At 43.5% G+C, this 121,896-nt stretch overlaps 2 protein-coding genes across 3 annotated transcripts; one reads left to right on the top strand and one right to left on the bottom strand.

Moving 5' to 3' along the window:
• Window positions 1-1,328: 1,328 nt before the first annotated feature.
• KNOP1 (lysine rich nucleolar protein 1) lies at window positions 1,329-14,702 on the bottom strand. 2 transcript variants are annotated; one of them, XM_069486011.1, is made up of 5 exons: window positions 14,670-14,702; window positions 10,441-11,363; window positions 6,601-6,669; window positions 3,991-4,068; window positions 1,329-1,956 (listed from the first exon to the last, which is right to left on the bottom strand). In XM_069486011.1, the coding sequence occupies exons 2-5, from the start codon at window positions 11,359-11,361 to the stop codon at window positions 1,645-1,647; spliced, it is 1,380 nt and encodes a 459-aa protein (XP_069342112.1). In that variant the 5' UTR covers window positions 11,362-11,363; window positions 14,670-14,702; the 3' UTR covers window positions 1,329-1,644. The 2 variants fall into 2 exon arrangements, with proteins under 2 accessions (XP_069342112.1, XP_069342113.1); XM_069486012.1 differs by lacking the exon at window positions 14,670-14,702 and adding an exon at window positions 14,452-14,487.
• Window positions 14,703-14,818: 116 nt separating this feature from the next.
• On the top strand, window positions 14,819-96,237 carry IQCK (IQ motif containing K). Its single transcript, XM_069486447.1, has 7 exons — window positions 14,819-15,002; window positions 22,420-22,484; window positions 24,749-24,878; window positions 25,641-25,738; window positions 51,761-51,813; window positions 51,950-52,027; window positions 96,186-96,237. The coding sequence occupies exons 1-7, from the start codon at window positions 14,819-14,821 to the stop codon at window positions 96,235-96,237; spliced, it is 660 nt and encodes a 219-aa protein (XP_069342548.1).
• Window positions 96,238-121,896: the final 25,659 nt, after the last annotated feature.

Here is a 121,896-nt window from a genome sequence, read left to right as displayed (position 1 = left end):
ATAGAGCAGAGAGGAAAAGACGGCTTCCCTGGAGAGCTGCTCAATCAACCCCCTACACATCAGGACTTCCTGCCACGTGACACCGCGTATCCCGGCTGTTCAGGCCTGACTCAGCTGGGATGGCTGTAGCCGGCTTTCAGGCCATGAGATGGGAAAATGTCCCAATTAGAACCTGTATTCTAGGATGCAAAAAGCAAGGTGAATGCCAAGAAGGTGGTCAAGTGTGACTCTGGCCATTGCACCTGGAGCTCTGTGAGGCCTGCTGCAGAGTCCAGGCTTGGGAACACCGACCCCACAGCTGATGAGGCAACTTCCTGCACTAAACCCATGGGCCTATGCTGCCTTGCACTTGACCTCCACCACAGAGGTCACCTGGGATTCTCCTCCTTGTGATCAGAGAACCTAATAAAACACATCCCTGGGAATTTGCTACTGGTTCATTTACAGAACTAACCACTTTCTAAAATGCCTTGTTCAAAATCCATTTACGGCACAAAAAGATCAAATTCAAGCTTAGCACTTAGGATCAATGGGAGACAGCTGTAAAAGGCAAGACTGGTTTAGAGGCACATTTTCCAGCAGCAGAGGAAGCTCAGCCACATCCGCTTGGTGACAACTCGGACACCTCTTTGCCTGCAGCTCCTCCGAGACAAGGGAAAGGAAAATGAGCTTGCTAGTCCCCCTATGTCGTTAATTCCACTTCCTGTAGGAGATTTAGACATGTCAACAAACTTGTTTCCTCAATCCAAAAACATTTTAATCCCCAACAAGGGCTGGGCGTAGTGGCTCACGTTTATAATCCCGGCACTTTGGGAGGATGAGACAGGAGGATCCCTTGAGGCCAGGAGTTTGAGACCAGCCTGGGAAACACAGTGAGACCCTATCTCTAAAAAAAATAATAATAATTATAATGATAATAAATTATTTTTTAATTAGCCAGGCATGGTAGCACACACTTGTAGTCCCAGCTACTTAGGAGGCCAAGGTAGGAGAATCAATCACTCGAGCCCAGGAGCTCAAGGTTGCAGTGAGCTATGATCATGCCACTGCACTCTTGCCTGGGCAATAGATCCAGGAGCTTGTCTCAAAGAAAAAAAAAAGAAAAAAGAAAAGAAAATCCCTAACTAAAATTCTGGATGAAACGAAATTCCGTAGAAGGTGCATTCACAGTAATGAATAATTGACTTAGGGTTTGGGGCACAGAAGTACACTTTGTACTTCCTGACTGGGCGACCCTGGGCAATTTTATTACTTTATCCCTGAACCTCAGTTGCCTCATCTATAAGATGGGATAATAGCACCCATTTCATCATTATGAAGATTAAATACATTAATGCAAGGAAAACACTTTAGTATGTGCCTGGCACATGCTGAACACTCAACAAATGTTAGCTATTCTTTACACACACTGATATCTCAAAGAGGATGGAATGTTTAACACAGAAAGTGATAAGTTTCAGCCACTCACAGGTTCTCCTGGCTCCTGCAACACGGGCGCCCCCACCCAGTTCATCCAAGCCCACCAAGACAGTCATCCTTAATCTTCACAGGCGTCCAGTTCGAGACAACTATCAGATGGCTTTCATCGGCGTAACTGAAGAATAAAAGCCATTTTGGCTGTTTTGGGGGACAAAACACTAGAGTTTAATCTTCCAACTTGATAGACTTGGAAGCGTTTCTGTCGATATAAAAGATTTTGTTCGGGGCGGTGGAGAAGCCAAGGCCGGCTCCTCGGTTGTACTTCCAGCTCATGGCCCGGTCGTAGTCCCGCTGCAGGTTCTGCTGCAGGGTGTCGGCTGCCTTCCTGTTGAGGGCCATGTTGGGCCTTCCGGCCATGCTAGGGGGGCGGCTGAACGAAGGGGACAGATTTTTAAAGCCACCCATAAGTTTGAGAAATTTCAGTTTCTGTTCCTCATTTTCAAAACCAGCCGTATCCCACTGGCCAAACTGGGTTCCCTGTGGTGAGAGAAGAAAGGTGGTTATTTTCTTCAATTCCAGTGCCCCTTCCTTGTCCCCCCAACCCCAGCCTCACCAGGGAGGACCCAGCTGGGTAAACACTTGCTATGTCCCAGGCACAGTGCTGATAAGCTCAACAGTGGATAATTTTATTAACCCTAGCATGAGCCCGACGAGGAATACTGTTGTTATTCCCATTTTACAGATGAGGAAATAGAGGTTTGCAGCTTAATTAGAGACACAAGCCTAACAAGTAATCCTAGTGGAATTCCAACTCAGGTCTAGCTAACACCAGAGGCCACCTGTGCATGCAGAGCCGTCTTTCTCCCCGATTCCTTCTCCCCTAACTCACAGCAAAGGCACAGGGCACCTCACTCACCTCACCCACCACACAACACACTTGGCCTCAGCACGCCTCACCCACCACAGCAGCTGGCTGTTCGCCCATCAGCCTAACATTTCAGTCAGCTGGAGGGAGGAAGAGGGCAGCTGGGAACCTAAAGTGCCTTTCTCTTCTCAGAAGCACTTGCATTTTACGGCAGGAAGGGGTGAAAGCCCAGAGAGGTGAAAGGTCACACAGCCAAGTCAGAGGCTAAGCCAGGCCCAGGAACTGGGGGGCCCAATGCCACCCAGAGCCCTCCAACACCCACCCATTGCAAGAGAGCCCCTCGAGCCCCTTCCTTCCCACATCTGTGGAAAGGGAAGAAACTCCAGCTCCCCAAGACATGACTTTGAAGGTATACAGACCCAGGGGGAAACCCCACCTGGGTGACCCTGGTCAAGTCATCTCGCTGCCCTCTCTGAGCCTTAATGTCATCTCTAAGACTGGGGTGTGACATCCCCCTCACAGGGCTTCAGTGAGGCTGAAGTCAGATTTTATACCAAAACCCTAGAGCACAACGCTCGGCACATTTTAAGTCTTCAATAACTGGTCATTCTTCTCACCTAACGCCAATCAGACTGCTGCCCTGCACGCTGCCTGGCAACTCTCCACTTGCAAGCCACACGCCAGCCTAGCACTTATTTCTACGTCGGCTTTGGAAGAACAGTAAGAGCCAGCTGTTGCTACAGCTGCCCTCAGTGAGCTGGTGACACATTCTCCCGGCTTCATGGTGGCCCAGATGCAAGAATAATTACAGCTTCCCCGACCCGACCTGCAATTTCCAGAGCAAGAGGCCACCTGTGACAGCCTCACTCTGGGTCTGAGGAGGGCTGCTGCCCCCCAGAGGGGCCCACGCTGGTCTGGAGTCCTCACCACATGCCCCAGTGGTCAAGTGGCTCCAGGCCCTGCAGATCTCAGCCCTTGTGCCCCAGGATCACTCTCCTGCCACCAGGTCCTTTCAGGGAGAATCCTGGGGCCACCGGCTCCCAATCACACCGCCCTGCTTCTTGCCTTCCTTGCTCATCAGGGTGGCCATTGGCTCTGCTCTGCTCAACAGGATGGCGTGGAAGGAGACTCTCGTTAGAGGCATTTTACAGGCGTGGAAACAAGTTCTACCAGCTGTGCCTCTGAAGTAATTACGAAGCCGTTTCCTCTCTATGCTCTCTGCCACCATCCTAAGGCTGCAGCTGCAGGCTGGGCTCCCCACTTGCCCCGTGTAAATGTGCTCTAGCAGTGCCCGCTGCTTCGGGACCCAGGGCACACTCCCTGCCACGGCTGCTGAGGCTGGGCCGGTGCCGCCTGGTCGGCCTTCGCTGTAGACCACTCCAAGCCCCCTCCTACCTGGGGGCTCCACTGCCCTGATTGGAAGGCTCTTTCCCCATCTTCCCAGGGCTGGTGCCTCTGCATCCTTAAGGTCTCTGGACAAACGTCACCTTCTCTGAGCCTCCTCACTGCCCTCAGCCCAGCTTGTGTGGCGTCCCACCCAGAGCTCTCTGCAGCTCACTGTTTTCTTTCTGCCGAGCACTATCGAGTCTGAAACGATCTTCCGTTACACCTTCATTATTCATTTCCCCACCGTGCCCACTCCGGCAGCCAGGCCAGGGGGCAGGATACCTAGCACCCCCCTCACAGGGCCCTGGCATCCGACTCACCGTCCACTTCCTGGTTTCAGAAGCTTCCGTTTTGCCCGACTCACGATCAATCTCTTCCTGCAAGGCCTTTCGCCGCACCTGAGCAAGCACGAAAGAACAGGGGAGTGAGACAGAAAAAACTCTTTTGAGCTTCAAACCTTGTACAGAGATGGGGCTGGGGGAATGGACGGGGGCCGGGGGTCACCCAGCTTCACTCTGCTACAGTGACAGAGGCAGCTTACGTCCAAAGTGTCTTCTGAGCATCCCAGGGGCTACAGTCCCTTGGCCTACACTGGGCACGCTCGTTTCTCCTCTTTGGCCAGGGTTTCTGGAGAATGAATTTTCCTAGAAACTGAAGCTTATCTACCTTCACCATTAGAAAACTTTTTGTTTGTATTAGCCACTTAGGGTACAAACTTTCCCAAAATACAATGCCGAAGCCCTGCCTTCTTGTGCAGAGGATACCGTAGTTAACTTTTGTGATAAGAACATTGCTTTCTAGAAAGAAGACAAGCTGTGGAGTCAGGCAGAGGCTAGTTTGAATCCTAGCAGTGCCTATTAAGTAGCTGTGTGGCCACGGGTAAGTCACTTAACCTTTCTGAACATTGGTCTATGTATGCACAACAGATGGAAACACCAGCTATTTTGGAGAGTAAATGAGAAAAACAGAAATATCTACATAAAGAACCTCATAGAGCACCAGGCACACAGTAGGTCCATCTTATACACAGTTGCTGGTGCGGCTCAAGGCCACCACTGGAGCACCAAGGAGCCTGAAGTTCAATATAGAAACTTCCAAGGCATTATCTTCCCTCCCAAGAACGGGTTCAAGTATAACTTTGGTTCCCCCAATTTGTGGCCCTTCCACCTTCTAATATGCCCCAGGCCACAAAATGAGGTGACCAACTGCATAAAACAAGAGTCAAAGGAAGAGCTGTAGGCATGGAGAGAGGAAAGGAAGGTGCACGCCCAGTGCAATCACGCTGTGGATGGGAATGTTAGTAACAGGTGCGCATTTGCCGAAATGGAGAGCAGGTTGCAAACGAAATGATGAAAGTTAAAGGAACAGTGAAACAGCATGATTCAATGTTGTTTTAAAATTACACAACTGTAGTTCCAATGGGAAAAATCTGGAAGGATATAAAAAAGGGTTAACAGAGATTATCACTATGCAGTAGGATTTCAAGTATTTTTTCCCCAAAAGCATGTTACTTTTCCCATTTTTTTAACGTAACGAATTTTTACTGTTTACAAGAAAAATGGAGGGAGAGGTTCACTTACATTTTGCGTCATCTCTGCCACACCAAATGGTTAGAAATTTTCTTAGACATTATATTCGGTAAGCACAAATACATACAAAGCAAAGGGGCTCCTGGAAGGCCTGGCCCACATGAAGCACACGAGTGTTACTCACTCAGGGGTCCATCTCTGCCCTCCCGAGTGGCCGCCCGGCTCCATTACAGCAGCTCCAGCAGCGCTGGCCCCGGCCTTGGCCCCGGCGAGCCGAGCATGACGACGACCTGCTGGGAGGCTGGGGAGCTCCCGTCTCTTGGGGACCAGGACCGGAGATCTGTCGGCATCATCCCATTGATCCTCTAGGCTTCACCAAGGTCCCCTCCAGGTCTGGGCTTGGGGAGAGCTCCCCAACCCCCCACATCAGGTCTGGTACTTCCACATCTCTGGTGGGTTTCCCTCCTCCTGCTCAGCCCACTTCTAAGTACGCCTTCCATTTCCCCTCCTCTCCTGGAGCAGCAGGGCCACGAGACGGGACCGTGTCCGTCTTCCACCCTCACCCTGTGGCGTCTCTCCAGCACTGACCCGGCACTCGGCCTGTTAGATGCTGAGGCAGCACGAGGCGGCAGGCGGGGACTCAGCTGCCAGTTATCAAACACAGGTGAGGCCTGCTAACTGCCTCACAAACACGCCCTCATCTGGTCTTCAAGACAACCTGTGAGGGCCCGCGCTGTCATGACCCCCCTTCACAGAGGAGGAAACTGAGGATCAACGAGGTCAGTGCCTGCCCAGGTCCCTTGGTCATTAATGGTCCAAGGCCAGGCCTGTGCAGCTACCCTTGTCCTGACAGGCCATGGGGTCAGGATCATAAAAATACCCCAATTCCAGAAAGCCCAGTTCCCACCAGGCATGACAGAAGCAGAAGCTGATTCACGGTAAAACAACTTCTCCTCTAAATGCTCCTGAATTAGCCCAGGGGGTGGCAGGCTGTGGGCCTGGCTAAGCGCATGTCACCTGCCCCAGCCGCAGGGCCTCAGGGACATGCCCCCCACTCTGCGGCAGGTTACATACAGGGAATGACCAGTCAGGCCCCTTAGCCACGGCCGAGGCAGCCAGAAAGTGCCGGGCACAAGGTGGGAGAGGACGTGAGTTCCCTGTCCTGGTCAGAATCAGCCTGTCCCTGAGCTCTGGGACCTTCACCATTAGAACATTTTCTGTTTGTAACAGCCATTTGGGGAAGAAACTTCCACCGTGCCAGAGGTGTGGAGCAGAAGCTGGCCAAGTAGCCTTTGGAGTCCCTGGCACCTCCGAGCCCAGGATCACGTGGCCTGGCAGGTGGGGGAGTGTGCCTCTGGGGGCGGCAAGAGGTAGTGAAGGGTGGGAGGATCCGGGCCGTACCTGGTCAATGTGCGCCTCATCCATGTTGCCTTTCTTCTCCAGCACCACCTCCAGGTCTTCGTCCTGCTCCTGCGGGAAAGGCAGAGGTAAGGCTCAAGCTCGCAATGAATGGCCTCTGCCCCAGCAGCCCTGCCAGGATGAGATCACAAACCCAGAAAAGACCCCAGACCACAGTAGCAGTCACCCTAACCCCTGCCACCCGGGCCATAGCTCAGTCAACAAAGCCCTTCCCATCCTCTCTCTTCCATGATCCTCCCCCCAAAACAGTGGCACTGACCTATTTCACAGATGAAGAAACTGAAGCTCAGAGAGGTAAAGTGACTACAACAAGGTCACCCCACAGCTCAGAGACAGGCTGATTCTAACCAGGTCCCCTGACTGAGGGCTTGGTGTACGTTTCCTCCTATACGTGTCACCTAACCTTCTATGGTGACACCAAACCAGACTAAGGACAGAGGCCAAGGGCCCACTGACAGCCCTTTCCTCCACACCGCCACCCCCAAGTCCTGGTCACCACCTTCTCTCCTGCCTGGACAACCATGACAGTCTCTAACTCTGCTTTCCCACCCCCACCGCCGGTCCATTCCACACTGCAGCTCGGGTGACTTTAAAACCTCAATTGGGTCATGTCACCGCCCCACCCCCCATCCCCAAACCCGCCAAGAGCTCCCATCTTGTTCCCATGAAAATCCAGACTCCTGCAGCTTCTGCAGCTCCCTACTCCCTCAGCTCCCCTCCCCTCCCTCCACCGGGGCCCCAGCGCCTGCTGCCCCCTCCGCAGGGATGGCCAGGGCCCACGTCTCAGCTCCTGTGTCATGTCCTCACTGGGCCTGCCCTGACCGTGCTGACACAGGCCATGCTCTCTCACTGGCCTTAGCACCCGAGACACCCTAACAGTGAGAGCTCAGGCCACTTTCCCCTGGTCCTTCAGTAAGCACAACTGATGACATTTCATGTGCCCTCACTTTAAGTGAGCTCTGCCTGGCACCCAGTGTCCCGTGTGATAATCCCTGGGTGGCTCTCGTCACTCACATCACCTGGCCAGACCTGGAGCATGTGTGCATCCGCCTGACTCAGCAGCTGCTCTGGGGAGTAGAGTCCCCATCACAGGAGACGGGAAGCAGAGGGAACCACCTTTCACGGGGCTCCTGGCAGAAGGATGCTAGATTCTTACGGGGGCTGGGGCCGGCCTCCCAAGCACAAGTTTCTGAATAGAGGAAGATACCGGTGAAACCAAGTACTAGGGCAAAGCTGGAGAAATCCAGCACCAGAACGAACTCCCATAGGCCCCCGATACGGAGGCCACCCTTGCCTTCCCCAACCCTGTCAGCTGGGCTGAGTGCAGGCCACGCACACCCTTCCGATGGCCCAGCTCCAGCGGGCTCACCCCTCAGGAAGTGCTCAAGACACATAAGCCATCATTATTGCTTCAGGAACGCAGGGCAGAGGCTGGTCCGCAGTCACCCAGGAGGTTGGTGTGGAGCTGGGAAGAGAATCTGGGGCTTGTTTCAGCAGAACAGTCATCTCTTGGGCTCTATAATACTGGCTTCTAGGAGAGGTTACACCGGTGGTTTCTGAGAAGGGATAGCCCCCAAGTTCAGAAGCCAGACTGTCCAGGTTTGAATCCCAGCTCTACCTTTTAAGAGCTGGGTGGCCTTAGAGAAGGTATTTAACTCTCTGGAGCCTCAGTTTCCTTGTCTGTTAAATGAGGACACCCACAGCAGCCACCTCACCAAACTGGTAGGAGGATGAGACGGGTTAGTACATGGAGAGCACTTAGCACAGTGACAGGCATACAGTAAGTGCTCAAAAATGTCAGCCACCAGCCACTCTGAAGTGTCAGACACCTGCTTAGAGGAGGACACACACCACAAGATAGGATGCACCTCATCTTGTTCCCCCCCCCCAACATCCGCACTCACGTGAGGACAGGAACAGCAGCCTGGCCATGGCGGCGGTGGCACAGCTGGGAAAGGCTGCAGGTGCTGGAGCCCCCAGCCCGCCAGCTCACCTCCAGCCTCCCCTCCTACACTACACGATGGCGACAGCAGGTCTCTGGGTGTCCCCAGGCCACCTCCCACTCCTCTTGTTAACTGGACCCAGGTCTCCCTCTCAGAAACTGCCTCCCCCCATCGTAGACAGCGTGGTTTAGGTGGGACCGACACCCTCAGCCCCTCACCCCTGATTTCAGACGAGGGCTTCTGGCCAGGGTGTCCCAGCTGAACCTGTATGAAGAGTGAGTGGCCCTGGAACTTTTCCCATTATCACTTTAGAGGGGACACTTTTCTTCCTTTGGGAGTGGCTGAACTACTAGGATGAAAGCCTGGAGCTGCTGGGACCATCATGCCATTGGGGGAGAGGGGGGACGGAGAGGAGATGGGGCCTAAAACCAAGATTGAAAAATACAAAACCCAGAGCTGAGGAAATCTCATACAGGCATCTGCTGCTATTCAAATCTACTTAATTCACAAATTGTGCATACAGAGCTCCAACAGTAAACTCAGACAGCTACGGGGACCACGTTCTCTCAAGTTGCAGGCAGTCCCCGGGTTACAGATGACCCAACTAGGGCATTCTGTACTTGCGAACAGGCTCCCAAGCTCCCCATAAGGATAATTTCTAATTAAATAATTCAATTAATAATTTGGGGACCAGTTTCTTCCACGCATGTAGGCAAACCCACACAGCATAAGCAGTTCCTAAGTGCGGCATCTTTGTGCTAGCGGCTAGTCTCACAGATACAGAGAAGCAGCTGGTAGAAACACAGGAACATAAAGAGTCAGATCCAGAGCCAACAAAGTTTATGACAAAAGAATGAGCTGAAGCCTTTTGTCTCACCGAAGCAGGATTTGCTAAGCTTGAGGGGCAAGAACCTAACACTGAGCAGTTTACAAAGGCTTCCAGTGCAGTGAGAGAGAACATCAGCTGCTGCAAGGCCACTGGTGATGAAAAAAAGAAACCGGCTGTGCAAACCACCCTGGACACCTTTCTCAAGACACTGACTTTCAGTGGTGTGCTCCCCGCCCAGCGAGAGAATCCAATCCTGCTTGCCAGCACCCACTCCATGCTCTCCAGCACCATCTCCATCATCTTCCAGTTACTGTCAGCTGCCTTCTTGCCTTAAAAATGCCCCTTCCAGTAATCAAGACATTGATGCAACATTAGGTGAATGTTAACCTTTAATATATTTTTTTAAATTTCTACTATCTCCCGTCTAAACTTTTTGTATGAGTTTTTGTGTTCTGTTTGAATTAAAAGAGCACAATAGTTTCTGTAACTTATTATTATTATAGTACAGGGGTATTACTACAATATTACAGCATATTATTATTATTACCACATTATGAGCCATTGTAGTATTGTTGTTGTTATCATTACCATATATGTGCTGTTCACCAGGGATCTGAGTTACATACAAAACCAACCTAAAGATGTTATCAGGAATGTATCTCATCCATAACCCGGGGACTGCCTGTATTTGGTTCCTGAGTTTTGGACAGCAAGTGGCAAGAGTTCAGAAAAGCAAAAGATTTGAATTTGATCCCAATTGATTCAGATCCTAACTGAAGACAGTGAAAACCTGGATAGAGTTCTGATAGCAAGGGGCACCTGTATTATTGATGATACTGCAAGAGCCCCTGGATCCAGCCATACCTGAAGATAACTACCCATAACCTTTCTAATTACATGTGTCGACAAACCACCTTTTCTGGCCGAAGTCAATTTAATCAGAGTTCTGGCAGCTAAAAGCACAAGGGCACATGTATGTGCACACACATACCTTCCCAACTCCCACCCTCATTCTCCCAAGGCAGAGTCTGTTTCAGAAGAAAAACCTACCTCCTTCCAAGGGTCTCCTGCTAACCCACTGTCTTTCTTCTTCTTCTTCTTCTTCCTTTTCAGAGCCAGCTCCTCAACAACTGGTTGCTCTACCTTCTTCTTAGACTTCATTTTCTTCTTTGCTGGGGCCTTGGGGCCATCTCCTATGGGGATGTTTTCTGGAGCCTCAACTTTGACTGGCTTCTTTTTACTTCCTTTCCTAGGGCTGCTCTCCATGGACCTGGAGAGCTTGGAGTGACCTAGGAGGGTGTCTCCCTCCTGGTGGATCTTTTTCTTCTTCTTCCCTTTCCCGTTATGTTCCCTGGGGCCCCCCTGCTTCCGTTTCTGCCCTGAGGCAGCCTGCTCCTCGCTCTCCGGCCTCACTGAGCACATGTACCCAGTATCCCCGTCCTCGCAGAACCAAGGGTCCTGGACTGAAAAGCCTGTGGGATCCTGGGCCTTTTTCTCCTTCTTGTGTTTTTTGAGCTTCTTGCCAGCCCTGGTCACCTCCTCACTCTGTCTGGGGTCTGGGGAGGTCTTCACCCCCGAGCCATGCGACATGGCCATAGGTAACAAGGACTTCCTCTTCTTTTTCTTCTCCCCACTGAGGAACTCCGAGTGGCCAAGGGCCTGCCTCCTAGGGCTGGGTGACTTCTCTGTCCATCTGGAACACAACGTGGTCTCAGGTTGTAGTTGCTCCTCGCAAAGAGTGTGGTGGCCCTTCTTTTTCTTCTTTTTCTTCACTAGAGGCATCTCTAGTGCCTGCCCTTGGACCACATTCTTAGAGAGGGACGTGGCTCTTACAGGAGAAACATCGGCAAAATAATTATCATTGTTTAAAATTGAGTACTGAGTCTCCGGTTCTTTAACCACCTTCTTCTTCTTCTTTTTTTTCTCTGGGAACCCAAGGCCCAGGTCTACTTTTTGGGTCTTGGTGATCATTCCTGAAAAAAGCAAACGGTACGAGTTATCCACACACCAAGCCACCCCGTATCCAAGTCTACTAAGCATTGCCAAGGGCCACGTTTCTTTGAGTGGACGGTCTAAAATGTGAGGGGATAGGGAAAATGAACATGACTCCTTTAGACCAAAAAGAAATGACAGAAGTAGCGCAAAGTTTAAATTCAGACAGCCAAGTTCAAATCCAAATTGCTCTCTCATCTTAAGTCAATCAGCTAACCTGCCTAAGCCTCAATTTCTCTATGTGAAAAACAACATAACACCTCCTTCCTCAAAGGGGTGTTGGAAGAAATAAATGAGATAATCCATGCAAAATGCTTAGTACATTGTTAAGTCCTTTTTCTAATCCCCGTCCTCAAAACTCTAAGCCTAGTGATTCACTCAACAGATAATTTACATTTACCAACTGCCTACCTACTATGAACCAGCCACTGAGGACACAACAGCTAACAAGCCAGACAGACTGGTCACTGCCCTCGGGGCCTTTCCTTTTACTGGATGAAGCAAACAGAAATCCTAAGAAGTCAGCCCTTCTTGCTGGTTCCCACCAGAGGCAAAAACAATGGCACAATTAACCCCTTATCCTGGGTCATCTAAATAGCTCTCCTGCTTCGGGTCTGGAAATGAAATCTCCCCACCCACAGGCTGGGTGACTTCCATTCCTACTTGCCTTCCCATGTGGCTAGTAATAAGAGCAGCAGTAAGGTACAGTGACAGGAGGAGCCCTGCTAGGTCTCAAAAGACCTGGGTTCAAATGGTGACTCTGACACACTCTTGCCACATAGCCTTGGCTTCTGTACACCTGTTTCCCCATTCATAAGAGAGAGAGCCTGAACCATAAGCTGCTGGGCTGGGGACCACATCCAGCCTCCAAGCCTATTTCACTGTCTTTAAAATTTCAAACTGACTGCCAACATTTATGATTGGTGATGACATACAGCAGCCGAAGATACCCAGCTTTCTTGGACAAATGTTACAGAGGCACCTGTGAGAAGGGGCTGGGGTCCTCCATATACTTCAGCTTCCAGCTGGGCCACTTCTACTCCAGTCACAGCACAGTTCCTACTGCTCCCTGGGCTAGATGATATGAAAACATTCAGGGAACCTAGAAACAAAATATCTCCACGCAGGAGGTTAGAGTTATGGGAGCGAAAGGTCAGGAGCTTCTCCCCCCTACAGTCCTCCTCATCCTCAGAGCCCAGTGGGTTCACATCGGACCTGGCTCTCTCTCAGCAGCTTCAAAGAGCCAGAACACCTAGAGAGTCAAGGGAATAACTATACTCACTTATTCATTCCTGTCTGTCTTGCTTCCTGGTGTATTCCCAGAGTCTAGCTCAGTGCCTGGCACACAGCAGGTGCTCAATAAAAACTCACCAATGACCGAATGAATGCTAGAGATACAGAGACAAGATAAGCCCATCAAGAAGCAGGTAGGCCAGGCATGGTGGCTCACACCTGTAATCACAGCTACTCAGGAGGCTGAGGCGGGAGCATCACTTGAGCCCAGGAGTTCAAGATCAGCCTGGGCAACATGGCAAGACCTTCGTTTCTAAGAAAATGAAAAAATCAGCAGAGCTGTTGGGTCAGAACCTTAAGGTAGGCAGCCCAGACTGGCCAAGTGGTGGCACTCACCTGGAGTCCCAACAATTCAGGAGGCCGAGGCAGGAGGATTGCCTGAGCCCAGGAGTTCGAGGCTGCATTGAGATATGATCATGCCACTGCACTCCTGTCTGGGTGACAGAGCAAGACCCCCGTCTCTTAAAAAGGATTAAAAAAAAAAAAAAAGCAGGTAGGTGTAGGAAGGAACGAGGTATAACAGTGATGATACAGGCAATAAAAGCAAGGAGAGCGGTAAGGTCAGGGTGATGGAGCGCATGTAACCAGCCCTAGCCATTGTCAGGCAAGTTTCTAAAGAACAGAGGTTTCCAGCTTGGGCAACTGCAGGGTGGTGGTGTTAATCCCTGAGACAAAAGTACTGATGGTGGGTGGCCAAAGGGCAGGAGGAGACAGGCTGGTTTGGACAGATGCCTTGGGATATCCGGGTGGAGATGTTCACTGCACAGGTGGATATACAGGTCTGAGTCTCAAGGGTGACTGCTGACATCAGCGACACAAAGTTAGGAATATATGGGTGGTAATGAAGCCCTAAAGAGAACGAGCCTGAGACAAGACCTCAAGAAACACAGTCGTGCCCCTGGTTTTACCATTCTGAGGTTTTAGTTACCCATGGGCAACTGCCATCCAAAAATAGCTGAGTACTACACTGTAAGATATTTTGAGAAAGAGGGAAAGAGAGAGCACAAGCACGTTCACATAACTTTTATTACAGTGTGTTATAAATGTTTTTTGTTAGTTATTGTTAATTCCTGCATCCAATTTATAAATTAAACTTTACCATAGACAATATACATAGGAAAAAACATAGTATATACAGGGTCCGGTACTATCCATGGTTGCAGGCATCCACTGGTTGTCTAGGAACTTAGCCCTCACGGATAAGGGGTGACTACTGTACTGACATTTAAATAAGTGGGCAGAGGAAAAAGGGCTTGCAAAGGAGGGAGAAGGTGCAAACCTGGAAAGGGCAGCGGAGTCAAGAAGGCCAAGAGGGCTTCACAACAGGGGAGCGGCCACGAGATTCAGATAAGAACAAAGAAGCCACAAAGGGGAGGCGGTAGGTCAATTCAGATTAATCCCCTCTCCCCGTATCTCTGCCACTCAGAACCCTGTATCATCCTCCTCTTCAGCCCTGCGACACCAAATGTATTCACTCCTTCAAGGAGAAGGAAAGAGGAACCCCACGGTGCATCTCCTGCAAACGCCTTATTCAAACGATCCCTTAAATAACCTCAGGGGCCTCGTGAGGGTCGGCGTGAATATCCCACCTCACAGGCTTCGGAGACTTTAATTCACTTGCCCCAAGTACTAAAGTCAGTAACAAAGCAGGGATTCGAACCAAAGCCTATGTAGCAACACCCCCGCAGAATACACTAGCAGGATGCAAAGGAGCCAGGAAGAGAGATCGCTCAGTCTGGCGCTCTGCCGCGCCAAAGCTTCCTCATAAACACACACGGAGGGATTACGTGAGGTCCCGGGCCCGCTCCAACGCGGGAGAACTTCCTGGAGGAGGCGGTCTCAGGCCAGGGCGGTTGAAAACCGACGATTCGGGGGGACGGGTTTGGGGATGCAAGTGGCCGCTTTCCCCCTCTTCGCCGCCGCGCAAATCCCCAGGCCCAATCTCCAGACCCGGAGCCGCGCCGCCCCGCGTGCCTCGCGCCCCTAGAACTCACCGGCAGGCCAAACCTCCCCGCCTCCACGTGAGATCCCGCTCCGCCGTGACCCGGAAGTCAACTTCCAGTCGTTGGCCCACCCCCTGGGGATACGGCTTCTTCCGGGTCGCGGTCGTACGGCGAACGCAGTTGCCTTGGAAACCGCGGCCATGGCGGCGCCGCCGCGGATCTCTAGCCGTACCGCCCAGCGCGAGGAGCCAAGCTGCTCCGCAACCTCGTCGATCACCCGGACGTCAGTGCGCACCGCGTCCTCCGGGTCCCCGGAGCTGACTGTCTTGCCGGGGCAGGTCGCCGAGCCGCCGGGCAAGAGCCTGTGGGAGCAGATCTGCGAGGGTAGGCTGCCCGGACTGGCCGAGAGGGGCGGGCCCCGGGCGGGGGCCGCGTGCTTTGCGCACCCACTGTGCGCCAGGCGGCTGACGTGCGAGGCCGCCGGGCAGCCGCGTCGCGGGCCGGCTGGCCTCCGCATTCTACGCACGGGGAAACTGAGGCTCAGCGCGGCCTCCAACCTCCATCCGTAGTCAGGTCAAAGGCAAGGGGATTGCAAGGGAAGGCAGGATAAAAAGAGCCCTGTGGTGTGGACGACAGGTTCTTCAACCTCATTTAGTGAACAGGAAAGAATCGTTGGTGCCGGGATGGGCACCTTGTTCAAAACGCAGATTCCCAGGCCCCGCTCACAGATGTTCAAGGGGATCTAGGAAATCTGCCATTTTAAAGGGCACGCCAGGTGATTCTAATGCAGGTAGTCGGTGGCCCACACGTTGAGTACCCGTTGGGAGAACAAATAGATTTTAATTCCTTCTTGCTTCTTACTTTCCTTAACACCCCCAAATAGAGTTTGCCTCCCCTTGGTTTGTGGCCCTACACATACCTGGGTCATGAAGCCCTACAGTACTCTTCACCTACGTTGGGCAAGTTATTTAATATTACTACTCTCTCTGTAAGTGGGAGTAATAATGGCACCTGTTTCATGGTGTAAGGAGGATGGAACCAGATAGTCAAAGAAAGTGCCTAGCAAACTGCCTGATTTACAGCAAGAGCTAAATAAGTGTTCTTAATGAGTAATGTTGGGTGGTGGGATTTTTTTTTTTTCCCTCCACTAGACTGTAAACTCCTCAAGGTCAACGTCTCAGATTTTTCATTCTTGCGGCCACCATCACTACCTCAGCTGTTTGAAACAGCTCTGCCCAATAGAACTTTCAATAATCTATGCCATCAAATATGGTAGCCACCAACCACGTGTGATTATTGAGTGTTTAGAATGTGGTTAGTGCAACTGAGAAACTGAATTGCTCATTTTACTTAATTTTAATAAATTTAAGTAGCCACATGTGGCCAGTGGCTACTGTGTTGGACAATGCAGGTCAGTAAATGTTACTGAATGGAAAAAAGAATGAATGCACCAGTATATGAAAGAGTGATGAGTTGAAAGAAGTGGGGAATACAGAAGAGAAAGAGAATAGTGGATTCACTGTTGGTAGATACCCTTAAACGCCATCTGTTCCAACGCCCATCCAGTGCTTAAATTCCTTCTCCAGTATTACATTGCACTAGAAAAATCTGTTTTATTTTGAATGTTCTCTTTGTAACTTTTAACCTTCAGTCCTTACCCTTTCATGCTATGACCCTGGGAGCTAATCACTCTACTACAAAGAATCTGCTCAAATATTTGAAGGTAGTTATTGTGGCCGTCTTTTTCCCAGAGCTTTCACTTCTCCAGGCCAACCAGCTCTTCATGATCCAATTTACTAGTGGGGTGGTGTTGGGGAAGTTGTTCAACCTCATCCATAAGAAGAGGGTAATTGTACCTACCTCACAGGGCTGTTGTGAGGACCAAATAAGATAATGAATGCAAAGGTGCTTAGTACAGTGCCTGGCGTTTAGCAAGTTGTCAATAAATGTCCATTATTGCTGACCAACATGCTTTGTGTTGTGTTTTACAGTCAGAGTTTAATTTGGTCAAACAGGCCTGCAGGGAGAAAGCAAAGGCAAAGGGTTTCTGTGCTTTCTGAAAAGCAAGTGAATTGACACCACTTATAACATGATCGAGTTACAAAATGAAGTTAATGAGGTCAACATTGATGAATTATACACATGGGCACTGTGATGGTTGTTATAACCTAGATCAATAAACTCCATTCTTAAACATCTAACAAGTGCAGTTTCTATAATATAGCACACATATAGTGAGTAAATTCGGTTTCTCACAATGAACAAGAAAAAATAGGCTTTGTGGTAATCCTATGTTTGAGGTTGGGTATTACATTCTATTAGGCCATCTCCATTTAAAATGCAAATTGTCATAGAAAACAGACCTGCCAGAAATTCAATTTCATGAAGACAAAATACAAAATCAGTAAATGTCTAACTTAAACAAGACCTTTAACCCACCTGGCTAGTGTTCTTTTGTATGTGTGTGAATGCCTGCCTCTGTGATAACTTATATGTAAATGTTCTTTCGTTTTCTTCCTCATCTTTTCCAGTGACAATGAAGAGCTTCGTATTCTCAAAAGGACTGTATTATTATCAATAAACTTCTTTCCTACCAAAGCTTCTAGGTGAATTTTATAGTAGCTTGTGACTTATGGTCAACTTATGGTTTTATGGTTTTAACCAAGACTAAGTGAAGGTATTTGCAGCTTACAGGTTTCTATTTTGATACTGCGGTGATTACTTTTATCAACATCCTTATTACTGTCTTTGGTTCATCACTTAAGTCAGTCACTCTCTGGCTTCAGCCCTCAATGCTGTTGTAAATTCTAGTCCCTCATCCCACCTGCCAGATACCGACGTGGATTCAGTTCTGAATCAGTGCTTGTTCCTCCAGCACAGCAACTGAGCAAGCCGGAGAAAAATGACCCCAGCTGGCTCTCAGCACTGCTCAGCAATCACATCCATCAGTACCTTCTCCGGTTGCCTACATCTACTAGTCCACGTGTTTAACTCCCTCCTCAAATGTTCTGTGGCACCACTTAGCCTAAGAGGCATTCACTAGAAGAGGTAGGCAATCGGGAATTAGGCAGTGTCCTTTTGCCAACGAACATGTTTGCACCTGTACACATGGAAGAAGTATTCACCCTGCTACTCATTGCTCAGCTCTCCATCTGTGCTTTGGTACCGTCTCCTGCAATCCTAGGATCCTGCTATATCATCACCTCCTCTCCTACATCTTTAGCTTCTCTACTGCCTTTTCCTTCCAGACACCCTCTGGTCTGTCATCTCAGGAACAATCTCTACCTTAACCCCATATCCTCTTCTAGCTGCTATCACTCTCTCTTCCCCTCTCAGCCAGGCTTCCGTAAGGAGCACACTGCCCTTGTTTATACCACTTTTATTCCCGTTCCTTTATTAACCCACTGTAGACTAGCTTCTACCTTGTTTCTCTAAAGAAATTATACATTCAGACCAGTGATGGGAACTGTTGTAAATGCTGGGCCAGGCATGCCTCCAGGCCCTATTCTAGACACAAACAACTTACTCTCAAATCTCAAAGACTGTCACCATCACTCACTCAACTGCCCAGTCCAGAAACTAAGGATTCATCTTACTTCCCTTTCACTTTCTATGATCCACATGCTCCTTTGCCAGTACTTAACGGTATCTAGCTGCTTAGCATCACCACCCTGCCTTGCCTCTCCACCTCTGACAGTCCTCGTGTCTACTGCCTTAGATCAGGCCCTTACCACTCCCTTTCTTCTTAGGTTGTTGCTGTAGCTTCTTATTTGGGGCAGGCCTCTTTCCACACCATATTCCACACTGTATAACAGGAATCCCTCTAAAATTTAATCACATTATGCTATGACCTACAGTGATTTTTGTAGTTTTCATGATAAACTCCTTAGCTTAACCCTTAAGCCCCTTAGTGATCTGATCCCAGTTTATTGTTCTTGGTTCATCACATACTATTGGCCCAGATCATCCTAATGGCAAAGATTCATTGAACTGCTCTTCACATGCCAGACACTTCGCTAAGTACATTACTTTGTAATTTAAGCCTTACAGCAACTCAGTGAGGATTGTGCCTGTTGTACAGATGAAGAAATTGAGGCTTGGGTTAGGAAACTTGCCCAGAATAAGTGGCAGAACCAGGTTCAGACTCAGGTCTGTTTGACAGTCAAGTCCAAGCCCATAAGTGAGATCCCAGCATGCTTCAAAGTGTGGACTGGGAGTACCTACATCAAAATCTCCTGAGTACTTGTTAAAATGCAGATTCCTTGGCTCTATCCTCCCCGACCTGGTGACTCAGATTCCTTGGGGGCAATTCCTTGAGCTCTGAATTTTAAACACTCCAGGCAAGGTACAAGGCACAGTACCATTGTCTTATACTGTGTACTTTGAGTCACACCAAACTATTTCTCCAGTGCGCCATACTGTTCCTCTCCTCCATGCCTTTGCACGAGTTTTGCCTCTTACTGGAACATCTCTGCCTTCTCATCTCTTTATCTCTCAAGATTCAGTCCAAGTGGCGCTGCTTCTGGAAAGCCTTTCATGATTCCTCGGGCCAACTTCAAAGCACCTTGTCTTCACTGCTCCTAGAGCTCTGGGTGCAGCATTTTCACATCTCCTAACCCTTGGCTTACTAGTCGCCCCCTCACCAGAACTTGAGCTCCTCTGCCCTATTCATCTGGCTCTCCAGCAACCCTGGACAACCCCTCGCCATAGCATCTGCCCACCAAATGTTCAACAGATTCACTTCCAGCTTCTTCACCTTCCTGGTCCATCCCCTCCCAATAGGCTACTGTGGGTAAATGTTGTATTTTAATTACTGTTTCCGTTAGGAACACGTTCAGCTGCAAATAACAGCCCAACTCATAATGAATGGCCTAAGAATAAAGACATTAAATTCTCACATCCCAGAAGTGTGGAAGGGAGAGGTTCCAATTTTGGTACAAGGGCTCTGCTCTGCCAAGAAGATTCCAGGCTCCTTCTGCCGGCTCTTTCTGCTCTGGTTCTCTCGCAGAATGTTGCCTTTGTTGTATTAAATGGACAACCACTTTCACCTGTGCTTAGAGTAATGTTCATTTAACATGCATATAACATTAATTCCCCTAATCAATTAATCTTATTTATAAGCTTCACTAATTGAAAGATTGTAAACATTTATAAATTTGACATACCTGATTTTCTTAAGCACTTCTAATGCAGAACAGAACAGACAAGTTTTTCTAAGCCCCGAAGCAGCTCTTAGAAATCTAGTTAATCAAACTATGGTAAATCAAATTGTTTTAGAGAGTTCAATACTCTTTACAAACTAAATCAAATTCTCTTTTGCCTTTCAATGTATCAGTACCAGTCTTTAATCAATTATGTATTTCAAATTAAAATCGCAAGATGAAACTGATGAATTCTCAAATACTATTGCGGCTTTAAGTAATAAACAACATCAGATTCCCTGGAGCTAATGTTTTTTCTCATACTTCTACATAATCATTTCAACATTATATCTTTTTTTTTTTTTTTTTTTTTGAGACAGGGTCTCCGTTTGTCACCAGGGCTGGAGTGCAGTGGCATCACTATAGCTCACTGCAACCTCCAACTCCTGGGCTCAGGTGATCCTCTTGCCTCAGCCTCCAGAGTAATAGGTGTGTGCCACCATGGCTGGCTAATTTTTTTATTTTTTGTAGTGACATTGTCTCAATATGTTACCCAGGCTGGTCTCAAACTCCCCGACCTTAAGCGATCCTCCTGCCTCAGCCTCTCAAAGTGCTGGGATTATAGGCGTGAGCCACCATATCCAGCCAACTGTATATCTTTTGTGGTAATACAATGAATAAGTTTGTATCTTTTCCATCAAATTTAAGTGAACTCCTAAGCAATTTCATTGGGAAAAAATACAAATGGCAAATAATAAAGAACTACAAATAAAAGTTAAATATCATTTTAAATATGTATAAGACTGATTAGAGAAACTTTCTTTCAGTAAGTATGGCTTGCTCTTTTTCTTTTCTTTTTTTTTTTTTGAGACACAGTCTCACTTCTGTTGCCCAGGCTAGAGTGCCAAGACATCAGCCTAGCTCACAGCAACCTCAAACTCCTGGGCTCAAGCGATCCTCCTGCCTCAGCCTCCCAAGTAGCTGGGACTACAGGCATGTGCCACCATGCCCAGCTAATTTTTTCTATATATTTTTTAGCTGTCCAGATCATTTCCTTCTACTTTTTTTTTTTTCAGTAGAGACGGGGTCTCTCTCTTGCTCAGGCTGGTCTCAAACTCCTGACCTCGAGCGATCCTCCCGCCTCGACCTGCCAGAGTGCTAGGATTACAGGTGTGAGCCACCACACCTGGCCTATGTCTTGCTCTTGTAACCACACAAAGGTATAAATGTATAGATTTTAAACCCAAATAAACAGTTTTCAAACTATATCAATGATTCTTGAGACAATGGGGAAAGAAGGATGAATATACATGCTTGTCTGAGGGAAAAATAAAAGTGGTAGAGCTATATCTGGTTTGGTAGGCAGAATTCTACGATGGCCCCCAAGACTCTTGCCAGCTACTGCACACACTTCTCTGTTATTCAGTCAAACACACATCTAGGTGGTGCTATGAAAAGCAAAATTTTCTAGATGTATTTAAAGTTTTTAATCCGCTGACTTTTAAATTAGGGAGATGATCGTAGGTGGGTCTGACCTAATCAGGCAAGCCCTTAAAAGAAGTCAGAAGTCAGAGAGATTCAAGCAGAAAAGACTCTCCTGCTAGCCTTGAGGTAGCAGCAACCATGTCGTGCGTTGACCATGGCAAGGACCTGAGGGTGGCCTCTAGCAGCCGAGAGAGGGTCCCAGCTGACAACAAACAAGATAACAAGGACTTCAGACCTACAACTATAAGAAACTGAGTTCTGCCAACAACTAGTGAGCTTGGAAAAGGACTCCAGCCCTCAGATAAGATCCCCAGCCATGGCTGGTGTCTTGAATTCAGCCTGATGAGAGACACTGACCCATTCTCGGACCCTTGACTCAAGGCAATTGTGAGATAATAAATTCACATTGTTTTATGTCATTAAATGTGTGATAATTTGTATACCATAATAGAAAACTAATACAGCTGGCACTGGGAATCACAGTTGCTAATGAGCCTATTGTGCTTGTCGCCAGCCTGATACTCAGGAGTCAAAAAGTTAAGAGGTTGAGAAATGCTATGCTACCTAATTAAGTAACTAGGTAATGGAATAGAATTTGTGTCTACTACAACTATCTCCCATAAATACCATCTTGCCCAGAAATTTATTTTTCCTCATTCCAATTGCAAGTGACTCTGCAATTGCCTTTAAAACATTGCTCTTTCCAGAAATATTTTTACCAGTCTTTGTTTTAGGAATGTAACTAATACAGCCCCTGAGCATTTTCTGTCCCTCTCTCAGCCATAGCTGTCGCTTCCCTGTAGAACCTGTGTAGACTGTTGTTGGCATTAGTCCACCTTCCCATAACCCCCTCCATGTCCTCTCCCTCCCTTTATTCCTTGTAGTTGTCATAATATTGGGGCGTAATCTGAAGTTGTATCCTCTGGGAGAAAGACTCTCAGACTCTTAGATAAAGCCTTGATTCTTTCATGTGAGAGACTGATCATCTCTTACCTGTTTTAGATAATAAGGTGATTCATGTTCATTATTAACCTGTAATGGCCAGTTTTTGTTTTTCATTTCTGTATACCTCCAACCAGAATAAAATTTAAGAATGTTTTATTCAAAGAGAAGGAAATTACATCGCCAACTGCAATGAAGTATGGGATTGAGGATTTTTTTCCCCTTCTCTTTAGAGTATGAAGCTGAGCAGCCTCCCTTTCCAGAAGGATACAAAGCCAAACAAGAAGCCGTGATGACTGTGAGTATTGCCCAGGACTCAGCCTAAATAAGAGACTCTAAGATGAGAACAGACCGACGGCCAGTGGTTGGCAGACAGTGTCATGAGTTAAGGAGGTGGGAAAGGGAAGGCACTGGAGCTAGAACCCGAAACTCGGGGCCAATCCTAACTCTGCTACTAATGGTGCCACTTAGAGGGTGTCACATGATCTCTTTAAGCCGTAGTTTCTGCATCTATGAAATGGGACAAGTAATCCTTGACTAACTCCCAGGGCCTCCGTGGGGCTCAAATGAGACCCTGGGTGAGAAAAGTCTTTACGATGGATCTCACACCATGTCCATGCTGGGGATACTTGCAGAGAGTGCAGGTTCCTCCGCATGCTGGAGCAGGGGGGCAAGAGCAAGACTGTGCTAAGGAGAGAGGGCCAAGGACAAGGCAGCCAGGAAGAGAGTCCCTCAGGAAGTCTACCTTGTAGTTAAATAGGGACTTAATGGAGTTTAAACTTTTTTTAAAAAGCAAGGTTCTGAGAGATAAAGGAACTTGAGCAAGGTCACAGGGATGGAACCAAAACCTGTATCTCTAGACTTCTGGTAACTTCCATTACTGCAGCTGCCCCTGACATAGGATTTTGGTGTCTGAAACATCCTTCTTATTCTGTGATTGTTCCTTTTTCGTAGCATCCTGTCCTTGCTTTATGGATATAATTCTTTCTCAAATTTCTCTGCAGATACTAATTACAGTTCTGTTCTCTGAATTATTAGTGCTTCTTCCAGGGTCAGTTGTTCCATTTATAGATCTTGATCTTTGTCTTTTATGCATTGATTTTCTTGATCTGAGTAGAGAGCTTAGTTTATTTAAAATTTAAAATGGAGGCCTGAGTGAATTTTTCTCTATAGCTGGTATGTTAGAGTTCTCCAGAGAGACAGAAACAATAGGAAATATATATAGAGAGAGGTGAGAGGGCATTTATTAGGGGAATTGACTCTGTGATTGTGAAGGCTGAGAAGTCCCATGAGAGGCCATCTGTGAGCTGGAGAACCAGGGACGCTGGTGGTGTGGCTCAGTCCAAATCCGAAAGCCTCAGAACCAGAGGAAATGATGGTGTATCTATTAGTCTGAGACTGTGACCAAAGGCCTGAGATCCTCAGGAGCCACTGGTGTGAGTCCTGGAGCCCAAAAGGCAGGAGTTCTGAGGTCCAAGGGCAGGAGAAGGAGGGCATCCTGGCTCTGGATGAGAGCAAGAAGTCACCCTTCCTCCACCTTTTTGTTTCTTCCGGGCCCTCAGCTGATTGGATGGTGCCTGCCCACACTAAGGGCAGATCTTCTCCACTCAGTTCAGTGACTCCCATGCCAGTCTCTTCTGGAACACTCTCAGACACACCCAGAAATAATGCTTTACCAGCTATCTAGGTATCCCTAATCTGGTCAAGTTGACACCGAAAATTAACCATCACAGCTGGTGCAGTTTTCTTCTACTGCTATACATGTGGGTTTGTTTTCTGGGTGGGGCTCTTCTATGAACAGAAAAACACTGCCTGGGAGCTCATGGAGAGTGACTGTCGACTGCAAGATTTTCCTTCCCGGTGAGCAGGCAGAAAGTCAGTATTTTGGGATTGGGCAGGGGGGTCTCTCCAAATCACTTTTTTTTTCTTTTGGCCACCAGCATGGTACCCTACGTAGTTCTAAGTAGTTTTGTTCCTTCCCAGGGCTGTTTGTTTCGTTTGTTTACAGAAGAGTCATTGGAAAGGAGGGGGAGCTGGCTATATAATAAAATGCTGGTGTGAACATAGCTTCATGCATATTGTGGGGGTGAAGCAGAGGTGGGGAAGGTGGGCAGCAGGCCAGTGGAGCCCAGCCAGATTTCCTCTTAACACCTGCGTACCATTCCCATCTCATCCCCGCCCTGCAATGCCTGTCAACTGTGAGTGTTGATCCCTTTTGAGATTCTGGTAGGAAGATGGACTTCTGTCCTCTGGGGCAGTTTCCTCCTGTGGCTCCCTTCCCCTCTCACTTATCGAAACAGGCTTCATCCCTGTTTCTTTTGGATATGTTTGCAAATCTCTCATTTACAGATGGCCCTCCGATTCTTTTCTCTATGAGGGGTTTATTCCTTGACTGTCGTTTATAGGTGTCTCAGGGGGAAGGCAGACAAAGATTTATGTTCAGCGTGCCCCTTTGAACTTAACGTCTGGTACAGAATTTTATTCCTTTGTAAGGTTATAGGAGAAAATACAATCATTTATACTGTTTACGTGAATTGACCTTCCTCTCCGACCTACCACCAGGTTTCACCATTGGAGGAGATGCTGTCCCATGGCTTCAATATAGAGCACTGTTTTCCAGTTCCGCATTTCCCTGTGACCTCATATAAACCCTGTCCTGAAGAAAAAGTGGAAATAGTCGATCCAAAAACATGTAAGTAAGGAAGTGAGATTTCATCGTTTGTAGTTTTGGGCTTGTCACATTGCGAAACCACAGGGCGGGGATGGGAGTGGACAGATACACCTCACGGAGACCACGTAAATACGTTCCTGTTTTAATTTTTATTTTTAAGAGAAGTATGCTTTATTCCACTGATTTATCTTTCAGGTTAAAATGTAATAAAGATAATAAGTGACAACAAGCATACTTTGATCCTACATTTAAATACAAAGGGGGGAGAGAGAAGAGTAAGCAAATGTAAAAAGGAGAAGAAAGCGTCACGCTGCCTGGCTGTGTGTGTTGAAGCCAGAGGTGGAGTCTGCAGAACTGAGTCCTGGTTCTTTGGGCCCTCCTGGTGCTGGGCCCTCTCCTGCTGGCTTGTTCTGTGCCCTCTGATAGCAGGCTTTGGGCCTGGGCCAACCGCTGCGTCCACCACTGTGGCCACAAGACCCTATGCATTATACTTCCCTTGCTTTTGTCCCCCTGGCCACACTGGCCTCCTTGCTGTTCCTGCCTTGGGAACCTGGCCTTATGTAGGACCCTGCCTACATCCTTGCCAGACTACAGAGGCTCAGAGGGACATTTCAAGTTTCTGTAGTAATACAGCCCAACTTAGCAGTCTGGTGCAAAATGTAAGGTTTAAGGTCATGTTACTGAATGGACGGTACCTTTTTCTGGCTCAGAAGTAAACATTTCTCCCAGATCAACTTGGGCCATTTGGGATTTGCAGTGGGAAGTTTTGTTTGTTTGTTCTAGGTTCCCCCAAAGAATATCTGGAAATTTTCATCTTTCCAATTCTGCTTCCCGGAATGGCCAGCCTGCTTCACCAGGCAAAGAAAGAAAAATGTTTTGAGGTCAGTTGTTTGGCAGGGTTTCTTTATTTTGAAATTCTCGATAATTCATTTTTATCGGAGGACAGCTCATTATCTCAGTACCATCAAGTTGTTCTCAAAATGATCCCTGTGGGAGGGAAAGCCTGCATTTTGGGTCACTTACCCAACCCCAGCCACACCACCTAGCTGTGCTCATACACGCGCTGCCATCTGTCTGGCCACTGGGGCTCCGGAGAGGTTTTCCGCCTTGCTTGGCCTCCCAGCTTGCTTTTCCTGTGCATTTGGCATCCACCGGGTGTCGGGTCCTCTGCTCCTGTTTATCACACGTGCTGGTGAAAGCTCTCCTCACCCCTTATCTGGCTCTGGATGGATCTTCCCCCTCTGGCCTCTCCCTACCCCACTTCATGCCAACTGTCACGCATGTAACTTGCTTCCGGAGAGGTCTGGCACACAGTAAGTGCTCAGTAAGTAGTAGTCATTACCACACCGCAGCCAGTTATCTGTGCAAACGGAGTTCTGATCCTGGTGCACCCCCTTGTAGATACCCACAGAGGCTCCGTCTAGTCTACAGTTCACAAGATGCTTTCGGTGTATGTGTTCCCTGCATAGTCTTGAATTCTAGAATTTGGATGACCCACACAAAGAGAGTAAAACAACAACATTTCATATTGACCAAGCACTTACTCTGTGCCAGGCACTTTGCTAAGTGCTTTGTCATCATTATTTCAGTTAATCCTCACAACAGCCCTATAAGGTTCTTCCCATTATTATTATCTGCATTCTGCAGATGATCAAACAGAGGGACAGAGGTTTGGAATGCAATCAGAGTTGCATGGCAGAGCTTGAATCCAGATTAAATGATTCAAAATTATACTAAAAAGGTTGACAGTAATTACAGTGCAAAGCCCGATCAGTATGACACGTCCGGGGTCTATGAAAGCATTCAGAGTTAACGGTATCACCTGAGTAGCTGCTCTTCAGCACGGGGCCCCTGTCTGAGAGGACCTGCGTACTGCCCTGATGGTACTTATAGATACTAAGGAGACAAAGTTCTCACGTGTTCTAGCAAATACTCGATTTTTCTTTAGCAGTGCCTTGGCATTACACTGCCCCTCCTGCTTCTTAATAACCGCATATTACACCTCCCCCTAGTTTCCTGCCACTTGATCCACTCAGCATAACATTCCTCCGACAGTCCTCACCTGACAGATATGTCTTCCCTTGAGGCAAAAATGCATTCTGAGACATTGATCAGAATTTGGGCAGCACGGTTATGAAGGAAGAATTTGGGGTACAGCCCTGGGCCACAGCACACCATTTGGCAGTGATGGATCCACACAACGAAGCCAGCAACCCTCAGCCTGGCCTTTCAGGGCCATGCCCTGTCTTTTCCTTCCACTCTCATGTCCCTCTGCTCTCCTTCCCTGCTGGTACCCTCCAGCCAAACAGAACCACTCCGAGTCCCCTGCACCAGCCCCCCACTTCATGGCCTCTGTGCATCTGTTCCTTCTTTTTTTAGAAAAAAATCCTGGAACTCCTCTTCTCTGCATATTTAAGTTCTACTTGTTTTTCCAAACTCAGCTCATGACTTCTCTCCAAGGCTTCCAGTCCCTGCTGGGCCCAAAGTAGAAGTAATTGATCCCAGCTCTCAGATTTCAGAGTATTTCATCTGTTCCTCATTTTATGGCAAATTAAGACATCCTTAATTAAGACATTCTTAAGCCACATACACTTAATTTTATATGTGTCTGTCTCCCCCAATATTTTAAGTTCCTTGAGGACAGATTCTCTATCTGATTTATTTTTATTTTATTTTATTTTTGAGACAGGGTCTTGCTCTGTTGCCCAGACTGGAGTGCAGTGGTGGGATTCATAGCTCACTGCAGACTCGAACTCCTGGGCTTAAGCAATCTCCTGTCTGAGCCTCCTGAGTAGCTGGGACTACAGGCATGTGTCACCACACCCAGCTAGTTTTTCTTATTTTTCTGTAGAGATAGAGTCTCACTATGTTGTCCAGGCTGGTCTCAAACTCCTGACCTCAAGTAATCCTCCTGCCCCAGCCTCCCAAGTAGCTGGGATTAAAGGTGTGGGCCCCTGCACCTGGCTTGATTTATTTTTGTATCTCTACTCAATGCCTAGTATACTCTACCCAATACCTAGCATATAGTGAACATATAGTTGGCTCTCAATAAATGTTGAATAAATTAATGTGTACTTATACATCAGAGAGCATCATTATTACAATGTCCTTGACCAAAACCTAGCTCTCTTTTCTCTGGGAAGGCTGTTCTGTTGGATTCATCCCTAGAGGAATGCCCTGGAGGGGAGAGAGAAGAAAACATCCATCTGTTTCATGAGTTTAGCCAATGGGGAAGAGCAGTGGGTGGCAAATGGCACAGCCTGACTCCCTCTTATATATTAATTATGCAAGTAATTTGTAAATTGGGCCTTGATTTATAGCATAGTAATTAAGATCATGACTCTGGAGTCAAAGTTACCTGATTTTGAAGTCTACCTCCATCGCAGCTGGCTACACAGCCCAGGACAAGTCATTTCATCTCTCTGAGCCATTGTCATTTCTTTATAAGTAAAATGAGGTTGATCAGAGCACCTGCTCATGGGATTATTATGCGAATGAAATGAGGTAGCTCATGCAAAGTGCTTAGGCCAGTCCCTGGAGCACAGGAAGGACTCGATAAATGTTAACTGATTATTTATCGTCGGTGTTACTGTGGTACAGGTGCTTCTCAGGTAGGGGGTTACACCTGTTACCTGAGTGGCCTCACTTTTGTTCCTTGGCCACCTAGAGGCCTAAGTCAGGACTTGGTCCCAGCTCCCAGCTCCCAGAAAACCATCCAATTCCACAAAGAAGGTTTATGTTATGGATCTTTTCATGGGGAGCTGGGGAAAAGGGTTTTGTTCACATTTATCAAGCAATACTTCATTAATCCTCTCTGGAAACATTTTTGTCCTCTCCAGGTACCCGCTCTCCACACAGCCTCTGCAGACCCCCTCTCGATCCTGAACAGAACTGTTCAGCTTGCATAGCCCACTCAGCAAGACCAAAGCTCAGCATTGGCTAACCTTTGCTCCCTGGAGGTGCAATTCAGCCGTCATCCGTAGCCCTTGGGGGTAGAAGGCAGTGGGAGCTTCACATCTCTTATCCTGACAAAGACACCGTTGTGAGGCTTTCTTCATATTGTTCTGCCAGAAACGCTTAGTTTCGACACACAGGCCTGGTGAATTGGAATCTAGGGAACCTCAATGCCACCTCTTTCTCCTGACTTGCTGCTACAGACCTGGTTGTCCTCTCTGAGCCAGGAAATGCCACAATAATCAGATTCCCTATTTTCACTAACACAAGAGGGCACTCTGCTGAAGGGGACCATAAACAGAAAAGCTGATAAAATCACTGTCAGTGATTCAGGTACTGGCATCAAATCCAGGTAATCATTCTCCTCTCACCCACGGTTTGACTACTGCTATGATAATTGTCAGAAATAGCATGAAAAGTTAGAGAAGCTACCTCATTGATTAGTTGCCCACTGTGTGTCAGCACGGGTCAAAATGCTTTCCACATATCACCTGGTTTCACCCTTACACTAACCCTCTAAACCAGACCCTCTTTTTCATCAACCCCCTTTGACAGAGGAGGGCCCTGGAACTCTGAGAAGTTGAGCATTACTCAAGGTCACCCAGCTAGTAAGCGACAGAGCCTATCATCAACCAAGGTCCAGGTGATCTTACAGCTTAGGCTTTCATCCCTCCCAGTAAATGAGAGTTGGAAACCATCCTCTCCACAGCTCCTAGAAATACTGATTTTTCTTCATTCACAGCTATTTTCTGGAGAACAGATTGCTACTTGCCTTAGGTTATAAAGTCTAAACTGCTTCTAATTCTTACCTGTTTTTCATTTGCTCATTTGGCTTTCCCTAACAACTTAATTCTTGTCCACTATTCATAACTGAACTTCCCCTCCTATATGTGGTGTTAAACAGGTGCCAGGTGTGGCTGAGTGGAATGGGAGTAAGGTCGGGGGGCGGGTCAGAGAGCAGAACCCTCAGTCTGGCCCTGCCATTGTCAAATGGCTTTGTCTCTCTGGCTTCAGCTTCTGCTGCTAAGTGAGGAAGACCAGACCCTTTCACAGGTCATATTTCAGTGGTTGTATAGCTTTTCTCTTATCTTGCTGTTGACCAAAGTATATTCAGGGTGCTGTATTTGTTGTTAGATTGAACAAAGGATGGAATATAATGATTAGATGATGAAATGAGCACAATGGAATAATCTTTGTTTGCATACATGTAAAGGATATCTGCAAGCAGGTTAAGTCACCCAGGTTTAGTTCTGTTCAACAAACATTTATTAAGCCCTACTATGTGCTGATCATGGGGCCAGACCCTAGGGACAGAGAGGATAAGACATGTCCCTGTCCTCCGGAAAACCACAGACTAGTAGTAAAGCCTTTGGTAGGTGAAGGATAATGATGAGCTAAGGTCGTTTTTATTTTTCTCCCCCTTCTGTTTTTTTCACTCCTGGGATATAAGAATGAAGGAGGAGAAACGGCAAGAGTCAATCTGGTGTTGGGAATTGATTTCCAGACCTTGGGGCAGCTATATTCCATTGTGCAGCCTTTATTCTAATTTATTCGGCAGTTACCCTTCTGATTTATACCCCTTCATAGGGCACAAAAATCAGCTGAAAGGGCAGTAATTAAGATTTCACATTGAAGGTTGCATGTCTAATATTTGCCCATAAATAATTTTGTAATGAGGGGACTATAAACAGTTTCCAGCCTCCAGGCAGTGATAAAACACTCTTAAAGAATCAGAGGAATTTCTACTTGTATTAGAGATTAATGAGGCATCCTTGTGCCAACTCATTTTTCATCTTTGACATCCTGCAGATGAGCTGCTTCTGAGACGAAATGAAAACAATCTAAACATCAACTGCTGCAGGTGCTTGAATGGAGCAGTAAAGTTTAAATTTTATATGAATGATCAAGGAATGCAGAAAATGTGGGTTCTTAAAACGGTTCACTTGCGAGAATGCATAGGCTTTAAAGGCAGTCAGGCACACTGGAGTTCTTAATCCTGCTCGACTACTTCCTTGCAGTGCGGCCCTACATAATCTGTGAGCCTCAGTTTCCTTGACTATTGAGGGGATGACAGAGCCGCTACTGTCGTTGGGAGGAAGAGGAAAAGTATTTAATGATGCTCACAGTCACCAAGGAATGTTAGTTTCCTACCCCTCTTCCTTCCAGGCTTTGCCAGGAAGCTCAGTATTTTGAATGCTACAAATATGCAACGTGGGTAAGCTACTATTAACATTTTTCATTTCCTGACTTAGGATTTCTTAATTAAATCTAATTCCCTCCATTTTCTATGCACCCCCCCCCCCCCACGTAGTCTTTCATGGATTATTTCTGAATATTTTTGAAGGTTTAAAAATTACATTATTGCCATCTCAACATTTGTCAGACCCAAGTGGAAAGCCTGTTACCCAGATCTGCACGAGAGATTTGCATTTTCTTGATTCAGCTGTTCCTCACATCCTGTCATTGGGAATAGATGCTTAAACTGAAGGACAACTGGCCTCCCACCAAAATCACATAACTGGAGCATTCTTATCTATCACCCAGAACTGCACTTGCATCTAAATGCCTCTTACATAGCAGTGTAATTCATTGTTCATTGGGGCCATTCAAATTGTATCTTGAAATAGCATTTATATTAAGTTGCTTAGGAATAATTGCTGATTTGTATTTTGCCCTTAACATGCTGACTTGCTTTCATTTATTTATACGTGCTTTCATTATTTTCTGTTTTGTTCTACGATGTAGCCCCCACAGTGCCTGGAACACAGTAGGGACCCAATAAATATGTATCGGATGAATGAATGAATATGGTCTCCCCAAAGTCACAGCCTACTTTTAAGATAGGAATTAAGTTATGGGAGCACTCTGTGGAGATCAGTGACCTTTTTGTCAGTTTGCCATGGCTGTTACATGCAGGAGGTAACAAATATATTATTACTTTGTGAAAGATAAAGAATGGAAAATGATTGCTTTGCACAATAGCTGGTGGAAATACATCTGTGGGCCAATAATAGATATTGTATAGACGTTTCCTGTGTCCACTGATTTATGCAGCACATGTAGACCAAGCCAAAGGTAACCGAATACAGATAATAGTATCTAAATCTGTTAGCCAGTAAAGGAAGAATCATATGTTAAGTTGGGAACGAGATGAAAGTTTTGGGTACTTTGCTGTCCTATATGATATTCCAGTATTTTGACAATATTTTAAAATTTTTAAATATTCATGAGTTAGTTTTGTAATCGGGAGAGATAGAAATTATAAACATATAACATGTTCAAGTCTGTGTAATTGACCCTGCTGTCCACGCTGGGTTATTTTCTCTTCTTCTCCTTTCTTTTCCCTGACACGTGGGTGAACCACCTCACCTCCATCTTTTTGCTGTTCATTCTCTATAAGGTGGCACTCTGGCCTCCAAATGCTCCGATACAACTCTTTTCAAGTTTACTTAATGACCCAGCACTGCCAAGTTCAGTGACCTATTCCAGAGACAGAGAAGGAGACCAGTATGGCTGGGGCCGCGCAAAAGAGATGGGAGGTGATTTTGGCAGGGTCAGCCCAGCAGTGGCTGTGTCACATAGGGCCTGCAGGCCGCATCGGGTTGGCTGGTAAAGAGTGTGGGTTTTATGTTAAGGGCAGAGGGAAATAATCGGAGCAGTGACCCTCGACCCTATGGGGCCCAATGCTCCGTTGTCAAAACATCGTATACTGCCCTTCTTGCTATCCTGACATGAAATGCTTAGATGATGTAACCTATTCCTCAGTTACCTGATTGCTGCATTGTATGCTGAACTGCCTGAAAACTTTGTGACTTAAAATAACAATGATTTATTATTTCTCATGATTCTGCGGACTGACTGGGCAGTTCTGCTGGTCTCACTTGGGCTTGCTCATGTGGCTACATTCATGCCTGGGCTGGGCTAGAAGGTCCAATTCAGTCTCACTCGTCAGGGGCCTTGGTGCTGGCTGTGAGCTGGGGCACGTGGGTTCTTCCCTGGGTGGCCTCTCATCCTCCAGTGGCGACACCAGCGTGTGGCCACCAACTCCTTTACAGCATGGTGGTCTCAAGGCAGCTTTCCAAGAGGGAAAAGGCAGAAGTGCAAAGCCTAGGCCTTCTGGAACTCCAGCATTAATTCTACTGCATTCCATTAAGCAGGTGAAAAATAGACTCTATCTTTTCTACTTCTGGTAGACATAGCAAAGTCACATTGCAAAGGGGTATGGACCCAGGAGGTATGATTAATTAGGGACCATTATCATGATAAGCTATCACATCTATCTATACAGTAATTTCCAAAAATAAATAGTGATCGTTTATATTCTAGTGAACTATAACATAAAGGAGAAATAAAATGAAAATAATTTATAAGTAATACGTATTTTCTTTTTTAAATGCTTAGGTAAAACTACACTAGAAAATATGAAGTAGTCACTTGCTTGTACCTATATATAGAATCACCATGCGTACAACAGCTACAAGAGGCAAGCTGAATCACCGTGTTGTATTAGTCACTCAAATACTATAAGTGGTGTTGCCATTGGTGATAGGATTTTCTGAAATGGTGGAAAACACTTATGTTCTGAATAGAACAAAATGCAATTTTCCCTTGACATTTGTGATAGTGGCTTCCCTGGAAAAAGAAATGTGTATTAAAACCGTGCAAAAAGACATTACATTCATATGTTAAATGGAGTTAGGGTCTAGGTTCAGACAATTATAAACAAGTTTTTTTTTTGTTTTTTTTTTACCAATATCCAGTGGAATATTTGAAAATATTTAGGATGCAGGACAGTTCTTGATGGTGTGGGACAATCCTGTCCCATTATGGTGTATACAATAGTTGCAATTTAAAAGTCTAAGTGGGTCTGGTCTGTAGGGCTGTTTTCCTTCTGGGGACTCAGGGGAGAATCTGTTTCTTTGCCTTTCCCGGTTTCTAGAGTCCAGCTTCATTCCTTCCTCTCTCTCGTCTTCACAGCCCGTGGTAGCATTACTGCAACTTCTGCTTTCGTTGTCACATCTCCGTCTCTGACTCTGGCCCTGCTGCCTCCCATATTAGGACACTCGTGATTACACTGGGCCCACCTGGATAATCCATGTTCATCTCTTCATCCCCAGATCCTTACTTTGATCACATCTGCAAAGTTCTTTTGCCATGGAAGGTAACATAGTCACAGGTTCCAGGGATGAGGATGTGGACATCTCTGAGGGGCCATTACGCAGCCTGTCACACCCAGTGAATCCAACCTGTGCATCTTAAGGGGGAAACATTCCAAGGGCTGCAGGGCCAGGCAGGGAATGAAACTGGCCTGGAGTGGCAACAGGGGTCTAGAGGAGGCAGCTGCTGTGCCTCTCTTTTCCTGCCGATTGTCGCCTTGCAGGAGCATGGGCTCAGTGTGGCCACATTGTCTGAGTTTTCAACACAAGCCCCCAGATTTTATCATGAACTGTCTCAATTTTTTTTTTCTTTGAGACCGGATCTCCCTGCATTGCCCAGGCTGGTCTCAAATTCCTGGGCTCAAGGTGTCCTCCTACCTCGGCCTCCTGAGTAGCTGGGACTACAGGTACACACCACCATGCCCAACTAACTTTTTCTGTTTTTACTAGAGACAGGGTCTCACTGTTGCTCAGCCTGGTCTTGAACTCCTGACCTCAAGTGATCCTCCTGCCTCAGCCTCCCAGAGTGCTAGGATTATAGGCGTGAGGCACAGCACTCGGCTGTCAGTCTGAATTTTTAACTATTGACAATTAACTTTAAAAAATTAAATGCAGCATGCCAAACAGAACACATCTGTGAGCTAGATTTCACCAGCTGGTAACCTCTGATTTGTATTCTTAACTTCTCCTATGAGCTTCTGGTCTATAATTCTTAGCCATTTGCTGTCAACCTCAGGCCCAGCAAGACAACCTGAAGCCCCCTATACCATACCTTTGGGAACACAACTGCAACCATTTGTGAGGTACCTTTTTTCCCTATAGCTTTATTGAGGCATAATTGTCAAATAAATATTGTATGTACATAAGGACTACAATGAGATGATTTGATATACCTATACATTGTGAAATGATTACCACAATCAAGCTAATTAACACGTCTATCATCTCGCATAGTGTCTTAGTCTGTTGGGGCTGCTGTATAACAAAGTACCATCAACTGGGTAGCTTATAAACAATAGAAATTTATTTCTCACAGTTCTGGAGGTTGGGAAGTCTAAGCCTCAGCTCTGAACTACAGGAAGTGGCCTCTTACCCCAAACGGTGTTGGCTGGACTCCACCTGTCCACACCCCCAGGCTGTTTGCAAACCTTGTAAGCAGTGTCCTACTGCCTCCTGGGCTCTTTCCCTCTGCTTTCCCCACCAGACTGCATTCCCTCACCCTGGATCCAGATGCTGATCTGCCTCACCTGGCCTTTGCACTTGGAATTTCTTCTTGGGAATGCTGGCTTTTGACTCTAATTTCCTTTAAAGGACTCTGGGTTTTCAGGGGTTTTCTTTTTGTAGAGACAGGGTCTCTTGTTCTGTTGCCCAGGCTGGAGTGCAGGGGCACGATCATAGCTCACTGTGGTCTCAAACTCCTGCCTCAGCCTCCCAAGTAGCTAGGACTACAGGTTCGCACATCACTGCACTTGGCTAATTTAAAAAAAAAATTTTTTTTGTGGAGATGGGGTCTCACTGTATTGCCCAGGCTGGCCTCAAACTCCTGGTCTCAAGCGATCCTCCTGCTTCAGTTTCCTAGTCTTAGGGATTATAGGAGTGAGCCACCGGCCTGACTTTTTTTTTTTTTTTTTTTGAGGGAAGAGTAGTTATTACACAAATGCTACTTGCTCAGTGTAGAAAACTTGGAAACTACCAATGAGCACAAACAAAAACCCACATTGGTCATAGCCCTGTTAATGTGTTTAAAATCTCTCTAGGGTTTTGAAAATTCACATACACACATACTTACATATTTACTGCATATTAAAACTGTTTTTCTTTTACATTATACCCACTGTTTGCAACCTGTTTTGTTTTCAACCACATGGACTTTCATAGTGGGGCTTCACCTTAATGTCCTGAACTGATTACCTGTTATTGGACATAGAAGTTTCTAATTTCTCAATATTCTAAACCAGGGGCCACATGTAGCCCTCCAGATCCCCAAGTGCAGCCCCTCCACCAAATGCAAACTTCACAGAACAAATCCTTTTAATGAAAAGGGATTTGAAGTCTGGATTCACTCAAAAGGCTGCACTCAAGGACCCAGAAGGCCACATGTGGCCTCAAGGCTGCAGGTTCCTAAGCAATACTTCCACGAAAAGCCTCGCTTACATTTCTTTACACACTTGGGACGCCAGTTGTGAGCTTCATCCTCTGTCTTTAGTCGGCTTCAGGTGGGAAACCTTTCTCTTTTTGCTGCCTTTATCTACCTGCTAAATCTTATTGATGCATATAGTTGGCAATGATTCCTTGGTTTATCATATCAATGATTCCTGGGTTCATCATATATTTGGCAATGATTCCTTGGTTCATTCATTCAACAAATGTTTTTTGGACTCTTTATATGAGGAGGTATAGAGCTAGGGCTATTTTTATGTTATTTGATCAATTCTTTATGCATATGTATTGTTTCCATAAAATACATTTTTTAAGAACAAGGAATTAGAATCAGATCGAGCTGGATGGGAATCTCAGCTGGGCCCCTCACTTGAACAACTTCACCTCACTGGCTGAACCTCAGTTTTCTCATAAACGAAAGAGGGACAATCATATTAACATCTGCCTCGCTGGCTTGTTCTGGTCATCAGCCTACATCGTGTGGGGAATTGCTCAGCTCTGCACCTGGCACATGGTGAATTCCCAATAAACAACTCACTGTTATTATTATTATGTGCTGTTGTAAGCACTTGCAGAATAGCAATAATGAATATCACGGTGGCCCTGATCTCAGGCTATCCGTAATCTCTAGAAACCTCCTAGTCCAGGAACTTTGCATCTCCTATTTGATCTCTGCCTTTAGTTGGCTGAACTCATCTACTAATCTGTCGTACGTACTTGGAACATATGTAACAGGTTAGTAACCAGACTATAGGGAATTCCTACAAATCAGTATGAAAAAAAGAAAGCAACGCAATAGAAAAATAAAGTATATGATCAGGAAGTTCACGAAAGGGAAGACCGAGAGAGCCGAAAGCAAATCGAATGCTTAACCTCAATAATATGGAGGGAAATAAAAATAAAACCACAGGGAGATCATTGCTCACAGATCAGCAAAAATGCAAAAGTTTGACAATATAAGGAACGGATGAAGCTGTGGAGAAGGGAACGTTCATGCACTAGTGTATAATTTCTCCTGGAGAGAAATTTGGCAGAACCCAGTAAAAATGAAAATACACATAATTATAACCTAGAAATTTCACTCCTAAATCTGTACTATGGCTAGAAAAACTCTCTCCCTGAAGGACATTAAATGGAACATTGTTTGAAATATTAAAAAATGGAAATGACCCTAAAAAATCTATCAATGGAAGATGTATAAATAAAAACTCTTTTTAACAGCTTTATTGAAGTTAATTGACATATCATTAAATCCACTCCTTATAACCAAGTGTCCATAAATGGATGAATGGATAAACAAAATGTGGGCACGCATGCACACACACACAAACACAAACACAAACACACAGAGTGGAATAGTATTCAGCCTTAAAAAGGAGGTCCTGACACATGCTACAATGTGGATGGACCTTGAGGACATTATGCAAAATAAAATAAGCCAGTCGTGAAAAGACAAATACTATATGATTTTACTTATATGAGGTACCTAGAGTAGTCAAATTCATAGAGATATAAAGCACAATGGTGGTTGCCAGGGGCTAGGGGGAGAGAATGAGTTATTGTTGGTTAATGGGCATAGAGTTTCAATTTTACAAGATGAAAAGAATTCTAGAGATTGGTTGCACAACAATGTGAATGTACTTAACACTACTGAATTGTACATTAAAAAATAGTTAAGATGGGAAATTATATGTTATGTGTGTTTTACCATAATTTTTTTTAAAAAGATTTTAAAAATCTACTCATTTTAAGTGGAGCATATTTACAGAGTTGTGCAACTATCACAACAATCTAAATTTGGAACATTTCCACCACCACCCCCCAAAATCTCTCATGCCCATTTCAATCATTCTCCATTCCCACTCTCAGTCCTAGGTAACCACTGATCTAGTTGCTATCTATAGAAAGTAAATACCTTTTCTGAACATTTGCTATAAATAGAATCACACAATATATGTCATTTCCATCTGGTTTATTTACTTAGTACAATGTTTTCGAGGTTCCATGTTGTAGTATGTATCAGTACTTCATGTTTGTTACTGAATAATCCAATGTATGAAGAGACCACATTTTGTTTGGAGATTGTTTCTACTTTTTGGCTATTGTCAATAATGCTGCTGTGAACATTTGCATACAACTCTTTGTGGATGTACGTTTTCGTTTCTCTGGTATAGTATTTAGCAGTGAAGGAAACTGGATTTTTAACCTGACCTTATTACATTTAATTGAATACCATGACATTTAAATAGGTCCAGATAGCAGAACTCCAATTTTGCATTTGGAATGTAGCACCTAAATATGAAATATGGCTCAAAGTGAGGGGCTATTTTGTAATGATCTACCATTACCGGTTACCATCTGAGTGAGTGTTGGAAGGCTGACCTTACCCAGCCATGGTGATCATTTTTTAAATGACAGTTATTTGTCAAATACTTCTTATATGCCAGACATCATTTCACATTGTGATCTCATTTAATTATCACCATAACCCTGAGAGTGGGTGGTTTTATCTTCTCCATTTTGTAATTGAGGAAACCAAGTCCCAGAGAGGTACCCAAGTTCCTGTGGCTACTAAGAGGAAGAGCCAGGGTTTGAACTCCAGAGCCCGACATTCTTTCCTACTATGTCTCATGGCGATAAGGCAGTGGGTGCCGAAAATATTTCCCATTGTGACTCTTGGAATTGCTGTCTGATCCAGTTCGTAAGCCACGCAAGAAAATCTTATTATAACTTTACAGTCATGCTTCTTTTCTTTTTAACAAAGGAGCATTGATCACTTCATTTCCCAAACTTGGCTAGGAGTTGCTTTTGTTTCTAAAAATCAAAGTCATCCTTAAAGAGCAAGCCTTTAAAAAGAAAGTCAACAGGCTCTGACCTGAGGGTGACCCCACGGTTCTTTTACAAAATAAAGGGCAGTGGCTTTGTGGCAGGATTTTGCTTCTGTGGCCTGAAGCTTTGTCCTCTTGAATTCAGAGACATGGCTTTATGCCAGATGGCTGTGGTACAGTCTTGATGAACTGCCAAAAAGGGGGAACATGATCATTTGGCCATAAATTGCATTTCAGTTACTATACACTGCACCAGTTAACTTTGTGCTGCATAACAAACTAACTCAAAAGTTAGTGGCTTAACATTACAACCATTTATTTAGCTCACTATTCTGCAAGTCAGCAATTTGGGCTGGACTTGGCTGGGAGGTTCTTCTTGCCTTGGCTAGGTTCATTCGTGTGTCTGTGTTAAGCCACCAGGTAGACTGGGTGCTGGCTGGTCTAGGATGGCTTCAGCTGGGTTGGATCATCTTTGTTCCACTTGGTCTCTCATCCTCCATCAGATTAACCCCAGGTTGTTCATATTGCAGCCAGACAGGGTTGCTAGGCTTCCAGTGAACACCCTCAAGGCCTCTTGAGCCTGAGTCTCAGACCTGACATAGTGTCACCTTTGCCAAAGCAAGTCACAAGGCCAGCCCAGATCCAAAGAGTTAGGAAATGAATTCCACTTCTTCTTTTTTTTTAATTTGTATAAATTTGTGGGGTACAAGTGCAATTTTGTTACATGTATAGATGGTATAGTGGTCAAGTCAGTACCCATTACCCGATTATTACATGGTATTCATTAAGTAATTTCTTATCATCCACCCCCTCTCACCCCCTCACCCATCCAAGTCTCCATTGTCACTCATTGCACACTCTACATCCATGTGTAAACATTTTTTAGCACCCACTATGAGTGAGAACATGCCATATTTGACTTTCTGTGCCTGGCTTGTTTCACCTAAGATCATGACCTCCACTTCCATCCATGTCGCTGCAAAAGACATGATTTCGTTCTTTTTTTATAGATTCCACTTCTTGATAGGAAGAGCTGTCAAGTCAAATTGCAAAAGGTGTGGATAGAGGGAGGGGTGGAGAATGGTGGCCCTTTTTGCAATTTACGCCATACACTGCATTAGAAATAATATGGATTGGGCAGCAGCTGGCAGGTTTGACTTCTGGCTCCAGCCTGGTAATTTCAGGGAAGTACCCTGTCTGCAACTCTCTCCTCTCCTCGTTTGTAGCAGGATTATTGACAGACTTAAATGAGCTAATGTGTGAAGGGGCTAGCTCTGGAGTCCAACTATCTGGGTTCAAATTCTTATTCTTCCATTTACTGGTAAGTGACTTTGGGTGAGGTATTTAGCTTCTCCATGCGGCCATTTCCTAATCTATTAAATGGGAATAGTATGTAGTACCGGATAGTAATATGTAGTTGTTGTGATTGGTTGTGATCAATGAGTTAAGTAAAATTTAAAAGAGTGCCTGGTACATAGAAAACACTCAATACATGTTAACTGTTGTTAACCTTATTAGCGTTATGCTTGGAAAACAGCAAATCTGTAAAAGGAATGTTATTTCCCCAACTTCTCCTTCTGGTTGTTGCATGAATGAATGGAGCGGGACATCCCTGACTTTCTGAGTACTACAGATGGCCAAGGATGTACTCTCCTTGTCATTCTGAAAATACTGGTACCTTTAAAAAAATGATATATATATTCGTAAAAATCGAAAGATAACTCTTAGAAATAATGGTGAGCTCAGAACCTGAGAATGTAATATAAAGATACCTCCAAGAGTTAAGGAACTGCTAGAGTCACAGCTTGTGATGGAAAGAAAACCCAGAAAAACAATAAACTCAACCCTGCAAGTATCCTAGACTTCTCGTGAGAATTTATGTCTAAAAAATGGAAGCCATTTTTTAAAAAAGAATTAAAATGTTTTTCAGTGACAGATGCTAAGAATAAAAAGGAAAAGAATTAAAATGAAGTTGGATTTCTATTTTCTAAAGAAGAGATCTTAAAGTAAATCATTGACCCTCTTGGTTGTTTAGAGAGCTGCATTTCTCCTGTTACATTTTAAGAAAACAAGTAGGAAACCCAAGTCATAAACTCGTTCCAGATCCAAAGGTGTTTCAACTGTTAGCCCCTTAGAATAATCAAGGGTTACCCAGGAAATAGAGAAGAAAGGTGAAATAGAGCTTTCTCAACATCAGACTTCTATGTCAGAAACCAAACACTGTGGATTGCCCCATGCGTCCACATGAATGATCACCCATCAGTTATTAATAATGTTCTGAAGCTGGGGTCTGCAAACTACAGGCCATGGGGTCAGCTACTTGTTTTTGAAAATGACATTTTATTGGAACACAGTTACACCCATTCCTCTACATATTGTCTGTGACAGCTTTTGCACTGCAATGGCAGAGTTGAATATTTGTGACACAAGCCTAAAATGTTTACTATCAGGCCCTTTAAGAAAGAGTTTGCCAGTCCATGTATTGAAGTCCTGGAAGGATCCAGATTTTTGTAGTAGGAGAAGATATGTGGGAGGCAGTACAGTATAAAGGAAGCTTAATGATTAAGCATAGAATTTGGAGCTATTTTTATCTGAGTTTAGGGCTTAGTTCCACCTTCTTCTAGATGTGTGAACTTGGACCTTGTTAGCTTTGTGACCTTGTAACCTTAGTCTTCCTAAACCTCACTTTCTTCCTCTGTAAAATGGAAATAATGTTAACAGTAATTGCTTCATATAAGGGAGTTTGTGAGAATTGAATAAAATAATGCATTGAAATACTCAGCTCAGTGCCCGGCACAGCTACAGTGAAATGTAGCAATAAAATAAGAACAAAATTAAATTGGAAGAAAAGTTCCTTAGACTTGGAATGAAAGACTGAAAACGAAGACAGTCTGCAAGGAAGAGGCGGGCTGAGACTGGTGGTGTGGTGGGTTGAGTGGTGGTCGTGGGGGTCTGAGAAACCTGGAGGGCTGAGGCAGGCTCCAGTGAGGAAAGGCAGGGTCACTGGGCAGCTAGCTCTGGGCCCCTAGAAAGATTCCTTAAACTCTCTGAGCCTCAGTTTTCTTATCTGTTAAATGGGGAGGCAATAATCACAGCACCCACCTCACCAGGGTTGTTGGGGGGATTGAATGAGATGGTGTGTGTTAAGCACAGTACGTGGTAGCTGTTGTTACTTAGAATTGTGCTTGAAGGAAAGAGGCAAATGCGAGCAAATGAAAAACCAGAGGGAGGAGAGATGGGTCCAGGCTGACAGTGTGAGAAAGGATAAATTCAGTGTCAGGCAGAGATAGTGCCATGGATCAGGACAGGCATATCATCGGGGCATCTGCCAGAAGCTTCCATTTACACAGGCCTTGACATGCCTTCTCCAACCAGACAGCAGGCCTTGCAGGGATGCTCCAGGGTTTGGTTTCTTGAAGGCATGACTGTGAAGCTGAGTTTGCAAATAATTTTGATCCTGACAAAGGAGTTTCTGTGGGAGTAGAGTTTTTACGAAGACTTGCCCTCTCCTTACTGAATGTGCATTGACATTGACCTTTCTGATCTTCCTAATATAGTTATAGCTGCCTTCCCTGCTGCCCCTGGGCTGGCCAGAGTCTACATGAGTTGGAAGGGGAAAAAGGTTCTATGGCAGGAAATCAACTGTGTAATTGTTAAAATAGAACTTCAGCATTCTCTTTAGACAAAAGGTTGGTTAAAAGGCCACAGTCCCATTCCTGTTCTACCATGCACTGGTTGTATTCCACAGGAACAAATTAAGTTTGAGAGATACATATCATCATAAAAATTAAACATTACAGTTAGGTTGATGTTCTTAAGCAATTCCTTGACATTCGGCCATGCTTTTGGATTAGCTTAATTGGAACACAAGAGATCAGAACTTAATTAGAATTTAATTGAACTGCTCTATTAAACAGAGCTGGCTCAGTGGCTGCATTGTAAACTTCACTTGGAAATTCTTTCCAATGCATCTCTGAAAATATTTTGGGCATTCAGAGTAAAGATAATGATTTTTACTGTAAGCAATTTTTGATAAAAAAAAAAAGGTTTATATTGTTAGCAGTAAAAAGTAATGCAAACTCAAATGAGTTTGTTTCAGCTGGGAAGTGGTAAGTATGCAGAGCTAAGACTCTCACATTTGCTGGAGTTAACTCTTTGAGGGCAGGTCCTGCAAGTGACAGAGAACCCCACTCAAACTGACTTAAGTATAACAGGGATTCTTTTTTTTTTTAAATGTAGACGAGAGACCCACAGGGAGATCTTCCAGCCCAGTTTGATTTGGTGGCCCAGATGATATCTTCATGACTTGTTCTCTCTCTCCATCTCTTGATTCTGTTTCCTCTGGATTGGCTTCAACCTGAAATGGGCCCTCCTCTTGTGGCACCAGCCTATGTCCTGTGAGGCTCAAGTGCAACAGGGAGAGAGAAAATCTCACCCAGAGATTCTAATTGAGTCAACTCAGTCAGCTACCTACTTTAGAATAAGTCCTTGGAACTAGGGGAATTTAGTGGACTGTTAAGCAAACAAAAGAGCTCCACCCAAGGCACAGAGCTTTAGAGCTGGGGAAGGGTGGATCCCCCAAAGAAACTCCGGGTGCTGTTACCAAAAGAATGCAAAAGGGAAACTGGGCAGCTGTCTTGGTTAGGGCTTATTATGTTTTAACTAACAGAAAACTGGTGTAAATAATAAAGGGGATTTATTGACTCAGGAAACTAGAAGTTCCCGGGGTAGAGAGAGAGAAGGCTTCAGGATTGGTTTGATTCAGGGGCTCAGTGATATACTCGAGGAGGACCTGGTTCTGGTCTGCTTCTCTGCCAGGCCTCTTGCAGAGGCCGCTTTATCTTTAGACTGGCTTTCCTCAGAGTGGCAAAGCAGCCATGACCACAGCCTGGGCTTTGCATCCACCTACTACAGCCACGGAAGGAGAATGGGCAAGCTCTTTTGGAAAAGCAAAGGAAATGACTTCCCAGAAGCCCCAGCCCAGCTCCTCTCCCATCTCCTCACTCTGAAATGGGTCACATGCCCATTCCTGATTCAATGAATCTCTTTGGCCAGGGTAAATGTGGACCAGATTATCTTAGGTCTCCATGGAGATTATCTTACCTGAAGTGGGATTATCTCACCTGCCTTATCAGGGTCCGAACCTGGAGCTGGAGCTGAAGTTAGTCATCAGCACCCATCACAGTCACTGCCCAGGTCAGGAGCTGGGGGACTGGTGGTTGCTGGACCTTGAATTAATGATCACACTGGGGCCAGGTCTTGCTCATTTTCTTTCTCTGTAGTGTTCAGCACAGGGCTTGGCACATAGTAGGTCCTCAGTAAATGTTTGTTGAACAGAGTCAAACTAGAACAGCGTATCATGTTTAATTTGGAAAGAAATCAGGAGTTTTGTGCATGAGTGAAATGATGGCCAAAAATAAATTCTGTCTCAGCTTTAAATATAGATACAACGTAGAGTCTGTCTTTGACCTGTTGGTTTATTAAAAAAATAAAATGTGGAGTCTGGGTAGAGGCGATAAGACCGCTTCTTCTCCTATCCTATCCCACGCAACATGAAATTTTCCCTTTTGGCTTTTGGGTGCTCATCAGATTCCATTACAATGAAGAGTTTTATGAACCACAGTTGGTATCAGGAAACTATTTCTAACTCCTGACAAGTCCTTTGATGATCTCATGATACTGAAATTTGCTACTATGAATAATTCAGTAAAACAACCGCTTTTTTTTCTCTTTACATTCCTCGCCCTTGTCATAGTCATTTATTATAGTTGTTTTCCTTTTCTTAATCAGATACCTGAATGTCTTTAAACAAGTACAAGGGCTCTGGTCAGTGAGGGAAGAAACTCCATTTCCTGGCCTTGACCAATAAGGAAAATTAGAAATACCATCAGCTTCTGTTTGAAAAAAATTTCCAAGGAGTGGAAAAAATAGATTCTGGCAGGAAAGGTGGGGTAGAATTATTTCAGTATTATTTCTTTTCATCAAGAACACTTTTAAAAATGACCATGTGGCCTGGGCTGGAAGTCTTAGTCAATGGTATTAGTGCATAATTTTGAACTTCTTTTGAGAAGTATCATTCTCTGATGAAATTTTGACTTGGTGAAAAAAATGCGAACACCTGTTTGGAGTTTTCTGTGATAAGTATTTTGGCTTCTGGTTATAGGTTAAGTGGTTGCTCGTTTCAAGGATCATATTATGGATTGGTTTTGTCATGTCTTAGTATTCTCGGGTATCCTGAAGTTTATTGTGGAAAATATCTATGTGGGAAATGATGTTCTATGTGCATGCCATGTCCACAGTCCTTGACTGCTGTTCTTTGTCCTTACTTCTTCCATGTCCCCATCACCCTGACTGTAAGTGATTGAACAATGAATGTGTATCAGGCCCTTGGGCAGCCACTTTTAGATGGCAAAGTGGCTACGAAAGGGTCTGGTCCGATTGTTCTGCCCAACAGGGATAATCTACGTTGGGAGCATCTAACCATTTCAATCAGAGACTCCCTTCTGGGAAGCTAGTATGTCAGACTACCAAGAGAAAAACGTAGGAGAGAGAAAGAGAGAGATGCCCAGAGACAAGGAGAAAGCTTGAAAAGCCATGAGATAGCAGACCTTGAAGGCAGAGAGAGGAGGAGAGAGAATCTGTTAGAAGAGAACAGCAGAAAAAGAAGCAGCAAGGAGTAAAAGCAGCCATGCCAAGGAGCTGAGTCCCACATAGAACTAGAACTGTTGCCAGATGACTGTAGCCTCTCCTGTGCCCTGAACAACCATGAACAATGGTCCAGTTCTTCCTGAGACCTGGCTCTGCCACCGGCCAGGGAGATTCGTGTTTTCCCTACCACCCCTTCTACCTTTACAGTCACTCGTTCAGATACTTTGGGCCTCTTTTGAAGGAAGGTTTGACCATGTGACTGCTTTGCTCAGTGGAATGCATGGACCTGACATGTGACATTTCCAAACACATGCTTAAAAAGTCAAAACACAGCTCACCATATTCCTTTTGTTGGCCGTGCTAACTGGTGATATTTGAGATAGAGGCAGCTCTATCAGCCTTAGTCTCAGAGTAAAGACAACATGGAACAGAGAGCCACAGCTGATCGAAATGTTCATGTAACATTAATGAAAAACAAACCACTGCTGATATAAGCTACTGAGGTTTGGGGTTTGGTTGTTCTTGCAGCAAAATCTAACTGAATCTGACTAAAAAAAAAAAACAAAAAAAAAACAAACACCCTAGTAACAGAGGTGCCATGCTCTGAATGTTTTATGTCCCTTCCAAGTTCATATGATGAAACCTAATCTCCAATGGGATGATATTGGGGGGAGCAGTTGGGAGGTGATTAGGTCATGAGGGTGGAGCCTTCATGAGTGGGCTCACTATCCTTATAAAAGAGGCTCCAGAGAGCCACCTTGTCCCTTCCTCCATGTGAGAACACAAACCAGAAGGTGCTATCTATGAGGAACCAGACACCAAATCTACTAGCACTTTTATCTTGGACTTCTCAGCCTCCATAACTGTGAGAAATCACTTTTTTGTTTATAAGCCACCGAATGTATGATATTTTTGGTATATAGCAGCCCAAGTGGACAAAGATGTTGAATAAACTGAGCATATATCTACCCCTTGCAATCCCAAAGAGTCTCAACCAACACAATGCCATAGCCAGCCACATTCAGTCCACTGAACTCACAGCACGTGCTTTTGACCTTTCTGGGGTAGAATTCTATTAGTTACCCAGTGTAGACTCAGTTGTTCTCAAATGCCAGTTGTTTCTCTTCCCAGCCTTCAGTCCTTCTGTATGTCTCCTATACATTTACCCAACATAACAATTGGTATAAAATACTGTTTGGGTTGAACTTCTATTAATGTTTGCGTTTTCTCTCTTTGTGGTCTGGGTCTTTTATGACTATTTTCTCCTCCTCTGTCTGCCACCACCCCCATTTTATTTTTTATTTTAATTTTTAAAATTTGGTTTTATTGTACTTTTTTTTAGAGACAGGGTCTCTCACTCTGTCGCCCAGGCTGGAGTACAGTGGCGTCATCATAGCTCGCTGTAACCTCCAACTCCTGGGCTCAAATGATCCTCCTGCCTCAGCCTCCTGAGTAGCTGGGACTATAGGCATGTGCCACCATGCCCAACTAATTTTTTAATTCTTTATAGAGACTGGGTCTTACTATTTTGCCCAAGCTGATCTCAAACTCCTGGCCTCAAGCAATCCTCCTGCCTCAGCCTCCTAAAATGCTGGGATGACAGACATGAGCCACTGTGCCTGGTAACCCCTTCCATTTTATTATCAAAAAATTTTCAAGCTGATAGAAGAACTGAGAGAATTTTGGAGCAAATACCCACATACTCGCCACCTAGATTCTACAATTGCCATTTTGTTTTATTTGTTTTGTCACATACCTCCCCACCAATCCATCAATCTGTCCCTCTATTCACCTTGGTTTTTGGATGCATTTCAGAGTAAGCTGCAGACTCATGATGACATGACGATGTCTTATCCCTTGACACTTAGTCTTTTGCCTTTTAATTCTAGATTTAAAAGAAAAAAATTTTAAACTTTGTTTGAGGCTACCTTAACCATTTCTTCTGCTCTCCCAAACTTGCACATTTTCACCCTTTAACAATCAAGAACTCAGTGCATTTGTCCACGTTACATAAACCTCGGGTGCCCTTGCTGTCTTAATCTCGCTCTTTAATTTTTCTCCCTCTTCCTTCCGTCCTCTCTTATCTCTTCACTCACCACAGTGTTTCATTTGCTTTTCCTTCTCTCTTTCAGCTCCCCAGCAGATAATTTTTAAACTAAACAACAGCTGAACAATATCCCCACTGTTCTGCGTGTCCGGGTATGCACAGCACGTCCATGCTTGCCCAGAACAGAAGGAAAACACAATTTCTTCCATTTTATTTCTTTGCATCAAAAGTGATTAAATCCGTCTGCATGACCTTCATACATCAGACCATTTGGCTATTTTTAAAGTCTATTTATTAGAGGAAGTCAAGCTGCGTTCCCTTGCATAGAAGAAATCTTTACCACTAAATGATGTGATAAATGCCACGGAAACAATGCATCTTTTGTAGGAGGAGAGAGAGAGAGACGCTGCCATCTTACAATCGCCAGATTGTTTAAATTATTCTATGGCAATTCATGCTAGTTACATATTTGCATTGTTGTACAAGTATTTTCTTATTTTGGTCAAACATGGCTTTCTGAAGGGAATCCTACCCTTGCAAGGCAGAGGAGAAGACCCCATTATGCGTGGTCTAGTACTTTCCATTTTATTGGCCTGGACAGCAATGTTTCAATTTTTTTCATAAAAGGCTATCAACAATGAGATAAAAGACTGCAAATATTCTCCAGCAGCTCAGGCACTGCTATATTTTATTTACTAAAAGCTGTAATAAAGCTTTCGGTAAAAAATCTTAACGAGCACTTTCGTTTTTGTTGAACATCAATTTCCCAACAGTCTTTTCAACCTTATCTGGGATTATAAAGCTGAGTTGGCCATTTCAAAGTGATGGGAGGGAGAAAAGGTGGAAAAAAAATTGATAATAAAATATGGTGGGAAGAAAGTAAAGAGAAATTGTCCAGAATCATATTAGCAAATCCCACTTTTAAATACCAGAATCCTTGCACATGAGTTCCTTCTTGCCCTGATGCTTGAGAGTTGAGTGGTGAGTTCCTTCATTCATTTACCCCACACTCATTGATCACCTGCTCTGTGCAATGCAACCAATTAAGCACTGGGAATATGGAGGGAGACAGGTGCGCTGTCTTCACAGAGTTTATAATTCGGTAGGGAAGATGTGTAGGTGGGCAGACAGTTACGTTATGGTCTGAGGTGCAATGATGGGGGGCACACAGAAAACCAGGGGAGAGCCTACCCCAAACGGAAGAATGCCAGAGTGCTCAGAAAGGCTTCCTGGACAAATGGAGTTAGCCAACTGGAGAAGAGAGGAATAGTATTATACTTAAAACTCTTTCTGTTGCAAGTAATAAACAGTGCAATGCAAACTGGCTTAATCAAAAAAGTAATAAACAATCCAATGCAAACTGACTCTATTGGCTCATATAGAGGCTCAGGGACTTTGGGTTCCAGTCGTAGCTGGATCCAGGGTTCAGTACAATGCCATCGGGAATCTGCCACTGGTGGTCTACCCAACAGTATCACCCTTCTTCCTGTTCACGGAAGCCTAAGCGTGTTCACTCTCACTGGAGCTGCTTTGTCGCTCAGGAATGGCTGGGCTGAACTAATTATTAATACATCTGCAATAATCTTATTTCCAAATAAGATCACATTCTGAGGTACTGGGGGTTAGGACCTCAACATATGAATTTTGGAGTGACACAATTCAACCCCCAACACGCCACCTTTTTCTCCTCCATCTCACTGATCTCCTGCTGGTACCTCCCATCGGCTGGACCCAACTAGAGGATAAAGGAGCCTGATTGATGCACCCTAAAATCAGCTCCCTGAGGCACCCTGTGGGTAGAGAAGGGTAGCTCTGGAGGGGCAGAGAGAGTTTCCCGAATACTTTGTATTGCCTTCATTCTTGGGAAGGGTCCCTCTACATGGCAACCAACACCTCCAACTGCCTGGGTTCTTAGCCCCTGCTATCTTAAAATGAGAGGCAGGGACTCTCTCCCAGATTCCACAACTATTCTCTCCAAGGAGCTGACTGGCTCTCTCTGGGTTACAAAGAGAGATTTTAAATGGAAACAGAAGACAGCATACACGGTGCTCTGCTTCATTGCCCTTCTCTGTATATCTTCTCCCCCATCACTCCCTGGGGTGTTTTGTCCCTTGTGGCTTACAGGCTATCTGTCACCTAGGGGGCTACATTTAATTGCATGTAATGAAAACTCAAGAACAGTGGTAATGAACCAAATGAAGTTTCTTTCTCCTTATGTGTTAAGATGTCCAGAGTAGGGCAGGCCCAAGCTGGTGCAGCAGCTGAAGGAAGTCAGTGCAGGCCCAGACTCCTTCTGCTCTTGCTGCACTTCCTGCCTCGTGTCTGTGTCCCACACTGGAAGAAGTGGAAGGAAACTTCAAGGAAGAAGGGGCAGCAGAAATCAGGAAAGCAGAACTTTCTCAGAAATCCCTAGGATACGTTTATTTCTAGCTCCTACAGCAGAACTATGTCACATAGCAGTCCCTTGCTACGTGGGAGCCTGGGAAATGTAGTTCTTTGGCTGAGCTGATTGCCATTTGGAAGCAATCAGGTTTCTGTCAATGAGGATGAAGTGGAGAGTGGACATTGGGTGCACAGCTACCAGGCTCAGCCACACTGCCAGTGGTATCTGTGTGCTGGGCGTCCACATTTGAAGGTGGCACCCAGATCTGAAGCACTGCTGTTCCTAGGATTTGGATGGACTTGGGGGAAAGCAATACAATTACTCAGAAAAGAGAATCATGGTCTAGATTTAAATTATAAAATCTAAGACAACACCAAAAGCATGTAATCATGGTCTAGATTTAAATTACAAAATCATTCTAAGACAACACCAAAGCATCCGCTACTATGAGCACTGCCTTTTCTTAGTCCCTGCTCTCAGCAAACATGCTTATCAAAAGAAGGCTGGAGAAATCTCTTCAGAATTCCTTACACTGCCCAAGTTACTGCTTGTTAACGTGCTTATAAAGCTTATGAAGGACTCATGCATATTTCTGTAACACAAGCAATCAATTAACCTCTCTTCCCTTGCCCTACTCAGACATATGGGCAAAGTAGGAATATACAGTTGACCCTGTGCCAAATTCCAACACAGTCAAAAATCTGCATATAGGCAGGGTGCTGTGGCTCACCCTGTAATCCCAGCACTTTAGGAGGCTGGGCTGGAGGATCTCTTGAGGCCAGGAGTTCAAGACCAGCCTGGGCAATATAGCAAGACCCCGTTGATACAAAAAATAGAAAAATTATCAGGGCATGATGGCATGCCTGTAGTCCCAGCTACTCAGGACTAGCTTGGGCAACAGAGACAGACCCTATCTAAAATAAAAAAAAATAAAATCTATAATACATATAACCTTTTTTTTTTTTTTTTTTTTTGAGACAGAGTCTTGCTCGGTCACCCTGGGTAGAGTACAGTGGCCTCATTATAGCTCACTGCAACCTCCAACTCCTGGGCTCAAGCAATCCTTCTGCCTCAGCCTCCCGAGTAGCTGGGACTACAGATGTGGACCATGATGCCTGGCTAATTTTTCTATTTTTAGTAGAGATGAGGGCTCACTCTTGCTCAGGCTGGTCTCAAACTCCTGTGCTCAGGCAATCCTTCTGCCTTGGCGTTCCAGAGTGCTAGGATTACAGGTGTGAACCACTGTTGCCAGGCCTATATATAACTTTTGACACCCCCCCTCCCCAAAACATAACTACTAATAGCCTACTGTTGATTAGAAACCTTACTGATAATGCAGACAATTAACACATATTTTGTATGTTATAGGTATAATATACTATATTTTATAATAAAGTAAGCTAGAGAAAATATTATTATGAAAATCATAGGGAAGAGAAAATATATTTACTATTCATTAAGTGGAAGAGGATCATCATAAAGGTCTTCATCCTCATCGTCTTCACTTTGAATAGGCTGAGGAGGGCGAGGAAGAGGAGGGCTTGCTCTTGCTGTGTTGGGGGTGGCAGAGGCAGAAGAGGTAGAGGAGGCGGAAGGGGAGACAAGAGAGGCAGGCACACCCGGTGTGACTTTTATTGAAAAAAAATCCACGTATAAGCGGACCCTCGCAGTTCAAACCCATGATGTTTAAGGGTCAAGTGTAATTTAATTATCTCTTCTCTCTTTAGAGGAAAAGAACCAAATTCATTGCCTGTGATTTTCTGACCGAGTGGTTATACAAGTAAGTCGTTCATGTCTTTGAATATTCAATGACCCTAAGGATTCAATAGTGCTAATTTGCAAGCAGAACAGCAACAATTGACTTGAATTCTTGCTTATTGTTTTCTTGTCAATCCAACGCATGGCATCGTGACCAGCCAAAATCCAAAGAGGATAGGGGAGCCGTTCACAGAATTCTTCTCCATTCCATTCGTGAAGGAGTGGCTTAAGGATCAGTAAGTACAACACAAGGCTTTGAGTAATTTATTCCTAATTTTAACATTGTGTTAATGATAGTTTTCTCCAATCTAAGAGAACTAACTCATGTGATCTATCCAGGGCTCTGGGTCAGTTATATTTGTGGCTCTTGTCTCTGCTTATTTTTAGCCTACAGTAAGCTCATCCTATCCATGCCAGTAATTTTACTCAACAAGCATTTCAGAAATAAAATAGAAAATTTAAAAAAAATTCTTAGCATAAATAATGTTTCTCTCCATTATTTCTTGCTTTCTCTTTTTCTCTGGAGGTCATTATGTCTCAGGAACTATGAGTAAATTTTCTAAATATTAAATTTTAATTATATGCATCAATTTTCCATTTATAATATTAGAACATGACAGATAAAGTTAAATCTCTCTTTGACCATTCTAATCTGGGTCTCCTCCCCCCACAGAGGTAGTCAGTTCAGTCTACAGTGCATCCTTCCAGAGCTCTTAAAATTTAATAGTTATTTGGGCCGGGCATGGTGGCTCACTCCTGTAATCCTAGCACTCGAGAAGGCCAAAGCGGGAAGATAGTTTGAGCACAGGAGTTTGAGACCAGCCTGAGCAAGAGTGAGACACTGTCTCTACTAAAAATAGAAAAAATTAGCAAGTCATGGTGGCACATGCCTTTAGTCCCAGCTACTCGGGAGGCTGAGGCAGGAGGAGGGTTGCTTGAGCCCAGGAGTTTGAGGTTGCAGTGAGCTATGAGGACGCCACTGCACTCTAGCCAGGCGACAGAGTGAGACTCTGTCTCAAAAAAACAAAACAAAACACCCTAAAATTAGTTATTTAACTATATGAAATTAGTTTATATCATATAAAATTAGTAGTATTCTTTGGTATGAGCTACTTTTCGCTAATGATGTAACGATGATAATGAAGATGGCAGCTGATGTCTACTGAGCGCCTGTATCACTGTTCTCAGCATTTACACCAATGAACTAATTTGTTCCTCATTACAATGTTATTACCAGTCCTATTTTGCAGATGAGGATATTTATGTATTATTCTACAGCTTGCTTTTATTTAACCCAAATACATACTTTTTTCTTTTTGAGACAATCTTACTCTATTGTCTGAGCTGGAGTGCAGTGGTGTCATTGTAGCTCACTACAACCTCAAACTCCAGTGATGCTCCTGCATCAGCTACCACACCCAGCTTACTTTTCTATTTTTTTGTAGAGATGGGATCTCACTCTTGCTCAGGCTGGTCTCAAACTCCTGGCCTCAAGCAATCCTCCCACCTCAGCCTTCCAAAGTGCTAGGATTACAGGCATGAGGCACTGCACCCAGCTCCCAAAGACATACTTTTGAGATCTAGCCATATTGATTCAATTATATCTAATTCATGCCTTTTGATGGCTTTATAGTATATTTCATTTCTAGATTTGCGTAATATAGTCATTCGTACAAGAAATATTTTTTGAGTACTACTGTGTGCCAACATCATTCTAGGTACTTGAGATAGAGCAGTGAACAAAGTAGCTCCAAATCCCTGCTCTCATAGAATTCATATTCTAGTGGGGAATAACAGATAATAAGTAAACAAGTAAGTGCTATGAAAAATAAAGCAGAGGCTGGGCCTGGTGGCTCATGCCTGTAATCCGAGCACTTTGGGAGGCCAACGTGGGAGAATCACTTGAGGCCAGGAGTTCAAGGCCAGGAGTTTGAGACCAGCCTGGACAATATAGTGAGACTCCCACCTCTACAAGAAAATTTAAAAATTAGCTGGGTGTGGTTGTGCGTGTCTGTAGTCCTAGTTAGCATGCAGGAGACAGAGAGGGGTGAATATATGGAATATTGAGGGGGCTTAATTTTATATACAGTAGTCAGGAAAGATCTCACTTAGAGGATGACAGTCAAGCAGTGTTCCACTATTTTAAGCTATAGCTGGAAGAAAAGGGAGCTCAATTTAGCAAAAATAATATATATGTTGCCTGTTACCTTGAAAATGTTTCCATGCCAGCCCTTTGCAAGAACAATGGCAGGAAATCGAGGCCCAAGGAAATCCAGTGAGACTTAGAAAGTCACATATTAAACAGAGTGGAAGAGCTTCAATTAGACACTTAGCCCTCGAGTGTCACATCTTTTGCTTAAATCTGCCCTCCTTGAGAATGCCAAGTTGAATAAATTCTTGGCTGACTTTCCCAATTTTGAGAATTAAAAACTCCCAGATATTACCAGTTTTTTTTTTTTTTTTTTTTTAAATCTGAGACTACACTTTGAAAGGAGAACAATATTGGATAACCTTATTTAGATTTTACACCTGTGCCTAATTTTGTCTACTATGAAATGGAAGGCCCATAATTTATTGATTTGCATATATTTTTCTAAGACAAGATTTTTTCAGTATCATTCTCCAAGTTGCTGCTTTGTGTTGAAAATGAAACATTTTCCCACTTGTAATAACCAATGGAAAAGAATCTTAAAAATAAAAGAACTGCAAATGAGAATCTTCTCAAATCCCTGGTCATTTATTGTGCAAATATCTTAATTTAAAATGGCATCTCACGTTTGCTGGCAGCTTCTATACATACACTGTAAAGTAGCAGTAGCAATCGTTTCACTTGCACTCCACATCAACAGAAACCCAAGAGCTCTTGGTTTAACTGGCATTTACATTCTCTACTTCCACTGCCTTTCAAAGAGATGCCCAGATGCATGATAAAAATGAAAATGATACTAATCTAATTCATTTGATGCAACTACCCGGTTCAACTGCACAGAGCTTGGTGCTGGGGAAGAAACAGAGATGAATAAAGTATGGCCCTGGCCCTTGGAGTGAGAGATGTGTTTACAACTAGCTGAAGTCTCTGTAGTGAGTTAACAAAGCAGATGCAGATGCAGATGCAGATGTTAACAAAGCACTGAGGGGAAATGGGGAAGCATGAGACCATCCACGTGCCCTCCCTGCAGGCCTGGAGCCAGCCCAGCTGGGGTAGTGGCCTAGCTGGTGTGTGCCCAGATTTGGTCGTGAGAGGCAAGAGCTCAGGTGCTGTATCCTTCTCAAGGATAGTCTTGAGCAGAAATAGAGAAGCAAGTAGGAACCAAAGTTCTTAAGGAGAACAAGGGTGGGAGCTGGGAAACACTATCTGATCCAGGTTTTTTCAACCTCAGCACTATTTACATTTAGGACCAGATCATTTTTTATTATAGGGAGCTGACCTGTGCATTGTAGGATGTTTAGCAGCATCTCTGGCCCCCACCCACTGGATGCCAGTATCACTCCCCCTAGAGTTGTGACAATCAAGAATATCTCTGGACACTGGCAAATGTCAGCAAGGGTGGTTGAGAACTCTGATTTAATCCAGTGGTTTTCTATTCTGGTTGCACTTTAGAATCATCTGAGGAGCTTTGGAAAAATATTGGTACCTGGCTTCACCCAGGACCCATTACACCAGAATCTTCAGGTATAGCCTGTGCATTGGTGTTCTTTTTTTTTTTTTTTTTTTTTTTTTAACTTCCTAGGTGATTCTAATGCACAGCCAGGATTAAGCTTTCATCCATCCATAGGGCAGAAAAAGTGCTGCATCTAGGAAACAATAAATAGTATAATTGAACCATTGTTCTGCTAAGTGCTTTTACACATATTATCTCATTTAATCTTTGCAACAACACTAGGATGTAGCTACTAAAGCTGAGAGCATAGAGCCAGGAAGGTGACAATGAAGTAAGGTGGGTCTTGGGCAAATTTGGTGATTACTGGGGCAGGAGCATGATGGATGGACATTGTGAGTACAGTTTAAAGATACAGATTGGAGGAGAACGCACCTTGAGGGGGAGACTCTGACAAGGCTTTTTAAAGGAAGCAAAAGATAAACCACAGTAGGACTTTGGGCAGTATTGGGTTGGGGTTAAGAGCATGAGCTTTCGGGACAGACAAACCAGTATTCAAATCTTTACTCACCACTTACTGATCATGGGACTTTGGGCGAGTGTTTTATTTATCTATTACTGTGTAACAAATTGCCCCAAAACTTAGTGGCTCAAAGCCGTAAGTATTTATTGTCTTACAGTTTCTCTGGGGCAGGAATTTGGAAGCAGCTTAGCGGGGTGGTTCTGGTTCAGAGTTTCCCATAAGGTTGCAGTCAAGATGTCTCAGGGACTGCAGGCATCTGAAGGCTTGACTGGGGCTACAGCTTCTGCTTTCAGGACAGCACAGACATGGTGCTGGGTGTTGGCTGGAGGCCTCAGATTTTCCCCATATGGGTCTTTTCATGGGCTGCTTGGTTATCCTCATGACGCGGTGACTGGCTTCCTTCAGAGTGAAAGACTCAAGCACAAGAAGGAAGCCCCGGGTGCCTTTTATGACCCAGTCTTGGAAGTCAAACACCTCCATTTCCACCACATTCTATTAGAAGCAGGACACTAAGTACAATATTTGAAGGGAGAATAATTAAGCACCACCTTATGAAGGGAGGAGTATCAAAGAATATGTGGACATACATCATATTTTAGAAGCACCACAGCAGGTCTGTCTCTAAGCCTCCATTTCCTCATTGCTAAATGTGGTGGTTGTGAAGCTGCAGTGGACTGATAGTTACAAATGGGATGATTTGTACCCAGCCTATAGTAACGTGTGGCTTACTAAATGGAAAGCAGTGGCTTGTTGCCACTGGCAGACATTATGGACTTGGGAAGGGCATTCCAGACCAAAGACCCAAAGATGGGAAAAAAGACAAGACTTGGTACAGCATAGCTGGCTCCTGGGGTGTGTGAGGCCATAGGGATGGGATGGGAGATAAGGCCGGAAGGTTTTCAGTAAAAGTACGAAGTTTGGGCATTATTCCATAAGCAGGAGAGAGCATGCAGAGGTACAATGGGATCAGACTGTTTTGGAAGGATAATTCACAGGACAGTGCAGAGGATATATGGGATTGGGGAAGGCCTGGAGTTGGAGCTACCAGTTCCAAGGTCAAGGCCAAGGTTATAGCCCCGAGGTATTGAGTTAGGGTGATGGGCGTGGAAAAGGAGGGACATGGGATAGATAGAAAGGATGGATGACACAAGTTAATTTTAGGTAGAGAAGGGATGTGCCTGTAAAGGTGGGATTTGCTCCTGGGGATGTAGGAGGCCCATAACGGGAGGCAGAGGCCAGGAGACCCATACTGGAAACTCTGGCCTGAGGCTTAGAAGTAGGGTGTGGACAGAAACGTTGATTTGGGGATCAAGATCCCCACATCAAATGTATGGATTAAGCCGAGATGGACAGACTGAACTTTTGGGTACCCCAGAGTTGGTTCTAGACGTTCACTGAAGGAGGCACTTACTCGAGTCACGTGGTTGGCAGTGGTGCCCATGGCCTGTCTTGAAGTTGGGTTTGCAAAAGAAGCCATCGTTTGACCTTGGAGTCTATGTGGATTTGAAATGACTGGCAGGCAGGGATAAAGATGTATTCAGTTTCTGTTGCTACTGTCACGGATCACCACAAACTCGGTAGCTTTAAAACAACACAAATTTATTATCTTACAGTTCTGGAGATCTGAAGCCTGACACGGATCTCAATGGGCTAAAATCAAAGTATTGGCAGAGGCATATGCTTTTCTGCAGGCTCTAGGGGAAAACCCATTTCCTTGCCTTTTCCACCTTCTAGAAGCTGCCTGCCTTCCTCGGCTCACGGCCCCTGCCTCCGTCCTCCAAGCCAGCAACACTGCATCTCCCTGACCCCCTCTTTTACTCCTCTGTCTTTGACTCTCTTTTGCCTCCATCTTCCACTTTTAAGGACTTGTCTGATTCCATTAGCTCACCTAGATCTTTCAGGATAATCTCCCCATCTCAAAATCTTTAACTTAATCACATCTGCAAAGTTTCTTTTGCCATTGTCAGGTGACATATTCACAGGTTCTGCGAGTTGTGATGCGACATCTTTGGGACCCATATTCTGCCTACCACAAGGGGTAATAATGAAGAATATGGCGGAATGGAAGGTCCCTCCCTTCTAGGGATCACTCCATTTTCCCAAGGATCACTTACATTTTAAAACAGTATTACGGGTTTTGTAAAAATGATACATGCTAAGTGAAAAGCCTCAAACAAAACAGAAAAATTAAAAGGGAAAGGGCACAAGTCATCTAAGAGCCCACCTCCTAGTGATAGCCATTGTGGACATTTTCATGAACTTCTTTCCAGATACTTCTCTGTGCATTGCCACACATGTATAGATATAAGAGGATGTGTATTCATTCCTCTGGGACCAGAGCTAAAAGTGAGAGGAAATTTGAGGCGGAGGGGAGAGGAGTTGAGACAGTTCACAGTGGGTGCTGTCGTGCTGGCTGTCCCTGTGGGTGTGAAGGCATCTGCCGAGAGGGAGGCCGAGGCACATTCTGGGGGCTTATGGAGGACGGGCCGGGGTTGCAACAGCTGCTCTGGTGAAACTGATAGGGATTCAACTAGGGATAAATCACGCCCAGCTGATGGCCTGAATTTGCAGTGCATATAAACAGCCTGCTATGCGACTGTCGCCAGCAGCCCTCTGCAACCCTGGAAAGGGGGTGGAGGGAACAGATGGTTGGTAAAATCCTGGTTGAAGACGGGCAAGGATAATCTAGTAAAAGGTCTAGACTGGGGCCCGGGGATCTTAGGTACAAGCGAAAGCACTGTTTCCTTTTCTAAGAATAATATCTTACATTTTTGTCATTCACGACCATGTTTTCTGAATTACATGAACGCATTAGCAACCAATTTTCAGGAAGAGAAAGACACACAACATCATGCGTTCACATTGAAAGTAAGTGACATACCAAACTCAAAACACTAAAATGAGGATGGTGGGGTTCATCTTAGGTTCAAGAAAATATGTTTTTTAAAATTCCAATATGTGCCTTTTCATTGGATCTCGATTCAAAGAAACAAACTATATAAAAAAATTAGACAAGTGGAAATCTGAACACTTAATAGATAGTTGATGAAATAAAGAATTATTATTTCATTTACGATATGATAATAATGATTTCATAGTCATGATTAAAAAGTTATTACTCCTTAGAGAAACACGCTGAAATATTTATGTATGAAATTACATATACTATGGATGGGGGTGGGGGAGGGAAGTTACCATTAACTGATATGAAGAACAGTATATTTGAAGCTGGCTGGTGGAGACCTGGGTTCATTTTATTTTTTTTGTGTCTACTTTTGTACAGCTTTGAAAATTTGCATAGTAAAAAATGAAAAGAAAAAGGAAAAATGAGATTTTTCAGAGCTCCCCATGAGCACTGTGGGCAAGGAGGTATCTATTGACCGGCAGTGAACCAGGAGGGCTGAGGGCTGTTCCCCACTAGAGGAGGCTAGAGTGAGAGACAGTGGGGGACTGAGTTTTCATATGATCATGCTGAGAAACTCAAATGGCAAATGACCCCGGGGGCAAGAGGAGATGGCAGGTGCAGCCCAAGTGAGAAGTGTTGTGGCTCTGCAGAGGCTTAGGTCACCCCTCTGGGTCATCCCTCCTGAAGCCTGGCTCTGAATGCACACAACTTCCTGACCAGTTCTCCTACTTTAGTCTCAGGCTCCCTCCCCTCTCCAACCCAAACCCACCCCCCCCCCCCAGCAACAATGAGAAGGAGGGCTAATGAGATCAGAGCCTTGGGTTTGCTGTAAAGAACATGGCTCCAATAATCTCAGGGTTCCTGGGGAACAAGGAAATGGCTTTCTAGATCAAGAGTCAGCAAACTTTTCTGTAAAAGATAGTAAATTTTTTAGGCTTTGCAAACCACAGGTGGTCTCTCAACTAGTCAACTCCCTGTTGTAGCATGAAAGCAGCCATAGACAATAGGTGAATGAATGGGTGTAGCTGTGTTCCGATACAATTTTATTTACAAAAACAGGTAGTGGGCCAGATTTGGCCCATGAGCTATAGTTTGCTGATCCCTATTCTAGGTGGACGCCAATAACCTTCCCAAACCACGCTCTTATGTAAAGGCAAGAAACAATAGAAATAGAAATGAGTAGGTGGGAAAGACAGAAAGACAGAGAATATTATAACGAGATCAGGAATTCGGGAATTTGAACTGTGACGATATTCAGAGATGAACCATTCTAAGATATGACCATTCTATTGGGTGACTAACACAGAGGGAAGGTGGGGTCACTGGAAACATGTGGACCCAAGGCCACAGTGTTGGAGGTGTCAGCAGCATGGATGATGAAGTGGGTGAGAAGGTTGGTGGGAGATGATTGAGGAAGATGACAGTGAGTCAAATCCCAGCGCATCAAAGGAGGTGTAGGAATGTCCTGGAAGTCAAAGAAGTGGCAGCATAGTGTAGTGGTTGGGCTCTGGAATCACAATCTGCATTCCAAACCCAGCTCCACCACACCCCTCTGTGTGACTTAGGGCAAAGATGACTTAGCTCTCTGAGCCTCAGTTTATCCATCTGTAAAATGGTCTTGTATCTAAACAAAGAAAGGTCCCTACCTGGGGGGAATTCTGGTGCCAGTTATTAAGAGAATACATTTTTTTCCCACTATTGATATATATACCAAGCAGGTATGTTCCACCTACTTAAAGGGAATTATTTAATTTGTTTATTTATTCAGCTAATATTTATTTAATGCTTAAATATGCTACAAAATTATGGAGCAGATATACCATTTGTGTGCCTTGGAACTATGAAACAGAAAAACATGGTCATAGACAGACAGATATAGTGTGTATAGTTGGATTGAAGTATATATGTACTTAATTTATGCTAATTCAACAATATGCTCTTGGGGGGAAAAGAGAGAAAGAGAGAGAGTAAAAAGAGAATAAGAATTTTTAAAATGCAAGCAATTCTTGCCATTTCACTCTGGAGGTGAAACATAAAATAGGACACATGACTCAGCTCTTTTCTTAGTTGTTCTCAATTTCATGTGCTCCTCATAACATGAGCAGCTCATAAGACAACTATTACTGTCTGTCTGTCTGTCTGTGTATATATATCTACTTATGTACCTACCTACCTACCAAACATTTGCATCATGTTTACTCATGTAATACTCTGAACAATTTATAAATATTACCTAATTTAACTCACATAAAATAAAAGTATTGCCATAAAAATATTATTATCCCCATAGTATTAGGCTAAGCTAGGCTAAGTTGCAGTTATAATCAATACCAAAATACCAGTGGCTACACCCAATAACAGCTTATTTCTTGCTCACAAAAAGACAGCTGCAGGTTGGACAGCCCTCTTATAAATTATAGCTATATGATTTAAACTATGTGACCTTTAGGGTCACTGAGGCAAAGGAAGAAAAGAATGGAGGAGGCACCTCAGTTCTTAACCTTCTCAGTCTAGAATGTTCTTAACCTTCTCACCTATCCTCACAGAGCATGGCCGCAAACCAACTGCAAGGGAGGCTGGGATATGTAAGGGAACGCACGGATATCGGATGAACATTAGCTGTCCTGGCTACAGGCACATTTCTGGGAAAGAACTGAGGCCCAGAGAAATTGAGTTTTTGCTCAAGGCCCCAAGCCAGTAAACAGCAGAGGCAGGACTTGAACCCAGGCACTCTGGCTGCAGAGTCCGTGCTGTCCGTACTTTCTCTACTGCCTCTTCTGTCACCTGGTAGCTAAAGTGCTCAGTATTGAGGCTGGGAGAAAATTGGCTATGTGAGAACACTTGAAAGATGCCATGACTTTGAATGGGTAATTTAAGGGATTTTAGGGGGAAATTTTGACTAACAGGATTTTCATCTATGTTCTGATTTTAGACTACAACCCCTGTGCAAGATGCAACTACTCTGTGTATTACGTGTTTGCTAGCATTTATTGCCTTAAATATTCTCCCTGGAGAGTTTGGGTCTTATTTTAATGTTCTTGGTGAGACAAATTCTACCAAGCCCAGCTGCTTTAGTGCTCGGTGTCATTATATTGTCAAATCACAGCTGGTAGGTTGGGGACATTTGTCACGGGCGGCTGCTGATTGCTTATCGCATAAATGATGGGCCCTTCTCCCACGGGTCCCACCACAATTTAGCATACTCTGCACTCTGTCTGCCCATTCAGAATTGCCCATTCTTTTCCATGACTTTTTTTAATTTTGGTTTTTTCATTGAAATCTGCATTTGATCCGAAATCAATTTTGTGTAACGCTGTTTCCACTTTTTTACACAAAGAACATGTATTGCCTTTTTTTTAAATAAGAGAAACTCTTACGTTTTCTTTTTGACCAGAGGAATAAAAGATACATTTTAATAAAACAGTCAAATGGACAGAGAACCCCAGAGCTTGGGCCAAATGATCCCTGCTGAGACCTCAGCTGGAATTAGCTTCTGAAGCGATGGTATTTGGGGTGGGCAGCTCTCATGACTATTTTTATATTAACAGCTACATTTTTATATAGCCAGGGACATTGACAACCCTTAAAAATACTCTTAGGTTTATAAAAATAACTAAGATCTATTGTGTGTAAAATATACATATTTATTAAATAATTATATGGTGAAAGGAAATGTTTAAAGTCAAGGCTCATCAAGGAATTAAATGAGTCTAGACCTAAAAAAATCTTTCAAAAGGATGTTTCTGTTTAAATGGCAGGAACATGGCTGACTTTTATTTTCTCCTTTATATTTTTCTTCTATATTATTTTCTCCTATATTTTTCTGTGGCTTTCCTATTTTCTACAAGATTACTTTAAGAATGAAAAACAGTTGCAAAACCAAAGGATATTTGTTCATTTTCTTGCCTTCTGTGGTAGACATTTATGATCCTCAAAGGATCGTGCCTGTCTCATTCTCAGTCTGTGTGGTTCAGGGAATGAGCTGACTATACCTTTGGCTCTGGGCTGGGTATGTGACCCAGCCCTGGCCAATCAGAGCAGAGAATCTGACCAATCATAATAGTCGCTACCCAAATTGGTCCAATCAGAGTTAGTCCCAAGACTTTTCAAGAAGCAACCAGGGAAGCGTTTTTCTGTTTTCCAGGATACTTGGATCTTCGAGGTTATCAGCCTTGAGCTGCTGAGTGCAACCACCTAAAAAGACTGTGCCTGAGATAAGAGCAGGACTGAGAGGTAGTGAGAATCTGAGTCCCTATGATGTTCTTTTGAGCCTCTATCCGGCCATGCCTAAAGCTAACTCTATCCCTTTTTAGTTCAGTGAGCCAATAAATACTTTCCCCTCCCCACTTTTTTTGGTTTGTTTAAGCCAATTTAAGCTAGGTTTGTGACATTTGCAAATGAAGGAGTCCTGACTGATACGTTCTCCTACGTGGAATTGCCCCAGCTAGCCTCCAGCACTGTGTATTAGTCAGCTTTCTTCAGGTTCTGCTGCAGTAACAAGCAGCCCCCAAACCTCAGTGCCCTATAACACCACAGATTGATTCCCCACCCTGTTGGCTGCATGTCAGTTTTGGCTCTGCTCCACATCTCTTTTCATTTCAAGACTTAGGATGAAGGGACACTCTCTCCCTCGGTCCCACAGCAGAGGGGGAAGAACAATGACTGAACCGTGCGATGGCAAACATTACTTCTGCTCACATTCCATTGGCCAGCACAAGAAATATGGCCAAGTTCAATATCAGTATTACAGGAAAGTTGACAATTCCCACAGGAACTGTAAGTTTTATGGCAAAGAATAGGGTTGCATGATTCTCTCACAGGGAAAGGAGCAATCACTGGGAACAATAATACAATCTACCTCGTGCTCTAATTGAAGTTTGATGAGGGTATTTTGTCCCCCACCTTTCAACGGTGGTGGATTATGTCATAGTTTCTGTGGGCTCTACTCCTGTTTAGGAATCCAGCATCACCCTCTTTTGTAGGATATAGTCCTGACTCAACCAGCCAATCAGAGGCAATAAAATTATTTGCTAGCATATTAAGAACAGGAAAAGTTTAGGCTTCTTATTTCAGCCAAAAAGAATTACTCTGAGAATCAGTCAGATTCATTTGCAAAAATAAATAACTAAATAGGCACAAGGGAACAAAAGTGCACTGCTGCCTCTCTGGTCTCATGTCCCAGGGGAGAAGGCTCATGAAAGACATCGTTAAAACTGAGACCTTCAATGAAACAAAGATTGTGTTTTCAAAGAGAGAAGAAAAGGTTGCTTTGGGTGAAAAGTCTTTTCAGCTAAATTTTATCCTTGGATTGGACAAAAAAAAAAAGAAAAGAAAACAAATCCATGATGATACTTTCATGTTGGTGAAAGGTATCTTAAGACCAAAAACTGACGTGAAAACAAAAGCGTCACTGTGTCATTTGAGGACAGTCTCCAGCCGTAGAGTGATCTATTCATGCTGAGGTTAACAGTGGGATTGAGAAAGCACGATGCCTTCAGAATGGCCCAGGAAACTGCGTTTTGTACTAAAGATTATAATTAAATGGTGGCATGGCAGAAAATTTGCCGTCATGCCCTCTTGATTAAAAAAACTCCTTTTAATTTATTCTGTCTTGTAGAAGAGTAGATTTCTGTCTTACCAATTTCCGGAGGCCGGAGAGTCTCAAGAGGAAAGTAAATTGTCTTTGCACTTTATGTTCACATTCATCTTGACGCAGAGGTAGGAAGGAAAGCTGTTTCCTGAATTTGGAACCTGCTGGAGGTATAAATCCTCTGAGTGCCTCCCTCTCACTGGAGGTCTGCCATGTGGGTGGCGCTTTCTCTGGGGTACAGGAGGGTGCTGCTTCCTTTCCCCCTTCCTGCTGTTTCTAGAAGGCTGCTTAAGAACAAGTCCAGAGGGCCTGTGCGAGGCAGCAAGGCGGGCACATCTAGGTTCCAGTCTTAGCGACCATTTATTAGGTGGTGTCTTAGTTTAATAGGGCTTCTGTAATAAAATACCACAAACTTGGTGGCTTAAGACAACTCAGATTTATTCTTTTGTCATTCTGGAAGCTAGAGGTCCAAAATCATTTTTACTGGGCGAAAGTCACGGTGTTGACATGACTGGTTCCTTCTGGAGGCTCTGGGGGGAATTCGTTTCCTTGTATTTTCTAGCTCCTGGAGGTCACCTGTGTTCCTTGGTCCCTGGCCTCTCCTTGCGTCACTGCACCCTATCATTTCTGTCTTCACATCTCCTATTTCTGTGGCAGTATCTCCCTCCACCTGCTCTCATAAGCGATTCTATCGTTGGGCCCACCTGGCTAATCCAGGATAATCGCCCCATCTCAAGATCCTTAACTTAATCACATCTAGAGTCCCTCTTGCCATATAAGGACATATATACATATTCTCAGGGTCTGAGGATTGGATGTAGAGGGCACTAAAAGGAAAAAACCCTCTGTTTCTCTACTTACAAGACTTCTGACACCAAATGGGTGGGTTTTTCACACCAAGAAATCCTCCAACGCTCTGAAAATACTAACTGGGTGTCCTACAATTTAATTTAATTCTGACACTAATTGCCCAGAGTTGGCACAGACCCCACAGGTTAAGGGCTCAGTCCCACAAGACTGCCCTCCACTCCGGATGCCAGTCGAAAGTATTGGGTCCCCGGGTTGCCCACACTTCTGTCCAACTTGGCTGCAGATTAGAGGTTCCCATAACCCTCCTCTGTTTTGAGAGTTTTTTTTATAACAGCTCATAGAACTCAGGGAAACACTTTACTTGCATTTACCGGTTTATCATAGAGGATATTACAAAAGATACAAAGGAACAGCCAGATGAGGAGATACATAGGGTGAAGTCGAGAACGGTCCCAAGCATCTGAGCTTTTGTCCCTATGGAGTCGGGTTGTGACGCCCTCCTGGCACGTGGATGCTTTCACCAGCCCAGAAACTCATCAAATCTCGTTGTTGAAGAGTTTTTATAGAGCTTAATCTCCAGCCATCCACCCCTTCCTGGAGGTCTGTGGGTGGGGCTGAAAAATCCCAGCCCTCTAATGCACTTGGTCTTCCTGGTGACCAGCTCCAGCTTGAGGCTGTCTACAGGCTCCCTGCCAAGTCACCCTGTTAGTATAAACTCAGACGTGATCCAAAGGGGCTCATTATGAATAACAAAAGACATTCCTATCAATCAGGGAATTCCGAGGGCTTAGGAGCTCTGGATAGGAACTGGGACAAAGACCAAATATATTTCTTATTACACCCCAGGGGCCGTTATCCAGCCTCCCACAGGTGGGTAACCTGGAACCAGTCTCTTCACATCTCAGAGCCCTGCTCCCTTCTGTGACGCAAGGATGAGAATAATTCCTGCCTTAGAGTGTTGCTGTGAGGGTGAAAGATGGGATCAGTTAGAATTCTTTCTTGGGAGCAACAGAACTTGAGGGCTACTTAAGGAAAAGGGTATATATTAGAAGTGATAAGATAAGTCACAAGCATGAAGGAAAAGGTAAGGACCAGGGCCTTGCAAAGCAGATACAGGGACCCAGGGGACACAGCCCCATGGCCCGTGTCCTCCAGACACCAGGCCAGGATGAATCCTCTAGGTTTCTGCCAGTCCACCCAAGATTCCCATTCCAGGGAAACAGCATCTGCTTGGCCACACTTGGGCCTCAGGTGCACTCCTTGGCCAGGGAGGGCCAGGTGCTGTGTCCCACATCCCCCAGTGCAGGTCAGGGAGCTGTCACAGCAAAGTCTGAGGGCTGACACCACAAGAGGAGGGGAAGGTATTATGGGCAGATGAAAATGAAACATATCCACTGCACAGGGCCCATAGCAGGTATTCAAAGAATGATAGCTTTTACTTTATCCTTAATCCTAGGAGAATAGTAGCTGCTGCTTTTGTAAGATGAAACATAGGTAGCAGAATGATCAAGCAGTAAAAGACAAGATATCTGCATTTAACCTTAGCTCTGCCACTGAGGAAGAATCACAAATTATTGAGAATAAAAATATGAAAATTTTTTCTTCCCCCCCCCAACCATCCACTGCATTACACTGACTCCCTCTTCCATCTGGGAAGCAGCCCTTTAATAACTTTTTGGCCAAATTCCATAACTTTCTGGTCACTTTGTTTTTATATAGTCTCATTTCACCATAAGGATTCATCCTGTTCATTTTTAAATCCTTAGTATTCAATCTCATACTGGATATAAAACTCATCTTTCCTCCTTCCCCCAGCTCCAGTCACAACTGTCTGTGATTTGGGGGTCCTAGAACTTGGATGAAGAAGGAAATTATCTCTTTATTTTCACTAATCTCTAACTTAATTTCAGCATCTCCTTTAAGTATGAATGTGGGCAAGAAGTCTCAGTGGCATCTGTAGTACCCGTGACTTTGTCATTAATAGCAATCACAGATATTTTCATACCACGTTACCGTTGTTGCAGAGATCGAGAAGCCTAATTTACACTTGTCACTCCTTTCAAATGAGAGTAGTTAATTGACCTGGCATTCACTCTTATAATTTACTGCATAATTTAGAAACACATATATTACTATAGCATTAGCTATATTTTGATAAATTTATTTCAATAAAATTAGTTTGTTATAATCCTATGTATTTACTTTTATGTTAAAAATATTATTCCGAGAAGGAATCAAAACCACCAAAATAGAAAGGGGTCCGTGGCACAAGACAGGTGACTATCCCCTGTGAGGGGTTTGCACAGGGTGGGAGGGAGGTGGTCTGCCCTCCCCAATATCCCCCTTGGCTGGGCTCACCCTCTGGAGCTGGGGAAGGGACAGTGGGGAAGAGGAGGGTTCCTTAAGTGTTCCCTTAAGTCACACTAGAGAAAATATATGATCAGTTACAAAGAAGCTAAATAACACGACAATATGGGCATATTTTATCCAAAAATATCAAGTATCACAGCCTTGGTTTTTCAGATGGTTAGACCTGAAACCCACAGGTGAGCACATGGTCTTGCAGTTTGTTGTTTAGTGAGCTCTGTTATCTAGACACACACGCAGCTTCAATGATGGGGTTGGTAAAATAGGACTCAGCTCTGTTGTTTAACTAGGAAAATGATTCAGCCTGATGCTGGGGTAATAACTGCTTGTTGATCTCCAAGGTGGAGATTAGTGAGGGGGCGAGAGCAACATCATAACTTAGTAACCATGATTTCTAAATGTGCTTTAAAGCTACCAGGGAGCAATGCTCCACCGGTTTTTGGAGCTATTCCTCCTGTTCATAGAAGGCTGGAATTCAAAGAATCCTTGGAGATTCTATCCCAATGGCTAGTCATCATATGTCTGGAAGTACCATTCCAGAAACCTCTATTGTACTTCTTACAAATATTTGAAGTTCATAAGTCAAAAATATGATGCCTCCAACACAGAGTGTTTGGGAAGCCAGTTAAGGTGAATGGCAAGGACTAGGTAAGGTCTCTTTTGCTAAACATGCTGGACGGACATTATCAAATACTGGGTCATTGCAAGACTTTATGATGATTGATTTAGGGCCTGTGCCATCTTTGTAAATGGCTTTACATCTGGGTCGTGTTTTCATGTTCCAAGAAATAACTTAATCTCTTAGCTAATGAAAAGTGGATAGAATTTGGATCCCAAAATTCAATTTTCAATCTCAACTAAACTTTTCTCCTTTCTCCTTTATTTTGTTTAAAAATAACTTTGGATGGTACCTCTTTAATTGAGAACTGGATGGAGAAATTGATGAAGACTAATTTCTCAGATTTTCTTATTATATGTTTGGTTAACATGCTGTGTCTTCTTTATGTCCTGCAAATCCTTTACTTAACATCCAAAAAAGGGGAAAGAAGTGTGAGTGTGTGTGTGTGTGTGTGTGCGCGTGCGTGCACAAACACACATGGACATACATCAATATATACGTGACACAATCAGAAAAATAAATTTTTTTTGAGACAGAGGCTCACTCTGTTGCCCTGGATAGAGTGCAGGGGCTCATCATAGCTCACCGCAACATCAAACTCCTGGGCTCAAGTGATCCTCCTGCCTCAGCCTCCTGCGTAGCTGGAACGACAGGCGTGCGCCACGATGCCGGGCTAATTTTTCTATTTTTAGTAGAAACAGGGTCTCGCTCTTGCTCAGGCTGGTCTCGAACTCTTGAACTCAAGCAATCTGCCTGCCTCAGCTTCCCAAAGTGCTAGGATTACAGGCGTGAGCCACTGCACCCAGCCAGAAAAATAAATTTTTGTTCCTTCTCAGAATTATAGCATCGATTCTTACGGTTCAAATATATTTAATTCACACTGGAGAAAAGGAGGAGGACATGACAAATGAGCATGACTAATAAAACAATTCTTCTTGGAGGCATACTCAGCACTACTGGCATGCCCGTTTGAACACGCAAAAACGGCTGCTCCTGAGGATGCCTGATTGAAGCCCTGGAGGAGCCTCAGCTGCCTTCTCCTGTGATTGACACGCTCATCTCCTCCCCCCTCCCCAGTTCCCTGGTGATGAGCAGTGGCCTCTTTATTTTTATTTGACCTGAAGCCAGTTGCGCTGATTCCAAGAGAGAGAAAGGGGCCTGGCATGGCTTCTATCCCTTCAAGCTGGCCTGCTGACATGATTGCTAATTCCCAGGGACTACTCCCCGAAGAGCAAGTCCTTTTCATTTGGCCTGATCTACACTGGCTTTCTCATACTTATTCTTGCTTTGGGAACTAGACAGCGCCCCATTATTTAGCTATGAAAGCAGGGATGTCACTAAAGGTGGCCTCGTATTACTGCCTAAAGGCCTATTAGAAATCTCATTTTGCTTTTTGGAGATGTCATTGTGATGCAAAGCAGTTCAAGGTTTCATTTCTGGTGAAAGCCCTTTGTCGGGCTTACCCGTTTGTGTACTAAGATTTGCAGTTCTCCTTCCCTCCTGCTATTCTGAAGCAGGAATACTGTTACTTTGAGGGTTTCATGACATCAGTGGTGAAAAACATACTTAAAGCAGGAAAATTGCAGCTGAACAGAAAGGCGCCATCAAATCTCCCCTCGGACACAAGTGACAAACTCCACTTTGTTTAGCTGTCCTCACGTAGGATGTCCCTGAGGAGGTTCAGACAAATGAATATCTGCGCAGTCATTACTGTAAGGTTCAATGAAGAGGGCATTTTCTATCATTATGGCTTTGCCCCCCTCCCCTAATTTTTTTTCTTCGAGGCAAATGACTGTGTTTTCTCCCATGTAACAGTCAACAGCTGTTAGACCCTGACTTTCATATTGATGACCTTGCATGCCGGCCCCCTTCTCCTCTCGGGGCCACTCCCAGTGTTTCCTGGATGTTCTGCATTCTCAGCAAGAAATGCTCAGTGACTTTGAACACAGAGTCCCTTTACCCCGCTATGCCTCAGTGTCTTCAGCTCTAAATGAAGGGTGACAATAGCTCATCATTCACGTTGTGAGGATTTAACAAAATCACGTGTAGAAAGCGCTTAGTGCACTGCTGGGCACAGAGGAGACCACTCATCCCACAAGTATTTATTGAGTGCCTGCTATGTGCCAGACGTTGTCCTAAGTGCTGGGGTACCAAGGGGAGCAAACACAGGACCAGTCTCTGCCCTCATGGAGCTTTCAGTCCCGTAGAAGATTTGAGCATTAATTGGATAATTGCACAGGCTTACGTCTGCAAATTGGGCCAAGGACTACCAAGGAATATTATAGGGAGCTTCGCTGGGCCCTGACCTAATCAAAGGACATTTTTCAATAACATGTGAGTGGAGAGCAGAAGGAATAAGAGGAAACCAGGAGAAAGAGGCGTCAGGCCCCCACCAGACCTAAGGTGCATTTGAGCAAGTTAGGAAAAGGTGTCCCTACCCTGGGGCGGATGGGGGAGCAGAGCACAGGCTGGGTTTTTGTGCCCTCTGGCCCATCTGCTGGGTGCCCTTGAGCAGGGAACAACCTGTCAGCTGTGTAGGGTGCCCCTGGCTGGGAGTAGGGGGACACTGGAGGAAGAGGAAAACACCTTTGCAAAGGCCCTCAAGGGGAAGGAGGCCGCACATTGAGGAGGGGCAGAGGGCCCGCATGGCCGGAGCACAAGGAGCCAGGCTGCCGGGAGTGGTCCAGAAAGCTCTCAGTGAATACCAGCTAGTGCTAACGCGTTACAGCATCCTTGTAAACTCACAGCCAACATGCCAGGGTCTCCTTAGAAACACCAAAATCTCTCTAGAAGCTGCAGATTTTTAACCAGTGAAGGGAAATGACTTCATGGGTATGATTTGTTGGTGTCGCACAACTGAGAGTTACAGAATAAGGACAATGGATAAAGAGCGACATTCAACGCAGAAAGCAGGAGCCGACGCGCCTCCAGTAGCGGCCTCCAGCAGAAGATGAAGGCGCATCACAGCCCAGGACACAGGATATTAGGCAAGATGGGGTGAAAATAGAAACAGAACCAAAAAAAAAGCTACCACATTATGCAAATAAAAATAGAAACTGAACATTAGGGAAACATTGTTAACAATGCTATCCTATTGGGGTGTAGTTATCTCTGTAAAGAAATGGAAGACTCTCCTTTACTTGGTCTCTTAGAAAGTACCTGTGCAGCCGGAAAGCCGGAGCCTGGCAACAGCACTGCACTCCCTCGAAATGGTGTTGATAACTCCGCCGTTCTTCCTGGCTTTGATTTCTTTGATTCTGGAATAATTCAAAAGAGCATTCATTTATTCAAACAATATACTGTATCAAGAGTTTCTTTTTCTTTCTTTCTTTTTTTTTTTTTTAAGTCAAAGTTTAAAGGGAAATTAAACCCCTGATTCTGGAGAGTCATGCATTGTTGCCAGCTAGCTTTGCAGTCCATGCCAAGCTAGGCATCTGCAAATGTTTGCCCAGTTCAGGTGTGGTGTGTCAGCATGCTCTTGCGAGGGTAGCTTGGGCTTTGGGGTGAGATGGGTCTGGGCCCAGACTCTGACTAGGCCACCTATAAGCTGTGTGACCTTGGGCAGGTTAGTCAACCTCTCTGCGCAATGAGAATTATTGCAAGCTCTCGCTGTTATTAGGCAGAGCTTTGAGGCCAGGGCACTTGGGAATCTCTCACTTGCAAAGTCATTTCTGGAGATCCTGTACTGGGAGCAGCCTACGTGTGATCCACAGCCTTTCAGGGGTTTGCATCTTGGTACTATATCTGAAAAATCTTGACCTCTGCTTTCCAGAGGTAGCTGTGCTTTACTTTAGGAAAAAATAAAAAACCAGAATTAAGACAGATTTACAAGACCTCATCTGCAGTTAGTGCCTCTATTAAATTTTTAGGAAAAAAAAAGAGTATGTAGTCTGGATTTTTTAATGTGGTGTCTATGATCAAAAATCCCATCATAATCTGAAAAATCTCACAAGAGCAGACACTATCAACTGACCCAGCAATAGAGATATTTTATTTCTTATTAAGATGTAGCACCAGAACTAAAAAATATGCTTGAATTTAAACGACATTAATCTGTAATGCACACTAATCAGAGATAAATTCCAATATTTTGCTTTCAGGAAAGAGATGAACTGCAGTACTTAATTTTCCGTTGCTAGAAAGTTCGAGAAAGAGCCCTTTATTATGTTTCAGTCAGAATGTAGTATAAAAGCTGCTATTCCTCTGTCTCTTGTATTATGTCCATATAATCTTATGTCAATAACATGTATGTCACACCTTCAGGACTAACATGCAAATTTAGCAACCCGAGTCCTTCAAAGATAGAGCAGGCTAACAGTGATTTAAGATTATGCTGGTTTAAAAAAAAAAATCATCCCAGATTTTAAAATAAGAAATGCTAACTCAAACATACTTTTCTATCTAAAATGACACCGTTGCTGTCTAAGAACGGGGATGGATGAAGCACTTAGGCAGAGAGACCATTATGTTGTCAAAGGCAATGCCAAGGCTAAAGGATGGATTCTCATGGGCATATGACCATATTATTGCTTTTCAGCCCGAGGCCACCAATCCCACTCTCCCTCCTGCTGACAGAAGAGGAAGCAGCTCTCCTCATTCAGTCCTTCTGGAGAGCCTATCTGGTAAGAATCATATACAATTATGGCGTTTGATTTGATGGGGAATTTTTGTGAGATGTAGGGCCCATGGGAAAACTGTTAGATGAATTTGAAACAGAGGCTATCATAGCCTACATCCAGACCTCAGGAACACCATTCTCTACAAAATAGGTCTTAAAGAGTGATTTATAATTTTTACGAAAACTTATTTTGCAGTTATCATTAAAAGTACCCTCCAACCTTTTCAAATTGAGTTGACTGACCTGTATTGCCTAAAAAATAATACTATGTATATAGAGAGAGGAAATACATTGTCATTTTAGAAAAAAAATTAGAAAATTCAGGTAATTCCGACAAAGCAAATAAAAATTTTTAAGTCACTGATAACCTCATCACTCAGAGATAATCATTGTTGGTATAAAACTTTCCAAACTTTAAAACTCTGAATACATTAAGTGACATATAAATCCTTAACATATAGAAAGTAATTTTTCTTTTATAACTTGCCTTTTCAACTATTTTCCTATTTGGGACTTTGAGGTTATTTCCAGTTTTTCATTATTGTGATATATGTTGCAATATACATCTTTGTGCTGTCATCTTGGCACCTTTGGTCATTTTTGTAGGAAGAATTCTGGAAGTGGAGTTTCTAGACCAAAAGGTGAGTTCCTTTAAAGTCCCTGATCCATATTGTCATGTTAGCCCTCAGGAAGGATGTACTATAAAAAGTTCTTATCAAATACATATGAGAGTATGTGTATCTTGTGCTAAAAAGTATACAACCTCTTCAGTAATTTGGCAATCAAGAGTATGAATGTAGGCCGGGCGTGGTGGCTCACGCCTGTAATCCTAGCACTCTGGGAGGCCGAGGCGGGCGGATCGCTCGAGGTCAGGAGTTCGAGACCAGCCTGAGCAAGAGCGAGACCCCGTCTCTACTAAAAATAGAAAGAAATTATCTGGCCAACTAAAAATATATATAGAAAAAAAATTAGCCGGGCATGGTGGCACATGCCTGTAGTCCCAGCTACTCGGGAGGCTGAGGCAGTAGTATCGCTTGAGCCCAGGAGTTTGAGGTTGCTGTGAGCTAGGCTGACGCCACGGCACTCTAGCCCGGGTAACAGAGCGAGACTCTGTCTCAAAAAAAAAAAAAAAAAAGAGTATGAATGTTAACAAACTTCTAGGTAAACATGAAGCTCCCATTCTAGGTAGCAAGTCTGAGGGTCAGATGTCAAAGGAATGAGTTTAGATTTAATATCAGTAGTGGCAAATTCCACCACAGGGAAAAGTCCCAGTGGACTTACATGGAGGCCAAAGATCTCCATGTTGATGCATTCTTCAGAACTGTGTAGTAAAAAGAGACTGAGATGAATGTACTGACAACATAGATGTAAATTTTGATGGCCTTGGATTAAGCAACAGTTTATGTAACAAAAAACATAAGTAGCAAAAGAAAAAAAATAGATAAATCAGACTTAATCAAAATTAAAAACTTTTGTGCTTCAAAGATCATCATCAAGTGAGTGAAAAAACAACCCATAGAATGGGAGAAAATATTTTTAAATTATATATTGGATAAAGGTCTGATATCCACAATACATAAAGAATTCTCACAACCCAATAATAAAAATATAAATAACCCAATTATAAGATTGGCAAAGAATTTGAATAGCCATTTCTCCAAAGAACATATACAAATGGTCAATAAGCATATGAAAAGATGCTCAACATCACTAGCCATAAGGAAATACAAATCAAAACCACAATGAAATGTCACTTCATACCCACTAGCATGACTATAATCAAAAAGACAGTAACAGATATTGGTGAGAGTACAGAGAATGTGGAAGTTTCATACACTACTGATAAGAATATAAAATGGTGCAGCCACTTTGGAAAACAGTTCGGAAGTTCCTCAAAGTGTTAAACATAGAGTTTCCACTTATGATCCAGCAATTTTACTCTTAGGTATATCTTTAAGATAATCAAAAAACATCTGTCCACACAAACACTTGTACATGAATGTTCATAGAAGCATTATTCATAATAGGCAAAAAAAAAAGTGGAAATAACCCAAATGCCCATCAACTGATGAATGGATAAAAAAATGGTACACTGATAAGATGGAATATTATTCAGCCATAAAATGAAGTACTGTTACATGATACAAAATGGATGAATCTTGAAAACATTATGCTAAGTAAAAGGAGCCAGAGACAAAAGGTCACATTTTCCCATTTATAATAAATGATTCCATTTAAATGAAATGTCCAGAATAGGGAAATCTATAGACAAAACTAGATTAGTGGTTGTCAGGGGCTGGAGGAAGGGGAGAATAGGCTGACTGCTAATGGGTACAGGGCTTCTTTTTGGAGAATAAAAATGTTCTGGAACTAGATAGTGGCAGTGGTTGAACAGCTTTGTAAATATAATAAAAACCACTGAATTGTAAACTTTAAAAGGGTAAATTTTTATGTGAAATAAAACAAACAAATACTATAGAAAAAATATAAAGCAAGCCATCATTTTATTCCTTTTGACCATGTGTTCTTCTGATCCAAGTTCCTGATTTTGGGGCTGATTTTGGCAGAACTAAATGTCCTAAGACCAGCAAAAGGGACTCTCAGGAATTCATGAAATAGCTACTTACTGCAAGTACCCATGCAGGCTTTGCCCTCACCCACTCCCACGTAGGTTTTACTACCCTTGCCAGGAAGATTTTTGTTTTCACTAACAAAACTTTACTTGTATTTTCTCAAATACCATGAAGGAAAAATATAGCCTTCCATGAAGTTTTCTTGGGTGTGTGATAAGATAAAATGCACATAACATAAAATTGACCATCTTAACAATTTTTACGTGCGCAGTTCAGTGGCATTAAGTACATTCACGGTGTTGTGCCACCGTCACCACCGTCCATCTCCAGAACCTTTTCACCTCTCTAAACTGAAACTCTGTCCCCATTAAACAATGACTCTCTTTTTCCTCTCTCCCCAGCCCCTGGCAACCACCATTCTACTCTCTGTCTCTATGAATTTGACTAGTACCTGATACAAGTGAAATCATTCAGCATCTGTCCTTTTGTGACGGGCTTATTTCACTGATCATAATGTCCTCAAAGTTCATCCATGTGTAGCTGTGTCAGAATTTTCCCCCTTTTTAGGGCTGAACAGTCTTCATGCTATGACATCTTAAAATCTAAAAGTCTGACATCTTTACTCGTCTAACACAAAACTAGCCAGATATCTCGTAAAAATATATTTTAACCGGCCACATTAACAGAAATGTCACATGATATGAAAAGCTATTTGTAGTGAACTGGTTCTTGGTAGCTGTGACTTTTTAATTAATATTGTAAATTAGGTCCCTGATATTTATGATTAGACATTAGGCACTTCTGTAGCTGTAGACATTCTCTTGTTTCTTCTTTTAAAACACGAGGCTAGTGGTTGGAAAGTCAGATCATTTCAACATGCAAAACTGAGTGTTGGTTGTTTTTTAATCTATTTGAATATTGTGAATGAAATCTGGTCCTATGAAAACTCTCCTTTCCCAAGTGTGATTGGCGGTAAGTCATGCTCTACTGTATCACTGGTGCTGTTTGGTTTCTTAAATCCTGGAGACAGTTGGTAACAATTGAGAAAATCCTGCTCTCTTGTGAAGTTCAAATGAGGTTCTTGTGGGCTGTAATGACTGAAATTTCTTTAATGATTTAAGAGGCAGAGACCAGATAAAGCCACTGAATATTTATTCTGTCTGAATAAGCCGGTGGTGTTTTATGCCTTCTACTCATTTGTTTTATTTTATTCTAACTCGGCCTGGATACCCCTCCGGTGGCCTAGGTTAGCAATCCTCCCCTCCCCCAACATCAACTCCCCCTCCAGGCATTGTGACAACTGAGAATCACAAAGGCCATCAATCATTACCCATTATTTGATGAACAATACAGTGTGAGGTTGCTCCAGCAGCCCTTCTGTAGCCTTGTAAAATTTTTAAAAAATGAAATAAAATAAGAGAGATTTCTGATCTCTACTTGCAGAGAACAGTAAGAATCTGTGCATTGAGCAAACTGACCGGGGGTGAATGAGGGACCCTCCAAGGAGAAACAGCTTGGCATCAGCAGAGTACAAGGTTTAGGGTGAGACAGGCCTCACTCTAGCTGTCGGGGCCTGGGCCAGCTTGGACACTTATTGCATCTCTCTGGCAATAGGGACTACAGGCGGGTGCCACCATGCCCAGCTTATTTTTCTATTTTTAGTAGAGATGGGATCTTGTTCTTGCTCAGGCTGGTCTCTAACTCTTGGTCTTAAGCCATCCTCCTGCCTCAGCCTCCCAAAGTGCTGGGATTATAGGCGTGAGCCACCACACCTGGCCCCAGACTTTTAGAACACTTGCACACAAAGGAGGATATTGGCACAAAACAAAAATCTGGGTCCACTTATACAGAGCAACCATCCCAGTTTGTCCCAGGAGAAGACTGTGGCTTGTATCTGCTAAAGGCTTGGACATGACTGGAGAGGAGAGCCTACCCAAGGGAGCAAATTTTTCTAAAAACGTATCTATTTTTTTGTTGTTGTTGTGTAAGCAATACATATCAGTTATGGAAACAAATAGATAATACATATTAAGTTTTTTAAAAAATTATATGATGGTATTCGTCCTTCTAGAGTTTTTCTTATTCAACAGGAAATTTTATTTTTTACAAAATTTTGATGATAAACACTGTTTTGTGCCTGCTCTCTCCCCTTAATGATATATTGGGAAAAATCTTTGTCAGTACACAAAGACCTACCTCACAAATTTTAATACTTCTATGATGTGCACATATATTGTGTATGGATATTTGTTTGTTTTCTGTGAATACATTGAACTATAACTTATTTAATCACAGGTGGTTGGACCTTCTAGTTTTCTCTCCTTTCCAAACTATTTTATGAAAAATATCCTTGTTCATATGTCTACACACTTGGCTGATTTTTCTCTATAAGATTAATTGCTGACACTGGAATTGATGGTTCAAAGAGTAAACACCTTTTTTCAGAGTTCGGATCATTGTTGCTAAATTACCTTCTAGAGAGGCTAGAGTCCAATCTCTAGACCAAATCACATGCTCACCAGCAGTGTATGCAAGTGTGCCTTAGGAGTAGGTTTTGATGGGAAAGTGGAGAGGAAGCAGGAAGAAATTGGGAGCCTGAAGCATGCCTTGAGAGGGTAGAGTTGTGAGGACATCATGCTGGAAGGTATAAGAAACAGGGTCATTGTGTTCAGTTGTGTGGGTTGTGCACTGCACAGCTCAGGGGGATCACCATTCAAAACCATGTATAGCAGACCTCTGAGGCTTTGAGAAGCCTGGGAAATGTTGGTTGAGTAGCCATTTGTTATATTTTTCTTTTTTTAATCCCACTAGCCTAGGCAGCTCCTAGCCTATAGGTGTATAAAACTCCTCTGATAGCTGGAGGCTGGATGAGACAGAGGAAAGTGTATCTGTGATACGGTCTAGAAGCACTACGGTTTTGATCCAGAATCTGAGAGTTTTCGTCCTGAAACTGTACAGTATCTTTTAGATACTGTTTGGATATAGTTTAGATACTGTAAAACATATAAATAATTAATATTCAATAATATAGCAATTATAATATAAAGCAAATATCAGGCATTTATTCAATGGAATATTATTTGGACACTAAAAATAGTAAACTTAGGGTATAACACGATGGAAATTGTCCATAGTATACTAAGTGAAAAAAAGAATAAAATGTCATATGCAGATTGTTTTTAATTATGTAAAAAAAGGAACTATATGTATAAAATAGGCTAGAAAGAAAAATGTAAAATATTATTGTGGTTGTTTAGTGGTAGGATAAGGGGTTATGTTTTTACTCTTTCTACTTTTTTCTATTTTTCAAATTATTTACAAACAATATATGTTGTTTTTATACAGGAATAAAAACTATTTAAACAAAGACTTAGAAACCTACATTCAACCATGATACATTTTCACTCTTTTCTTCTTTAGTTCAAATCTGGCATCATTAGATTATTTTTCTGAGTCTTTTTAGGACTCTGCGTGCATGTGTGTGTTTGTTTAAATGCAAAAAAAAATTTGAAACAAAAATATTCAGAAAGTGTTCTTTGTTGTGTTTTAATCCAATTATTAATGTACTCAGTTCTTTTAAAATAGTCTTGTTTTCTATTTCATAGTCTTCCTAATAGTGTTTTTGGCTTGGGCTGTGTGTGTGTCTGTGTAAACAAGAAGCATTTATCCTTAAAAAATATTTCTAGTTGCAAAGAAGTTTGATGATTTTGGCTGTAGACCTCCCGTTAGGAGTCTTCATAGTCTTAACTGACAACAAGTAATAGACCACAAGTCGTTGCAGAATGGTTTGATCTCATGAACAGAGAAAAGCCTTTCGTACCGCATTTGTTAGCCTTCATTGGAGAACAGGCATTATTAGATCAGCAGTCTAAAAGGCAGGGCATTCTGAAGTCCCTAAATAAAAAGTGGGGGAAGTTCAAGTGTGTTTTGACATGATTTTGCTTTAATTTTTTTTCTGAAAAACCACTCATTTCTATGTAGAGAAGACCTGACCTATATATTATAGTTAGGTAGAAAATGGGTGATCAAAACAGCTTGGGATAAAAACCAAGCAACTATGGGAAAGGCTCTCCAAAGAATACAAGGAAAATGTTCTGTAGTGCTTCCCATGTTTTTCTGCAGAAAGCAGAAATTCAACTTAATGAGGAAGAGAAAGTTGTATCCATGTGAGGCAGCTGGCTAGGCTATTAGGCATGACAATTTTTTTTTTTTTGTTTTGAAAGGTCTCTTTAAGTTCTCATCACTAGCCTTAACTTTCTTGTCTTAAATGTTATGGCTGAATGGAAAGACTTGTTTTATTCTTTCCATGTAAAACATGCCCGATGGCTACTTGCTGATAATGTGGAGGCGATGAAGGGTAGTGGCTCTCACCTGCAATCATAGCACTCTGGGAGGACAAAGCAGTAGGAGGTCAGGAGTTCAAGACCAGCCTGAGCAAGAGTGAGACCCGGTCTCTACTAAATATAGAAAAAATTAGCTGGGCACAGTAGCGCCTGCCAGTAGTCCCAAGCTACTTGGGAGGCTGAGGCAGGAAGATCGCTTGAATCCAGGAGGTTTCAATGAGCTATGATGACACCACTGCACTCTAGCCCGAGCGACAGAGTGAGATCCTGTCTCAGAAAAAAAACAAAAACAAATAAACCAATAATAATGTGGACTCTAGCAGCAGACAGACCTATTTGAATCCTAGCATGTCAGGCTGTTAATAACTTTGGGTAGGTTCTTTAACTTGTGAGCCAGTTTTCTATCTGTAAAATGGGAATAACAGTAGTTTCTGCCTGTGAAGATTAAATCAGATGGTTAGTCCACATTAGGGGCTTGGCACAGTGCCAAGCACATAGTTATATCCACAATAAATATTAGTGATTGTTGTTATTCTTCTTATTGTTGATTCTATTTTCCTTAATAGGACATCTTTTTTTTCTGGACAAACAAGGTCTTGCTATGTTGCTCAGGCTGGTCTTGAACTCCGGGCCTTAAGCAGTCATTCTGCCTTGGCCCCACAAAGTGCTAGGATTATAGGTGTGAGCCACCATGCCCAGCCAGGGCATCTTTTTAAAAAGCTAACTAGTGTCCGCCTTGCAATTATTCAAGGGCACCAAACAGGCTTCCGTCTCAGGGCCTTTCCATTTACTGTTGGTTCTTTGCACCTGCAACTGTCAATCACAGTGCCTTTTCTCACTGCATTCAGGGTTCTTCTTGGATGTCTCTCCTGGTCACCTTTTCTAGAATAACACCCCCCGGCCACCCTCCAGCCTCTTAGTCTACTTTATTTTTTTCCTATCATGTATCACCTACCTGAATTACATTAGATAGTCACTTGTTTGTCTATTGCCTGTCACCCAGACCCCAACATGAGCTCCGTGAGAGCAGAGGTTGTTTGACATGTTTGTCTCTGCATCCACAGCCCCTAGAACCATGTCTGGCACATAGTAGGCACTTAAAAGTTTTGAATGAATGACTGAATCCCTTAAATGATCTCCTAAATGAGGGCATCTGAGAAGAAAGAAAAGTAAACTGCACTGTTCCATTTTCTAACCTTGCTCTGTGACGTACGCAGCCACTTCACTTTTGCGGGGAGTTGCTTAGGCACCGGGATCCTTGAACTCAACTGCCGTGCTTGTGACTCCCCCAGAGATTACACTTGAGAAAAATGTATTTATCATTGGCTTTTGGAAACCACGTCTTCACCAAGCCTCGTAATATAAAGAAATGAAGTGTGCTGTCGGAAATCATGACCCCCAAGCAGGCTTGAAAGGAGAACATCAGCCGAGGGTGCACCAGGGCACGCTTAGTTCATCTGGGTAGAGGACAGGAAAGGCTTTCATTTGGAATTTCTCTTCTGATGGCTGATATCTGCTGGCAGGTGGGCAGACTCTGCCCGCAAAAGTCAGATGTTGTATTGTGCAAAAGGAATGCTAAAAACGGGCATTGCATCAAATTACCACCAGTTTCCGTCTCAATGGCGCACAGCCATCTCCCGATAGGCTTAGAAGGGCTGGTCATGCCTTTGTGACTTGATGGGCCATCTCTCCCCAGGACTCTGTAATGAGAATTCCACATGGAAGGATTTGTCTTCTTCATGGAATCCTCTTGTCACCTGCTGGCCCACGATTACAGTTGCAGTACATTTTTGCTGCCACGTTACCTTCCCAACCAGAAAATTCAAATCCAGGTGGTCTTTTCTTTAAGCCGTCTCATACATATTTTTGAAACCCACATATTTCAAATTGGTTTTGAACATTTTATATCTGGTGGAAAAGTGTATAAGCTGCTAGGGAGGCCAAGGCCACCTATGCAAATCCCACTGAACAAGTAGAATAAAATTCCTGCGCTTTCTCAAACAATGCAGAAACCTTGATTTTAGACTGAGGATTCAGACACTAGATGCTAACGTTTGAAGTGGAATGCACCCAAGCATGGCTGTTGCCAACGCTTCTGCCATTTCACTCAAACAGAGGCCTTACACCTTCTGTTGGCAGGTGACTTCATTTGATCATTCTTTCATTGGACAAACATGTATTGAGGGCCTTGCCAAGAACAAAGCTGGGTGCTATAGAAACACACATTATCTCATTTGCCTTGTGCCATTCCTGTAAAGTAGGCAAGTATCTATTACTATTATCTCACGTGTAGATGAACACACCAAGGCCTAGCAACCCTAAGTTACGTGCCCAACCTACGTCACACAGTGATAAGCGGGACAGCCAGAATTCAAGCCTAGGTCTGACTGTGCTGAGAACCCCATCCCTCTTTTTTTAAGAGAAACCACTTTTTCATTCCTGCCAGCAACCTAGCCGTGTTCCAGCTGCTCCATGTCCTCATCAGCACCTTTGCTACGGTCCGTCTTTTAAATTATAGCCATTCTAGTGGGTATGTAGTGGTATTTCATTGTATGTGTGTATTTTAATCAGGTTTATTAAGGTATACACGACATACAGTGAAATCTACCATTTTCAGTGTGTAGTTTCTGAATTTTGACAAATGTATCCAACCTAACCCATAATCAAGAAAATAAAATATTATATTACCCTCCTAAAATTCCCTTTGTAGTCAGTCCTTCCCCGACCAGCCCCTTGGAAATCACTGACTTGTTTTCTGCTCCTAGAATTTTGCCTTTCCCAGAATATTATATAAATGGAATCATACTGTGTGTAGCCTCTGAATCTGGCTTCTTTCACTTGGCCTGAGATAGTTGAAGTTGTTCCGCGTGTTTGAGTGTATGAATAGTTCCTTCCTTTTTACTGTTGGACAGTCCTCCCCTGCAGAACCCCAAAAAGAGAAGAAACACAAAGGAAGGAGTTTTTAACTCTGCTGATGCATAAACACATGTCAGTTTTACATAACACCGGCTTATTTGTATACCTACGGATTGCAGTGGTCTCAAACCTTACTACGCATCAAAGTCATCCATGGAAAGTTTTCTTTTCAGTATCTCACCAACCAGAAGCAAGCTACGGAAAGATTTTCTTTTTTAATTTCATTCCCCTGAGATTCTTGTTCAACTCGCCATAGTGAGAACAAGAGATGGGTAGTTTTTAAAGCCTCCGGGTGACTCTAACGTGCATCCAGGGTTGAGACCTGCTGATGTATTAGAATTGACTTTGCTACCTACCAGTTGCATGATCCAGGACAAACCACAAAACTCCAAATTGCAATTTCTTTCTGCTTAAGTGGAGCATAATAACAGCTGTCCAGTCCAGCTCACCAGGTTGTCGTGAGGATGGAGATGTTTTAAAATGTGGCAGCACTTGAGAAAGTGTTCTGTAAACTGTCAATGCAGAAATGACTAAGGGTCTCTCTGGAATGAAGGATGATGTCTTCCTTAGTGTTCCTTGCATCTTGGGACAGAATGGAATCTCAGACCTTGTGAATGTGACTCTGACTCCTGAGGAAGAGGCCCGTCGGAACAATAGTGTGGATACACACTGCGGGGATCCAAAAAGAGCTACCATTTTAAAGTCTCCTAATGGCAGAGCACTTCGCTGCCTTGGTTACCGACAGGATTTCAGTTGGAGGATGCGCATGTCGTCCTTTTTATCTGATCTGTGATGAAAGCAGTGATATTAAGATGGCCTGGGAAGAACATCAATTTCTTAAAGGTAGAAATAGGGATGGTTCATAAAACCCTACTGCTATACCATGATGCTGGCTGGTACTTATGTTGTGTAGTCCTAAACTGGCGAGTGTGAAGCAGTTCCACGACCTCTGAGGCACGACCGCCAATGCTGCTTATGCTGCAGTTGCCCTTCAAACCAGATGTGTGTTTCCTGTGTGTTACATAACTCCTGCTTCTTGCACCCAACATGCCTACTCCAAATTTTTTCCCTAATCACATCTTGAGATCCAATGTATAAATCCAGTATTGCATGTCTTATCTGTAACTGTTCTAAAGGATCTTATTTTGTGTACTATATGCAGCAGTAGTGTACACTGCCATATAATGCAAAAAGAAAGATCTACATATAAGCAATGAAACCATCCAACTAAACCACCAAATAAACCTTGAACAGTGAAAAAAAAAATGAATGGTATCAATATAAATGTAATGATATTAATATATTGGTATCTTTCCTATTTGAAAAGTACCAAAGGTTCTGTTTCCTAAGCAGATGTTTAGATATGAGAGATTTTAAAGACCAAATGGAAAGAGCAGTCTTTCTCCATCGATTTCACGTGTGCTATTAGACGATGGCTTGGCGCAGGAAAGAGTAACTGGGAGGCCAATAAACATGGCACAGAGAAGTGGCATAAATACACTCCTTCCCCAGACCGGGGTGATGTTGGCAGAACAGGGCACGGCTGCAGCCTACAGTGCTTTGGCAGGCTGGGTTAAGTCAGCGTGTTTGCAGCAAGTAAACACCGATGTAACTAGAAGAACGAGGCAAGCAGAGGCATGGCGCCAAGCACACCATGACAGAGCAACTCACAGCCCGTCCTCACATCAGAGCAAGCAAGGAAAGGGCCCCTTGTCACTGGCAAACGTCATATGAAGCGAGATGTCATTTTGCAGCCACATTTGACCACCTCTGAAAATACTGCAAGGAGCAGCATGTCAGTTTGTTATGGGGAAAAAAATGGCTATCTTTGAATGGAAAAGACTTTATCCCAGTTTTATTGTAAAAGACCAGCTACTCATTACTAACAAAAATCAAACCATAGGGAAGTGTTTAAAGTAAAACCTGAACATCACCATTCCTGGCCTACCCCAAGCCTGCTTCTCAGATGAAACCACTGTTAACAGGTGTGTGTCTTTTCTGTGTTTTTCCTTTGTGTATATGAACATTTATGTGTATTTATTATGTTGTGTGTTTATCAATATGACATGTGTTTTCTATAAATATGGTCTCATACCATATAGCCATTCTGCAACTTGCCTTTTCATTTAGCGCAGCTTTCCACATCAGCACACGTGGATCCATACTGAGCATCTGTATGTGAAGGAAACACACTACCCATGTGGCTGATAGGTCGGAGTTTAGCCCAACATTTTCATTCAAAATACTTCCAACCGGACTGAGCCCCGAGATGGCGACTGAAGGAGTTGGTCTTGACTTTTATTTCCTCATAAAGTCCCAACAATCAGTTATTCAAGATTCAGATCCTTTTTCCTTCCGCTTTCTCTCTCTAGTTTGGTTTCCCCATATTGCTGCTCTGCTTTCCTGAGCTTCCTCTTCCTCCCTTCCAGAGGGGGTGTCTCCTGGTGCAGCTGTTCCAGGGAGGGGCGTGGGGGTGCATTTCCTCCCTTTGTGTGTGCACTAGCCCTGGCTCTGGCTTTCCTCTGGGGACAGCCACCCAACCAGGGGAGCCAGTGTCATTTAAAGCAGCACTTCCGTTCTTAGGAAGGGTTGGTTGTCATTTCTGGCTGACTCGTGATAGGGCCCAGGTGAAGACAGAGGCCACCTGGTGTGTGAGTCACACTTTCCTGGTGTGTGGGTCACACTTTCCTGGTGTGTGGCATGCTGTTTGGAACTCCTGTTTAAGACAATTACTTGTTAATACTTTGCAATTTGGGCGGCTAATTGGAAGGCATATAGTATAATAGGTAAGCAAGTAAGTGCTACAATTGAATCAATTCATTCACTAATATTCATTCACTAGTATTTATTGAATGCCTACTATGTGGCGGCAGGCATTGTTCTAGACATGGGGCATACTGCAGGGAAGAAGCAAAGTCCCTGTCCTTATGGAACTTGCATTCTTGCGGTAGACTATCCACAAACACAAATACATAGGTAAGATAACGTAGAGAAGTGTGTCACGTAGCTATCGTCACAATAATGCTGCTTAACAAACCACCCCAAAACCCAGCAGCTTACAACGTGAATTTATGTCTCGCTCATGTGTCTGCAGAGCAGTCACATTTCAACTGCTCTCAGCTGGGCTTTGCTACACTTGGCTCTAGGCTATTTTGGGTTCTATTTAGTTTTGTTCTAGGGCCTTCATTTTTCTGAGATCAGCAGGCTAAGGCAGAGGTTGAGAGCTGTCAGAGGGATGCACAAACACACACACACACACACACACACACACACACACACGATGCTGTCTTGAGGCCTAGGCTGGGCATTGGCGCAAGTCACTTCCACACACATCCCATTGGCCAAGCCCAACATGAGCGATGAAGGAAAGTATGCTACTTGCTGAACAATTATTTACTGCAGATAATACTGTGAAACAAAGCAAACTAAAGAGCTGCAGAGTAACAGAGGCTACTATTTTAGATGGTGAGTTTGGTCAGGGAAAGCCTCGCTGAGAAGGTATAATTTGAGCAGAGACCTGAATGAAGTTCATTCTAGGCAGAGGGAAAAGCCCACGTAAAAACCTACAGGGGCAGGAGTGTGACCAGCAAGAGGGTCAGTGTGGTTGATTAGAGTGAGCTGGGGTGAGTGGGAAAGCAGATGAGAAAGTAGTCAGGGACCAGATCCTCTAGGGTCCGATGTGCACTTTCATCAGGATGTTGGAACTTCAGATTTTATTCTGACTCTGTTCTGACTCTTCATTCCTAACCCTCAGAAATCATGGTGGTGTTTTAACCTACTGAGTCTGGCAAGGGGGCTGTTTGTTACATAGCAGTGGAAACCAATACAGTAACTCCAGCTTTGGTAGAGAGCGCATATTGTGAGAGGATGAAAGTAGAAGCAGGAAAACTATGGTAATATCTCCTTCCTTGCTACTCAAATTGTGGTGCATGGAGCAGTGGTATCTTCACCATCTGGCAACTTTGCAAATGCAGAATCTCAGCCCCCCCAAGACCTCCTGAATCAAAATCTGCATCTTAACAAGATCCCCAGGTGGGTCTTTGCATGCTCCAGTTTGAGAAGCAGTGCTGTGGGTGACAGCCTGGGTAAATGGGGTGCCGTGGTGTCAGTTTTAATCCTGGCTTGCCAACCCTATGACCTTCAGTAAATTATTTTCCTAAACCTTAGTTTCCTTTCTTGTAAAACAGGGATAATAGCGCTGCCCTCGTAGGGTCATACGTGAGGGTACGAATGAAATGGTGCACATCGGGTGCTCAGCACAGTCCTTGGCACACGGTCAAGTCCTCATAGCTGTCAGCTCTTCCTTGACTGGATCTGATCCATGCATTTGCTTCCCTAAGAATATATTCCTGATCATTTCCTGATGGTGTCCCCCTTAAATGGTTTATTTTTTTTAATTCCCTGTCAAAGAAAATCCTGTTCTTTTTCAAAACATCCTTGGGCTCATCAAAAAAACTTTTGTCTGTGCCCAGCTAGATTCCAGCTATACTCCAGAGTAAAGGCGCCTGGTTTCCATGGTCAGTTTCCAGACCCAGTTCTCAGGGCAATTTTCAGGGCCACCCAGCAGGCCAAAATAGGCCACAGCACTATAAATAGTGGGTTTGGGCTGCTTTGGGCCTCAATTCTCAGCCCAGGTCCTTCCCTCCCCTCCCCCACCCCACCTACTCCTGTAGTTGTTTAAATAAATATACACTGGGTTATAGCTGCAAGTGCCTTTTCCTTCAGATACCCAGAAAATGCTTTGCCAACTTGCCAGGCTGTCAGCAAAACCCCTTTTTTATTTGTTCAGTCACAATGTACCCCCTGTATGTGATGAAAGCTGATAAATCAAACTCCAGGTTGAACTTGATGGTTCACGTAGGGTTCACCACAGTGACTAGCACTGGGCCTCAGGGATTTGAGATGCCTAAGTACCATCTTCCCTTGCTGTGTGGCCTTTTATTAGTACCTCTGAGCCTCATTTTCCTTATCTGTAAAATGTGGCTGATAAGAATGAATTCTAGTTTGTAGGGTGGTTGGTTGTGAGAAATAAGTGAGAAAACTGCACAGTAGCAGGACTGGCTATGTAATTTGCAGGGCCTACTGTAAAATGAAAATGCAAGGCCCCTCATTTAGTTATTAAGAATTTCTAGATGATGGCAGCAGAGCATAAAATAAGTGTGAGGCCTTTCTAAGCACGGGCTTGTGCAACGGCAGAGGGCAATGCCCGTGAAGCTGGCCCTGCATGCGAGGCACCTAGCACCCTGCCTGGGATTAGTAGCAGCCAGATCCCCAATTTGCCCAGGTCCTATTCCTTAAAGGGCTAACCCATTTCCCTTTAAGGCAGAGTTTACAGGTAAATTGCATAGCTGCAATTTAGTCCCTTCTGCTGAGTAACAAATCCCCCTAACACTTCATGACTTAAAACCATAGCAGAGCTCAAAAGAAAAAAAACAAAAACATAGCACCTGATTATTTTTCATGATTCTGCGGGTTAGCTGGATGGTTTCTCTGCTGGTCTTACCTGGGCTCACTCATGTGGCGGCGTTCAGCTGGTGACCAGGCTGGGCTGGAAGGCCCAAGCTGGCCTCACGCACACATCTGCCAGTTGGGTGCTAGCTGTTGGCTGGGGCAGTTCGGTTCTCCTCATGTGTTCGCTCATCCTCCAGTGGGCCAGGCCAGCTTCCTTAGTGGCAGAAACAATCCAAGGGGACAAAAACAGAAACTTCGAGCCTTCTTGAGGCCTAGACTCTGGAAGTTGCACAGCAGCACTTCAGTTAACCTTCCATTGGTCAAAGCAAGTCAAAAGGCTCACCTAGATTCAAGAGACGGGTGATAAACTACCCCATTTAATGAAAAGCCTGGCAGGGTTTCGAAGTGGGAGCAGGAATCCAGGGAGCTGTGATCCACCGGGGGCATAGTGCAGCAGTTCTCAAACTTTAGCCTGCATCAGAATTATCTGGAGAGCCTGTTCACGCACAGATTGCTGGGCTCCATTAGACTGGGGTGGGGCCTGAGAATTTGCATTTCAAACAAGTCCTTAGGAGCTGCTGGTGCTGCTACTCCGGGGCCCACAGTTTGAGAGCCGCCGGCAGAGGAGTTAAGTGTCCACATTTTAGCCGAGACCAATGGCGTTCAACCTTGACTGTACATTAAAAGCACCTGGGTGGCTATAACAACCCTGAAACCATCAGTTAAATCAAGCTGTGGTAGTAAGAGTCAGGCATCAGCAGTTTCTTTAAAAGTTCCCCCAAGTGATTCCAATGTGCAGCTGGAGTTGAGAAATATTACTTTAGAGGTAGACTAGTTGGGTTGAAGTCCTGCCTATGGTACGTACAAGTTTAGGCAAGTTATTTCACCCCTGTGTGACTCTGTTTCCTCAATGAAGATGGGGATGGCAGTAGTTCCTACTTCATAGGGTTGTCCTGAGGATTAAGAGTTATTATGTATAAAACTCCTAGAACAATGGAAGTATAATACTACATAAATGTCAGCTCTGAGGATTAGTGGTAAAGAAGAGATCAAAGCATTGTGCAATAATAATGTCTCTGGCATAGCAAACTTCACTGTAATTTAACCCTGTAAATCATTGGAAAGTTCATCAAATACCTTAAATGCTTTTGCAACTTATTCATTCCTTGATTATTTGAGTAAACAAGTACCCAGAACAGTTGGATGAACTTTATCAGAACTATCATCTCAGAGCTGTTGGGAGAAATCACGGGAGCTGTTGGGGGAAATTCTATTTTTTCCAAGTATGTACTGTGCTATGGCCTTATTAATAAAGGGACTTTAATAAACAATAGGTGTGGCTTCCTGGGAGAAGTCCCTTTTAGATCCGACACTGCAAAGACTACTCCACCTAAAAGCAGCTGCTGCTTGTGAGTCATTCCTTCCTGACCACACACTAATATACTAAGTGGTCCTTCTTAACTCAGATTTTAAGGATTTGCAATAATCAACATGGCATTTGTATAAGAACTGAAACCAAAGTTGTACAGATGTTAGGGTAGTAAATCTTGTAACACTAAGTTCATTCTTAGCATTCTCTTCTTTAGAGCAGGGTTCCCCAAACTTTTCAGAGCATTAGAATCACCTGGTGTTCTTGCTGAACATACTGAGCACTTGGTTCCACCCCATATGTACTGAATCGGTGGTTACAGGGCAAGGGCCTGGGATTCTGTTTTTTTTTTTTTTTTTTGAGACAGAGTCTCACTTTGTTGCCCAGGCTAGAGTGAGTGCCGTGGCGTCAGCCTAGCTCACAGCAACCTCAAACTCCTGAGCTCAAGCGATCCTCCTGTCTCAGCCTCCCGAGTAGCTGGGACTACAGGCATGCGCCACTATGCCCGGCTAATTTTTTTCTACATATATATATTTAGTTGTCCATATAATTTCTTTCTATTTTTAGTAGAGACGGGGTCTCGCTCTTGCTCAGGCTGGTTTCAAACTCCTGACCTTGAGCGATCCACCCGCCTCGGCCTCCCAGAGTGCTAGGATTACAGGCGTGAGCCACCGCGCCCGGCCTATGGGATTCTGTTTTTAACAAATGCCCTAAATGATCTCAAAGTCGTATGGTAAATTTAGGAACTAGTCTTAAGTTAATAACATTTATGTAATACATATATAGAGATGGAAGAGGCAAGAAGGGAAAATAGGGGCTATAGTTCTAATGTCCAGTCAAGGATAAGAACAGGGGTCAGCAAATGACAGCACATGGACCAAATCTGGCCCACTGCCTGTTTTTATAAACAAAGTTTTATTGGAACACAATGTGCCCATTTTTAAACATATTGTCTATGGCTGCTTTTGTGCTACAGTGGCAGAGTTGAGTTGTTATGACAGAGATCGTATGGCCCACAAAGACAAAAATATTTACTATCTGATCCTTTACCAAAAAAAGTTCACTGACTCCTAGAAAGAGACATAACCTCAGATCTGGGCAAACTTGGAATTGGAACTAGTAGCTATGAGCTCATAATAAAAAATAAACCAACAAGGAATAGGGGAGTCAGTAAATGCAACCAACTGGAAATTCCAGGCCTCTAAGAGTAGCAATTTGAGACTATGAAATAAGTATGTTTAAGATGATTATAGAGATATACTAGAAAAATGTCTGTATATATAAACCTCACTGGGAATAAGACTGTATGAAAAAAGAGAAAATTCAGATTTGAAGAAGAGTTAAGTGTAACATCTAGAAAGGAAAACGATTGATTCAGTGGTCTAAAGCAGTGCTTCTCAAACTTCAGTAAAGCATCAGAATTGTCTAGAGATTTTGTTAAAACAGAGATTCCTAGGTCCTGCTCCCTATAAAATTCTGATTTAATAGGTCTTGGGTGGAGCCCATGAATTTGCATTTCTAACAAGCTCTCAGGTGATGCTGATATTGCTAATCCATGTACTATATTTGGGGAATGAGTTAAATAGCAGATAAACACAGCTGGAGGAGTAGTCAGTAAACTGGAAGACGGATCTGGGAGACAGAATGCAGCAGAGAGAGAGATGGAAAATGTGGAAAAACAGTAAAGAGACAAGGACGGAATGAGAAGGTCCAATATAAGTCTAATAGGAATTCCAGAAGGAGACAACAGAATGAATGAAGGAGAAGTAATATGTACAGAGATATTGAGTGAGAATATTCCAAAGTTGAAGAAACATGAATCCTGAACTAGATAAATGAGGACAAAACCACACCAAAATGCTTCATGGTGAAACTACGGAATGCCAAAACCAAAGCAGCAGCCTTAAAACTATCTTAAAGGCAAAATTACCTACAAAGGAAAAACAATGAGTGATTACAGACTTCCAATCAGCAGCAATGTATATGCCAGAAGACAGTGAAGTGCAACATCATCTAATCCTGTGAGAAAATAACATTCATCCTAGAATTATATGTTCACTAAATTATCATTCAAGAAGCAAGAGCTATAAATAAAGACTTTTAAAAACACATCTCTCACTGAAAGAACTACTAAACGATATACTTTTATTTGAAGGAAACTGAACCCATGCAGAAGGAGTGGGATGCAAGAAACAATGGTGAATGAGGAAGCTGATAGATCTAAGTAGTTATTAACCAACGGCAGATAAGTAAGGGGAAACTGAAATACTAGAAAATAGTAATATGAAAGTTAAGAACTGGAAGATTGAATGAAAACATTCTAAAGTCCTTGTATTGTTTGGGAGGAGACTGGACAGATTAGTTTTCTGTTTTAAGTTGTTTATTACATTGTAACAAAATATTAAAGAATACAGAATGTGAACAAACAACTCAGTAAAAGGAAATAATTAGAATACAGAAAATCCAACGCAATAGAAAGTAGGAAAGAAACAAGACATAAAAGCAGGATAAATTTAAAAAAATGAGACACATAAACACAAATATATCACTAATCACAATAAATGTAAATAGAATAAAGTCTTCTCTGATTTTCAGATTGGATTAAAAAAGAAATCTGCCTCTGTGCTAGAGGTACAGGCAACACACAGTGACCTAGAATGGTTGAAAGTAGAGTTGGGAAAAGATAGACATCACAGATACTAACCAAAAGAAAGGTGATCTAGCATTATTAATATCAAATAAAATAGACTTAAAAAAGCAAAAAACGTTCTCAAGAATAAAGAGGGTCCTTATATCATGATAAAGGAATAACTGTCCTTTTCTCCTTGATTATATGTTTTAATGCCTTTTGCAACCCACCTAATTGAATTTACTACTCACTAATGTGCTGCAACCCCACTGTTTGAAAAATGCTGCTCTAGAACTGCCGTCCTGACTCCTGGGCGTGGGTCAGGATTGGTCCAGTCCATTGGCCTGTTAGGAACCGGGCTGCACAGCAGGAGGTGGGGGGCCGGTTAGCAAGGGAAGCTTAATCTGTATTTGCAGCCACTCCCCATCGCTGACATCACCGCCTGAGCTCCGCCTCCTGTCAGATCAGCGGTGGCATTAGATTCTGCACTATGGTTGCATAATTATTTCATTAGATACTACAGTGTAACAATAATAGAAATAAAGAGCACAAGAAATGTAATGCACTTGAATAATCCCAAAACCATCCCTTCCCCCCACTCGCCATCCATGGAAAAATTATCTGCCATGAAACTGGTCCCTGTTGCCAAAAAAGTTGGGGACCGCTGCTCTAGAACGTACTTCTAAACCTCTCTAAAAGCCCCAAATAACTCCAAGAAGCATACTGTAATACCACAGAAGAATATCTGTAACACCTCCACAATACCTGGGAATAGGTAATATCCACCAGGTTTTAAAAATTAGATCGCTAAGACAATAAAGGACATTAATAATCACCAGAATGAGAAACCGTTTGTTTTGTTGGTCTCAGGTCCAAAGATCTGAGAAGAAATCACAAAGCTTCCTTACAAAGAGAAAATTAAATTCACGGGAGAGTTATGAACTCAGTATTTTATTAGATAATTGAAAGAGATTTTGCAAACATATAGTTCTTTATGTTGTATACTTTTCTTGAGTATAAAATCCTTCAGTATGATCATTAGTATGCCAGGTCATAGCAAAGATGTAGTAAGAACTTTCCATGAGGCTCCTCATGCCAAGTAATGCTCTTGTGAGCATTACTGAAGGGGCTGACCATTATGTTACTTTCCAGCAACTGTAATGTACTAAGTACCTTCCTCTAGCAATTAGAAAAACTCCAGGGAATCACCCAGAGAGGGTAGCTGTTGTTAGGTTTTGTCTGTTTTGCCAAGAAGCAGGGAAAACAACTGAGCTAAGAGGAACTCAGAATTACAGAACTATGAAGGGTCCTTTCAGACTCCCAGGCAACAGCTTTCCTTTACTTCCCCGCCTGTAGGCACCACTTCACAGCCCCAATCAGCTGACTAATGCCTACAATTGTAAAATTATAAAATCATGTATGTACTCAATACTTTGTGACCCTCGGGAGGAGGTCTTGCTTTTAATTTTATGAATCTTTGGTTCTTTAGCCACTTGGCTTCATGTACAAACAGCACTTGCAAGATTCAGTCTTAGAGCTCAATCTAGATTATTCTCATTACTATATTAATTGATTTAGGAAATTAATTAATTGATTTAGGAAATTAACACGAGAACTTACTATATGTCAGACACTGTTTTAGCACGTTAAATGTATTATCTCAGCTTGTCTTCACATTAGCCCAGAGAAGAAAATATTTTTATTATCCCCATTTAACAGGTGGGGAAATTGAGGCTCAGAGAGTTTAAATAATTTGCTCAAGGTTGCTCAGCTTGTAATTTGCAGAGCTGAGATTCAACCTCAGGCTGTCTGATCCAAAGTTGGCTTTTTAAACCAATATGGTGAACTGTATTGGCTTTCATCAGAGTAATATAAAATTAGCAGAATCTGATGGTTTTATGGGCATTTTTAAAAAACTGACATCCACATAAAGGAGTTTTTTGTTTTGTATTTGTCTTACCCCAAAGTCAAGTACATACATAATATATACTTTATGTATGTACCTATCTTGGAAGAGCAAATGAATACCACATAATAATTTAGTAGAATAAAAGTAGAAAACCACTGGTAAGGGAGCCTTTGTTTTACAATGAGATTATTTATGTGTTAAACATTACACCGCACTCTAGGTATTTGCTGATGCTCAACCACTGCCATTGAAACTGATTCCCTGGTCGTGATCATAATGACCGGGATTAGCCCGGTTCAATGGGTGCGTGCTTTCCCCAGGACGCACAAAAGCCTTCTTTAGAGATCCAGGCTTTCCTGGTAATGAAAGGTTAACTAACAAGGCTGCTGTATTCTACACGGGTAAATAGCAGTCCTCGTTCAAAATGAAGGAAATCAAGGAAATGATGAAAGGGTCTCTGGCCAGAGGGAAATCACGCTAACCTGGTCAGCAGAACGCTATGAACAACTGCAGGCTTCCAGAACAATGGGGAAACAAGTGTTTCTGTTTGTTGACTATTTCGATGCTTGAGAGTCAAATGATTGTTGGAAACACTCATTAATTATTAAGTTAAAGAACTCATGTTTGCCTCTTGGGAGCCTATTACTTAAAATTGAAATACTTGTTGTATTCCTAAAACAATATATGCACATTGTAAACAACCCAAACAATCCAATTCAGAAAAATATGGAGTTCAAACTGACAGCCCCCAATCCCACTTCCTCCCCAGACAAACCCACTTTCCTTGTACACCTTTCCAAACATTAAGACTAAACCACGGCCCTTTGTGACATACCTTTGGTGGCGGCGGTGGTCTTGGGGTCTTCCTGGTTTGGAATTCGGTGTCCGATTCAGCTGTTCAGTGACTCCGGAAGAAGACTGGCTACAAGGAAATACTTCTGAAAAATTAGTGTGAACCCCAAGCTGGAGTCAATCTTCTCCTGAGCTCTCTCATTCCAGAGTGCCAGTCCTGCCGCAGGAAAGACCTCTAATAGTGACCGATGATGGAGGAAGAGGTCTGTGCCTGGGACCAAGAATCAAACTGGCAAACAAACTCTAGATCTTTCCTCAAAACTCATCCCTGGGTCATCTCCTCCATGAAGTGTTTCCTTACTCCTCCAGGCTGGGTTAGATGCCCTTTCTGCGTTGCCTTGGACTCACTAATTTCCTTACTCTTAACACACCTTCTTAATCTTATTCCCGAGTCTCCTACCAGACTCTAAGTTTCTCAGGAGCATCTGGAAGCAATCTGCCTATGTTTGAACCCCAGCTCTGTCATTTCCCAGCTGTGTGACTTGGCAAGCCACTAAAACTCAGTTCTATCATCTGTAAAATGGGGACAATCATTCCTGCCTTGTTTGGGTTGTTTTGATGAGTAACATTTGTAAAATACTTCAACAATGCCTGGGACATAAGTGCTCGCTGGATAAATATAAGCTATAGTAATAATACAATTAAAATAATTATTACAATTACTATGAATCATCTCTTTATTCTTAATGTCTAGCACAGAGGCCAGTGTGAGGTAGGCACTCAGTCAATTGGTGTTAAATGGAGCTGTGGTTAGTGCATTAACTGTGATTAATCAAGAACTGTGCTGTTCTATACAGTAACCACCAGCTATGAATGACTGTTGAGCACTCGAAATGCAGCTAGTCCCAAATGAGATGTGTTGTAAGTGCAAAAACGCACCACATGTTGAAGACTTAGCATGGAAAACAGAAAGTAAAATATAAATAAATTTTTATATTGATTGCATGTTGACATGATAAGATTTTGGATATTTTAGTTTAAATATATTCTTAAAAATAATCTCATCTGCTTATTTTTACCTTTTAAAATGAGATTGCAAGGAAATTTAAAATTACTCGTGTGGCTACATTGTATTTCTACTGGATGGCACACACCTAAAATGTTCCCAACCTACCATTAGTATAGCAAATCTTCACCCAACCTCGTTTGTGCTCAAATATGATGTGAGCTTTAGGAGTGTAGGTAATTTGTTTAGAACAATGATTCACGGAGAATCAAAAGCACATCCATTTGACTTGTTAAGGGCTTTCTATGCAGGGGTAGCACGATAATGTACAGAGGTATATAGAAAAGGGATTAAAGCTTTACTGCGATTTTCCAGGTTCGCTGTGATCCTGAGATTCAAGAATTGCGTCAGTGGCAGAAGAAACTGAGCGAGGACAAGCACATTCGCCAGCGAGTCCGAATTTTCTGGACCAAACAAGAACAAAAAGGTCAGTGGCTTGATTCACCACCCTTAGCTCATTCAGGAAAAGCTTGATTCTCATTCCAGGCTGAAAAAGGAAGCCCTCCGAGGTTTTATAAGGTCCTTGTGTCTGCATGGAATTCGATTTGTGTATGAGGAAAGTGGCTGCACATTGAAATTCTGCTCCGGAAAGGACAGAGGTGATGTGATATGATTTACGTGGCCATTTCCCTCCCTCAGGGACACATGCAGTGTCACCTTGTACCTGCAGGTTTTCATTTTTCAAGCTGTAAGACATCAAACATAACCTATTATTTTGGAAACAGTGTCTATCAACATGATGGGTGGTGATTCTTCTAAGTGGCTGATTGTGCGTCTGGACTTAAGTGGTGTATTATGCCATCTTCTCCCCTTTGTGACGGTTAATTTTATGTGTCAATGTGACGGGGCCACAAGATGCCCAGGTAGCTGGTTATCTGGGTCTGTCTGTCAAGGTGTTTCCAGGGAGCTTAGCATTTGAATTGATGGACCCAGTAAAGCGGAAGGTTCTCCCCGTGTGGGTAGGCGTCACCCTGTCTGTTGAAGGCCTGGATAGAACAAAAAGGTGGGGGAAGGTTGAGTGAATCCTGCCTGTTTGAGCTGGAACATGGGTCTTCTCCTGCCCTCAGTGCCTGGTTCTCAGGTCTGCAGACCTGGACTGGAATCTATACCCTTGGCTGTCCGGCTCTCAGGCCTTTGAACCACACTGCGGGCTTTCCTGGGTCCCCAGATTGCAATTGGCAAGTCACGGGACTTCTCAGTCCTCATAATTTTGTGAGCCAATATTTTATAATAAATCTCTTCCTTATATCTATTTAAGATTCCTTAAGTATCCTTCTTTCTTTATTTAGAAAGTATAAATATATAATCTCCTATTGCTTTGTTTCTCTGGAGACCTCTGACCAATACACCTATTTTTGAGAAATTAAAAACATACACAAAGTACAATGAATACTATAACAAGCACCCGTCATCTGTCATACACAAGTGTCACCATTTTGTGCTATTTGCTTTCATTCTTTTTTATTTTTAAACTTTAGGTTACCACATATTCACAGGAGGAGGATTAATAAAGCAATACAAGGGGCATCTGTCTCTTCACCTTCTGTTGGGATTATCTCTTGGCTGCCACAGATTCTCTTGCTGTGACTGTGTGACCATCCATGGCCCGTGGGCAGGCGTCCCCATGTTGGCTGTCGGCCTCAGTATATCCCATGCGTTCTTCCTCGAGGCGGAGACAACAGGTTGTAGAACCTGACTGTGACTCTGCTTTTGCCACGACCACCCTAGATCCACCTGTGTCAGTTCACTCCAAGCCTTTTGCTCTTGGAGTCTCCTTCCCCAGGGGCCAGCCTCTTGAGTGGGGCATTGGAAAGATGGTTCAATTTACCTCCCCAATGTCCACTTGTGCCACAGGAAACCAATGGCGGACGTGTAGACTTCTCCACTGCCCTCCTCTTTCTCTGTGTCTCTCCAGTTCACATAGATCTGGTCAAACAGGCACAGGGGAATGATCTGTAAATCTGCTCTTAAAGCACATGTCCAACCAGGTCATAGGATACCAGCCTCCCTTTCCTGAAGACACCCTCAATCTTTGCAAGTTGTTCTCTTTGATCTCCCCTCCCTTGCCTTAGGGCTTGGATGGGGGAAGCACCCACTCTTGTCTAAGAGAAGAGAGAAAAGCACAGCGCTCTCCTCTGAGCCAGCACGTCTCAATTTTTTGGACTGTGACCCAGAAAAAAATAATTTTATATCACAATCTAGTTCATAAAAATACACAGATGTTTTCATATACATAACTAAAAAGTTTTAAGGAAAACATGTTGTTATATGTAATGCCCTCTGATATTTTCTATTCTACTTAGATTTTTGTTTTTTTAAATGATAGACATGACCCAGTAAATTGCTTTCATGGCCCACAATTATGACTTTGGGATGGGCCCCAGGCGTCTCTGTTAATGTGAAGTTTTCCAGATTCTGTTGCTCAGCCAGAATGGAGACCCTAAGGCGATGTGGGATCCCCAGTTGTTTTGTGCTTTCTTTAAAATGTGGGTCCCCAGCCTTTTTGGCAACAGGGACCGTTTTCATGGAAGGCAATTTTTCCACAGACTGGGGAGGGAGGATGGTTTCTGGATGATTCATGTGCATTACATTTATTGTGCACTTTATTTCTATTATTATTATTACATTATAATATACCATGAAATGATTATACAACTCACCATAGGTTGGGGACCCCTGCTCTCGGCCCCATGTCCTCAGCTCTGGGCAACAAGACAAGGCTTGCTGACGCTTGACTGTACTTCTGTTGTTTGTTCGCTTGGCGGTCGTCTTCCCCACTGGAGTGTAAGCTACATGAGAACAAAGCCCTTGTCTGCCTGGCTCACCTCCTAGGACGGTGCCTGGCACAAAGTGAGCACCACATAGGTGTTGAGGGAATGAATAAGTGAATGAATGAATGAATGGAATCGTGAGGTTTAAATGAGTCAGCAGACAGAAAGTGCCCGGTGCAGAGTAGGAGCTCACCAAATCGGCGGTCTTAGCGGTCCTTGGAAAGAAGCAGCCTGACCTATTACTGCATGGCTGGCTCAGCACAGGCCTCTCTTCCATGCACAACTGCAGTTTTATTTCACTTCAAAGTTGGAAGGCAGTCAGGGCTGTAATCAGTTTAAAGGTCGAGGAAAGTGCAGCCTGCCTATTTCTTTCTGTTGTTCGGTATTCTTTGGAGTTGATTTGCAGCTGGTTGGTTGGTTGATTGAGTGGGCTTGCCTGAAGCAGGGAGAGTAGACTGCATTTCATGCCTTATCCAGCCAGCAGTGGAAGGGCTGGAGGGGCCCGGGCAGCATTCCCTTTTCCACCGCCTGCTCCTCGCTTCCCTTGCCACCTCCCACAGGCTCCAAATGAGCAGTGCTTTCCAAACAAGATGAGGTCTTCAGTAAATGCCCCAGTGTGAACCGATGGATAAATTCCCATTTACGCCGAAAGTGAAATGGCCCTTGGACAAAAAGCTCAGTTCTAAAGACTGTGCCCAGGTCTATGGTCAGTTAAGAAGGAAGTCAGTAGAGTGGTAACAGGTGAAGGACCTGATCCAGTTAAGGTCATTAAGCCTCAGTTTTCCCACGTACAAAATGGGGCTCATGATAGTACCTGCCTCATACAGTTGTTGTTAAAGGATTACAAGACATAATCTTTAGAACAAGTCCTGGCACATAGTTCCCATACATGTTAGTTACTGTCATGATAGTATTATTAAAATAGCTGTGTGCTTTTCAACAATTCTGTGTTCATTTCTTCCAATAGACTCTAACCTCCAGGGGGTTCCATGTAAGACCATGTTTGTCATATCCATCGTGATCCTGGCACAGAGCAGGTGATCTGTGCACATTTGGGAATGACGCTCTGGGCTTCATTTTACCGAGGAAGAAATAGAGGCACAGCAAGATCCAGTGACTTACCCAAGGGCACACAGCAGTGGAGGGCCTGGGGCCTGGGCCCAGGAGTCCCCTTTCTCTGCTCAGGGTTCTAACATATCCCCAAGGACAGACTCAGAGAGATAAGACACTGTCTTGGATTCTACCATCAGACCCAAACTTCTCAGGAATCTTCTGGAACATGACGTATGGCTTGTCTGATTTCTTATCATCTGGGCTTCAGGGTTCTTGTTGTTTATGTTTTCATTGACTGAAGCCCCTAACTCAGGGCTGAATTATGAGAAGCAGAGTACAACCTGCTTCCCACCAGGTGAAGCAGAACTTTTTGTTCCTTTCAGGTGTCCCCAAGCTGAATCATTTTGTTAAGCTCATGCACTAGAGCTACTTCCTATTTTAAACTTTATGAATCTGGGTAGTGCAGAGGTTTAGCAAATAAATCTCCCTAGCCAAGGTGACACAGTAATTAGACCTCAGAGACTCCAGGGAAGCGATTTGAAAATGGATGTTAAGCACATGCTAGTTCTCCTTGAGACTTGCAACAAAAAATAGTGCAGTGCTTGCAAATGAAAATGGTTTTCCAGCTTCATTAAAAACAACAGCAACTCATCTTTGTACAAATCCAGCAGACAGACATATCTTTTTAAGGTGTTGCCATTTTCTCCATATTGTGCTCTGGTATTTGCAGTATGAACAGATTTTGCCAAGTTCGTATCTTGGAGCAACCTTGGTGCAGACAGGAGGTCTGAGGGAGCGTAACATCAGCTGTTGGGGTGGAATCGTGGTCATATATAGCCCGTCTCATGTTACACTGAGTCAGAGGCCACCCGGCCCAAACAGTATTTTCTTCTAGGATAGAAATGGTATGAGGTTATCCTCAAGTCTCCATCTATTGGGACAGATGCAGAAATTATTTTAAAATGTGTGTGGTAAGAATTTCAGCCAATATAATTCAACAGAAGATGCCTAAGTCATTTTTTAGATGTAGTAAAAAAATTCTGTCTCGATTAATAGCATATTTTTAGCTTCATATAATCGGTAATTGTTTTCAAATGTGCTTTGGAATTGAATATCTGTATTTTATTTGGAAATCTAGTATGAGCAGGGAGAAAGAAACCATAGAAATTGTTACCATAACATCAGATTAAATTTCATATATATATATATATACACACACACACACATACATGTGCTTATATATCATAACATCAGATAAATTCCTCACATATGTGTTTGTATCTATATTCTTTATATATGTACAAATAATCTTTAAATGACTTTATCTCTTCTTAATGTTTTGAAGAAAATGCTGCAGGGGTTGGAGGGAAAGATTGATCCATCAGAGGAAATGGATTGTTTACTTTTTGTTTGCTCAACTATTTCCTGCTTCATTCCAAGAGTGGTTTGTAGTAGTTCCAGAAACACATACAATATTTTTAGGTAAATGTGGTAATTGAATTAAGGAAAAATAAAGATTAGGGAAAAAATAAAGCCACTGAGGGCAGTAAGCAAAATACTCACTCCAAGGCCTAAAATTTTAAAATATTTAATTGACAAATAAAAATTATATTCAAGGTATGTAATGTGATGATTTAATATACATACACATTGTATAATGATTACTATACTCAAATTAATTAACACATCCATCACCACCCATAGTTGCCACTTGTGTGTGTGTATGTGTGTGTGCTGGGGGGTAAGGACACTTAAAATCTGCTCTCTTATCAACTTTTAAGTAAACAATACAGTATTATTAACTATAGTCACCATATTCTACATTAGATCCCCAGGACTTATTCATCTTATAACTGAAACCTACTGTACCCTTTGACCAACACAGAAGTTTCTTAGAGACAAAGCAAAGATGGAAATGTAATCTGTTGTATAATTCACAGTGTCTCTGAGAAAAGAAGACAAACCAGTTGTTCAGGAAGTACTGAGCCCTCCCCTAATGCATTACGCAATGTGAGCAATAGCCTCACAAATGTTCCTATAATAAATAGAAATATGACTCTGAGCTTCCTAGAAGCCACAACAATAAAGGAAATAGGATCATTAATGGTTTATTGTGTCCTAAGATTTAAAACGTTTCTTGGAAGCACACTTATTCCTGGAGCTGAGATTTGATTTTTCTCTCATAAAGAGGACACTGTCACATAGCAAACACCATCCTTTCCCTAAATATAATTAACAGCTTGCTTAGAGCAATGTTTACTTCTAAAGGGAAAAGATGAAAGCCTGAGGCAGGGGATGGAAACCAGAGAAAGTTCTTTTCCCTGTTTTAAATTTAGATTGTTATAATGACAAATCCTAACTATTAGGATTTCCCAGTGGTTTAAAGGATGTTCTTAAAATGAGCCCCTCATCTTGGTCTCACCACCTGCTTGTGACCTTAGGACGCACTAGAACTTAGTTCTTTCCTTCCTACCCTGTGTTATTGGGTGTGTCACTGAGAGCAGAGAAGGAGGTCTGTGACTCAGAAGTAGCTGTCATTTATTGAGCATATGCCATGTGCCAGGCCCTGTACTGAGCATCTTAGGTTTCCATGGAGTCCTCACAGCTGCTGTCTCAGAGAGATGATATTGTCTGCACTGTACAGACGAGGAAACCGGGACTGGGAGGATACATGACTTGCACAAGGCCACATAGCCAGTAGGGCCAGAGATCAGGGATTTGAACCCACATCTGCCAGATGCCAAGGAGGCCAGGGCTGTCCCAGGCCACACTGTCCAATAACTCAAGTGCCCAATAGGGCATGTTGGCCCAGTACAGAGCTCCCCAACAGGGTACCTAAGGGTCCCCAGGCTGGACAGCAGGCAGTGTCTGGCCATGCCTCCCACCCTGTATCTGACACTGAAATGACCACAGGCCACTGGTATAGGTTTGGGCGTAGGGGATGCTGAGTCCCCCGTCCAAAGGCTGCAGGATCTACGCCTGTGTTTTGGAGAGACATGTTCATCAGAGCAGGAAGCCAGGGTTAAGTGAATAAGGATCAAGATGTTCTTACCTCCCTCCTTCCAAATCCCCTGCCGGTCTACAGATGAGGAGCAGAGAAGGGTTTTGCCACCAAAGAGGGGACCTGTGTGCAGGGAATACTCTAGCCTGAGGTTTAGGAGGTGGGTTCTGACATTAGTTGAGGCCCTTTGTGACTAACAAACAATCTATCATATACCAAAAAAGTCAAATCTTCAGTGATCCATTGTCCAGAGATAACCACTGTTGAGCATGTCAGCCCATAGGGTTTTTCCATCTAGCAATATATAATATAAATATAGGCATATTTATACATGCGCAACCATATTATATCTACTGTAGTTTAACTTGCTTCTTTCTTCGCCTGACAATGTATCATTGACATCTTTTCATGCCAATACATACAGATCTATCTCATTATTTTTAGTGGCCTTATAAAAATGATAGATCATGCTTTTTTTTAAACCAATTTCTATGAATGGATATTTGGCTTGTATTGTGAACAGTGCTCTGTAAACATTTTTGTAAAATAGTCTTGTCTACTTACAGAGATATTTCTATACGATAAGTTTCTAGAAATGGAATTGTATCAAAGGACATGCGTATATTAAATTTAGATAGTGATCACCATACTGTCATCCAAAAATGCTACATCAATTTATACTTAATGCCACCAGCCTACTGTAGGACTTTTGATGGATGATGTAACTTTTGTGCTACATTTTCCCTATTTGTAAAATGAGAATTACTATCCCTCAGTAATACTTCTAAGTGAGGTCATTGTTTTGATAATACTTTGGCTTTTTAAGAAGAAGTATCTCTGTAAATCTAAGGTGTCATTTTCGTTTTAATATCTTTCCTTCATATCTCCTTAAACATTAGTTCATCCTCCATTCTAGCCTGCCAAAGAGATAAAAATTTGGTTAAAAGACATCTAGTGACTGCATGCCTTGGTATTAATTTCATCAATTCTATTTTTAAGACTCACCAGTGGTTGGGGAGGTTTGGATGACATCACCTTTCACACATATCTTTTCATTTAAAATTTGCAAAAGTCTGCACAGCTAGGACATGGCTTCTATTGAAATGCTTGAAGATCCCTACTGTTCTGTGAAGATTAAAAAATAAAATAAAAGATGATTTCCTTTCTTAATGGCTTGCCCGAAAAGTTCAAGATCCTATATTTAAGTTTATGCAGATGACCACTTCCAACCTAATTAGCTTCATTCCTTCCTCTGACTGTTTAATATTCTTCTTTGTAGTTATGCAGATGCAGAATGCTTTTGTAGGGTATATAAATCTGCAAATCTCTAGCAGGCTCATGACCAGATTGGACTAAGTTTCAAACATTTCTAAATTGTGCAACCTTGAGCAGGTGGCTTAACTTCTCTGTGACTCAGTTTGTATAGCAATAAAATGGCAATGCTAACATTGGCAACCACCCTATAGAGTTTTTGTGAGGATAAAATGAACTGGAATAGTGCCTGGCTCATAATAAGTGATCCACAAGTAATGCTTATTATTATTAAGCAAAGTGTTCAACACGTGGTTAATATATGTTGTTATTAAGAATATTGGCTTTCAGGGTCCGACAGAATTGGAGTCCTCCCTCTCACACCAGTGTGGGTGCGGGCAAACTGCCCATCCTCTTGAGCCTCTGCTTCATCCTCTGTTATATGGGGACAATTAGGACCTGTCACAGAGGGCTCCCGTGAGGATTAAATAAGACAGCCATGTATGGGATTAGACAGATTGCTGGCACAAAGTGAATGGTCAGTAACTGGTAGCTGGTTTTAGTAACATTTTTAACGCTGTCGGCAAAAATAAAGTTTTTATTCTAGGTCATTTACCCACAGCAGTGGTTCTCCATGCTAGCTGCAGATTAGAATCTCCTAGGGGAAATTTATAGGGCTGCATCAGGCTAGAGACCAGAGAAAGTGATTCCATGGGTTTATTCTTAGTAGGGAATGTGTTCTCACCACATCAGCAAAGCCCTAATACTATGGATTAGCTACAAGATCCCAGTAATAGCTTTGGATTCAAAAATCTTCCTTTGCGAGGCTCTTCTCACTAATGCAATTTCATTTGGATTAAAGTTCAGGGGATCTGAGTTCCTGCCCAACTCTGCAGTTTACCAGCTATATTGGCCTTGCTTTTTGCTTTAAAAAATGGAAGGGGTGAATCAGAAAATCTCTGCAACAGTGAAACAGAATATCCCATAGGTGTTCGCTGTGGTATCTCCTGCCTCCACGCCAGAGGCCTGCTCTTGGAAAACTCCAAACCTTGCCGTTGTCTTGGTGGTGGCTGTTGGGTTTGGGAGTTTGGTTTCAAGACTGAAGGTCAAAACAATAGATGGTGAGCATTCTGCTAACTACTGGGCTTTTGTTGGGGAGAGTGGGTGGGACTGTTGGAGGCCAGAGAGTAACTCTGGAAGTTTCAAGGTTGAAGGCGAGTGCAGGGAAGTATGAATTGGGTATTTGGTGATGTGGGGGTGTTTTGTGGGAAAAGGGTAGGGATGTTTAAAGGAGATATTTGTGAAGTTTGATCATATATGCTGGAATGAGGGCTTCTCCTGTCACCATGTTTGGATCTGTCACAACCAGGGGTGACCCTGAATGAAAGCTGGAGCTATTAGGGAGGGCAGTGGCAAGTTACGCCTGCCCTGTCCTGTCGTGTCTCAGCCTGCAGGACAGCATTGCGCCTACCTAAACCTCGGCTGTCTGCAAAGATCCGTGATCTTCATAATAGCTCCAGTTAAGTGTCTACTACATGACAGTCCCTTTAGATACGCTACTTCTAATCTTCACAGCAAACAGAATGAGTAGAAACTATTATTGCCCCCATCTTTTAGGACAGGAAGCTGCATCTGGGAGGTTAAATCATTCGCCAATGGTCCCACAGCTGTGGACATTTAGAACTTCCCACAGCATCACACTGCTTTGCTGTCCTCACAAACTTTCTTTCAGTCAGACCATGGACAGACAGACTGAAGGAGAGGTCTGGAATCCATGACCTCTACAAATGCGGCAGGAGTTCAGTACAGAAATGACGGCCACACGTGGAAAGGAACGAAGGACTGATACCCGCTACGACGCGGCTGAGCCTGGAAAACGTCATGCTAAGTGAAAGAAGCCAGGCACGAAAGGCCACTAATTATGTGATTCCATTTATAGGAAATGAAACAGGCAAATCCACAGAGAGAGAAAGCGGATTAGTTAGTTGCCTTAGGCCTGGGGGGCTGGGGGAATAAGGGGTGCTAGCTCAAGGGTACAGGGTTTCTTTGGAGGGCGATGAAAAATTGTAAAATTCATAGCTGGTGGTTGCACAGCTTTGTGAATATACTAAAAGCTAGTTAATTGTATACTGTAAATGTCTGCATTGTACGGCATATGAATGATTTAATAAGAACGAAGGCCCATGGCCCAGGTAGCCTTGGCTGGCTCCCTCGCCTCCATCAGCCTCTGCTAATGTCACCTTCCCAGTGAGTCCTCCCTGACCCCATCTAACATGTTGTCTGTGGGGTCATTCAAAAAGAACGGAGCACTGGCAAATTTTTATCACAGCATGCTGCTTCCGATGGGGATAGATCAAGAAGTCTGTGCCACCTCTCTTCACAGCCTGGGGGAAATTAGCCTGTCACGGCTGCCCTTCAGCATGGCTGTGACGAAGGATCTGGGATGAAGCCGGCTCCAGGGTGGCTGAGGGCCACGGTTCCTGTACCTGCTACCTGGGGCTACGTACGGATCTCTTAGGTTTAGGTTGCAGAATTAACAGTGTTATTTCCTTTACACATTATCTCTGACTATGTGATAGATTTAACTTAGTCACTGATTCATAATCTTTAAGCCAGGCACAGTGGCACAGGCCTGTAGTCAGTCCCAGCTACTTGGGAGGCTGAGGCAGGAGGATCGCTTGAGCCCAGGAGTTGGAGTCTAGCCTGGGTGACGGAGTGAGACCATGTCCCTAAAAATAAATAAGTAAATAAATAAGAATTTTTTTCAAAATAATTTTTAAGTGTTTAATTCTTTTGTATCACCCGGGATTTAAATGATTTGCTTGTGGTCTGTGTGACTGCACTAGGATGTAAGTTCTCCTACAGTAGGGCCTTTTTCTTCCTTCCTGTTTTGTTTGCGGCTCTGTCCTCAGCATTTAAAACAGCACCTGACACGTGCCAAACATTCAAGAAATAGTTTTTGGTTGAATGAATGGATGTGTGTTACATAACCTCCTTCCCAAGTCATCCATCTATAAATGGACAAAGACAAAAAGTCTACTAGAATATAACTCCAAAAGGCTAATGGCGACTATCTCCAAACGATAGCAAGGCAGGAGATTGATGGGGTAAATGACACCCTTTTTCTAAGATAGAAACACAGGTGATAATTTTTCTTTTTTGATTATCCATATTTTCTAGAATAATAACAAGGAGTGTTCATATTTACTGTGTCCTTACTATGAAGCAAGCATTTTCCAAATCACTTCACTAGTAGTAGCTCAATTAATCTTCACAATGGCCCTTTGAAGCAGGTACTACCATGGTCTGCATTTTATAGATGAAGAGACTGCAGCACAGAGAGGTTGAACCACATATCCAGGGCCACATAGCAAAGCAGCTGAGCTGAGCAGCTTCACTCCAGATTTCTCCCTCTCCCCCACCTCATTATGCTATAATGCATGGATGTTATCTATGGAGTTAAAATGCTCGAGAGAAATCTGTTGGTGTTTGGTTTCATACAAAGTCCACCAGGACCTCTGATTGCACTGCCAAGGGCATAAAGCACGTGCTCTTTTATGCCTGTTAGCCTGGCTTAAAGGGTAATGATGCCGCCTGCCAAATTGTCCCTCCTTCCCTCTGTGAGCGCCAGTCCAATGCTGTTGACGCATGGTATTCACCCTTCGGATCTAAATTTAGGATCTGAACAGCTAAAGTGTCTTGCCAGTTTTCAGAATCAACTCTCATTAGTCTGGGATGTGGAAAATTTTAAAGGCGTAGGGCTGTGGAGGCTAGATGTTAAGTAGCTCAGACCAATTCCTTTTAGAATAATTTAAAACCTGCCCCCTTATCAAAGTAATACATTCTCCTTATGAAAAATACAGAGAAGTAGCAAGAGATTTTAAAAAGTTACCCACCTCACTGCCACTGGGAATGCTTTGGTGTGTAGGAAACCTTTTTTAAAAAGTGCCTTATTTTGCCCCATCTGAGTAGGAGGGAGATGGTGGAGACAAAGGCATCTTTTGCTTGCGCTCTGTTGTTGCTGTGTGCATTGGAATTGTTCTCATTTGCTTTTTGTGGCATCTAGAGACTTTCCATTTAAGAGATTTCAAAGTGACATTTGAAGCTGTCCAAGGTGAGCAGCTAATAATGGTAGAAAGAGTCCTGGGCTTGGGGTCCCAAGACCTGCATTTGAACTCTGACTGGAAGCTTCCTAACGGTGTGTCCTTGAGCAAGGCACTTACTCTCCTGATCATTCACCTCTTAACTGTAAAGTGAAATTAACACCCCCCCCCAAAAAGCCCAACTGAGAGACACAAGTACCACACGAGTTTTAAAATTGGGAAATGTGAGTCCTCCTTACTTTGGTCCTTTTATTTCAAGATTGTTTTGGCTCCTCTGGGTCCCTCGGGTTTCCAGGTGTCTCTTTCTTGTCAGTCTTGTTGAAAATGCATTTCTACCTTTAATTTCACATCAGTGAGATCGTACTGCATAGCAATTATTTTCATGTGTCCCTGGTTTTTTTTACCTAACTGTATTTTATAAAGTCTCTCCTTTCATGATAAACTTTTTTTACATATAATTGGCTACATAATTTGGTTATTTTCCTATTGGACACTTCTTCCTAAATTTGCCATTATAAATATTGTTGCTATGGCTGGCTTCATTTCTAAATCTTTGTATGCACTTCAGATGACTATCAGAGAATAAATTCCCTAGAAATGGCTTTAAGAGAGTTGAATTTCATTTTCATAGCTATTGAAGATATTTTTACATATTGAAAACACTCATTTTTTCATTCAAACTTTGATGTGATTTCCCTAAAAGCAGTAAAACAGGCAGACAAAAGAGGAGTTGAACCTCACATTTGCATCTCAGAAAGGTCACTAACCTTTCTGAACTTCAGTTTTCTCATCTGAAAAATGGAGATGATACTGTCATAGAGTTGTTTTGAAGATTAAATGGCCTAGCACGAAATCTGGCATATTATAGGAACTCAATAAACAGTACTGCTACTAATAATTATTATTTTAATCATTGTTGTTGTTCTGTTGCTAGATACAGTAAAAGTTGCAACAGGCAGCAGAAATGGAGCCATATACCTATGACAAGATAGTGGGGTTGCATTCGGTATCTCTGATCAGCCTGGGAATTGCAATCATAATGAACAGACATCAAATAGTTTTTCACATCTACCAAAGAGAAGTGTTTTGATATCGTGGCATCATGTAGATGTCTTCATTCCTAAATCCTTTGTATGTATTTAAGATTAGTTTCTAAGGATCATTTCCTAGCAGTGACTTTGAGAGCATTTAACTCTGTTTGTGTAGTTACTGAAGATATTTTTAACCTCTTAAAAACATTTATCTTTTAATTCAAACATACCTTAGGTTGCCAGTTTGTTACAAAGGATATAACTTAGGAACAGCCAAATGGGACAGCTGCATGAGATAAGGTGTGTGCGAAGGGCTGTGGAGCTTCCATGCCCACCCTGGGCTTGCCACCCTCTCAGCACCTGTGTGTCAGCAACCAGGAAGCTCTCTGAACCCATCCCTTTGGGTTGTTATGGAGACTTCATTATGTAGGCATGGCTGATTCAATCATTGGCCAATGGTGATCAACTCAACCTTCAGCCCCACCCCAGAGTGTGGGGCTGAAAACAGCAACCTTTTGATCACGTGGCTGGTTCCCCTAGCAACCAGCCCTCACCTGGAGACTATCTAGGAGCCCCAGTCACCAGTCATCTCATTAGCATACAAAAAGACACCTATCTCTTCAGAGATTCCAAGAGTTTTAGGAGCTAAGGGCCAGGAAACCAGAATGAAGACCAGAATACATATTTCCTATTATACCACAATATCATACACCTGTTGTGGACCAGGCACTCTTCTGGTGGATTTTTATATGTGATCTCAGTAGTTAATGTATTTAAATATCAAGATTCCAGTACCCTATGTAATAAGATCTACGAGGAACCAATTTTATAGGTGATGCCAACCCTGCCCTTCTGATACTAAAGTTCCCACTGAGCTGGAGCACACTTTACGTTGCTGGAAAAGCTGCATGTGCTTTTGACAGCCTGGAGGCTGAGAGAGGGCTTGAGGCATTCACAGGAAGCTAGAGTAGGGTTTTGCTCATCGGTTCAACAAAGCCTAACCGAGCACCTGCTCTGGGCAAGGGACCAGGCCTAGCCAGGTGCTGGGGATGCAATGGAAAACATTAAGCCAACACCTTGCTCTAGCGGAAACTCCAAGTCTAGCGGGAAAGGCAGCTGCTATTCAAGCAATCACATGAATACTTGATTACAAACTGTGAGGAGTGCTTTGAAGAAGTTCAGGGTGCTAGGAGAGACTTTGGGTGGGGGATTTGAATAGGTTCCTCTAGGCTGAGACCCGAAGTGTGCTAGGAATTAACTAGATGTGAGAGGCAGAGAGGACTTTCCAGGCTGAGGGAATGACCGTGGGTCTCAAAGAAGGCCCTTGTAATGGAGCAGGAAGAGTGCAGTGGCCTCAGGCCTTGTTAAGGTCTTTGGAGTTGATCCCAATGTTAGCCAGACAACCCGCATCTGAAGGGCTTTACGGAAAGATGAGTAAGATGCCGGTGGGGGAATGGATTGGATGACCTGGTGGTAGCGAGATTGGACGGAAGGGGATAGATTTAGGACACACTGATGGGGTAAAAAATGACAAAGGTGAGATGAAAGATCCTTTCTAAAAAGGTAGTTTTGTTTGGAGATAAATCTGCTTCTTACCACAGTAAGTGGTTGAAAATGTTCACATTTTCTTTTCATCGATCATATCAAGGGGCTTCCTATTAGAAAGAACGCTGTGGTTGAAACCCTTGGAATGTTAATACCCTCTGCTTCTCTTAGCGTTTGGAGTTTCCTGACTTGAGCCCTGTCTGCCCCGGGGTTCTGAGTCAACCATCAGGATGAGCAAATATTGCTTCAGAATCCCTAAGTACAGATTGAAATCATTTCTCGATTATTTATTACCTTGTTACACTTGTAGAGGAGCTGTTTAAAAATAAACTGGAGGATTTGTTTCCATTTCTCTTAAAGGCAACATTTAATATACAGAGCTTCTGCCAGTCTGAACTGGATGAGAACTGTTTATACCCTAAAGTCATTGAAAATGCCTGGGATGTTTCTAAAGGTTCAGTTTTGGCAGCGGCAGCTGAGAATGCAGAGATAAATAAAAAAGTCATAAGACACGGCTGATGGGGTTCGTCTGTGTTCGTTCACACCCATGACTCACTAGGCTTTTGAAGACACAGAATTTCGAAGGACAACCAGATGGTGGCTGTTTAAACTGCGGTACCGAAACTCCAATCTTGAGGCAATTCAGCTTAATTGCGAAATGGAGAGACGCTTGTAAATTTGAGTTGTAGAAAGAAAATGCTAACAGATATATAGAAACATATATGAATAACACATAAATGAAAGCTTACCCAATGATTTAAAGAAATTGTTTAAATGTTTGTTTTAAAATTCTATATTTTCCAGTTTTTCTACAGTAACTGCATCGCTTGTGTATAAATTTTAGTGAACATTCACCATGTGCCGGGCAATGTGTACCATCTCATTTCATCTTTGCATTCTACCGAAAACGAGGTCTTACTTACTATGCCCATTCTGTGGATGAGAGAGCTGAGGCGTCCACGAGGTTGAGAGACTGGTTCAGGTCACACAGTTGGTAAATGGTGGTGGGATTCAAAGCCAGATCTCTCTTCTTCCATGAGTTGTGCTAAGCTATGCTTGGATGGCCCCGTGGCTGGCTTTGCTTCGGTGGCTTCCCTTCCCCTTGTCAGGCTGTTAGTTTTCACCTATAAAAACAAGGCTTTTTATTAAATGTCTCCCTTTCCAGGAATCGAGATCCTTTCCAGGGTCAAAACTTGATAATCCCACAATCCGGTCTCAATATGACCAATGTTGCCACTTCCAGCACAAAGTGTCCCCATTTAAAATACTACCTTCAAGGGCACTTTGCTCGGAGTTAACTTTAGTAACACTGTTTAGAAGTCGACAACAGAAAGCCACAATTATTGCACATTCAAGACTGTCAGATTCTCCCTGAGTGCCTTGTGCCTTCCAAGTTGGCTCAACTTTCCTAAAAATAATGCAGTACAACATCTGGTACTGTCAAGAAATAGAGGTAAATTTACCAGACTCTTGACATTTACCCCTGAATGTCAACATTTATTTCTTTGTAGAAAGAAATCTTCTGCAATTTGTCCTTCCAGTGGGGAGTGGTGGGGTGATGGAGGGTGAAGAGGGCAAAAGAAATATTTTTTCCTTTTTCTATATTCTTCAAATTTTCTATAATGTATTGCTTTTTATGATGGAAAAATAAAATCTTGGTAATATATATTGTATACTCCCCTGCCTTCCTAATCTTAGGGCCCAATTCTTACTCAAAAGGGGTGTGACATGATGATTAAGACCAAAACATGGCTTTTTGGATTCAAATGGACCAGGGTTAGAATCTTGGCATGGCCATCTACTTAGCTCTGTGACCTCAGGCAAGTTGTTTAGCATCTCTGAGACTCAATTTTCCAGTGAATAAAATGGAAATGATGAGAGCATCTACCTCCCAGGGTGGTTGGAAGGATTACATGAGATGATTCATGTGTGTAAAGCCCCCGAGCATCTTGTCCAGAATCCAGTTGATGCAAATTTCCTGATTAACTCTGTGATATTTTAATATTCTGTGGTAAGTGGTACCCTCAGGGAGTGCTTAGGTAACTGCTTTGGGACTGTCTTGCCTGGACTTGAATGGAAAGGGCTTCAGGTTTTTGTGCCCATTCCCTTCCTCCCCATTTTTCCTATTTTTTTGTGATTTTCTGTGATTGAGGTAAAGCTTACATATAGGAGGGTATGCTGGTGGTAGCATGCAGCTCATTGAACCTCTGTATATGTATACACCACATAAGCACCACGTGCATCGTGATAAAGAACGTGCCCAGCACCCCAGCAGACTCCCTCATGCCCAGTCAGTATCCGCCTTCCCCCAGGTAAACTTTGTTCCGACTTCCTTTCACTACAGAATAGTTTTGCTTATTCTCTGTCTTCACATAACTGGGAAACACATCATGAACTACTTTGTTTATGGCTTCTTTTGCTGAACATCATGTCTGAGAGATTCACCTAAATTGTTGAGGGTGACGCTAGTTCACCCTTTTCATTGCTGTATAGTATTCCTTTGTATGAATATGATCTCAATTTGTATATCCATTCACTTATTGATGGATACTTGGGTTGTATCCAGTTTTTGGCTTATGAAAAATGCTACTTTGAAAACTCTTGGATATGTTTTTTGGTGGACATAAATACTCACTTCAGTTGCAGACTTCCAATTGCTGGGTCATAGGGTGTACATATATTTAATTCTAGGGGATATTTCCAAGTCGTTTTCCAAAGTGGCTGCACATTTTTACATTCCCGTCAGTGAGGCATGAGCATGCCAGTTGTTCTGCATCTTCACCAACACTGAGTATGATGAGTCTTCTTCACTTTAACCATTCTGGTGGGGAGATAGTGGCTTTAACTTCCTTGATGACTAGTGATGTTGCCGCCTTTTTGTGCTTATCAGCCACTAGGACACCATTTCATTCCTAAATTGAGTTATGCTGTTGGGATATCTGATAGATCAACTTGTCAGAATGATGTTTAAAGAATGCTCTGAGTTTGGGAAATACATTCCAGAACACCTACCTTGGCTTCTGCTTACTTTCAAGTTTTTGGCTGTGTTTGAGAGCCAAGCTTGCAAGATAAATAACTTTCAGTTGAGTGACATCCTATGAATTTTAAAAGATACAAAGTGAACTGTTTAGCAGCAATTTCTAAAAGTTTATATTTCTACAGTCCATTTGGGGGAAAGGAAGTCACATGTGTTGAGTACCTACTTCGTGCACCAGGTGCTGGTGTTACAGGAAAGTAATTCGCAATACTGGGAATCACTTGATGTCTAAGTGGTCCTTGGCTTCGCTGAGAAAGAGTTCAGGAGTGAGTCAGCAGTGGAAAGCAACAGCAAGTTTTATTCAGGAAATACAGAGGACAGAGCAGAACCTAGTTCTCCCTCTGAGAACAGCCCCCGTGGTTTTCTTAAGTTTTAAATTTAAGCAATGGCTTAATCATAAGCTAAGCAGGGGAGGAATATTCACATTGATTTTTAGAAAGGGGTGATGCTTTGCTAGAACTGGAAACCCTATCATGATGTCAGTGGGAGTTTCTTTTAGCGTGCCAATATATTATAACTAGGGTATAATAAGCTGCCGGGTCAAGTAGCGGCTAATTTCCTTGCTTCTTGGTTTCCATAGGTCTTAATTTGTTCTGTTACCACATCATGTTTTTGATCAGGGTGGTTAGGGGCTTTTGCCTCTGTGTTAAGCAGTGCCTGGAGGTTCCCTATCTCACTGGTACCACTGGTACACTGAACCGGGCACTTTAAATATATCATCTCCTTTAATCTTCATAAGGACTCTGTGAGGCGGAGATTATTATACCTGTAGTTCACATGAGGAAATTGAGGCTGGGGGCAGGGGTGGGGTGTCACCCAGCTATTAAATGGCCTAGCCAGGATTTGAATATGGAGTCTGCTGGACCCCAAATTCTACCCTTCTGTTAGCATGCAAACTGGGTGGAAGGAGAGGACATTATTTTTCTAGCAATTCGCTAATCAGAAACTTTTCCTAGCAAACATTTCATAAATATATCTTTGAATGGTCACCTCTACTATGGCAACTTCACATGAGGGTGGCTCTCTCTTCAGGGTCTCCCAATGCTGGATCTGATGACCCCAGGAGGTCAGAGTCCTGCAGCTTCTGATTGCCTTTTTTTTTTTTTTTTTTTGAGACAGGTCTTGCTCGGTCACCCAGGCTGGAGCACAGTGGTATGATCATAGCTCACTCCAACCTCAAACTCCTGGGCTCAAGTGATCCTCCAGCCTCAGCCTCTGAAGTAGCTGGGATTACAGGAGTGCACCACCACGTCCAGCTAATTTTTAAAAAATTTTTGTAGAGACAGGGTCTCCCTATATTGCCCTGACTGGTCTCAAATTCCTGGCCTCAAGAGATCCTTCTGCCTCAGCCTCCCAAAGTGTTAGGATTGCAGGCATGACATGAGCCACTGTGCCTGGCCTCAATTGCCTCTGGACCCCATTTCTTATCCTGCCTGCCTTTCCCCCCAGCTTTGGGCACTAACTGCAGTAATAAAGTTTACGTGTTGATTCCCCTGACAGGTTTTTTTTTTTCTTCCATCTGGTATATTTTCTGATGATTCCTTTAGAAAGAAAGTTTCCCCCAACTATATAGCAACACATGTATATTGTAAAACATTTGGGAAAATGGAAATTCACCTGTTTCCTTTCAATCATTCTGTCTGTGTTTAGTTTAATTTTTTTTTAACATAGCTGAGATGCAGGGCTATAACTGAGTTGAGGCAATGGCTGTAATTCTGGAGGCAATGAATGTAATTTTGTACTGGGCAATCACGTTTAAGGGGTGTACTATGAAGAACTCACCCAGGAATGAATGTGAAATAGGAATCACTTGTTCTAAAAAAACAAACAACCCTTTTTTTTTTTCCTTTAGAAAGGCAGGAGGGGCAAAAAAAGGCACAGATGACTAAAGGAAAGAACGTGGTTTCTATCTTAGCTTTGGAGACATAATCACGGGTAGCTTCCAACTCCAATGGACAAAGGCCTCGGGGCCCCTGTGCCATCCTTATACTCCCCGGAGACATTGTTAACTTGTTATTAAGCAATTGTAAATTTGCACCATCAAAATTTATAGGAAATGTGGCCCACTGTATTTTCCTCTTTAGATTTCTCCTTGTTCCTTAAACATTGCCAAAACAGCATGTTTCTGATGTCATCATATTTCACCAAGGATACCAGATACCTGGTCACTCCCTGACTGTTGATGTGGTAGATGGCGCGGAGTGACCACTTGCATCTGTGTCCATCGCTGTCTCCTCTCTGATCACAGAAATCTTTGTCACCCTGGTGGAAGGCGGTTGTGAGACCCTGACCCGGTAGAGTTCAAGAGCGTGAATGCAGGAGCCAGACAGCCTAAGATGTGACCTTGAGCAAGTTGCATCACCTGTATGTGCCTCAGTCTCCCTCCCTGAAAAAGTGGGGAAAGTAAAGGCGCCTACCTCACTATGACTTCGTCTGTGCCAAGGGCTCCGTAAATACCATAGAAATATTTGCTTTTAATATTTACCTGGAATCCCAGAAATTGGGTGCTAATTGGTTAAAAAGATTAATATTTTAAGGTTTCCTGTGCATATTGCTGCCTTGAGAGTGTGAACTAGAATCTTCTTTGTAACCTCAGGCCCCGGCACTGCTATGTCCATAGCTCCGTGTCTGATGAACATATATTGAAGCAACTTCCCTCTGCAGTGTGTGACTATCTCTTGGTTCCCAGAATTCTCTGTTGATTTTTCTGCCTGAACCTCTCATCTGCGAGCTCCTTGAGGGCAAAGACTATTCCCTGAGAGTAACGACAGCTAATATTTATCAAGTGCTTAACTCTGGGTCAGCACTGAGCGCTTTGCGCGCCTTGCCTCATCTTCTCCCAGCAGCTGTAGGAGGCAGGTGCCATTCCCCAACCTGGCCCAGGGTTGTGGACTCAGGCCCCGAGGAAGCAGGCACAGAATGATGTGTTGTGCTACTCTTTCCCACACTTACCAGATCAAATGAATCACCCACAGCACTGAAGTGGAGAGGGATGCTGATTCCCAGGCCCCACTCCTGGAGATTCAGATTCTGAAGGTCTGGGGTGGGGCCCAGGAATCTGTATTTCACCCCAGGCGATCCTTTATGCTGAGGCCCTGCCTGCACAACACTGTACTAGTGGCTGGATGACCTTGGGGTCCCCAAATTTCCTCGCCTTGAGCTTTAGGCTTTTTCTCTATCCGTCCTGTGCTGCTGGCTGGGAGGCTTTTCTCTGGGCTGTGAATAGAGTTCTCAGCCCTGTCACTGACCAGGACAGGAGAGGATAGGGGTGACCAAGAGAAGATGATGTACCGAGTCTCATTAGTATGCAAGGCCCTTCTCGTCACATTGCCTTTAATTGAAGCTGAAGGGCTGGCACATCTCTCCCCGGGATTTTCCACTCTCTCAGCCCTTCCGGAACTGGCTGGGCACCAGCCTGCCAAGGGGGACAAGGACGGCACAGGGGCACCGAGGCATCTGTCTGTTGGTGTTGGAAGCCAACCACAATGATGTCTCTAAACTCAGGTGGAAACTGTGTTCTTTCAGCATCCCTGCTCTGCCTCTCTCTCCCCTACTTCCCTTCTTCCCTCCCTTCCCCCTCTCATTGACTACCTATCTGTGCAAAGCTATGTTCTGCCCAGACTGGAAGGAAGAAGACCACCAAGCAGAGATTTGATCTGTTTCTTAATTTTTAGCACAGTAGTCCTTGCACATGGTCCTCATGGTTCACAGATATACAGGATAAAACAGAAGAACTCTTAGCTGTTTCTCTGATGGTTACTTCTGTGTCTCTGACAGACTTGTGTGTATGACAGGTAAGATTTTAGATATGATTTACTGATTTCCTGCCATAATAGATGAGGGTGTGCCTACTTATATCCCATCCCTACCATCCCCCAAACAGCTCAATTGCTCTTTTCTCTTCCTTTGTTGGTTGACTTTGTAATTTCAAGCAATATACCAGCATCTTTCTTTTTACCTTTTTGAGGATGAAATATACGTACAACAGTGACTATAAAACACATGTAACTATAAAGCAAGCACTGGTGCAGCCACCACCCAAGAAACAGAACACTGTCACTTTTAAAGCTCCTCCCCAACCATGAAGTCACTTACCTTGACTTTTGTGACAGTTGTTCTCTTGCTTTTCTTTAGAGTTCTCTCCACCTCTGTATGAATCTCTCAGCATTTAGATTTGCTATAAATAGAGTCACACTATATGCGTTATTCTGTGCCTTGCATCTTTCTTTCAACGCTGTTAAGCTAATCCAAGTTGATGCGTGCAGCTGTGGCTCATTCATGCTCACTGTTGTATAATCACTGGCCAAGTAGACCACAATGTGTCCATCCAATCAACTGTTGATGGACGTTTGGGTTGTTTTCAGTTTTCTGCTATCGTGAGCACCCTAATTCACGTCTCCCAGTACACGTGTGCAAGGGTTTCAGCAGGGGGAACACAGGATTGGAATCGCCTGTGTTCGTTGTGAGACTCAGGTCCACTTGATAATGCCAGTTTTCCAATGTGGTGGCACCTCCAGAGCTCGTGACATAATTGTGTAGGGTGTGGGGCCTGGTGATTGAACTGTGCAAAGCTCCCCAGGTCATTCCGCTGTGAGGCTCCACATCCCACCTTTATTTCCAGACTGTCAACGCTTGATACTATCTGTCGATGCCTGGACTTTGAAGGTCCCTAGTTCATTCCTCTCTGATCTCCTCCCTCAAGGTTTATGTGCTGAGATAGGGACCTTTTCCCAGGCAAGATCAAAGTATAAGAGGTGGGTAACAGGTTATCAAGGCACGGACAGGAATTGGTTAAAATACTGGAACAAAGGCATGCAGGTGAAGTCTTCCTTCTGGCAGAGTTGAGGAAAACTAAAAAAAACCCCAAGGGCTGGGAATTCCTCCCAGAAGCCGATCCTTCCCTCCAGCTACTAACAGCCTCCGGCGTCTGCCCGCCAGCTGTAGGCCAGGGAGCTCTCCCAAACAGCTTAGATTCTGAGACTCACAGGCAACCAGCGTGACGCTTAGAAGTCGAAGGGAATTCTAGGCTCCGCTCAGGGTCTTACAGTCACGTTTCTTTAAAGCGATTCCAACCCCAGTCTGTTCCTCAGCCCTGGCAGGTCTTCAGCAACACACAGGGGCTAAATACCGATGCCTGCGCCCCACGCCAATGACATCAGAGGTTCCGAGGGGCGACCCACGCACCAGTAAGTTTCAGAAGCTGATCACATGATTCTTGTATACAGCCAGGCTCAAGACCCCGCAGTCAGTGGGTCTCAAACTTCATCGTCCATCAGAATCACCTGGAGGCCCCGTTAAACTGCAGACAGCTGGGCTCCGCCCCATTTCAGCTTCTGTATGTCTGGAATGGGGCCACGCATTTCTAACGGTTTCCTGGTGTTGCAAATGTCCCCCAACCACACTTGGAGAACCATCTTGCAGGTCGTGAGTTACGCCTGTTGCTACACAAGTTTACCTGCGTACCTCCCCCCGAGGACCCAAGCAGCCCAGCTCTGTCCGACCGCGTGCACCTCTTCCCAGCTCCGCATTACGTAGTCAGGCTGGTAGCTTGCAATCGGCTATGGAAATGGCAAATGCTACAAACTAGGACAGTTTTTCAACCCCCAGTCAGTTGTTAAACAGTCACCAGCATGTCATGGTTCAGTGGGATAGTGGGAGAGCACTTAGCAAAGTGTGACAGATCCTTGGCTATCAAGATCAATGTCATGGTCAATAGCATTTAGAGGCATGTAGGGTCCTCACTGTGGTTGCCCATAGTGCTTCTATATATGTGGGGGGAAAAATGGTATATACAGTGAAAAAAAAAAAGTCCGTGACCACAGGCCCCAAGTATTAAAAATATTTTTCTGGTTTGAGTTATTAATACAACCATTAGGACTATACAAAAGCAAATAAATACATTTCACATTTTGATAGTTACTAACATTGAAAGTAAGGCAGACTCTGGGGGCCCTCAGATTGCGAACTGCCTTCTTGTTCGGCACCTGGGGGTTTTTTACATGCTGGGCCGAGATGGAGACAGGTACGAAAGGAGGACTGACACCAGCCCCACAGCTGCAAGTCCGTGCACGGAAGCTGAAGAGCTGGACATGGATTTCCTTTGAACGGACCAAGACCAAGAACCCTGGAAAGTCTTCGTGTACCCTCAGTTTGAAGACTGCTAGGCCGGTTTGTGCTGCTGCAGGCATTCCTCCCACCTCCATCAGGAAATAACCGCACTGCATGGACGGTCAGCGTGCACACGGCACCTCTGTGCTGACGTCCAGCCCGTGCACGCCCTTAGTTGCTGGGAGATTAGGACTGGGGGCGGGCTCAACTGAAACCTCAACCCTACCCGGTAACAACCCCAAACACCCTTTCTGCTAGAACAGTGCTCCGCTCAAATAATCAGAGCCTGCGACCTCGCTCAAATAACCTTTCAGGCATTAACATACGGGGCAAGCACTTGGACAAGCAAAGATGTATTAAAAAAAAAAAAAGAGAGAGGGTCTTTCCAAAAGGATCCTCGACAGACCCAGGTGACTGGGTTTCCACAGTTACCTGGGAGGGGCTTTTATATGTAGAGATTAGTTTCCCTTACAAACACTGCCATGCAGTGTGTCCAGCTAACTTTCCTGTTTGGCAGACTCAGGAAATCAGTGGTGTCACATTCTTGTCCACACTGTGACACAAGGGTAAAGTCTTTCTTTTCTGACGTTGTCATTGACCCCAGCGATACCCTGAGTTTTTCATTTGGGATCGGTGGAGGGGAGCAGGGTTTGTGTTGACAGACTGGGTTGAGTGGAAGGCTTGGAACCTGTCATCATCTTTAGTGAAACTTCCTTCCTTCAGGCCCCCGACCTGCAAAGCACACTTTTGACCTTTTTCTGAACTGAATTAAGAATGGCCATGAACAGTCCAGGAAGTGCTTTGGAAGCTTCAGGTGCTGCCCTTAGAGCACAATGGTACTGTGTTCTTCCCAGTGGATCCGTGGGGCCAGACCCAGAGTAAGCACTCGGTGGGTTTTGGTGCGATGGACCTTGTCCACACATCGGAGTTTCTGGTTTCAAGTGACAACTCTATCTATGTATGTAAATGGATCCTGACTTTCTCTTTCATTACTTTGTAGTGAAATGCAAAATGGAGGAGGAGGAGATGCCTGCAGCCAAGATTCCATCACTTTAATCACAGCTGGTAGCTTTTCCTGTCCAAGGAAAATGCCCAAATTATGCTTCCTCTACTATGATTTCTTTAACAACAAGACTTGGTACACGTGAAAATGGAACTTTTTTCCACACAAGATAGGATTTGTTGCAAACATGCTTTAGTGCAAATAGTTTATAAAAGAAAATACCAGTCCTGACTTTCTGCATTATCCCAAAATTTTATTTTTTCATCCAGATGTTTCTTCAGTGCTTCCGGAGTACCCGTCTATGTCAACTGCTGTTAAAACGTGCAATGAACTCTAGTCACAAGAGACGCTGGAGTGTCATTGTTACCGGTTTTCCCACTTTTGGCTACTTTTGCAGCGATCCATATTCTGATTTAAGTCCCAAACCTCTGAATTGGGTTTTAAGCTTACTTGGTGACCACTCTTTTTATAAAAAAGACATCACTGCTTGTGATCATTTCCAAAGGAGACCAGACCTTTGACTTTCATTGCAAACCCAACAAGATGAGGCATTGAAACGCAGACAACAGTAACAAAGCGTGTTTGTTGTCTAGGCCCAGAGTATTATAGAAAGTTCCCGCTTTTATGGGTAAATTAACTTATTACCCTCATTTGTCCCGTGGTTTGCCCTTAACCCGGATTCTCCCATTCAGAATGCCACAGCTTCGGCCTCAGGGCAGGTCTGAAAGCCTAACAGTTGTACTGGGTTGTTTTGACAAGCTACCACACATCTTAAGTAAATAGTAAAGCCTTTATTTTTGTGTTAAGAACAGCATCTTGAAAATAAAACCTATCTGCCCATGCTTTACAACTTTTTAAATTTGTAGTATTTATATAGTCATTTACGGTACACGTTGATTGTCTTGAAATTTCTTTAACGATTTTTTTTTTTTATAAGTATGCAACAGTCAGCCAGGGGAAGATAAAGGTACATTATAAAACACACATTAATGCATTTAATAAATATATATTATCAAAAATGAGTCTTAGCTCTTCATTAATTAATAAAAAGCACCTGCCGAGAACTCCTGTAAGCTGGTAGAATCACTGCATCATTGGATTACAAAAGCCACAATGCTCCCTT

This window comes from Eulemur rufifrons, chromosome 14 (genome assembly GCF_041146395.1).
Source record: "Eulemur rufifrons isolate Redbay chromosome 14, OSU_ERuf_1, whole genome shotgun sequence".
NCBI classification, from domain to species: Eukaryota; Metazoa; Chordata; class Mammalia; order Primates; family Lemuridae; genus Eulemur; species Eulemur rufifrons.
This window is presented reverse-complemented; position numbering and strand designations above follow the sequence as displayed.

What these genes read in the sequence shown, in the direction of transcription:
- KNOP1 (XM_069486011.1), bottom strand. Translation starts at nt 11,361, where the DNA reads ATGATCACCAAGACCCAAAAAGTAGACCTGGGCCTTGGGTTCCCAGAG. An exon ending in CAGGAGACCCTTGGAAGGAG is followed by an intron (nt 6,670 to 10,440) that starts GTAGGTTTTTCT and finishes CCTTTCCCGCAG; the next exon opens with GAGCAGGACGAAGACCTGGA. An exon ending in CTGAAACCAGGAAGTGGACG is followed by an intron (nt 1,957 to 3,990) that starts GTGAGTCGGATG and finishes CTCTCACCACAG; the next exon opens with GGAACCCAGTTTGGCCAGTG.
- IQCK (XM_069486447.1), top strand. Translation starts at nt 14,819, where the DNA reads ATGGCGGCGCCGCCGCGGATCTCTAGCCGTACCGCCCAGCGCGAGGAG. An exon ending in AACAAGAAGCCGTGATGACT is followed by an intron (nt 22,485 to 24,748) that starts GTGAGTATTGCC and finishes ACCTACCACCAG; the next exon opens with GTTTCACCATTGGAGGAGAT. An exon ending in CTGACCGAGTGGTTATACAA is followed by an intron (nt 51,814 to 51,949) that starts GTAAGTCGTTCA and finishes CATCGTGACCAG; the next exon opens with CCAAAATCCAAAGAGGATAG.